The sequence below is a fragment of the Ursus arctos genome, unplaced genomic scaffold (assembly GCF_023065955.2).
Source record: "Ursus arctos isolate Adak ecotype North America unplaced genomic scaffold, UrsArc2.0 scaffold_14, whole genome shotgun sequence".
In the NCBI taxonomy this organism is placed as follows: Eukaryota; Metazoa; Chordata; class Mammalia; order Carnivora; family Ursidae; genus Ursus; species Ursus arctos.
In genome coordinates, this window is record NW_026622808.1 from 13,101,229 (window position 1) to 13,213,150 (window position 111,922).

General features: G+C 61.0%; 4 protein-coding genes and 1 pseudogene across 5 annotated transcripts; 3 read left to right on the plus strand and 2 right to left on the minus strand.

Annotated features, from left to right (window-relative positions):
• Positions 1-1,252: 1,252 nt before the first annotated feature.
• Positions 1,253-18,296, plus strand: SCAMP4 (secretory carrier membrane protein 4). 2 transcript variants are annotated; one of them, XM_057311429.1, is made up of 6 exons: positions 1,260-1,598; positions 4,288-4,416; positions 4,689-4,845; positions 6,034-6,135; positions 12,678-12,795; positions 15,342-18,296. In XM_057311429.1, exons 1-6 carry the CDS (start codon positions 1,592-1,594, stop codon positions 15,519-15,521), a joined length of 693 nt encoding a protein of 230 aa, XP_057167412.1. In that variant the 5' UTR covers positions 1,260-1,591; the 3' UTR covers positions 15,522-18,296. The 2 variants fall into 2 exon arrangements, with proteins under 2 accessions (XP_057167413.1, XP_057167412.1); XM_057311430.1 differs by lacking the exon at positions 6,034-6,135 and having other exon boundaries at positions 1,253-1,598.
• A 4,891-nt stretch (positions 18,297-23,187) lies between these two features.
• Positions 23,188-52,966, plus strand: CSNK1G2 (casein kinase 1 gamma 2). Its single transcript, XM_048227126.2, has 12 exons — positions 23,188-23,405; positions 39,522-39,957; positions 46,033-46,073; positions 46,265-46,334; positions 46,438-46,586; positions 46,676-46,910; positions 46,975-47,060; positions 47,132-47,216; positions 47,822-47,970; positions 48,133-48,216; positions 48,303-48,409; positions 48,505-52,966. Exons 2-12 carry the CDS (start codon positions 39,774-39,776, stop codon positions 48,557-48,559), a joined length of 1,245 nt encoding a protein of 414 aa, XP_048083083.1. The 5' UTR covers positions 23,188-23,405; positions 39,522-39,773; the 3' UTR covers positions 48,560-52,966.
• Positions 52,967-55,228: 2,262 nt separating this feature from the next.
• Positions 55,229-75,083, minus strand: BTBD2 (BTB domain containing 2). The gene is made up of 9 exons (XM_048227125.2): positions 74,662-75,083; positions 64,708-64,827; positions 61,596-61,752; positions 59,665-59,770; positions 59,381-59,578; positions 57,335-57,527; positions 57,156-57,243; positions 56,881-57,027; positions 55,229-56,764 (listed from the first exon to the last, which is right to left on the minus strand). Exons 1-9 carry the CDS (start codon positions 75,072-75,074, stop codon positions 56,603-56,605), a joined length of 1,584 nt encoding a protein of 527 aa, XP_048083082.1. The 5' UTR covers positions 75,075-75,083; the 3' UTR covers positions 55,229-56,602.
• A 4,701-nt stretch (positions 75,084-79,784) lies between these two features.
• Positions 79,785-80,272, plus strand: LOC113242659 (tetraspanin-13-like; annotated as a pseudogene).
• Positions 80,273-92,240: 11,968 nt separating this feature from the next.
• MKNK2 (MAPK interacting serine/threonine kinase 2) lies at positions 92,241-104,407 on the minus strand. The gene is made up of 14 exons (XM_026480968.4): positions 104,283-104,407; positions 104,012-104,147; positions 100,672-100,759; positions 100,447-100,548; positions 100,267-100,364; positions 98,168-98,247; positions 97,798-97,871; positions 97,440-97,544; positions 97,261-97,316; positions 97,080-97,175; positions 96,495-96,689; positions 95,564-95,728; positions 94,760-94,803; positions 92,241-94,438 (listed from the first exon to the last, which is right to left on the minus strand). The coding sequence occupies exons 2-14, from the start codon at positions 104,060-104,062 to the stop codon at positions 94,201-94,203; spliced, it is 1,392 nt and encodes a 463-aa protein (XP_026336753.1). The 5' UTR covers positions 104,063-104,147; positions 104,283-104,407; the 3' UTR covers positions 92,241-94,200.
• Between the last annotated feature and the right edge of the window lie 7,515 nt (positions 104,408-111,922).

Below are 111,922 nucleotides of genomic sequence, written 5' to 3' on the forward strand. Positions count from 1 at the left end.
GGGCCCAGCCTGGGTGGGGGGCTAGGCACTCGGACTTCCTTCTCCACCTACCTTTTGCCCCAAGCCCGAGATTCCGCTGGGACAGGATCTCCTTTGTCCCGGTGTCAGAAAGCGGCACTGCTTGTGAAAATAAACAGCCCCAAACCAGGTTGGAGTCTGCTGACAGAGGCAGGGGACCATGGTGGCCAAGGGTACCTGGGTCGGGTGACCACTTCTGCCAAGGTTTGGGGTTTGTACACGGCAAGGGGAGCTTCTGAGCCAAGTGGGGGAAGAGTGCCACCTGCTCCCCCACCTGCGGGGGGGGACTCCTCTCTGCCTGTGTCTTGGGTCTGGAAGGGTGTGGCTGTCCAGTGGGTGTTTACATGAGGGTGTAGCCTGCCAGCCGGGACTCCGTTCACCAAAAGGTTTCTTCTAGTCGTCGTCCTATTTGCCATCCTTCCCAGAGGGCCAGCCAGGGGTCTGCACAGAGCAGTTAGCAGTAGAACCAGCATGGGTCTGTCTGTCTGTCTGTCATGGGGCCACTGTGGGGCTCAGTTCATCCCTGCTCTGAGCCTCCCCTTGAACCCTGGGGTTCTGCTCCCAGTCCATGCCAGCGCACGGGCGCAGGACAGCAGGGGCGGGGGGGGGGGATCTGACCACAGGCCGGTGTCGTGGACGGGCAGTGGGGTGGGCTGTGAGCCCACCAGGTATGTGGGCGCTGGGCTGGGCTGGGCAGAGAGGGTCTCCTCGTGGGGGTGGGGGGAGTGGACCCTGGGAGCTCAGTGTCACTGGAACCTTGTCGTCTAGACAGTGTGTGATAAAGCTGTCTGTAGGTTCCCATCCCAGTGCCAGTGCTGGCGACAGTGAGACCCGGGTGGGTGCTGGGCATGGGCGCATGAGCCCGGCTTGTATCTGGAGATGGCAGTGCCTACCCACAGAGCCCTCAGGGAACTGGCAGAGTCCCCCCGCAGGTATACGTGTTGTTGGCAGTCTGCTCTACGGGGCTATTCTGTGACACCAGCTCTCCTGGTTCCATGTAGGAAGGGCCACTGGGTGCCAGGGGTGTCTCCAGCTGCCTCACTTGGGTTGTGGCGAGGTCGTCAGCTCTTCAGGCTTGCAGGGTAAAAGTGCAGACCAGAGAGACTGTGTGACTGGTGTAATGTCATACAATGGTGAGCGCAGACCCAGTTCTCGGTGGTTCTGAGGAGGTGCTCGGAGCTGTTCATGGATAGAGAGGAAGTTTGGGGGGTTGGGAGGGACAAGGAGGCAGGACGAGGAGGTGGGGTTGGGCCCATGGGGTCCCAGGAACATTTTGGTTCTGGCCTGGTGTGTGGTGGGGCCACAGCCCAACCCCTGCCCTACCAGCACAGACGCTGCCCGGGGGGCTCCGAAAGCTGCAGATGGGGTTGGCCTGATCAGTTTGGGGCTGGCTTTCGGGACCAGAGCACAGACACGCCTGGGGGTGGCCTGGAGGTGAGGACTCCAGCTGCGGTTGCTGCTGAGTGTGCAGCTGGGGTCGGCGTCTCCCAGCGGCCTTGGGGACCTCCTGACTGTGGCTGTCTCCTCTCCAGGTGGCTGTAGGCTTCTGCCCCGCCCAGTTGTCACAGCGGAAATGTCTGGTGAGTCTCACCCAGAGGCCCTGCGGCAGGGATCCGGCTTCTCTGTTCCTCTGGGAAGTGTCCCCTAGTGGCCAGATCCAGCGGGGGACACACCACTCTTCTCCCATGGAGGGTGTTGGGGTCACTTCCTAACTCTGAGCCATGTGATAGGTGGATGCCAGCTTCCATGGGAGTCGTTGGCCTGGCCAGGCTTTCTGCCTTGGGGCCCATTTGGTCGTGGACATCACCGTAAGGGGTGAGGTTTGGGCATCTGGGTTCATGCCTACACGCATAGACGACACTCTCAGTCTCTCACGGGTCTGCCCGCCTTCTCCTGCTCGGAAGGAGGGGTAGAGTGTGCAGGTAAAGTGAGGTGGGCCTGGGGCCCCAAGGCCACGGCGAGGCGCCGGGAGTGCACACTTCCACCCACGATGGCCCCACGCCTCTCCACCCCTGCATCCTGGCATCCACCCCGGCCTTCAGGTGGAGGGCAGGGTGGGGCGCTGGGTGCCTGAGGTCAGCCAGGTGGTGGTGGCACTGGGATTTCAATTCTGAGTTCTAAGTCTGCGTAGAACATTGCCCTGGGGCTGTTTATCTACCAAGAAAACAGGGTTTCAAAGGGCGTGTGATTTGGCGGCGGGGGCCGGGGTGGGGCGGCTGGGGGATGGGGGGGTGATTTCCACCTCCTTGTCACAGCGTGTGCTAGCAGCCTGACCACTGGAAGCATCACCCCGTCCTTGCTGTGGGCAGCAGGAGGGGTGGGGGTCAGACGTCAGGGAAGGGGAGTGGTGCCAGTGGCCAAGGGAGCAGCAAGGCTAGGGGCCGGGGGCCAGGTGGGGTCCTCGCTGGGGCCTTGGGCAGGAACCTTGAAGGGTAGTGACCAGTGGCCGTGGCATGGGGGCTGTGAGTCCATGCGGGGAGGCCCTTCTCCCACATCTGATTGTGGAGGCTCAGAGCCAGCAAGTTCACAGTGGGATCTGCTCCCCTGTCCGCTCGGGCTTGGGACGCGCCGTGGCTTCGTGGATCAGGTGGTAAATGCCGGAGGCCCCTCTGTGGTGTGGCCAGTAAGGTGTGGTCTGCCTTCACCTGTCTGCCCATCTGGCCCCTGATCGCCCCGCTGCCTCTCTATCAGCTGCCACTCACTCCGAGGCCCTCCCCCGGAGCCCACTGCCTCTCTTCTTCGCTTTCTGGAGTATTTGTTTAAATACCGACTTTTGTAGTGAGGGCTAACCCGATGACTCTTTTTTAAGTGCCTCCACACCCAGCATGGGGCCCAGTGCAGGGCTCGAACTCAGGACTGAGAGATTGAGAGCTGAGTTGAGATTAGGAGTCAGATGCTTAACTGACTGAGCCACGCAAGCACCCCTGGCCCTCCTCTTAGAGCACAGCTAACCAACCCCCGAGCACGCACATCCCTGTTGCGCCCCCCGCCCCCGACACAGCATTTTCTGGCTCGCCATACTCGCTCCTTCGTTGTGATTATTGTCAGTCTCCCCCTGGCAAGGAGGGCAGCCCCCTTCTGTTTTCTGTTTATGGTCTGGGCCTCCGAGGTGCTCAGGACATGTGTCCTGCCACAGCGGTGATGTCGTTGAAAGGCCGAGGGTGGCACTGACCATACCGTGCTGCAGGCTAAATCCTGTCCCCAAAAGACACGTTCGATCCTCACCCTCGTACCTGTGAAACGGTTTTATTTGGAAGCAGGGTCGTTGCGTGTATAGTTAGTAAGGAGGAGCTCACACGGGAGTGGGGTAGCCGTAATCCAGTGACAGGTGTTCTCATAAAGACGCGCAGCGGAGATGGCTGTGTGCCACCAAGGCAGGCGATGGAGCCACGCGGCCACACGCCGAGGGATGCCTGGAGCCCCCGGGAGCTGGGAGAAGCAGGAAGGACCCTCCCCTGGAGCCCCTGGAGGGAGCGTGGCCCTACCACACCTCGACTTCTGACTTCTGGGCTCCCGGACTGGGAGAGAATGAAGTTCTGTGGTTGAAACCCCCTGACTGGTAGAGCTGCCCCAGGAAGCTCCTGCATTCACAGGGCCAGAACCTTCTCTGGAGTTGGGAGTTGACAGTGTGCGGCTGTGCCACCAAGTCTGCGTGCCTTCTGTGGCGGCTCTTAGGAGTCACCACAGCGGAGCGATTTAAACCGCTTTTATCTGGGGCACCAGGGTGGCTCAGTTGGCCAAGCGTCTGCCTTCGGCTCAGGTCATGATCTCAGGGTCCTGGGATTGAGTCCATGTTGGGCTCCCTGCTCAGCGGGGAGTCAGCTTCTCTCTGTTCTCCCCTGCCATCTCCTTCTCCCGCTCATGCTCTTTCTCTCTCAAATAAATAAAATCTTTTAAAAAAATAAACCACATTTAAAATAAATAAAATCTTAAAAAAAATAAACCACATTTATCATCTCATGTTATGAAGTCAGAAGTTCTAAAACCCCAGCATGGGTAGACCCGGCTCCTGCCTCTTCCCGGCCTGAGGGCCCCCCCCCCCCCCATCCTCACCGCTAGCAGCGCAGGGTCTGCCCGTCTCTGGGCCTCCCTCTCGTGAGGACGCTGGGTCCCCCAGGAACCCGGGGTCACCCCCACGGGGCCTTGACAGCATCACCTCTGCCGTGAGGGGACACGTCTGCAGGTTGAGGACAGGGATGAGCACGTGTTTGGGGCTGTCACTGAGGCCCCCTGCCTGGTTTCGTTCCCTGGTGTTTTCTGTCCCTGCAGAAAAGGAGAACAACTTCCCGCCGCTGCCCAAGTTTATTCCCCTGAAGCCCTGCTTCTACCAGAACTTCTCCGATGAGATCCCCATCGAGCACCAGCTTCTGGTGAAGAGGATCTACCGGCTGTGGCTGTGTGAGCCGCCGGGGCGGGGGCGGGGGGCAGGGCCTCCCTGCGCCACTCAGACCCCGGCCTGGACAACCCCCACCACAAGTTTGCCCCGTCCTCCGGCGAGAGCCCGAATTTTGGGCTGAATCTCACCTAACACAGTGATGTCCCCTGAGCCCTCCTCTGGCTCCATGATTCCCACGCTGACCAGTGCCTCGGCCCAGCTCTCCGGGCGGGTGGGAGGGGTCCCAGCCTGCTGCCCTCCGGTCCCCGCTCACACTCCTCGCCCCCCTCCTCAGTCTATTGTGCTACCCTGGGGGTCAACCTCATCGCCTGCCTGGCCTGGTGGATCGGTGGCGGCTCGGGAGCTAACTTCGGCCTGGCCTTGGTCTGGCTGCTGCTCTTCTCCCCTTGTGGCTACGTGTGCTGGTTCCGGCCTGTGTACAAGGCCTTCCGGTAAGTTGGGGCATGGGGCGGTCTGCACCTCTCGTGGGGCCTTGGGGAGCTTCTGGTGCTCAGCGCTGGGAGGAACCAGACACCTGACCATGTGCGCTCGGGGCCTGTGCCCTGGCCGCGCCTGTCCTCTGGCGCACATACCCAGAACCATTGTGTTAGGTTTATATCCAGGGACTGCAGACTACAACCAACTATAGCCTGTTGAGTCTTTTAGTAACTAAATCGAGAGACACTTCACGTATCTGCTCACCTATTCAAGTCAGCGTTCCCAGTGTCTTCAAAGGGGTGTGCGGCTATCACTTCTGTGAAGTTCCAGAACATTCCGTCACCCCCGAGGCAGCCCCATTCCCATCAGCTGTCACTCCCCAGCCCCCACGAGCCCCCTTCCCGTCTGAGCCTGTTCTGGACGTGTCACACACGTGGACTCACACACGGTGGGGCCTTCTGTGTCTGGTTCCCTCCCTGAGCGTTGGGGGCTCAGGGTCCGTCCCCGGGGCAGCGCGGGTGGGCGCCTCGCTCCTGCTCGCGGCCGAGGGACGCTCCTGCGTGTGGGGGACGCGCTGGGTGTAGCTATACTGGGTGTTGGCAGCTCTTGGCTTTTGTGGACATTCACCCCTAGCTGGCCCCTTGTTAACTCAGGAGCTGCTGTGTTTGCCCCTAGATGGTTCCCAAATCCCGGGCTCTCAGAGTCCCGCAGACAGCGTCCCTGAGGCCCTCGGAGAGAAGAACTACAAACCCACGTGTCTGCTGAGGCTAGATGGGGCTGTGCCTCCAGGTTCTGGGCACTCAGGCAGCCTCTCTCAGGAACACATGGAGCGTGCTGACAGCCTGGGAGTGGTCCTGCCTCCTGCCGCCCTCGCGGTCCTGCAGGCCCTGGCCTCCTTCAGTGACCTGGAGGTGGCCTGCACCGCAGCCCTTCTGCAGCTGTCCCATGTCCTCCGGGGAATGTGCAGAACACCTTAAATCTGCGACCCGTCTTCTCCCCGGGTTGACCTGCAGCAACAATGTGAGTGTAGTCACTCACACGGAAATCTCTCAGACCCCTTTGCAGCCAGGAGTCTGCCAGCACAGAGTTTTTCCAGAGGAGCCGTGTCGTGGCCCCACTGTGAGCATAAGTGTGATGACGCTTCCGGGTTGGTGCCTCTGTGGGGAGGGCGGCAGTGACGGCTGTTCTCTCTTCCTCTCTAGAGCCGACAGCTCCTTCAATTTCATGGCATTCTTCTTCATCTTCGGAGCCCAGTTTGTCTTGACCATCATCCAGGCTATCGGCCTCGCGGGATGGGGCGCATGGTGAGCCAGGGCCCCGGGAGCCCGGGCCACAGCGCGTGGGTGTGACGTGCCTTCACTGTGGGACGGGTCGAGCCCGAGCCTCCCAGGGCACGAGAGAAGGCGCATGTGCCTTTGAGCGCATGAGTACTCCGGGTGGCGCTGGCGGAGCTGGGATCTGCTACCCATGCCCATCCAGGGCCTGCCCATGAGGGTCCTGCCCGGGACGGGCTCCTGGGCCATCTGGGAGGCTGGGAAGTGTGGCCTAGGGATGTGTTTGGGAGCAGAGGCTCAGCGAACAGCAAGAGGTCCTCCCCAGGACAGCTGCTTGTGACCCTGTTGTCGAGAGAGAGCCAGTCTTCTGTCTGTTTTTAAGGTTTTAGATCGGTTCTGTGGCTGCCGTCGCAGATGACAACAGACTTAGTGACTTAAGTCAGACAGACTGACTTCACACTTCTGGGGTCGGGAGTCTGATGTGTGGGCATCACGAGTCCAAAACCCAGGGGCAGGCAGGGCTGGTCCCCCCGGGGCCCCAGGGAGACCTGGCTTCTGCCTCTTTCTGGCCCACGGCCCCTCCTCCATCCTCACCTCCAGCAGCGCGGGGTCTGCCCATCTCTGGGACTCCCACCCTCTGCCTCCCTCTCGTGAGGACCTCGTGAGGACGCCGGGCCCCCCGGGAGCCCAGGTCATCCCCACATTGGGGCCTTGACAAGGTCCCCTCTGCTGCATGAGGGGACACATCCCAGGTCCCATGATGAGAATGTGGGTGCCTGCGGGGCTGCTGGCTGGCTGCGGGTCGTGTCTTTGGCATTAAGTGTCCTGTGGGCGACATCTGAGCTGCTCATGCGTGTGCTCGGCCTTGTCGGTGCTCTAGAATCCTGTCTCTGCTCAGCTGTGCCCTGTGTGACCTCTCGGTTGGCATCCCTTGGGGTATTTGTGGCCTCCCGAGCCTGCCCCTCGGCTCCTGCCTAGTGTCTGTCCCCTTTACAAAGTCTGCAAGTCACCTTCTGCTTTCATCTGGGATTGTTTCCAGAAGAGCCTCCCAGAGTCTTCCCGGTGTTGCTTCCTCACCCACTGGTGAGCAGATGAGCTCTGCATGGACCCTCGGTATTGGGTTTCTTCCCGGCTGATGCCCTCCCAGATCTGGGTCTGGAGGGCCAGTGAGGGGCTGTCTTGGGGTCCCAGGTGCGGGATGTGCCGGGAGGACCCCAGGGCTCAGCAGACGGTCGTCCCCACGGCCGTGGTTTATACAGAGAGAGGATAGGAAGCAACATGAGTTCAGGACAGCGGTGTGGGGGTGGGGGCGGGGATGCCAGGCACGAGCTTCCAGAGTCCTCTCCCGGGGTGCCCCACAGGACGCACTTAGTTCCCCAAATGAGACGGGACTGCGTGTGTGAGGTGTGGTGTCCAGGCGGCTGGCAGAGACCCAGCGCCAGGTTCTCTGCGGGGGTCGGTCTTGCGGGCTCCTCTGTCTGGGTCAGGCCAGGACCCCAACTCCGGGAGGGGAGCAAGTGCTCAGCACGAACCCCATGTCTGCACGGACGGTTCAGGGACTGAGCCCCTCACCAGAGAGGGTGCCGGAGTCCGGTTCCAGACGACATCGAGGGCCAGTCTTGCGAGCCGGCCTCTGAGGAGGGAAGCCTCAGGTCTACTGTACCAGCTCTTTTCTGCCCAGTGCCACCCCAACCTGGTTTCCACACTGGGCGAGCATGGTGTGCACCTTCCTCGGGGGCCAGCTTGCAGAAAGGGAACGTCAGGAGTTTCCTTTCCCTGCTGGAGTGCAGGCCAAACAGGGCAGGGGACAGGTGACCAACCAGCTGGTGAGCTTGGGCAAAGAGCTGCTCTGAAGTATTTTCCTCTTCTGGAAAATCAGGAGGAGGAGGGCACAGCACCTGCGGTCGGGGCTGCAGGCCCATCTGTTCTCATAAGAGGCTTGTCAAGGCTCTCGTTCTGTCTCTAGGCACTGGGCCCGCACGGGTGGGGCGGGGCCAGCAGGGGGGACCCCTCCTGGCTCTGCCTTCTTCAGTGTTCCCGTGGGTCGACGAGATTCCACCGAGCCCCTTGGCCTCCCCAGGGCTCAGTTCAGGGAATGGGCACCCCAAGGTGCTGTTCTGCCAAACCACGTTCCCTTTGGAAGCCCAGCCCAGGGTCTTCTCGCCTTCCTGGGCTCTGGTGGCCAGCAGGCTCCTGGCCCACCGCCAGGGGGCGGGTAGACTGCGGCTGGGGCCCAGCGGGTCTCTGCTCTTGGCCTTCCTCATGGGACATACAGCAGCCACCAGTGTGGTTGCCCTGAGGCTTCCCCGAGCCGTCAGGCTCATCCTCAGAGGGGATGCTCTGGGGTGCCTGCGTGCCGTCCGCGGTGCCCAGCTGGCCCAGTGTCGTGCAGGTCACTCGCCACACGCTCCAGATGTGCGTCATCTCCACAGATGGTACCCTGGGAGCCTGGGAAGGAAAAGAATTTTCAAGACATATAAAAATATTCTAAGTTCGTATGTATATGTATGAGACCGGTCCTGCTTCACACCTGAGAAACCAACCTGAATTCCTTTATGCTCTCTTCTTGCTTTTTTAAAAAAATTTTTGAAAAGATTTTATTTGAGACAGATAGCGTATAAGCAGGGGGAGATGCAGAGGCAGAGGGAGAAGCAGACGCCCCACTGAGCAGGGAGCCTGATGTGGGACTCGATTCCAGGACCCTGAGATCATGACCTGAGCCAAAGACAGACGCTTCACCGGCTGAGCCACCCAGGAGCCCCTTAAATTCTTGCTTTTTAAGTGGGCTTTCTAGGGGTGCCTAGCTGGCTCAGTCAGTGGAGCGTGCAACTCTTAATCTCAGGCTCGTGAGTTCCAGCCCCACGTGGGGCGTGGAGCCTACTTAAAAGTTTAAAAAAAAACAAAACTCCTTAAAATTTATTTATTTCTAAGTGATCTGTTTTGTGAGTGGGTTTACGATTACACTCACAGCGCGCAGCCCAGGATGACCCCCGCTGGGGGCAGCAGCTGCGTTTTCTTGGCCCTCACCTGGCAGAGGTCAGGGAAGGTGAGACCATCTCCCCAGAGGATCAGAGGAAGCTGGAAGAAGATTTGCAAGTAGAGGCTGATCGTATGCTCTGGCCTCCCATTTCTTTCTTTTTTTTTTAAGATTTTATTTATTTATTTGACAGACAGTCAGTGAGAGAGGGAACACTAGCAGGGGGAGTGGGAGAGGGAGAAGCAGGCTCCCAGCGGCGATGCCTGATGCGGGGCTCGATCCCAGGACTCTGGGATCACGCCCTGAGCCGAAGGCAGACGCTTAACGACAGAGCCACCCAGGCGCCCCTGGCCTCCCGTTTCTTTGGGGTCTCTGGTCTGTGCCCCAGGCGTGTGTGTCCACCAGAGGATTCGGTCACTTGGAGCCTGCCCAGTTCGGTTCCAGTTCTCCTTTGGGCAGAAGGGACCGCCGAGCAGCTCCCACCCCTCCTCCTAACTCTCCAGCCCCTAACTGCTCGGACTGCTCACTGCAGGGCAGGACCTCGAGAGAGGGGCAGAGAGTGGGAGACTCTGGGGACTGGGCTGAGCCCGGGGTGCGGGTGCCGACCTCTCCCTGCAGCAGGGAGACGGTAGGAGGGAGCTCCTGGGCTGTGTCCCTGGAGACAGCAACTGAGCAGCCGGGCACCCCCTTCATGGGGTTTTCCTGGGGCGCCCGGGGGGCTCAGTTGGTGAAGCGACTGCCTTCAGCTCAGGTCATGATCCCAGGGTCCTGGGATCTAGCCCTGCATCGGGGTCCCCCTGCTCTGTGGGGAGCCTGCTTCTCCTGCCCCTCCCCCCTGCTTGTGCGCACGCTTTCTGTCTCTCTCTGTGTCGAATAAATAAAACATTTAAAAAAAAATAGGGTTTTCATGTTGGACCACTTTGGGGTTTTCAGAAAGGTGCAGAGATAGGACAGAGTGTGGCCGTCAACGCCTGTTGGCATCCAACACCACCGGGCAGTGCCGGTGTGGCCTGCTGTCCTGATGGCAGGCGGTCGTTGGAGCCCCCGCGTTTCCACAAGTGTCCTTCTGTTCAGGATTCCACGCGGTGTTGAACTACGTTTTGCTTCGGCAGTTTGTCCAGATGGGATGTGCTCGCTTCTTCGGGTCGACCTCTCTCTCAGGCCCCCCCAGCCGTCTTTCCAGTTGATTATCAGAGAAGTGGGCTCGTCATCCTGCTCTTTCCTGCGGTTCGGTTTTTGGAATAAGGGTTTTAGTGAGCTGCACGTCACGGACCAGAAATTCACTCTTTTACAGTGGACAGCTCAGTGGTTTTAGTGCATCCACAAGGTTGTTCCACCATTGTTTCTCTCTAGTTCTAGAATGTTCTGTCACCCCCAAAGAACTCACCCCCATCAGCCATCACCCCCTCCCCCGGCCCCATTGAGCCCTCTTCCCGTCCGTGGAGGAGCCTGTTCTGGACGTGTCACACACGTGGACTCACATGCTGTGGGGCCTTCCGTGTCTGGTTCCCTCCCTGAGTGTCGTAGGTTCAGGGTCCGTCCCCGGGGCAGCGCGGGTGGGTGTCTCGCCCCTGCTCGCGGCCGAGGGACGCTCCCACGTGTGGGGGACGCGCTGTGTGCTTCCACCCATGCTGCTGGGCATGGGGAGGTCTACATGTGCCGCCCTTGTTAGCGTGGCTCCACGTCTCGGGTGTGCGCCGGCTGCGGGACTGGTGACGCGGCAGCTGGGTTGGCCTTCCGGGGAATTGCCAGACTCCTCAGATCGTGTATCTCTGCTCCATCTTTTCACATGCCCTTTTGTCCTCTCCCTGGTTCCAACCCTGCGAGCTCCAGGCTGAGCAGCTCTGCGGGAGCCCCTGGCGACCCCTCATCCCCTCCTTGAGCCCTGTGTTCCGTCTCCAGGCCTCCTCATCCTCCCTGCTCCCCGCCACAGACACCTTGGCCTCTCCCTGACACAGATGGTTTGCAACAGGCTCCGTTGTCCATCCAGTGGTAGCTGCCGGAGGCCAGTTTGTCTCCCGCCCTCCCTCGAGCCTGAGTGCGGGCCTGCTGGGTCGTACGTGAGACTCTCCGTCCTGGTCGTGCGGGGAGGCCGGTCTTGTGCAGCAGCTCCCTGTACCGCGTTCCTGCCTGTGGGTGCCTTCACGTTCCCCAGAGACCACAGGCCTCAGTCGGGGACCCCGCCCGCCTGACTCCTCTTTCCAGGGCCCCAGACCTGTTGGGAGGATACTAGTCCCCAAAGTGACAGCCCCCCCCAGCAGAGCCAGCGCTTCATCCCTTCCGGGGAGCCTCCCACCACCCAGCACCTGCCTGGGCCCTCCAGCTGCCTGGCTCTGCTTCATATCGACTCCCCTGACCCGGCTGAGGCTCCCTCCCCGGTGGCTTTTCCAGCTCCCCCAGGCTGAGTGGGAACGGATGGCAGGTCTGTCCCCAGCGCCCAGGGGCTCCTCCGGCTGCCCCCGCATCATGCAGTTGGGTGAGGAGGACACACAGCTTCCCTCTTGTTCAGAGCATAGCATGGCCTCCGGAAGACGCTTTCAAGAAACCCACGTGTGCTGACTGCACCCCAGTACTTGCCTTGCCACCCCAGGCATGAGCCCCAGAGACTCGGGGCTCGGGCTCGTGCGTGCTGGGCGGCCGCAGGTGCGTCACGGCCCCGGTGTGGGGCGTGGCAGGGCTCCCGTGGGAGCGGCTGGACGCGGTCTTCTGCGTCTTGGGGTTGATGCTCCCGCAGGGCTGCAGGTGGCAGTGCGTGTGTGGCTGTGGGGGTATGGCTGGCCAGTCTGTGGGTCTGTAGCCACATGGCAGGCTCTTGGAACACAGGGACACCCGCCAAACAGCCGTGAAGCCTGAATGCAGCACGTGGGTTAGTTAGTAGCAGCAAACTAGTGCTAACTTGCTAGTTATTACACATCCTTCTAAGTTCCCGAAGCTCGCGCCGTGTGTTTTCATTATCTGCTCAGAAAAGTAGAATCTCAAAGTACGGTTATTTCCCACCTCTCACCCCAAGAGGCAAGTGTGGGTGTCCGTGTGCGCATGGGACAGAACGGGTCTTGTGGGGTCTTGCTGTACTGACTCCTCTTTAACTCTCTTCCCCTCTCACTTCCTCAGCACTTCCTCGCATGCCGTCGAGTGGCTGTGGCCCTCCAGACGTCTGTGTCCTTTCCAGCTGGTGAACACTTAGGGCACTCGCGGCGTTTCATGGTGACCAGTAATTCTGTGGCATAAATTCTTAGAAGGAGGAGAGCTGGGTGCAAGAAATGAGCACGTAGGACTTTTTGTAGATAACTGCCACTGCCGCCGAGGGACGTGCTCCCACCAGGGCAGGGCTCCTCTCCTCAGCCCCTGGCACGCACCGCACTCGCCCGCATGGCAGGGGGACACAGAGACCCCGTTCTAACGTGTGTTCCTTGTTGCTGGGTCTGAACATTGTTTCATGTATTCACCGCCCCTGCAAGTCCACCTACCAGTTTCCCATTTCCTTGCTGGTCGTTTATTTTTTCTTGTTGATTGTTGGCGCTCTTTACATATGGGGGATGCTGGGCCTTTGTTTGGTAGACGTGCTGGCACCCATGTGCTCTCTTGCCCCTTGCAGTGGTTGGCTGGCGGCAATCGGGTTCTTCCAGACCAGTGTCGGGGCTGCTGTGGTCATGCTGCTTCCAGCCATCATGTTCTCCATGTCAGCTGCCATGATGGCCATTGCGATCATAAAGGTGAGTCCTTCCGGCATCTTCCCGTGTGTCCCGTCACCTGAGCCCCTGCACTCTGGGGACTTGTCTCATCCCCGTTTCAGGAGCAAGAGACCAAATGTCTGGGAATGAGCTGACCTTTGCTTGGGCAGGCTTGGGAAAACAGCATGGTGTGGGCTGACGATGACCACATCTGCTTTTGGGGGCACCACTGCCAGAGCCCCCAGCACGTGCGTGGCCCAGGGTGTGCTCCACGCTGCCCGATGTGGCCACCGCTGGACGCTTGCTGCCACATACGGTTAAATTCACATTAAGTAAAAGTAAGCAAAACTGAAAAGTTGGGGCATCCACCGCACCCCTCATCTCAGGTCCTTGCTGGCTGCATTGGGGCTGCTGGGCCGTCCCCACCATCACGGAAAGTTCCCGTGGGCAGTATGGCTCTGGGTGCTTGGAGACTGTGGCAGGACTCGCACTGCAGCCACGTGGAAGCTGGTGGGCGACCGTGGGCTCTCCCGGGGATGAATGCCAGGCCTGCAGCCCTCAGGTGCTGGTCAGAGGCCAGAGCCGTGGATGTGCATGGAGTCCCCGCGGGCATTGCTCCAGCGCTGCGGCTCCAGCACGGGCTGGGTGGTGGGCCATGATTGGAGTCTCTTTAGCCTTTTTGCCACGAGAATCTAGCTGTTAAAGCACGTTTCCTGGCTTCCGTGGGCTTTCTCCCCCTGCACCTGGCTGTCTGGGCAGACAGAAGCATTGTTCCACACCCTCCGTATGTGCACCCCAAATGCTTTCAGCTGTGTGGATAGTCGGGGTGGGGAGGGCCCGGCAGAAACCACGAGCGTGTGCGGAGACAGTGAATGAGTCTAAACATGGTTCCGGAATCAGGTCCATACAGGGGTTGACTGTTTCCAACCAGGGACTTTTGCTCAGCAGCAAACATCTTAAATTAGAAAGCGAATACTAACTTAAATGCCTATAGAGCTAGAAAGAAAAGATTTATGGTCACAAATAGAGTGTGTTCAGGGCGCCTGGGTAGCGCAGTCGTTAAAGCGTCTGCCTTCAGCTCAGGGCGTGATCCCGGCGTTCCGGGATCGAGTCCCACATCGGGCTCCTCCGCTGGGAGCCTGCTTCTTCCTCTCTCACTCACCTGCTTGTGTTCCCTGTCTCACTGGCTGTCTCTCTGTCACATAAATAAATAAAATCTTTAAAAAAAAAAAAAAAAAAACAAAAACAGAGTGTGTTCTTCCTTTTTTTTTTTTTTTTTTTAAGATTTTATTTATTTATGTGACAGAGAGACAGCCAGCGAGAGAGGGAACACAGCAGGGGGAGTGGGAGAGGAAGAAGCAGGCTCATAGCAGAGGAGCCCGATGTGGGACTCGATCCCGGTACGCCGGGATCACGCCCTGAGCCGAAAGCAGACGCTTTAACGACTGCGCTACCCAGGCGCCCCTAGAGTGTGTTCTTCCTGAACAAAGAGATGACCCCTGTGTCCGTCCCCAGGAGCAGGCCCAGGGGCGGGATGTGCCGGGAGGACCCCAGGGCTCAGTAGACGGTCATCCCCACGGCCGTAGTTTATACAGAGAGAGGATAGGAAGCAACATGAGCTCAGGACAGTGATGTGGGGGTGGGGGCGGGGATGCCAGGCACGAGCTTCCAGAGTCCTCTCCCGGGGTGCCCCACAGGACGCACTTAGTTCCCCAAATGAGACGGGGCTGCGTGTGTGAGGTGTGGTGTCCAGGCGGCTGGCAGAGACCCAGCGTTCTCTGTGGGGGTCGGTCTCGCGGGCCCCTCTGTCCGGCTCGGGCCAGGACCCCCGACTCCGGGAGGGGTGCAGGTGCTCAGCACGAACCCCGTGTCTGCACAGATGGTTCAGGGACCGAGACCCTCGCCGGAGAGGGTGGCTGGAGTCCGGTTGCAGACGCCATCGAGGGCCAGCCTTGCGAGCCGGCCTCTAAGGAGGGAAGTCCCAGTCCCACCACGCAAGCTCTCTCTTGCGTACCCCCCCACTCCCACCAAGAGGGGACGGAGAGACAGATATTTAATAGTCATGTGGGAGAAGAAAGATCCCTGTGAGAAACGGGGAAAGCGTTCAGCTTCATTGGTCATCAGGAGCATCGAGTTAAAATGCCATTTTTCACTTGCTGAGTTTTCCAGAACTTGTAGAATTTCCAGCACTGGCCCATGTTCCCCAAGGTGCAGTGGGGGGTCAGTCCTTCCTGGGGGTCTCTGCCTAAGAAACCGTGGGCCACGTACAAGGCATGGGGTGCGAGTGTCAGGCGCGCGGCCCGAGAGTCCAGCCCCGGAGCTGGGGAGGAGAGCAGCGCTGGTGGCACACGTCAGCAGCTGGGAGAGCGGGGGGGGGGGGGGGGGGACGACCATGGTCATAGGTCAGGCGGGGCCTTCCAAGTCCGCCATGTCGGCTTCTGTGTGTTTTTTCACGTGTCCGCCAAGATGTTTCTGTGACTTCTGTAGTTCATCTAAGAGACGTTCTGCCCGAAGCACGAGCAGGTCTCGTCGCCACACACAGGTTCAGTTCGGTTTCTCTGTTTGCCTCCCCATCCTCTGCACTGCAGGTGCACAGGATCTATCGGGGAGCTGGTGGAAGCTTCCAGAAGGCACAGACCGAGTGGAACACGGGCACATGGCGGAACCCACCATCTCGGGAGGCTCAGTACAACAACTTCTCGGGGAATAGCCTGCCTGAGTACCCCACCGTGCCCAGCTACCCGGCACCTGGCAGCCAGTGGCCTTAGAGGGGCTGGCTGGCCCTGCTGCCTGCCCGCCTGCCCCCACCGCCCTCCTCCCCTCCCCCGGCCAGGGCAGCGGAGCCCGAGAGCACTTGGGGACCCGCACTTGTGTTCCTCTCACCTTCGGGAGCGGAGGTCCTTGTGAGCGCCACCCAGAAACCGTCCAGCCTCGGCTGCCCGGCAGGAGGCCGCCCCCCCCCCCGCCCCCGTGCTGCAGAGCACGCCCTCTCCTGCGGAGGTCTCGGCCGCAGGCCTCCCTGAGGAGAAGGGGCAGCAGGCCAGCGCTGCCTTCCAGAGCTGATGGCACAGAGAAGGACTCCACCAGGATGTCACCCTCGGCCCTTGTCCTCCACTCACTCCTGTTTCTGCGGGGGACCGAGGGGCTTGGCCGGGTCCTCTGTGTCCTTGTCCTCTACGTCCCTGTCCACCTGCAGCCAGAGGGCTCTGTGGACAACCCTGCAGGTTCAGCCAGAGGATGATTACCCTCCTGGGCACCATGATCTGAGCCCCTGTCTATCTGTCCGTCTGCCCCATGGGCTCTGTGGGCCCGTCGGCCTTCCTGCCCACAGTGGCTCTCTTCCTGGGAATGTTGCGCAGACCTCTGTCGATATCCGAGATTTGGGGCAGAACCCCTTTTGGGGAGGACAGGGCAGTGGGCCTCTCCCCTCTGTGCAGGTGGAGGGAAACCAGCAGCATCTGGCCGAGCGGTCACCACCTGGGCCGGCTGCTTGGAGCCCACGGCCACGCAGCCCTTGCTCGAGCTGCGGGAAGCAGGAGATGGAGTTTCTCCAGAGAATCGCCTTCTAGAAGGAAAGAAGATATGATTAATCTGTGCCTTAGGAATGTGAATGAGACGCCACTTTTCTCTCGTCTGACTCTTGAAGCTCCTTCCGAGACGACTGGAATTTCCCGTGGGGATCTCGGCAGCAGCCCTGTGAGCGGATGGGCCAGGGGATTCCTCGTAGCCTCCTAGCCCTTGCTGGCCAGGCTCCCCGAATGCTGCCCCTCGGCTCCTGGCTGGCCGTCTCGGGGTAGGACGGGGACCCTCCACGTCACACACTGCCACGCCGGGTGCCGGCCTCTTGAGAGGCCCCGGTCCAGCCAGACTTGTTCTTTGTTCTCCGCACCCATGCTTGCTTCGGCTGCTTGTGCTGAGCTCCGCATGGTATCCAAGGTGGCCATGGTCCCCGAGAATGCACCCGGGTCTGCGTCCCCTCAGGTCTCAAGCCGTGGGTCTCCCGGGTGTCCCTGAATGTCCCCAAGCCAGTCTCCGCGACGGAGAGGCACGCGCTGTACCACCCGTGGGGCCGAGTCCCCTGCCGCGTGGGCAGCGCCGCCACGGCCGACCGAGCAGCTGCGGCCCGCGGTAGGACCGTGCACGCGGGCACCTTCGTTACTTCGTAGTGGGTTTTGTTACAGGAGAGTATCCTGGAGATACATACGATAGTCCTTCCTGCGTCGTGGAGCCTCTGTGGGGCTGTTAGGGGCGCGTGTGTCTGCTGCCCTGCTGGGCTCGCGGCCCTAGCGACCCGATGCCCCCCCGTGCCCTGCCAGGCTGCCCCTGCCTGTGGACGGTGCCCCGCGTGGCCTCGCCCTCAGCGGTGTCCACGAGCCACCACAGTGCGTTTCCTTCATGCTTTTCCTTTCAATCAACTTGCTTTTTTATGCTCCTCTGTTTTAACTTGAAAAGGGAAGTGTGCGGAAAATGAGAAACCAGCATCGCTTGCTTGAAGGGAGAGCAATGGTAGCTGTGGCTGCTAGAGAAACAGGAGGGCCTCACAGAAGCCCAGCTGGAGGGGCCCCCACGGGGCGCTTTGCCAGCACAGGAAGGAGACTAGATCCACAGAGAGAAACCAGACTGAGCCCCAAGCAAATGGCACGGGTTCCATTGTGTCCCCCTCCCCACGGATTCACGTGTTGATGTCCTAGTGCCCAGCAGGTCAGAACGGTGTTTGGGAATGGGGTGGTCTCAGGGGTACTTAGTTCAGGTGAGGTCACACTGGAGTAGGGTGGGCCCTAAAGCAATGGACCCAGACAGGCCGGGAGAAGCCCCATGAAGATGGGGCAGAGATGGGGGTCACGCTTCTACAGGCCAAGGCACGCCGAGATTACCAGTGACCTCCCCCCCGTGAAGCTGGGGGGCCTGGGACAGGTTCTCCCTCAGCAGGAGCCTGCGCTGGGACACTTGTTGGGCTGTGCCGTCCCGAGCTGTGAGGGTGAGGGTTGAGGCCGCCCCAGGAAGGCACCCAGCAGATGCCAGAGCAACAAAACGAGGGGGGGTGTACTCCGGGGATGCACCTGTCGGCGTGCCGGACATGGATTGCATGGGTGGACGGAGCAGGAAGAGCGGGAACAGCACCTAGGCCTGGAGGGAGGGACGTGTGCACTCTCAGCGCCCAGGTGACCCAGATGGGGCTGGAGTCGAGAAAGGGACCCTTTGTGTGGGTGGCCTCATCAGAGAACCCCAGAGTCAGGGCTTGAACCACAGGGGTCTCTCCTCCCACCTTCTGGAGGGCAGAGCCTGGGATCCACAGCGGGATGATGGCGGTGTCACCCACGACCCCGGACGGGGGGGCTCAGCGCTCCCGCATCCTGGGGGCCAGACATGCAAGATGACGGTGTCCCCTCTGCAAGCTCCGGGGTAGGGCCCTCCCTGCCTCCCCTGGCTGAATACTAATACCATTAGAATTTAAGACAAAATTTAAAAACATTTGTTAATGTCATCTAAGAATATGTTTATTATGCTTCGACATTAAAAAAAATAACGTTTTTTTTAGAAAACGGAGTGACTCTTTTCGTTTTTGCAGAGTTGTGACCTCTTAGGGCCCAACGTAAAGATGGGGGCAAAGGGTGTATCAGGGAGGCAGGGGCGCAGGAGTCACTCGGGAGGCATCAATGAGCAGGTCACGGCGCGGCCAGTCGGGGGTCAGTCGCTTGGGGACCCTTCGGCAGCACTGAGACCGTGTCCCAGGCTGTCCGTGTGTGTGTGGGGGTGGAGGGCCTGGGCTCTGCCCTCAGGCGGAGCGAGGTGGGTGCTGGTCTGTGTGCGTACTCCCGTGTGTTTTGTGCCGAGTTGAATTCTGTACTCCTCCGTTCATACGTTGACGTCCTAGCCCTCAGGACCCCAGGAGGTGACCTTTCTTGGAAACAGGATCACCGCGGCACCTGGGTGGCTCAGTCGGTGAAGCATCTGCCTTCGGCTCAAGTCATGATCTTGGGGTCCTGGGATTGAGCCCCACATCTTTGGGCTCTCTGCTCAGAAGTCTGCTGCTCCCCCTGCTTGTGCCATCTCTGTGTCAAATAAATAAAAACTTAAAAAAAAAGGCAACAGGGTCACCGAAGGAGTAATTTTTCAAGGTAAGGTGAGGCCATAAGGCATAGAGTGGCCCAGATCCAATATGACAATAAAAAGGGGGACATGTGGGCCCAGACAGGCAGGGAGAAGCCCCGTGGAGCTGGGGAGCCTGGGACAGGTTCTCAGCAGGAACCAGCCCCGTGACCCCTTGTTCTCGGACAGGTGCCGGGGGCTGGAATCTGCTCATGTCTTTTCGGGGACCACAGTCCCACCCGTGACAGTGGCCCATCTGGTCCTCATCTGTGGGAGCTTCCGGGGACTGCCACGTCCAAGTGCCATGAACTGGGCGGCCTGAATCGATTCACCCTCCTCAATTCTGGAACCCAGAAGCCTGAAGTCAAGGTGTCGCAGGGCTGCGCCCCCTCTAGAGACTCTGGGGGAGGGCCCTTCCCACTTCTCCCAGCTCCTGGGGACGCCAGGCATCCCTCAGCCTGTGGCTGACCCCTTCAGTGTCCGCTCTGTCTTTGTTGTCTTCTTCCTTAAAAAAAAATTAGAGAGAGGAGCACTAGTGGGGGAGGGGCAGAGGGTGAGAATCTCCAGCCGACTCCGTGCTGAGTGCAGAGCCCAAGGCGGGGCTCCATCCCAGGACCCTGAGATCACAACCTGAGCCCCATCCGAGTCAGATGCTTCACCGACCGAGCCACCCCGACGTCCTGTGTGCGTTCTTCTAAGGACACCAGTCACTGAGTTACGGCCCACTCTAATCCCGGGTGACCTCGTCTGAATTTAACTCATCGCCTCTGCAAAGACCCTATTTCCAAATAAGGTCCCATTTTGAGGTTCCAGGTGGATGTGAATTTTGGGGGTGACACTACTCAACTCTCTACCTCGCCTAGGCCTTGGCCCCCGAGGAGTGGAGTGAAGGAGCTCCTCATCTGGGATCTTTGGTGACAGGTGGCACATTGCGCGTCTCCTGCTCAGGTTTGCTGGGACTTCATGGTTCCAGCACGGAGGCTCCCAGGAGGCCTGGACGCACCCGGGTGCTTGTTCACCTACGCTGGGTTTCAGCACTGCGGGGGACAGATGCCTGAGAGCCCACACAAGGGCAGAGACCACCGTCTGGGACCCCTCCTGCTCAGCAACCCCAGAGGCGGAGCTGGTGGGCTCGCTCTGGGCCGATCAGAGGCGGCTGGGTGGTCACATGGTACAGCCCTGGGGCTGGGGTCTGTTCTGAGGTGGGGAGACCCCAGGGTGGGGAGTTCTAGCCAGCTGGGAGCTTCTGCGCTCTGTCCCACAGACTGCTGGGTTTCTGCTCACAGGCTACTCCTCGCTGCCCTTCACGTGTCTTCTGGCCTCAGTTTCCCCTCCAGGGCTCACACCATCCCGAGAGGGAGAACTTCGACCCGGCCCAGCTTGGGTTGTGTGCTCTCCTGCACCACAGCAGCTGGTCCTGGGGTGGGGGTGCCGGGCCCACCCTGAGAACAGTGGCAGCCGGCGAGACCCAGCCGTGGAGGGCTGCAGCGTTGCAGGTGTGAAGCCAGGGGACCGTGGGCAAGTCCCCTCTCCTTTGTAAACCTCAGTTTCTGCTTCTTGAAATGGGACTGTGGATGTCTGCGTCCCTGCCCCACAGAGGGGGGTGGGGAGAGGCCTGACTGCAGGGAGCACAAGTCCAACTCAACTCCACTAAAGTGACCCCAGGCACCTGCTTGTGTCTATGGGCTGGCCTTGGACCCCAGGATGCAGCCCTGTTCCTGTCCCGGGGTCTCTCCAGGGAGATGGGCCTGCCTCGTCTAGGGGTAAGGGAACACAAGGGGTCGCTGCTTGCCATCTCCTCCCCGAAACCCACAGCTGTTTGGGATTTGTGGGGAGGCTGAGATTTTGTTAGGCTTTCCCAGGTGGGGCGATGGGCAATGGAGCGAGGGGCTCAACCTCTTTACGAGGTTCTTACTATACTGAGAGCTCCAACGGGGCCCTTTCCCACACCAGCTTCCCCAAATTGGGTGCCCATGCTCAAAACTAAAAGGAGGCAGGCACTTGCGGGCCACATTCAAAGGGGTTAAAAAGGGGAAAGCACAAAAAAAAAAGGGGGGGGAGCACAAAAGGCCGTTTGCTTTTTCAAAGACTGCAAGTGATTAGAGAGAGAGATCTGTTCAGCTGCAATTCTTTATTCATGAGTCCTTGAATTCCCATGATACACCCGAGGGGCAATGGAGAGTCCACAGACGAGGATGCGGAGGAACAGAGAGGGTCAGCGACCCGCGCGTAGTCACACAGCCTTTTACTGGCACCATCCCAGCCTTGGCCTCACTTTCTGTGTTTTCAGCTGCCTAGGATGCTGCTTGTTACAGGGTAAGGCTGCAGCTCCGATTTACGGCTCAAATACCCCTAGAGGAGAGGCCGCTGTGCCTCCTGAGCCCTGGGAGTTGAGCCCCTGAGAGCAGATTTCCCTAAGGAGTGAGAGAGGAGGACTGATGGGGCCAGGAGGTCTGATGAACTGAAACCCCAATTCTCCAGAATCTGGCAGGACCCTGAAGTTCGTTGGTGCATGCTTTCATTCATTCGCCACGCACAGTGATCACACACAGACTGAGTGCCCACTGGGTGCGCAGGCATCGTGGTGAACAAAGCAGATGTGGTCCCTGGCCTGGCGTGGCTGGTGGACAGGGTGGATTTTTTTCCCCCTTCCCCCTCCCTCCCTCCCTTCCTCTCCTTCCTAGTCATCCGCTGAGCCACCGTCAACAGCTTGTATTTTGGAGGAGGCTGATTTTAAGCAAACACACTTCTTTGTGGGATGGCTCAGGTCAGAGAGGGTCAGGATGTAGTGAGAAACGGCAGTGTGGGGATGTGGCCTGGGCTTCCTCGAGGGGGTGACCTTGCATGTGGGACTGGAGAAGGATGGGGCACAGGGTTGCAAGAGCACTGGCTTTGGGAGTCCCAAACAGACCAGGTTCAGCCCCTCGCTGCTGACAAAATCCAAAGGCAGAGAAATGAGCAGTGGTAAAACATTTATTTCAGGGAGGCCGACACTGGGAAGATAGCGGACTAGTGTCTCAAGACTCTCCCTGGGGGGCTCAGTTGTTAAGCGTCTGCCTTCGGCTCAGGTCACCATCTCAGAGTCCTGGGAGCAAGTCCCGCATCAGGCTCCCTGCTCAGCGAAGAGCCTGCTTCTCCCTCTCCCCCTTCTTGTGTTCCCACTCTCACTGTCTCTGTCAAATAAATAAATAAAATCTTAGGGAAAAAAAAAAAAGACTGTCTCCCAAACGGGGAAAATACTGCCAGGTTTCTATGAGGAAACTGGGAGGAAGGCCAGTGGGTCGTGCAGGTGGGCAGTGAGGTCAAGCCGATCAGGGTCCTGGGGTCAAGGTGTTGGGTCCTGCGGGCTCAGGGCAGTCCTTAGTGCTGGGAAGGGGGAGCTCCATTAGGAGACTCTTTGCCTGCAGGGTCTTTGTCTGAGTTCGGAGAGAAGCTGGAAGAGCTTAATTAGAAAGTAGAGACTGAGGTGGTTAACGGTGGTGGCCAGCCTGTCCGAGGGCTTGGCTTGGCGGTCCACTGCACCCTGCACCCTGCCGCGGGCCCTTCCAGCTGCAGTCCCCGTCCGACGCCCTTTCCTCTGCCTGCCGTCTGGCCACCACCAGCAGGACGACAGTCCGAACATGTGATCCCATCTACCTCCTTCTGCAGGGCTGGGCTCTGAGTCACTCTGCCCCACGCTGCTTCATTAGAACTGAAACCGCCGTGCCCATTATTCAGTGCCCTGACCCCCCAGCAGGCCTGGGGGCTCCCGGGGAGGCGTGATGAGCGTCCCACCTGCAGGAGCGCCTGCGTGGGGGGCCTGCCCCGCGCCCCTCTAGCCCGCCGCGCGGCCCACCGCCCCGGCCTGCTCCACACGGGCTCCCGCCGGCCCTGCGAGCCCGTCCCCGAAGCAGCCACACCGAGGCCCCGCCCCGCCCGGTCCCGCCCCGCGCCACCGCCCGGTCGTGACGTCAGGTGGCGAGACCGTGACGTCACAGAAGCGCGGCGGGGCGGCCGGCCACGCGTCGCCATGGCAGCGGCGGGCGGGCCCGGGCGAACGGGGGGAGCCCCGCCCCCCGGGAGGGGGGACGCGGCCCGGCTCCTTCCTCGCACGCGCGCGCGCGTGCGCCCCACCCCACCCCACGGGGCGCGCGCCTCCGGGAACCCCCAGCGGGCTGCAGCCTGGCCATCCCGGAGCGGCCGCAAAGCGCGGCGGCCGTCGTGCGGCGGCGCGCGCGGCCGCCAAGACCCGCCCCGCGCTGAGGCGCCGTGCGCCCCGGGCCTGACGGCGGCTGCGCAGTGCATGCGGGCCCTCCCCCGACGCCGGGGCGTAAGCGCGGGCCGCGGGCGACGCTGCGAGACCGGGGCGAGCCGGGCGCCCGCGCGGCGGGGACGGCCCGCGCCAACATGCGGAGGCCGGCGGCGGCGGCGGTGCGGGAGCGGGAGCGGGGGCCCGAGCGGGCGCTGGAGCCGGAGCCGCAGCGCGAGCGGGGCCCGCAGCGGGGCCCTGCGCCGCGCTGCTGAGGGAGCCCGGGCCGCTGCCCGGCCGGCCGCGGGACCACGGCCACGGCGGAGGCCCCGAGGTAAGGACGCGCGCGCCCTCGCCGCTGCCACGGCCACGCGCCCGGGCCGCCGCGCCCCGCGGACCCCCACCCTCGCTGACCGGCCCCTCCCCCGCCCGTCCTCCGGCCCGCACCTGTGGACCCCTGTCCGCCCGCCTCTGTCCGCCCCCAGCCCACTGACTCCCACATTCCAGACGCCACCTCCTCACCCGTCGTCCTCTCACTCCAGACTGTCCCCCTTCCCCCAGATTCGGGCCTTGCCGCTTTGCACTCCCGCTGACGCCTCCACTGCAGACCTCGCGGTCCTCACTGATGCCGCGCTCCAGGCCCAGCTGCCCGCCCCCGACCCCGACCCCTCATTGCAGACTCTGCGGTCCTCCACTGGCCCTCTGACTTGAGACCCCGCTGTCCACTTAGCGGCACTCCACTTCCCCCTTCACTGCTCCCCAGTGCTCAGGCCCGTTGCCCACTGCCCGTGTCTCCCCACGTCTGCTCTTCTATCCTGGACCCCTGCCCCAGCCCACCCGTTCTTGGTGGTCTGGAAGGCCCTGAGGGGAGAGCAGGGACGGCGGGGAAGCGGCTGGAGGGGTCTCGTCCGGGGTGACCTGTTGCAGGGCACTGCTTATGAACCGCCACCTCGGTGTGGCTGTGCCCTCCCCTTTCCGCCCGCGCCACTGGTTTTGTTTTCCGGAAACACTTTGGATCAGGGAGGGGGTGAGATGTCTGGGCGCCCGGGGGCGGTGGCCACACTGATCTCCTCCCTGCCCCCTCTTGCCCCAACTTTCTCAGGGAAGGTTTCCCATTCGGGGCTGTGGGCTGTCGTCCTAGGTAGGCTTGGGGGCTCTTGGCCTCTGGACGGCATTGTTTGTGGGCAGTGGCCTCGGAGGGCTCCAGCACTTTGTCCCCGGCCCCTCTGGCCAGTGTCTCATACTCTGGGGGGTGTCCACATGTCGTCCCTCCACTGGGGCTCGGTCCGATGCGTCTCTAGCTCTGTGGGTCCTCGGTCCTCGTCTGGAGGACATGGCCAGGCTCATTTGGCGTTTCCCAGCCCCACAGGCTCCTCTGCTCGTGGGTGTGAGAGATGAGTGGGAGCACAAAGGCTCCAGTATAGGGGGGTAGTGTCCTCAGGGACTTGCTCTGGTCACCAAAGGAGGTGGCCCCTTGACAAGAACAGATTGGGAGCCAGGCCCACAGGTTTGAAAGGGGGAAGTTCGCGGTTTTGCTGGCAGTTTGTTTTTGTTTTTGTGTCTCCACCAAATTGTGCCCCAAGAAAGGGACCACTGGGTTCTGCAGGCAGATGGGTGAGGACTGGCTGTGGTACCGGAGTGCACATGGGCTGCGTTCACCCCACGTGTTTTGTTCCCCCCCCCCCCCAGGGTGATGTCTGTGGCCCTGCCTGTGAGAAACAGAAAGGGGGAGTGTTGAGTGCGGGGGGTGGGGGGGCAGGGGTCCCGGGCCAGCTGGGCCTGCTGAGCGTGCCACGCGTGTGTGGCCGGCCAGTGGAGGTATGACCTGTGTGGTGGGGGTGGGGAGGGAGGTCTGAAAGGAGCGGACTGGACACACCTGCTCCGCCCCGGGGGGTGGACAGAACCCCAGGGGGTCTGCAGGGGTCGGGGCACGGGTCTTTTCTGTCTGAAGTTGGCGCTTGGACCTTCTTGTGTAAAGGGCTTTCGAGTCTGATTTTGGTTACTTCTCATTTCTCTCAGGTGGATTAGGGATGAGTGTCTCATTACCTGGCTTTGGGCGTGTCCTCGCTCTGTGATGACAGAGTCCTTGCGAAGACAGACTTCTTTGAACAGCTGGTTCTGGTTCAAGCAGATTTTCCTCCTTCTTTTTATTACACAGTAATTACCTCTGGGTTGCAAAAGGAAGTAGGTGAGGTGGGTTTTTTGGGGTTTTTTTTGTTTTTGTTTTTTTTTAAGTTGAAAGCCTTCCTATCTGCTCATCCCAGCTCTGGGGAAGCCAGCATGTCAGCCAGTAGGCATTCCAGACTCCTATGGGGTCACTTGTGTCCATGGGGATTTACTAGGACAGGCCTGTGGCCCACCTGGCCTGGTTCCCTCGAGGCTGTGCTTAAGGACAGTGGCATTTTCCCTGGGATACCCAGTAACCTCTTGCCCCATAATTTTTGTTGTTGTTTTTTTGTTTGTTTGTTTTTTAAGATTTTATTTATTTGACAGAGAGACAGCCAGCGAGAGAGGGAACACAAGCAGGGGGAGTGAGAGAGGAAGAGGTAGGCTCCCAGCAGAGCAGGGAGCCTGATGCGGGGCTCGATCCCAGGACCCTGGGATCATGACCCGAGTCGAAGGTAGACGCTTAACGATTGAGCCACCCAGGTGCCCCGTCTTGCCCCATAGTTGACTTTGTTGTGTTCCCCGTTCCTCTCAGTCCCCATGGAGCTGCCCCAGGCCACTTCATGAGCAGCGGGGTCCCTTGTCCTGGTCGTGATGGGGTTGGATCTCTGTCTTGGCAGGTTCTTTCCAGGTGGGCCCCAAAAACCCAGGGGTGAGCAGTTGGGGCCCTGTCTACTCCTAGGAGGAGATTGAAGTCTGTCAAGGCTGTAGGTCAGGTGGTGGGCAGAGGGCTGCAGAAGGAGCAGGAGAGGTGGGGCTGTGGGGCACTGGGTGCTGGGGGCCACCTGCCTTCAGGCCTCTGGTGGCATTGAGCAGGTTAGCATGGGTATGTCGGCCAGCTTTGATGGGGAGACAGGCACTTGTGAAGGAGCATGGGCATGCTGGTTGGGGTTGTGGTCCACGTCAGTGCCTTGCTGGCTCAAGCTAGGCCGCTGGGTGTGCTGGGGAGAGCTCTGGCAACTGGTGGGGAATGTTCCCACAGGTCAGGTCTTTCCACGTGGTGCAGTGGGCCCTTAGGGAAAGGGACAGCCAAGCCAAGGCCTGGTGGGTTTGGAAGGCCCCCACCTTGCATGGCTTCGAGTCTGCCCCCTTCCCTTTTGGGGGGCCCGTTCTGGGCAGCCTCCCGAGTCCCTGTTGTGCGGGTGAGGAAGCAAGAGTCCCGAGTAACCTGCTAAGTATGGAGGCTTGGGGGCTGACGAGGCCAGCACGCACACCTATGCCACTTGGTGCCCACAGTGCCAGCCAGGACTGGCCCAAGCAGGAGTTCCTGGTGGCTTCTGCTGGAGGGGGGCTTTCACCTCTCCTCCCCGTCGCCTGGGTGTTGCCCTGCCTTGGTGCCTCCCTCCTGCCCTGTCTGCCACAGACACTTCTGGCCTCCACCATGCTCGCACAGGGCCCGTGGTGTGGGGGTCCACACACGGGGCCGGAGGCACTCTCATGGGGTGGTAGATCCTTGCTCCAAAACCCTGGGTCTTCCTGCACACAAGAACTGGCTGTGGTTCTGGGCCCTGCTGTCACACCGTCCCTCTCCGGCCCTGTTTGGGGTCCCGCGTGCTCTGCTCACCCTCAGAGGGCATCTGGAGGCCCCTTTCTGGGAGCCTTCCCCCTTGCGATGGGTCCTTTCTCTCTGGCCGCTCAGCGGCATCTATGGTTAAATGTCAGGTTACAAAACAGGTTTTTTCCTGTAAGTTGCTTTTGGCATCAAAATTAACTAACATACCAGACCTGGGATGCGAAGTTGGCTCTTAGGTTATATCTACTGAGGTTCCAATCAGCAGCTTCCCCCCCCCCCCCCCAAGCACAAGTCCAGGAGAGCTTTCTTGGCGGGTGGGCAAGGTGCCTGCGTTTTTCATGCCAGTCAGAGCTTCCTGCCAGAACCTCGGTAGCTCCTGGGTGGGTCCTGGGCCATCCTGGGTCACAGCAGGATCCAAGGCGACCCTGGGGTGGGCAGTCACTATTTAAGAGGTAGAAACGGACACCTGAGGGCTCTCTCACTGCCTCTAGAAACCTTCCGGGGGCTGTGATGGGATACAGACGTCTTTATAGAACCTTTACCACACCACGTGGGAGGCTGTGCTGGGTCTCACGAATCACCCTCAGTCAACCCCCCAGCAGCTCCGCGTGCGAATGTGGGCCCAGGAGAGCTAATCGTCCTGGGCAGTGGGCCCCAGGGTGGTGCTGGCAGGTGCTCCCAGGACCCTCTGGCACACCTGTGTGCACCTCTCTGCCCCCCCCCCCCAGCACCTTCCCTCCTACCTCTGCTTTGACACCAGCAGGGAGGGTGGTGGGAGCTCTCAGCATGGCCCGCTCACTGCTGACCCTCCTAGTCTGCTGGTCCCCACTTGTGGGCTGCCTTCTTTTTCCTTAAGCTGCACTGATGGGCCTGTTGGGAATTTATGCTGAGGACACTTTCTGTCCCCACTGCCTTTCTTCCGGCACTGCTGACATTGGGGTTGAATCACTCTCTGGAGGGTGTCCTGGGCGCTGTGGGGGCTGAACAGCTTCCCTGGCCCCACCCACTCGGTGCCAGGATCACTGCAGTCGTGACGGCCACAGATGTCCCCAGGTGTCGCCCACTGTTCTGGGGGCAGGATGGCCCTGGGTGAGAGCCCCGCCCTGGAGATTTGCTGCCAGCCGCAGCTGCCGCAGGGAGCTGGAGCTGCGAGCTGGAGCTGACGGGCCTCCCTGAGCGTGTGGCTGCACAGCCACGTCTCACGGGTCCCAGGGCCTGTGTGGTATAGCCCTCCCTTGCGTCTTGAAGCCGGAAGTCTGAGGAGGCAAGCAGGGAGAGGGCTCTGGAGGCTGGTCCTCCCAGCAGCCATCAGGGAGGCGGCCTGGAGCTGCGGGCTATGCTGCATTGTGGCTCCATGGCCAAGGTCCCCGCATACACGGGGCAGAGGACAGCCGGGCCTCCTTGCCGCTCGCTCTGCTGTGTCTTGCTCCTTCCTGGTTTCTGCCCTGGTGTCCAGGCTGCACAGGGAGGAGTTACGCCGGCTGCCAGGGTTCTGGCTCCTGCTACAGGTGGAGCTCCTCTGCAGTCCGGTGGGAGGTAGGGAGCTGCTTGGGAGATAATCTTCCCTGGTTTTCGGAGAGCAGAGAGCCTCAGCAGATAGTCCGCTGTTTCCTTGCAAACCTGGGGGCCCAGCTCAGCTGGTCCCAGTGCACCTTGGCGGCCCTCGCCCAGGCTCTGCCAGGTGCCCTCACCCCCTGGGCCTCAGCTTCCCTGTCTGAGGCTTATGGGGGATGATGGGTTTCTGACGCACAGGTGCTCCAGACCCCCGGTGGAAATGGGACTTGGGCCACGTGGGTGGCCGACAGCACACCAGTGGCCTTGGCAAAAAAGCAACAGGTGAAATTCATTTTGTTTCACTCCGTGTGTCTAGGATCATTTAAACAGGTAATCGGTGTAAGAGGTAATTGCTGAGACCGTTCATTGTTTCCTTCCTATTTGGTTGTAGTTGACACCCGTGGCTCATCACTATTTGGAAGCTCAATTTTCATTGGAAATGCTTGATTTTAAGAAGTAACACAGAAATGGGGTGCCTGGGTGACTCAGTCGGTGAAGCGTCTGCCTTCGGCTCAGGTCATGATGCCAGGCTCTTGGGATCCAGCCCCACATGGGGCTCCCTGCTCAGCGGGGAGCCTGCTTCTCCCTCTACCTCTGCCTGCCGCTCCCCCTGCTTGTACTGTCTCTCTCTGTGTTAAATAAAATATTTTATTAAAAAAAAAAAAGTAACACAGAGTTGAGTGGAAAACGTTAGTGCCTCTGTGAGCAGTGAGTCTTCCTGGGAGGTTTATCAGCTCTGCTGTGCCCAAGGACCTTGGTTTCAGACAAACAGCCAAAGTTGCTTCATGTGCGTATGTCCCATATACTTGAGGAGACGGTCTCATGCTCAGTTATTTGTTGCTTGTCTGAAGTTCATTGTTAACTGGGTGTGTTGTATTTTTGTCTGCTGTATCTGACTGCTGGTGCCAGGGCTGTTTTGGGTTGGGGTGGGTGGCTGGTGGGCCTGCAGAGTGTGGAGTGGAAACTTCAGGATTAAGTGATGGCTCCCAGGCCCCACTCCAGCCCCCTGCATCAGCACTTCGGGGTGCACCGGGAATCCGGATTTTCAGCAGTGCTGTGTATGAATTCTCACGTAGCCTTCTGGGCCCCGGGAGCTGTTCCATCCTGGGACTGAGTCTGGGCGAGGGCCACAAGGTGCACTGGGACCAGCTCAGCTGGGCTCCCACGTTTGCAAGGGAATAGTGGAGTATCTGCCGTGGCTCTCTGCTCTCCGAAAACCGGGGAAGATGATCTCCCAACCAAAGTTGGGGGCTGCACTGCCACATGTGTGGCCAGAGGCAAGGGCTGGGTAGCTCTGGGGTTTCTTCAGGTCTTTAACGGGTCCCCACTGCCACCTGGGCCTCGGGGGGGGGGGCAGCCTCCCGAGGACCTTGGGAGTCGGCTCCTGTGAGCCTCTTGGTCCACGAGCTCTGTGCACATGGGTGGGTGGGAGCCGCGCCAACGCCTTGACAGGGTTTGGTGAGCGCTTGGGTGTGCTGTATGAGCTCGGGGTCCCCGGGCCCTGTGGACTGGGCCTGTCCTGGGTGGCTGTGGCGGGGGGCAACCTCGCCCAGGGCTGCCGAGGGGTTGAGGCTCACAGGTTGGGGTCGCTGAGCTCTCAGCCGCGGCGAGTCAGCCCTTCCACCTCTCCCCACTGGCTTCTGCATCTTCTGTTTCCTGTGGGCGCACGTCAGTTGACTCCTCGGAAGTACTTGCAGGCAGCGTCTCACGGAAGCCAGGTAAACACGGGTCCAGGAGCAGGATGTGTGGCTTTGACCGTGGGCTGGCTTGCAGGTCTGACTTCAGTCTGCACCCATCTCTCTGAACCCCACTCACCCTGCCTTTTTATTTTTATGTATTTAATTTATTTTTAATTTATTTTTTTTTAAGATTTATTTTAGAGAGAGCCTGTGTGCACACACAAGTGGGAGGGGCAGACAGAGGGAGAGAGAACCCCAAGCAGACGCTGCGCTGAGTGCAGAGCCCTACATGGGGCTTGATCTCATGACCCCGAGATCAGACCGGAGCCGAAACCAAGAGTCAGATGCTTCACTGACGGAGCCACCCAGGCGCCCCTCACTGTACCTTTTTGTTTTTTATTTTTAAGATTTCATTTTTATTTATTTATTTATTTGAGAGAGAGAGAGTATATGTGCATGAGCAGCGGAGGGACAAAGGGAGAAGTGGGCTCCCTTCCCCCCAGGACCCTGGGGTCATGACCCAAGCTGAAGGCAGGTGCTTCACCGACGGAACCACCCAGGCGCCCCATTGTGCCTTTTTAAACAGCTTTATTGAGATATCACACACTCCACTTCTTTATTTTTAGTTGAGATATAATTTACAGAGCCATAAAAATTTACTGAAATGTGCCCCTCAGTGGTTTTTAATACAATCATAGTTTTGTGCAACCATTGCCTCCATGTGATTCCAGAACATCCCATCACCCTTAAAGAAAACCCATCCCATCAGCCATCACTCCCCATCCCCGCCCCCCACCCCCGGCCCCCGCAAGCCCCCTTCCCGTCCGTGGAGGAGCCTGTTCTGGACGTGTCACACACGTGGACTCCCACGCCGTGGGGCCTTCTGTGTCTGGTTCCCTCCCTGAGCGTCAGGGGCTCGGGTCCGTCCCTGGGGCAGCGCGTGTGGGCGCTGCTCCCTTGCTGGTGGCCGAGGGACGGGCCCGCGCGTGGGGGACACGTGTTTATCTGTTCATCCATTGGTGAGCGTTGAGGTTGAGGTTGTGTCCACCTTTCGGCTGCTGTGAACACAGCGCACAGGTCTTGCGTGGACTCATGTTCCCAGTTCTCTGGGGCGGATACCGAGTAGCAGGGTCGCTGGTCACTGGAAGCCTCCGTGTTTCACTTTTTGAGGACGCACTGATGGGTTTCCGTGGTGGCTGCTGCAGCTTACAGCCCACCCGCTGTGGCGAGAGCCCCGTTTCCCCCATCTTCACCGACTCACTTGTCGCTGTCTGCATCCTGGCTTGTCACGCCGTCTCTCCCTCCTGGGTTAGGGTCTGACCCCATATTGGGGCATCTCTGCCTCCTTGCTGCCGTGCGCCTTCTCGAGAGCCAGCGGTTCTGCCTGGGTGCCCGCGGTAGCAGCCGTGTGGCCGGTGCCTGGACTGTTCCGTGACCGTGGGCTCCCTCAGCCACGCTCCTCTGAGCAGGTGCGCCCAGCGTCTTAGAGTCACACGTGGGCCTCATGAGACCACAGAGTCAACGTCCTGGTTTGGGTGGTTTAATTATTTAGTTGAGAGAGGAAGCCAGAGTGAGCGCAAGCAGGGGGAGTAGCAGGCAGAGGGAGAGAGAGAAGCAGGCTCCCCGTGAGCTCCCCGCTGAGCAAGGAGCCCGATGAGGGGCTCGATCCCAGGACCCTGGGGTCATGACCTGAGCCAAAAGCAGACACTTAACTGACTTAAGCCTGCCAGGTACCCCGGTTTGGGTTTTTTTAAATACCCTTTATCTTGGAGCAGTTGTGTGCACAGTCAGCGCGTAGTGCCGAGTTCCCTCGGGCCCCACGCCCGGGCCCTCTGTTCACACCTCGCCTCAGTACAGTGCGTTTGTCGCTGCCGACGAGTGGGCACTGACACCTGTTATTCACCAGAGATCCTCGCTCTGTCCCAGGACCCCATCCCCACACCATGGGATTCCGGTTGTCACTCTCCTTCGGCCCCTGCAGGCTGAGACACTCGGTCCCCTGTTCTTGTGTGGATGCCCTGCGCGGTCGGAGGACTGGCCGGGGGTCCTGCAGGAAGTCCCCAGGCTGCGTGCGTCCCGTCAGGGGTCCCTGCTGCCCACGCGGCTCCTCCCTGCGGACGCTGGCCCCGGTCCCCTGGCCGGGAGTGCTGGCCGGGCTGCACGCTGTCCTGGAGCCCAGAGGTCCGGGATTGAGGTGTGGCGGGGCCACGCTCCCTCCGCAGGCTTCAGGAAGGGCCCTTCCTGCCCCTTCCAAATCCTGGTGTCGCCGCTGTCCTTGCCGTTCCCTGGCCGTGGCTGCGTCCGTGGCCTGCCCTTCCCGGGTATCTTTGTCTTCTCCTCATGAGGACGTTTGTCTGAGGAGAGGGCCTACCCTAATCTGCAAGTAGGGTCGCGTTTCTGGGCTCAGAACGTGGCTTTTAGGGGACGCGGCCACGCACGCCGGGACTGCTGCAGCATGTCATTGCTGTGGTTGCGCTGGGCCTGTGGGATGAGGGCTGCCCGGGGACCAACGCGTGGGCCGGGACCCCTGCCCCCGACAGTACTTAGCTCTGTGAAAAGGTGTGGAGGAGGGCTTTTCTGGGCGGCCGTGAGGGTCGGAGGAGAGGCCGGCGCTGGCGTGTGCCGCCCTGCGTGTCCACTGAGCCCCAGCGCCCCCTCACTCCCAGAGTGCGTTTCCGCATTTGTCGTCCGTGGGCAGGACTGGTGACTTCCGGGCTGGACGGACGGGCCCAGGTGGGCCCCACGCGGGGTATGGTGCGGGTGGGCCGCCCACCTGAGCAGCAGGGCCCACCCCAACGCGCGTCCCTCGGTGATCCGGTGTCTCGTGCGAACAGTCCTGCGGAGGGCCCGTGCTCCGACCCCCGCCGTCACCATTCTTCCGGGGCAGGACCTGAGGCCCCCCCCCCCCAGCTCATCTGCCCAGACCCCTCCTGTTTCCCTTCAGCTCCATCACGGTGCTTTCCAAATGCACCCTGTGGAGCGCGAGCCCCCACGGGCACCAGCAGCTTACCCAGCGATGTCCTTGGCCTGCCCGGCTTTTTCGAGGCAACGTTTTAAAGCAAATCCCAGGCATCCTCTCCTGCTGCCCAGGTCTGGGGGTCTGCCTCTTGTGATTCTCTGCTTGGTGTCGGTTGCGTGGCCTCAGCTGTGAGGCTCGTCATCCGGACCTTGCCTCTCTTTCGTAATCTGGTTCATTCTGAGAAGATTCAGGTCTGTCCGAAGGTTGCAAGGCAAGTGCTCTGAAGTGCCCTGCTCTCAGAGCCTGCTGACCGGGCCGTGTTTGCACAGCTCCGGCAGCGTCTGCTGCGCCCGAACCGCTGGACAGCAGACCCTGGTGGCCTGTGTGGTGGCCCATCCCCCGCGCCTGCGTCCCTCTCAGCGCGGCTCTGCCTCCAGTCCGCCTTCCCTCACCCTCCTGGCCGGGACTTTGGGCGGGAACCCGACGCCGTCTCCTATGCCGTCAAGGGCCGCGGAGCTTATGCTCACCCCGCACTGGTGCCTTTCCCCGCCGCTCACTGAGAAGTGGCCCGTTTGTGGCACCCACCGAGGACGCTTCTTCCCGGTTTCATCCCCACTGCTGACCTGGCAGCCAGCGCGGGTTGGGCGTGTGTTCTTTTCTCTCCCCAGTTTATTTGGGGCTGGACCCCTTCATCCGTAACTCCATTGTTCATGACCTGTTTTGCTTAACGCATGTCAACGTTGACCTTGTTACGGGGGGCCCGTCGGGCAGGCTCCTGTGCCTGCCATTGTGGGACCGCTTCCTTCTCTGTCATAACATGACCTTGCAGATGACTTCAGACTTCTTGGCTGTGACTGCAAGGTTGGCCATGTCTCTGGGGTCCAGGTCACTCTTGGGGAGTGCTGTGTAAACGCCAAGATGTGGCACAAGGGGTACTTGTGATCCTGGGCCCAGGTGAATCCTGGGGAGGAGACCTCGCCTACAGGTCATTAAGCCCCCGTGAGATAGAGGTGGGTCTGGCTCGGGAGGGACATGCATGTCCAGAGATGCCGGCGGGGCGGGGGGTGACACAGCCTGGATCCCATGTGAGGTGGGTACCCAGGACCAGGTCCGCCGTGTGCCCTGGGGCCGGGCAGCCTCGGAGGGTCCCCCTTCTCAGGAGGGTGGCTGCCTGCCCGCATCTGCTCCCAGACGTGCCCCTGCCTCTGGCTGGGGCTGCACTGGTGATGTCAGCCAGGGACTGTGACATCACTGAGTAGAGACGGTCAGAGAAGGGGGTTCTTGGGGCCTCCACCAGGGGAGCTGGCCCCTGGCCCTGACAAGATGGAGGACCCCCAAAAAACCACGGCAGGTAACTCACCTGAGGTGGGTGCTCGCAGAGGAGCACAGCCCCTCCCCAGAGCAGTCTCTACAAGACCTGTTCGGTGTGGGCAAGGGGGCTCCCTGGGCACTGGTCCGTGGTCCTCGTGGTGGGGGCAGGGGGCAGGCCAGGGCTCCCCCTGGGTCAGGGGGCCATAGGGGCCTGAGCGGAGCCCTTTCCCCTGGGGGGCCTGCCCTGCGTCAGGAATTGGGGGCCGTGTTGGTTGGGTGGAGACTGTTGTTATTTTAGGCCTGAGTGAGGGATGGGAGGCCCCTTCCCCCAGGATAATTATTTTTAGCTGTGGCTCCTGGGCCTAGGCCAGGGCTAACAGCAGACACTTCCGTTGCCCTCAGGTCTCGGGTTACTGGGCTTCACCCAGGTATGCCAGGCTGGACACCTGCCTGTCCTGGGTCCTGGATGCGTGTTATCAGGCTCTGGTCCTGGCCCTGTTTCAGGCCTCTCGTGCTGCCCCTGTCCGCACTTCCCACAGGCAGTCATGTGACTTGCTCTTGCTGGTCTCCTGAAGGCCCCACCTGGCTTTCAGAAGGTCCCAAGACAGAACCCAGAATGCCCCTGTGTGGCCCATGCTGGGTGGGGTGGCCTCCCAGGGCATGCTGAGTTTGGCCGCCTTCCAGAACATTTGCAGCTCCCTGGTGGGTTGGGGGGGTGGTGGCTCTCTTTTGTGGAGGTGAATAGGGGCTGGTGTCGTCAGGGCTTTCCTGGGAAGGGGTCAGAGTGAAGGGCTTCTCACCTGCCACCACGGTGCCTGCTGTGCCCCGCAGGCGGTGACCCATGTGGTGGCCTGCCCTGTTGTAATGGGACTGATGGGGGCAGACGCTGACCCGCCGGGGGCCCGATGGGGCTCGGGTGAGCTGCAGGTTGCCAGTGTTGTGTCAAGGGCCCTGTGGGCCCAGGGGCCTGTGGTGGGGCAGGGCGTGCACGAGCATCCTTCCGGTGATGTGCCCGAATCCTTGTCTCCACTGCCCGCTGGAGCCCTCCCCACACCTTGTGTCCTGGCGTGCTGCACCCTGGCCTCCCCAGCTCTGTTCCCAGCTTTGTCTTCCTGGTGACTGGCCCCAGCATGATCTGTGGGGCTCCTGAAGAGCGGACACCCTCTTGTTCCTCAGTAAGTGCCCTGGGTTTGAGGAGCTCTGTGCCTAGGCCCCAGGACAAAGACCAGCTCTCGGTCTTTATGGGTCATCCTGGCCTCGTCTGTACGGAGACTTCTCAGCCCTCCCCGTTGGGTGCGTGTCCCCCTGAGCTGATGGCTCTGAGGATGTCCTTTTGCTGGCTTTGGCCACGCTGCCTTTGCAGGGAACCCCCAGGGCCCCTTTGCCCCTTGAGTTCACCCCTCATCGGGATAGCGGAGGTCACGAGACGCGAGAATGTCTGTGTCCCAGACACAGTGTCTCGTTGTGATCTTTGAAATTCTGTGGATTTTACATCTGAAGGAGTCTGATGGGCCTTTGTGTTTCGAGTGTCTTTGTGTGTGTGTGTCTGTGCACGGGTATCTCTGTGCCCGTGTGTGTGTGCGTGCATGTGCAGATGCTCGTGTTCTCGATGACCTTCTGACTGGAAAGAAAATCTACATGTCTGTTAACGGACAGTAGGTGGGTTCCGGCGACCCCTTAGTGTGGAATCCAGGAGACTTTCAAAGCAGCAGTGAGTGTGCCAGGTGTGTGCCGGGCGTGTGGGTTACTGTGTGTCCCGAGTCCTGATACAGTCGCTACAAGGCTGCGGCTTAGTGCTCTGCCCTCGAGTTTTTACCAAGGAAAGAACCAGGGGTTTTTGCAAAAATCCTGTCCTGGTTGATGACCGTCTCAGGGAGTGCCAGGGTCCTGCTCATTTCTGCTCCATCCAGCTCTCCGGGCGGGTCCACACCAGTTTGTGCGCACGGGCGGCTGCCCTGCACATGGGCTCCGTACCCGGCACCCCTACAGCCTGCGAGCTCTTCCAAAGGCAGCTGCCCGTCGTGCCCTCCTCGGTTCCTTTTTCATGACTCTTACACTCAGCCACAGTCGCTCTCGAGGAAATGAGTCCGGCCTCCCTTGTCTCAGTCAGGGGAGGAGACTTGTGTCTAGAAAGAAAGCAGGCGTTCAGGGAGATGCAGCCTAGAAGCACCCCTGGGATGGCAGCACGGGCTGGAGCACGAGGGGCGCGTACACCCCAGTGCACGGTGCGGGGGCTTCCAGAAGATGGTGCAGCCGCTCGGAAAGCAGCCCAGCACCTCCTCGGACGGCTACGGTGGAATTTCCATCTGAGCCAGCAGGTGCGCACCCAGCTGCACACTGAGACACGGAAGCTGCTTCTCAGCGCCCAAAGATGGACACGTGTGGTCCCCCCGCATGGGAGCGTCTCTCGGCCACATAAACGAGCGAGGCGCCCACACGCGCTGCCCGGGGACGGACCCGAGCCCCTGACGCTCAGGGAGGGAACCAGACACAGAAGGCCCCACGGCGTGTGAGTCCACGTGTGTGACACGCCCAGAACAGGCTCCTCCACGGACGGGAAGGGGGCTCGTGAGGCTGGGGGCCGGGGGCTGGAGGAGAACGCTGCTGATGTGGGTAGGATTTCTTTTTGGGGTGATGGAATGTTCTGGAATTAGATCATGGTGATGGTTGGATAATTCTGTATTAAAGACCACTGAATTGTACGCTTTTAAAAGGTGAACCATATGGTTTGTGAATCGTATCTCCGTAATCCGAGTAATGGTAAAGCAGGGACCTCCAAACAGAAGCATGCCGTCTCCACTCTGGCGAGGAGAGACGTGCTCTCTGGCTTTTCCTGTCGGTTCCGACACCCGCACGGTGTGCCGGAGGAGCAAGGTCTGGCTCAAGCACTGGAGGAAGGCTGGGGCCTGTGGAGGGCGTTGTTCTTAGGAGTAAGCTTGAGATTCTAGTCTCTCTGTGTAGATTCACCTTCCAGTGGAACCCCAGGTGCGCTCAGAGGGGCTCTCGTGGTGTTTCCAGGTGTGCGTGACAGGACGGGGGCTGGCTCCGTCAGTCCCAGATGGACGTGTTTCCTCCTGGGGGATCCCAGCCACTGTTCCCAAGACCCCATTCCCCTTGCATATTCTAGGCTCTGCCCAGGGGTGTGTGGGGCACCACTGATGGAGCGGGGAAGTTGGGGATCCCTGCAAACCCCCTTTTTTGCGTTTGGCCCCCGTACCTGACTGATAGGCCCAACACACCTCCTCACTTTTCTCTGGCCCCCAGTGCCCACCAGAGTGATGGTCCTCAGAGCAAGTGGGGCTTCGCTCCTTCCTAACCACAAGCCGGAGTTTCTTCTGTGGTGGGGGGGAGGGGACAGAGCAAGGCCTGACCAGGCTTCCCGAGCAGCATGTCTTTCTGTGATCTGGGCGTGCACACAGGTGTGGGGGTGTGCACACATGTGTGAGAGCCCAGGAGGGGGTGTGTGTGCCATACCCCTGGGCCATCGCCGCTCCCCGAGCACATGGCTTGGGATCAGCTTTCCGTGGGGCCTCCACTGGCTCTGAGCCAGCTACTCCCAGGACTCTTGGTCTTGGTCTGGTCAGTGGAGGGGGGTCTTAGGGGGGAGGCGACACCATCCCTGCCTCCCTGGGACATCCGGCAGCAGGGCTGATCTTGGGGGAGCAGCCTGCCCTCAGGGTGCCCCCACGTGCTGCCAGCCCCGCTCACTCAGCCTCGACTTAGTGTTGTTACTTGGAGTTGAAGAACCCGCCTGCTCCTATCCACGGTGAGCCCATTGGTGCCCCCATTGCCTTGTTTTTTTGTCACCATGTCCTGTTGATCATTCACAGACATTCAGGGCGTGTGTGGCAGGCATTGAGTGCCAGGCAGGGATGGGGTTGGGCGTGAGCTGGGTAGTGGCCACTCTGCGCCTGACAGCTGTGTGGACAGGCAGAGCCCTCCGCATCTAGGCCTCTGGCACCGCACTCAGAGTTAATTTAATTGATTAATTTTAAGAAAGCGAGGGGGGAGGGGAGTGGGAGAGGGAGAGGGAGAATCTCAAGTAGGCTCCATGCCCGGCACGGAGACCGACATGGGGCTTGATCTTACAACCCTGAGATCTTGACCTGAGCTGAAATCCAGAGTCATGTATCAACCGACTGAGCCATCCAGATGCCCCCACACTCAGATTTTAAAGGAGGACATGTTTGGTGGGGGCGCTTATAGGAGCATGTTGGTTTCTTTTTGAGGAGATCCTTTGGTTTTGGTTTGAGCGGTCGGTGGGGGTTGGAGGAGGAGGCATGGCTGAGAGGCCTGGCCCGGCTGGCTGGTGCCGAGAACCTGCAGGGATGGGGGTGGGTCTGGGGAGGGCATGGGCCTGGGGACACAGAGTGGGCTGGACGCCACTGGCCGGAGCCAAGGGCGGACCCAGGGTTGTTTCTGTGGGTACCTGCCCCTCGCCGCACCCAGCTTGTGTGGCTGACCCCTTCCTCCCTGCGTCCTGGGGGCTGCTCAGCACCTGCCCTTCCTTCTACAAGCCCTCCACAACCCCACTTCATACTTAAGGGGCCAAGGCTGGTCCCACCCCATGGATGCACAGCCTGTGCCCAGTTCGCCGGCTCCGTCAGCCTGGGAGCCCACCCGACTTCCCTCGGCAGCTGCTGACCAAGTGAAGCCTTGCCAGGGTCAAGGCCCCTTCCAGCCCCACCTGACCACAGGTCACAGGTTCCTGGAATTAGGCCCGGGGACCTTGGCATCAGCTGTACAGTGCAGGGTGGGGTGTTGGGGGTGGGTGGGGCAGCACAGAGGCCTCCGGGGTCAGTGGTGAGGGTCTGTCTCCCAGCCTCGGGCACTGCTCTGCTGTCTCTCGTCTTCTCTATACTGGGGAGCAGCCCCTCGGCGTGGAGAAGGGGTTGTGGGTGAGGGGGCTCCTAGCCCTCTCTGCACCCAGACTTGGGGCTCCACCGCCGGCTTTGGGGTTCTAGGGCCTCGGTCATGTGACCAGCCACCGCCTGTGCTGGTGGCGGTGTCCTTGAGTCGCGGGGTGGGGGTCACTCAACAGAGCACATGTCTCACACCAGCTTGACATGTGGTGTTCACAGGGCCTGAGTCACTGCACCCGTCTGTCCCCCCGAAAGTCATGGGGTGCACGTGTACCTGCAGAGATGTGTTCGGCGTGCCGCTTCACTGCCGAGCTTGTCATGTGCTGCCCTTGGGTCTGCCTGCTGGTCTGGGGCTGCGTCGTGGACACGTGTGTCCTTCTAATTCGTGCCTTTGTTTCTCTGCCAGCTGGGAGCCACGAGATTTGAGGCGGCGGGACCTGTCAACAGAATGTGTCCTCCCCCTGCATGCGACCCTGAGGCCACCGAGATGAGCGCCACGGCCGGGCCCTGGCAAGTGCCCACGTCTCACTAGCAGGGAGCCCGCTGGGCCACCATGGTGTACTAGCCCCGAAGAGCCGGCCGCAGCCTCAGGTCTGCACAGACCCGGGATTTGCACGGCAGCAGAGTCACCGTGGAGAGGCCAGGGTACCACAAACTTATGGATTTTGACAAGAAAGGAGGGAAAGGGGAGTCGGAGGAGGGTCGGAGAATGTCCAAGGCCGGCGGCCGGACCAGCCATGGCGTCCGGAGCTCGGGGACCAGCTCAGGGGTCCTGATGGTGGGACCCAACTTCCGGGTCGGGAAGAAGATAGGCTGTGGCAACTTCGGGGAGCTCCGGCTAGGTGAGCCCCCTTGCTTACATTCTGGGGCATGGGGAGGGGGAGGCTGCCCGATGGGGCTGTGGCCACCGCTCTCAGATGACTTCAGATGGTGGGGACTGGGAATTCAGGTAAGTGTGAGAATCTGCTCCCCAAGAGGGAGGTTTTGCCAGAGAGGTGGACCCCTAGCCTCACGCTGTGTTTCTGAGGGACAGTTTTGTGGGGGATCTGCGTGCCCCCCCCCCCCAGTGCAGGAGGCACCTACGTGGAAGTTTCTAGCTGGTGGGTCCAGGTGCACTTGCACGGTGGGATGTAAGTTCAGCTCCTGCTGAGCACTTAGCTCTCAGGAACCGCAGGCAAAGCCTGAGCCCTGTGCGGCGGCCTGCATCCCTGGCGTGTGCCTCAGCCCGCGGCCCTGAGAGGCTGGCTTGAGAGCCTGTCCTGAGCCAGAGCCGCGGCTCAGCCGCTCCAGAGGCTACCAGGGTTGGGCTCGGGCCATGGAGTCTCACTGCCTGTCTATGGCTTAAGGAAGCCCTGGGCTTGGGGTTTATGAGCCAGCAAACTGAGGGCTGGGGGTCCGATCTCCGTGTGCTGGCTGGAAGTGGGATGCAGGGCGGGTGCCGGGCTCAAACAGCGGATGCGTCTGTCACTGTCACTGAGACTGCTGAATTCCCAGGGGAGAGCACAGGGCAGCTGGGTCCAGCCCTCCCGGCACAGCAGGGCCCCGGCAGCCTGGTAGCCAGTTCCCCAGGAGACCCCGCACGGAGCCACCTGGACCCCCTCCTCCTGCCCTGTTAGACTGTGCGTGTGCACATGTGCTCACACAAACCAGGACCCAGTCCTGACCTGCAGGCTGGGGGCCACGGGGCCTGTCCTTGGGGTGTCAGGCTCAGCAGTTCTGCGTAGACAAATGAGGGCGTGTGTGGGGGCTGTGGGTGCAGCAGCGTTTGGCTTGAGTGTCCCCGTTGTCGCGTGTGTGGTAGCTGGGTGTCCGTCTGTATGACTGCACCCCGTTTTCTTCATCCGTTCGCTCAGGGACATTGGGCTGTGTCTAGATTTGCGTCGTTGTGAAGAGAACTGTCGTGAGCCTCCCTCTCCAGGTCTTGCGTGCAGATGTTGTGAAAGAGCCGGGTTACGGCCAGGGTGCGTGTTGGCGAGAAACTGCCAGACTGATTTCCACGGTGATGGTGACATTTCTAAACTGCGGGCAGCGTATGCGGGTCCTGGGGGTCCCACATCCCCATCAGCATTTGGGGTCGTCAGGCTGTTTTGAGCGTGCTCGGGGGTGCTGAGTGGTTTTCATTTGCATTTCCCTGATGATTCATGTTCTCCCGTACATCCTGTGTCTTTTTTCCCGACAATTGGAAGGTTTTCTTTTTTTTTTTTAGTTTCAGGTTTTGATTTTGCAGTGTTTCTGTGGATTTCTTTTGTGTTTATCCTGCTTGGGATTGATTGAGCTTCATGGGTCTGCGTCATACTTTTTCATTCAATTGGAAAAACTTTATAGTCGTTATTTCTTCAAATATTTTCCTGTCTTTGTTTCCACGTCTCTTGCATCCTCAGACTCCGATTACACGTACGTTAAATGTTTGATGCTCTTCTCCGGGCCCCTCAAGCTTCGTTTAAGTTTTCTCTTAGCCTTTTGTTCCTTCTTTGCTTCAGTCTGGTTAGTTTTTGCTCTTTCGTAAGTGCACCCTTTTTCTCTGCTGTGTCTGGTCTGTTGTTGGAGCCACTCAGGCGAATTTTTCATTCCGAACGCGGTATTTCTCACTGTTCCCCATCTGCTTGTTCATTTTGCCCATCTTGTCCTTTAAATCCTCACACGTGCTCGTGAGGGTTTGAAATGTGACGTCTTTGGCACCTTTGACTTTGTTTTTCCTCGTTACTGTCTCATCTGCCTCTTGCATACGTCTCGTATGTTTTATTTTCTGTTGGAAATTGTGGGTGCCACGTGGGGAACTTCTGCATTATGCTTTGTCCCAGAGGCTCGTGTTGAAGTCGTTGGGGGCTGGTGGGCAGCTGAGAGCAGACCTGACTCAAGGGCCGGAGTCACCTCTGTCCCGTGGTGAGGGCGTTCTGGGTTCTCAGCCAAGTGTCCGGAGAATTCAGGGAGACCTCTGTATCTGGATGGCTGCAGCTTCAGCCTTGTGTGGCCCCCCAGGGTCTTCCTTCTGCTCATAGCCCCTCGGGAGCTCGCCCTGAGCACGCACAGGTGAGACTGCTGACATTGGTGAGCCCCCCCCCCCCCCCGCCCCGCCCTGAGCAGCAAGCACCTGTCTGCAGATCCCTACTTCAGACACGCTTGGGCGTGTGTGCACACACTCACTTTCCACTCAGACTGGCCGTCAAGGACTTCGGCTCTCCCAGAACTCCCATGGGCAGTCAGAACCCCAGAGTTTCTTCAACAAGACACAGTAAAGTTACCAGTTACCGTAAAGGATCAGTTAGAATCATCAGAGTTTAAAACATCTTTTTGTGAGGGGCGTTCAGTCAGTTGAGCGTCCGACTCTTGGCTTCGTCTCAGGTCCTGATCTCATGGGTTGTGGGATCGAGCCCCACGTTGGGCTTTGCGCTTCATGGAGAGTGCTGGAGATTCTCTCCTTCTGCCCCTTCTCCCACTCGCGTGCACGCGTGCTCTGTCTCTCTCTCTCTCTCTGAAATAAATAAATCTTAAAAAAAAACCATGTTTTTATGAGACAACATTGTTGGGAGCGAGGGCAGGCAGGCCACAGACGGCCATGCTCTCAGAGCACCATTTGACAAAGCAGCGATGTCTGCACTCGGGGAAGGACTGCTCAGTAATCAAAAGACAGATGCTCCGATTAAAAACGGGCACGAGAGGGGCACCCGGCCGGCTCCATCGGACGAGCGTGCGACTCTCGATCTCAGGGTCGTGAGTTCGAGCCCCATGTCAGCTGTAGAGATGACTTAAAAAAAAACACATTAAAAACAGGCAAGAGATGCGAAGAGAGACTCCACAAAAGCAGACCGAGGGATCGCCAGGGAGCTCAGAGGGCACTCCGCCTCATCAGCCACGAGGGAAGGTGACACGCAGGTGACACGCCACACGCACAGCACAAGCAGCAGACTCGGCAGAGTGACCCTGCGTGCGCGTAGGAAGTCCCGCGTGCTAACGCTCACTTCCACAGTGCTTGTAAGGGAACACTGGGAGCGAGCTGGGGTCTCCCAGGGCGACCGGCTAAGCCAGCCAGACCGCGTCTCCGCAAGGGCCCTGCCGCAGCACGGAGAGAGCTCTGACGCCTCGCGCCATGTGGAAGGAGCCGGGAGGAGTGGACATGCCCATAACGCCCCCTCAGCGGCCGCCTCTCGGGACATGGAGGCGGGAGGGGCCCGTGTGGCGGGCTCGGCCTCCGTGGCGGTGCAGAGCTGGCGCGGCACGTGTGCCCGCGCTCGCCACGTGGGGCCGCGGTGGGTGCTTCACGGGTAAGCGTTCTCCCCTCCAGGGGGTTAAGGAGCCGCGAGTCCTGCTGAGCCTCGTCTGCGCTCTCTGTCGCCGGTGCGGAGGGGATGGGGTACTGATGTCTGCCGCTTTGAAACGCTCTGATTTCACCAAAAATAGGGAGGCGAGGGCTGCCTGGGTGGCTCAGTGGGATCGAGTCCCGCCTCGGGCTCCCTGCTCAGCGGAGAGCCTGCCTCGCCCTCTGCTGCTTCCCCTGCTCGTGCGCACGCGCGCTCTCTCTCTCTCTCTCACAAATAAATAAAATCTTAAAAAAAAAATAAGGAGGATGAGTGGGTGACAGGTGCACAGACATACAGCAGAACAAAGAGCAGATTGTTACAGACGTCATGTCGGCGGTGAGGACGTGGGTCTTTCCTGCAGGGGTTTTCCATTTTTTTATGTTTGAAACTTTCATCATAAAATGTTGAAGGAAAAAGGTGAGAGGCAAAACCTATTTTTTATCAAAACCCAGGAAGCAGGGCTTCCAGAGAGCTTCCCTTCCCTGCTGATGAGCGTCTGAAACCCGCTTGGTTGTCTACCCAAGTGAGCGGAGGTCCGCAGGAAGGTGGGGCTCTGTGCCCGCCCCTTCCACACCGCGGCAAGGAATGGGGGAGAAGCGAGCTGGGCTCATCCCAGACAGCAGGGTCGTGGGCACGCCGTGGCCACAGTCTCAAGATGCAGTCAGAAATGAATTTTTCTATTCAAGCAACAGTTGGAAAAGAAAAGCTTAAACCCACTGCCGATTGTAAGCATGCCAAAAGCTGCCAGTGCCCGTGAAACAAATCTGACAGACGCGGTGCGCTCCCCGCCAAGAACTAAAAACCTCTGGAGGGAGAGTCAACTGCGCGTCGTGGCTGGGGCGGCTCGCGCTCAGCTGTCCCCTCCCCAGGCTCTCCTGCAGGCCTGCGGTGACCTCTCTGCGCGCTGCGTGCTGGGGAGTCTGACCCGCTGGCTCTCGATCCGCCTCTGGGAACAAAGGCCCCAGGGGGGCCGGGACCACGTCGGGGATCCCCCCCTCCCCCGCCAGTGCCACAGGGGCGTGGACACCTTGGAGCACGCCCAGGATGGGGCGGTGACTGGTGGGAGGGACCGACAGGTGCGGGAGCCCTGGCCTTGGCCCGTGAGGTGGTACACGGTGGGGCCCCCACCATCACGCTGGAGGAACGACCCAGGCGTGGATGTCTCCCAGACTCGAGCCGCACGATGACGGGGAGAGTCAGCTGAGGCCTCTTCCCACCGAGGATCCTACTCCAGGACGGTGGGACAGACGATGTGGATCCTAGAGGAGCAGGCATGCCCGTGAGGCTAGTCCAAGGGTGCAGGCCAGGATCGCGCTGGGAGGAGCAGCTCTCCTGGAGACAGTGGCCCGGCTCCCCACGGCTGTGTGCAGAGTAATCCCCAGAGGGGCAGGGGAGCAGGGGTGAGCGCTTAGGCTTGAGGGGCTAGGGCGGCCCTCCATTATGCAGCAGGTCACCCAGCCTCAAAGCCACGTGGGTGCTGGGTGTCCATCCCTCGCTCCTCCGGGTGAGGAGACCCTTTACAGAAGCCCCGAGCCCCTGGGCTGGGGCCGTCTAGCCAGAGGCCCTGTCTGTGGGGCTCTAGCAGGTGAAATCTGGGCTGCCGCAGCTTCTGGAACTCATGTGTTTGCAGTGCTCTGAGGTTGGGTGTGCTGGCTCTTCTGTGTGGGCTTCTGGAGGTCCTGGTGGTCACTGATGGGCTTGGGAAGATGACCTGCCCCAGGCTGTTTCTAACCTGGGAGGCATGCGGAGTTCTAGCCCCAGGCGTGGTGAGCTCTGGTGCCCTGGGAAGCCAGCCAGGGGCTCTCTGCCTACCAGGGGCCCCTGGGCAGGGTCTCACTGGACCGCAGGTTCCAGCAAGGGGCAGGGCCCTGGGGCCAGTTCTCTTTCTGCACAAAGGAGCTCCCCATGCTGATGGCTGGGTTCCACACCTTGGGTGAGTCCCCTGCAAGACAGGAGCTGGAGAAACCTTTCCGTGCAGCCTCTTGCCAGGGGGCCGTGCTCCACAGGGTCGGGGTCTGCTGGTGGGACAGACAGAAGGCGAGGAGCCTGTGGGGGTGGGGGCGGGGGCGGGGGCGGGGACTGCTCTGGGGCCGCTCCTAGGCGGAGGCAGAGCCGCTGTTGGAGAGTCCTTACTGGCAGACCGGGTGAAGGGGCGGTGAGGAGGGGAGAAGAATGGGGGTGTTCGGGGGAGCCAGGAGGGGATACTGCAGGTCAGATGGCATAGGCCCAGAAGCCCGGCCTTCTACGCTGCCGTGGGAGCTGGAGAGTCCTCGGGGTCACCATGGGTCTGTGTTTTCTCTCTTTGTCTTTTTAGATGGGAGAAATTGGAGCGAGTTGGTGTGCTGGCGGGAAGGATCCCCTAGAGAGGAGTTGGGAGTGGCCCCCTTGAGTGGGCAGGCCTGGGTTGGGGGGAGGGGAGGGCTGGCTGGCATGGAGGGCTTGAGGATGAGGGTATGGGGCAGATGGGGGCCACCCGTAGGCATTCTTCTCGCTCCCAGAACGTGGCCAAGCTCAGGGGGGTCTCCCAGGGAATAGGAGGTGGCCCCCAGAGTGGTGGGTCAGGTGGGGTCTCCCCCTGCTGGGGTCCTGCCGCACTGACTGGTGCACTTTTCTCCACAGGGAAGAATCTCTATACAAATGAATACGTAGCTATTAAACTGGTGAGTCCAGGCCTCCCTCCCACCGCCCCGCGGGCCCCGGGGGTACTGAGCTCGGGCTGGGTCCAGGCCTCCCTCCCACCGCCCCGCGGGGCCCTGGGGGTACTGAGCTCGGGCTGGCCTGCTGGCTCTCCTGGGAGGGGGTGTGCGTGCAGGGCGGGTCACCTGACCACATGCCCGCCTGCCCTTCGCAGGAGCCCATCAAGTCCCGGGCGCCTCAGCTGCACCTGGAGTACCGCTTCTACAAGCAGCTCAGCGCCGCAGGTACAAGGCCCGCGCGGCAGGGGCGCGGCGGGGGCGCGGCGGGGGCGCAGGGTGCAGGGCGCCACGCAGGCCCCCACGAGTCTGCGTGTGTCACCCCCCGCAGAGGGCGTCCCTCAGGTCTACTACTTCGGCCCGTGCGGGAAGTACAACGCCATGGTGCTGGAGCTGCTGGGGCCCAGCCTGGAGGACCTGTTCGACCTGTGCGACCGCACGTTCACGCTCAAGACGGTTCTCATGATTGCCATCCAGCTGGTGCGGCCGGGCGCACGGAGGAGGGGCGGGGATGGGGGGAGGGGGCAGCCGAGGGGGCAGCCCTGAGCCGCCGCCGCCGCCCCCCCCAGATCACGCGCATGGAGTACGTGCACACCAAGAGCCTCATCTACCGCGACGTGAAGCCCGAGAACTTCCTGGTGGGGCGGCCGGGCACCAAGCGGCAGCACGCCGTGCACATCATCGACTTCGGCCTGGCCAAGGAGTACATCGACCCCGAGACCAAGAAGCACATCCCGTACCGGGAGCACAAGAGCCTGACGGGCACGGCCCGCTACATGAGCATCAACACGCACCTGGGCAAGGGTGAGCCGCGCACGGGCCGGGCGGGGGGGCGCGCGGGCCGCGCTGACCTGCTCTCCCCCCGCAGAGCAGAGCCGCCGCGACGACCTGGAGGCACTGGGCCACATGTTTATGTACTTCCTGCGTGGCAGCCTGCCCTGGCAGGGGCTCAAGGTGGGCACGGGGCCGGGGGTGTGGGCGTGGGGGGCCTGCGGGTCCGTGTCGGCTGACCGCTCTCCCCGCAGGCCGACACGCTCAAGGAGCGCTACCAGAAGATCGGCGACACCAAGCGGGCCACGCCCATTGAGGTGCTCTGCGAGAGCTTCCCAGGTGAGGGGCGCCGGGGCCCCGCTGACCGCCCTAGGCCACGCTGACCCCCGCGCCCCCGCCGGCCGCCCCGGGCCACGCTGACCCCCGCGCCCCGCTGACCGCCCCGGGCCACACTGACCCCCGCGCCCCCGTTGATCCCTGCGCCCCCGCTGACCGCCCCAGGGCACGCTGACTCCCGCGCCCCCGCTGAACCCCCGCGCCCCCGCCGGCCGTCCCGGGCCCCACTGACCGCCCCGGACCCCGCTGACCCCTGCGCCCCCGCTGACCCCCGCGCCCCCACTGACCCCCGTGCCCCCACTGACCCCCGCGCCCTGCTGGCCGCCCCGGGCCATGCTGACCCCCGCACCCCCACTGACCCCCGCACCCCGCTGGCCGCCCCGGGCCACGCTGACCCCCACGCCCCCGCTGACCCCCCGTGCCCCTGCCGGCCGCCTTGGGCCCCACTGACCGCCCCAGGCCACGCTGACTCCTGCGCCCCTGCCGACCGCCCTGGGCCCCGCTGACCCCCGCGCCCCCGCCAGCCGCCCCGGGCCGCACTGACCCCCGCACCCCCGCCAGCCGCCCCGGGCTGCGCTGACCCCCGTGCCCCCGCTGGCTCTCCACAGAGGAGATGGCCACGTACCTGCGCTACGTGCGGCGCCTGGACTTCTTCGAGAAGCCGGACTACGACTACCTGCGCAAGCTCTTCACCGACCTCTTTGACCGCAGCGGCTTCGTGTTCGACTATGAGTACGACTGGGCGGGGAAGCCCCTGGTACGTGGGGTCCCCGGACCGCTTGAGTCCTGGTTCCTGCGGTGGGTGAGGCCCCAGGATGTGGGGCCAGGAGCCTTGGTGCTCCGTGCCCGTGGGACCCTAGGTGCGTGGTGGGTGGGAGTAGGCTGCCCGGCCTCAGCGCTGCGTCCTGCCCCCCTGCAGCCGACACCCATCGGCACGGTCCACTCCGACCTGCCCTCGCAGCCTCAGCCTCGGGACAAAGCCCAGCTACACAGCAAAAACCAGGTGAGGGGCTGGGCCAAGGACCCCAACAGTGGGAGGGGTGGGGCAGGGCGCACCTGACTCCCCTGCCGCCCCCCCCCCCCACGCAGGCGCTGAACTCCACCAACGGGGAGCTGAACGCAGATGACCCCACCGCCGGGCACTCCAATGCTCCCATCACAGCGCCCGCAGAGGTGGAGGTGGCCGATGACACCAAGTAAGGCCCCGGGTGGCAGCCGGGCGCGGGGACAGCTTGGGCCCCCTCCCCACCCACCCGCCACATGTCCGTGTCCCCTTGCCCACCCCTTGCAGGTGCTGCTGTTTCTTCAAGAGAAGGAAGAGAAAAGCAGTGCAGCGCCACAAGTGACCCTGGGGCCCTGGCACCCTGAACCCTCCTGCCGCAGCCCCCTGGGGCGAGCCTGGCCCCGGCCGTGGGGCCCACAGCCAGGACACACACTGCTGGGCTGGGCGCAGCTGCCCGCCCCCCCCACGCGGGGTCACTTCCTTCACACGAGACTTTGGCCGAGATTTCTACACCCGTGTCTAGTCCTCCCCTCCAAGAGCATTAACTATTTGAAACAAGGAGAAGAGCAACAGTGGCCACCCTGCCCTGCGCCCCTCCCGCCCGCCTGCTGAAGTGAGTAGTTGGCCGCCCGCGTTGGCCAGCCCGTCCCGTTAGTCTCATAAAGTCCAGCTTGTCTCCCTCGATCCAAAGGCCGTTTTCTCGAGGGGGCGCTGTGGGCGTTGCTGCCGGGGGTGAGCCCGCCCTGGGCCTCCCCGCACCACAGGGGAAGGCGGGGTGGGGGCGGCCCCCCAACCAAAATGCTGCACCAAAGCCTGGGCCGGTGGGCACAGCCCCGCAGGGTTTCCTGCTGCACCTGCTCATGGAGCCGTGTCCAGGGCCCGGAGCCCCGGGGGCGGCCATCTGCTTGGCGCCCGGGCCTCGGTCTGTGCCCTGGTGTGCGTGGGCTTCTCGTGTCCGTGCTCCACGCCGCCGGCGGGGCAGCGGGAGACAAGCGCCTTAAAGCCCTGTCCCAGCCCCACAGGTGCGTCCGGGGCTGGGCAGCCCTGGTGGGAGTGCGGTCCTCCTGGGCCCCCCGGAGGGCCCGTGCTGCCACTCAGGGTGGCGCAGCCGGGGGACGGCCTGGCAGCGGCGTGTGTGTATAGGTCTTGCTTTACACGGTGTACAGAAATGGCACTTTGGTGTCTCTGACGCTTCCTGGAAGCCATAGAGTTTAGGGGCTTTTTTAAAAAAATAAAGGAAAATGAAAGCACTCCTGAGTGTGGTGTCGGTGTTTCCAAGAGGCTTGGCTGTGGCAGGACAGATGCTTACGTCCCTGGGAGGGGCAGGCTTGTGGGTGACCCCTTGCTCAGGAGACAGGGACAGTCAGAACAAGAGAACCGAGAACTCCGGTCAGTGTCGGAGCTGGGCTTTGTTGTGTTTGGGGCCTGGGGACACTGCTGTTAACCTAGTCAGGATGAGAGCAAAAGACAGGTAAGGGACAGGTCCCCTTGGGCCTGGCTTCACACAGACACATTAGAAACCCTAACAAAGTGGATTGTTCTTTCAGGAGAAACAGGGGTGGGAGGGCTGCTGCAGCTGGATGCTTGGGTCTCCAGCGCACTTGACAAAGTGGGGAGCCCCGGGACAGCCTCACAAGTCGCCTTGAATGCAGCATGGAGAGAAAGAGATCTCCTTGGTGGCTGCCGGGGACTGCATGTGTTCCCCTGATGTTCATAACGTTGACACCTAACCCCAGTGGGATGGGACGGTGTTAGGGACAGGGTCTTTGGAGGTGATGAGGGTTAGGTGAGTTCATGTTGGGGGGGACCCCCCTGTTGGGACTAGTGCCCTTGTAAGGGGTCTTGGAGTAATGTGGCCAGAAGCGAAAGGAGTGAATTCTTGGCAAAACCAGAGCGTGGCCCTGCACACTGCGGACCAGGGAGCTCAACCAGGGGACACCCAGCCTCCCTGGGTGGGTAACTTCGAAGCTGAAGAAGGTGCAGGACTGGCTCCCAATATCATCGAAGACATTTGTGAAAATCATCTTGGGTCAGAAATTCAAAAACTAAAGACAGAAATGGGCAAAACCAAGAAGCGGAAACAGCTTGAATTCAGGAAGGAAATGGAGGAGGGAAAGTGACTTGAGGAATGGGGAGTAATCTGCAAGTTGCCCAGGACTCCAAGCAAGATTTGTGAAAGGCACGGAAGCAGAGCAAGAGAAGAGAGGAAAGACAAGGAAGGCAGAGGCCACGGAGGAACGCCACGCTAGCAGAGCCTGGGAAGAAGCGAGTCGGAGCTAAGTGTTTCAAGCCACTGTTGGAGAGAACTTTGCAGATGGGGCAGAAACCCCAAACCTCCACACCGGACGGGCACCTCCCAAGGCATCGCCTGGTGAAACGACTGCGTCTTAAAGATGACGATGGTCCTTGGGGCCTGCCGGCAGGAAGAACGTCACTTGCCAGGGCAAGAGGACTTAGCAGTGAGACTTTACAAAGCAGCACACAAGGCAAGGTGCCGACAGAGCAGCCTTTTGAAAAGCTCAGTAAAGCAGGCCTGAGCCGAGGGGCCACGTGCCACAAGGCGTGCTTTGTGGCAGGGCCTCACAAAGCCGGCGTCCAGTGTTGCAGCCCCGTGCAGGCTCGCCTGGGGGGTGGGTGGGCTGTGACTGTGGGCGAGCACCTACACCCAAGACCGAAAGAAGCACCTGTAACCCAACCGTGGGCTCAAGCCCGAGAAAGGAGACCAGCGTGAGCGCTGGGTGCTGGGTCGGAGCCGGAGAGGCCAGCTCGAACCGGGGCTGCTGCTAGAGAAGCCGACGGGTAAATGCAGAACGGACGTGCGGACGTGGGCTGGTGGGCCCGCGGTCCGGCCTGTTTCCATGGACCCCACTTTTGTGCTGTTTTTCTATTTCTGACGAATGTTACCAGCCCATATTCCCCTGTTATATTTGTTTTGTGTAACTGAATACACTGTGTACGTGTGTATTGTCCACGTACTGACTCCGCGGTGCTCTCCGTGGCTGCGTGCCCACCAGGGGTTCCGTCTCGGCACCTCTCCTCTCAGCCTGAAGAACTACCTCTGACGGTTTCTAGAGTGTGGGCCTTTGGGCAACAAAGTCTCACAGCTTTTGGCTGCCTGAGAATATTTTGCTGGCATTAATGACGGGTGTTTTGTTGGGAATGGAATTCTAGGTGGGCAGGTGGGTTCGGTTCTTTGTGGGGTGTTTTTTGCTCGCCAGCATTTTAAAGACGTCATTTGGTTGGTTCTGATGTGAGGTGAGCTGTCATCCTTGTTCGCCCCGAAGGCGGGTACCGTTGTGTCCGGCTGCTGGTAAGGCTGTGTGCGCCGCTCGGCTGTGCTGTGCGGTCTCCTTCCTGTTTACCCCCGCAGGGCACTTGCTGAGCTCCTCCGACCTGCAGGCTGGTGTCTTTCATCAGCTTTGGACGATCTCCTGCTATTAGCTCAAGTGTCTGTGCCCGAGCTTCCCTGCCCCCCGCCCCAGGACCCCAGTTATCTACGTGTAGGACCATCTTCTCTGACCCCAAAGTTCTCTGATGCTCTGGAGGTTTGGTTTTATGTTTTTCTTTTCTTTTTTTTTTTTAATCTGTGTTTTCAGTTTGGATAATTTTGACATGTCTTTGGATTTACTAGTCCTGTTTTGTTTTTTTTTTTGTGCTTTGTGTGTTCTTAAGCTCTCCAATATATAATTTTTAAAAAAGATTTTATTTATTTGCCAGAGAGAGAGGGAGAGCGCAAGCAGTCAGAACTGCAGGCAGAGGGAGAGGGAGAAGCAGACTCCCCACTGAGCAGGGAACCCAACATGGGGCTCCCAGGACCCTGGGGTCGTGAATGACCCAAGCCGAAGGCAGATGCTTCACTGACTGAGCCGTCGAGGTGCTCTGCCAGCCAGCACATTCTTTGAGATGTTTTTTAGTTCTAGAGTTTCCACTTGTGTTTGTAGAGTTTATTCCTCTATTGGAGTCCTCCACGCCTTCCCGTCTCTGCCCCGCCGTCTTCTGGATTCTTTACCAGTTGCAGAGCAGTGACTTGATAGTCCTTGACCTCCAGTTTTGACCTCTGGTTTCAACGTCCGGGCCCCTGGAGGTCTGCTTCTGTTGGTTGTTTTTTGTCCTCTTGATTATAGATGACATTTTCCTCCTTCACATCTCAGAACTGTTTTTGCATTCCAAACACTGTGTGTGAACACGGAGACGCCAGCCCCCCCCCCACCCCCCGGCGAGAGGACACTCCTTCCTGTCCTGGCCGGCCTGGATGAGGGACTTGGGCGGGCTGATCAGGCCGGGTTTCCACCTGAGCTTCCGCTTGCCTCTAGTTCACACGTCTTGAACTTCATTTCACGTCTCGAGCGGCCTTGTTTTTATTGCCAGCCCTGAGTTCTAGCAGGACTCTGATTTCCAAGCATGACGAGACCACAGATTTCACTCTGCCTTTCCACCCCCACCCACCCCGCATCAGCAGCCAAGCACCAAGCAAAATCCTGTGGGAGAAAACCTGCCATTTTTTGAGCTCCTCCAGGTTCCGGTTCGTTCTGCCAGCCCGCACAGGCCTCAGCCCAGCTGGCTTCTCTTCCGGCAGAGAGTACCCCACCCACAGCATGCCCAGCTCAGCGTATGCTTCTGGGGGGCACTCGTGGCCTCTGCTCACCGGGCGGTGGCTTTCCCCCTGAAGCCTAGCCTCTCTAGATTCCCTGGCATCCACATCCCTTTGATATGTTAAATTAAACAATTAAATATTTATTTAAAAAAAAAATTTGGGATGTTCAATGTGGTCTGATGCATGCATACAAGAGGACACGATCCCCCACAACCAGTGCAGTGAACACAGCCATGAGCTCACAGAGTTGACCGTGTGTGTGTAGGGTGAAAACACAAGGTCCCCTCTTAGCAGCTCTCAGGTATACGGACTGCGCTGAGTGTAGTCACCAGGCTGGGCAGTGCACCCCCAGAATGTGGCATCTTAGACCTGGTACCACCCCCAACCAGCATCTGCCCATTTCCCCCACCCCTGGCCACCAAGGTACTCTCTGGTTCTGAGTTAAGCTTTCGTTTTAGAGTCCACGTGTAAGGGGTCATACAGCATTTGTCTTTGTGTGCATAATGTCATACATGCTGTTGGAAGTGGCAGAGCTTTTCTTTTTTAAAAAAGGCTGAATGATACATACACTATGCATCCCATTTTCTTCATTCATCCACCCATGACACTTCATTTCCATGTCTTATGAGTAAAGCCACATGAACATGGGGGTGCAGATGTTTGGGATACTGATTTCCTTTCCTCGGGTTGTACACCCAGAGGTGGAATTGCTGCATTGCATGTTTCTGAGTTATTTGCAACTCCAATACTGTTGCAGTGGTGGCTGCACCTGTATGTAATTTCACAGGTGCACCTGCCTTGTCTTTTTAAACCAAACTTCCAGTCTGCCGTGACTGTCCATATCCTAACCAGAAATGACCCCTCACTGTGTCCTCAGTATCTGTAGGGTCTGTAGTGCTGTCCCCTTTTCAGTCTTGACGTTGCTCTTGTGTTTTTGCTCTTAAAAAAAAAAAAAAAAAAGTTTTCGTTTTTGCTAGGATTCCATCAAGAAACCAGCTAATGGCTTGTTTTGTATTTCATTTGTTTTTTGCTTCATTTTTGGTCTCAGTATTTTTATTTCCCATTTTGGGGATCTAATTTGCTGTTAACATTGTAGTTTCTTTTTTCTTTTTTTTCTTAAAGATTTTATTTATTTATGTGACAGAGAGACAGCCAGCGAGAGAGGGAACACAAGCAGGGGGAGTGGGAGAGGAAGAGGGAGGCTCCCAGCGGAGGAGCCCGATGAGGGGCTCGCTCGATCCCAGGACTCTGGGATCACGCCCTGAGCCGAAGGCAGACGCCTAACGACTGAGCCACCCAGGCGCCCCTAACGTTGTTTCTTAAGATGAAAACCTAGACCTTTGGTTTTAAACCTTTCTTCTTTTCTAATCTATGCGTAAAATACAAATTTCCCCAGTTCCACCTTAACAAGATCCTACAGTTTTGCTATGATACAATCAGAGTATCATTCAGTTCAAAGTATTTCCTAATTTCCATATGGCTTTTTAGCCTATGTTCATGTAAACATGCTTCTTTTTATCTTCCTATGATTTATTTCCAGTTTGAGTCCCCTGCTGTCAGAGCGCAGTATTCTGCGGATGCCAATCGGGTGAAATCTTTCTCATTGAGGGGTGTGGTGGTGGTCATTTCCAGCTAGGGTTAGAGATTTCTCCGTTTTGTTCTGCTGACTCCGGATTTAGATATTTCAGACGTGTGCTCTGGTGGGTACACTTAGGGCCGTGCTTTCTTCCTGTCGAATTGACCCTTTCATCACCGCGAGACATCCTTCACTTCCAGTGGCCCTTGCTGCCCTCACATCTCCGTTGCCCGACGCTGGTGTGGGCAGCCGACTTTCTTGGAAGGTTAGTGTTTGCGTAGTGAAACTTACCACCTCTTATCTTCAGTTTTTCTGTTTCTTTGTAATTAAAGTGAGACTCTTGTAATTAGGAACTAGTTTAGTTTTGATTTTGTATCCAGTCTGTCTTTTATCTTTTAATTGGAGGGTTTAGATCTGTATACGTTTAACATAATTGACATAGTTGGGTTTTGGTCCCGTCTTGCTGTTTGTTTTAACTTCATTTGTCTTCACTTTCATTTTTGAAGGGCGTAGAATTCTAGTTTGGTAGTTCTGGTATTTTTTTGTTTTGTTTTGAAGATTTTTTATTTTAGAGAGAGAGTGAGAGCGTGTGCTGACGAGCTAGGGGAGGGGCAGAGGGAAAGAGAGAATGTCAAGCAGACTCCACCCCGAGCACGGAGCCCGACACGGGGCTCAGTCTCACTACCCCAAGATCGTGACCTGAGCCCAAACCAAGAGTCAGACACTTAACCAACTGAGCCACCCAGGCCCCCTCTCCTGTTAAGATTTTTTTCCCCTTGTTTTTTAGCAGTTTGAGTATATGTGAATTATTATTTTTTTAATCTCACTTTGGGTCACTGAGATTTTTAAATGTCTTTATTCATTTTGGAAAATTCTTAGCTATCAGGCCCTGTTCTCTGCCTGTTCTCAGGGATTCCCTGACACATGGCGGGCAGAGCCAAGCAGGGGCCCTGGGTCAGGTTACCCACGCTGCACAGGCACGGCCTAGGCACCCCCTGTGTGCCAGGCGCAGCCCAGGTCCAGAGGGCAAAGCTGACAAGGTGTAGGCACGGCGTGTTACCGCAGAGCCTTCCCTGGGGTCCCCCACTGCTGGACGGCAGGGGCAGGATGGGCAAACCGGAAGTTTGTGCAGAGGACAGAGGGCATGGGGAGGGTCCCCCGTGCTACTGGATGCCCCAAGGTGGGGACGTCTATGTCAGGAGACCATGATTCCGGACGTGGGAAGAAGTCACAGGCCCTTCCACGGGCCCCCCAATCTTACAGTGGGGGAAGCAGCTGCAGGGAGATCTCAAAGCTGCCAGGGTCCTGTCCCGCCACCTCCAACAGGAAGAATCACGCAGGTCAGGGCAGTGACGTTTCTTTCCTTTATTTAAAAAAATCATTTGGGGATCTGGTGTGGGGAGGGCACACCTTTCATGGCTTTGGGGAGGACAGTTTCCAGAAGTAATCACTGGGGCAGAAACACATGGTGGGGAGGCAGGAGGGACTTGGGGGAGGGGCTGCGCCCTCCGGCACCTCTGGCCAGAGCGCTCTCTCAGAGGCTGGGTGGGGCAGGGCTGCAGTATGTACAGGGCGGGGGGCAGGTGGGCCAGCCGGGGACCTGGCCATCATGGCAGACCCACAGCATCGCCCGGGCAGACAGGGTCTGCGGTCCATGGCCATGGCTGCAGGGGCTGGACGAGTGTGGCCCTTCACTGGGCCCACTGGGTGGGCCCCGGGCCTGGCAGAAAGCCAGCCTGCAGGACCTCAAGGGGGGCTGAGGCCAGTGTGCTGGGGGCCGGGGGCAGGGTGGCCTAAGCATCCCCAGGGAATAGGCCAGAACACGAGACCCCAAGCAAATGCCCCCGCACACCGCCTCCTACCAGAGAAATGGGAATCCGAGATGCACTGCCGTGTGCGGTGGAACAGCGAACAGAAGACGGAATCCTACTCGAATCCTGCGGTCAGGCAGCCCCGAGCTGCAGGGACAGCGGGCAGCACTCCGGCGCCCGAGGACCCAGCGGGCCCTCCGCTCAGGGCGGGTCCAGGCCAGCCCTGCCCCCCGAGTCCCGCGGGGCAGTCTCGCAGCCCCTGCCCGGCTCCTCTGAGCAGGCGGCCAGGCTCACCACAGGCGGTGACCCTCTCCCGACGCCCAGAAACGTGGCAGGGAGCACGCGCACAGCAGGGGCTGCGGGGCGCGGCCTACTTGCACCAGGCCACTTTGGGGGCCTGGGGGCCTAGGTGTAGAAGATGACCTCGGGGATTTGGCCGTCCTCCACGGACGTGCCGTTGTTGTTTCCGGCCGCGTAGCAGAAGGTGAAGCACGTCTTGGCCCCCGTCGTGGGGGACTCGTGGGTCACCTTGCGCAGGCCCTTGGTGCCGTAGTGGGAGTCCGGGCCCTGGGGGGGGAGCGGGATCCCGGCAGTCAGGGCGGGGGGCAGGGGAGCCCCTCCAGAGGTGTCTGCGCTACTGGGGGTCGGGGTGCCGACGGGGTCTGGGGCAGGGCAGGGCCCACCTTGAGCGTGGCGCAGGCCGTGTAGTTCACGCTGGGGAGCACCTCCACCGGCTCCTTGAACATGACCCGGAAAGTGCTGGCGGAGCCGTCGCAGCTGAAGCCCGTGTCGTTCTGGCCCAGGACCGTGTTGCTGTCCGTGTGGATGATCTGTGGGGGCGGGAGCAGGCGCTGCTCACCGGGGCCCCCCGCAGGACCCCACGCAGGACCCGGGGGGCCGAGCCGCACCGAGTCCGGCCTGCGACCCACGAGCAGGCTGCCGGGGACGGGGCGGGCACCTGGATGTTCACTTGGTAATCCGTGGGCCCGTGGATGGAGCCGTAGAGCCCAAAGCCGACCACGAAGATGCGCTTGCTGACCGAGAACCTGCGCCGTGGACAGAGGGGCGCAGAGGGGCGCTAAGCTAGGCCCAACGCCCCGCCCCGCCGGCCCCCGCCCCGCCCCGCCGGCCGCCCACCTGATGCGGTCGCTGGTGCCGCTGTAGCCCCAGCGGCTCTCCACCTGCTGGAAGCGGTTGATGCTGCACTCCTTCCCGCGCAGGCAGCAGCGCGGCCGGTCGATGAAGTCAACGCGCGGCTTGGGGTTGACGGTGAAGTGCAGGAAGAGGCTGACCACCTCACGGTCCACGAGGATGCCCGACTGCGCGGGCCCTGTGGGCACAGGGGACGGAGGTCGGCCGCGGAGGGGGCCTCCGAGGGCACCGCACCGGTGTCTCAGCGGTGAAGACGCCAGGGCTCCGGGCGGCCCTGGGGCAGGATGGCCCCACCCTGGCACTTGGGGAGGCACCTGGCTCACGGGGCGACCTGCGCCTCCCCGCCCTGGGTCGCCCAGCAGGCCCCGGCCCCGGGGGGCCGCCCCGGTTCACGGAGCACCAGCTGCCCCACCCAGGCTCACGGGGTGGGGCGGGGGGGGGAGGCACCGGCTGCCAAGGGGCGACTCGCTGAGACAGGCCCCGAGCCGGAGGGGTTCCGGGATGGGGTGGCAAGCGGGGCCGCCCCGCCCGGCACCGTCCACGCCCTGGCGAGCTGGTCTCTGCAGGCTGATGCCAGCACTGCGCGCAGCCCGGGCTCCGGCGACGGCGGCCACGGGGGACCCGCGGGGGACAGCTCTTCGTGAGCAAGGAAGATACAAGGTAGAATACTGAATGTTAACCATGGTTCTTTTTAATCTCTGCACAGGAAATGCAGAAGGAAAACACATCAGGCTGCGGCTGTGGCGCACTGAGCTGGGGAGTCTCTGGGCGGAGTTTTCTCGAACTTCTCTCTAGTCTCGTACTTTCCAGTGGGACACAGAAGCAGGGGAATTCTCTAAAACATGCTAAGTGACCAAGAGCCAGAAGGCCCAACTCTACCCCAGCGGACACACACGGGGTCATTCCCGGTGACCTCAGGCAGAGCAGGGCAGCCTCGGGGGGGCCCCCCAGGAGGGGCGAGGGGCAGTGGGGGCACAGGGAGCAGCCGAGGCTCCACACCAACGGGGAGGCGACAGCACTGGCAGGGCTTGGGGCCCCAGGGGGTTTAGCGGCCAGATGGGCAGGGAGACCTCCGGGCAAGCGGTTTTGGGGCTGCAAGCCAGGCTGGAGAGGGAGGGGCCCAGCAAGGGTCCCGCGGGTGTGGGGATGGGACAGAGCAGCTCTGTCGCCTGGCGTCCCGGGCACCCTGGGCCATGTCTCGGGACATCTGTGGTCCTCACAACGGCTGCTCCTGGCCCCATGACAGCCCCTTGCCCCTGACAACGACCTGGCCCCGGTCGGTAGCGCCCAGGCCCCCGTGGTCACCGTGTACTGAGAGGCACTCGCTAAGCGTTTGATGAATGAGCGAGCCCGGCACAGACGGGACAGCCAAAGCCGAACTTCACGTCAGAGACAACGACTCCGCAGCGCGGGAGATACTCGCGCTGAGGTTACTACCGCTGCCGGCAACCCCGAGCAGGGAGGGGGGCGCGCGGAGACACGGGACCGAGCTCCGCACCGGCCGCGAGGCTGTGATGTGGGGCCTCATCCGGGACCCGCCACCCCAGAGAGGAGGTTGGCAGATGCGTCCGCCCGGGGCGGGAAGCGCGGTCGGGGCTGCCCTCACACGGGCCTGACCCCAAGCCCTGGCGCAGGGCCCCGACCCCAGCCACCTCCCACCCCTCGCAGGCTTGTCAAGGATGCCGATGCCAGAGCCCGGGCCCCAGGACGGGAACCCAAGACGAGGCCCTCGGTGGGTGGCCCAGTACACGCACGCACGCACACACACGCACGCAGGCACACACGCACGCACACGCGCACGCACGCACACGCGGGACGTGGAGGGGAAGGAACCCAGACACCCATCAGGCGGCGTCCGTGCGATGTTCGGTCTTCACACATTGACACGCGCTCCACGCCGTCCACGCGCACACGGCAAGGGTGTCCTCGGCAGAGAAGCACAGCCGTGCTCCTCGCGGCTGGTTCGGGGTCACTCCTGGGGTCCCTGGGGGTCGTGCTCCTGCCCAGCGGCCCCTGTCCCCTGACCGTTACCTGCGGCAAACTCCTCGATGGTCATGAGCGGGAAGCGGATGAGCGCGAGCGCCTTGCCCAGCACCTTCCGCTTGTTCTCGGGCGTCACGGGCAGCTGCTGCCGCTGGCACTCGGCCTCGGACCAGCGGACGACGGCGCCGAACAGACGCACCTCCCGGATGCCCAGGGTGTCCCGCTCCAGCACGGCCACCAGCGTGTCTGCGGGGAGGGGACCGGCTCAGCGGCCTCGCGCCCCCCTCCCCGCGCCCCACGGCGGCCACGCGCCCCGGCGGCCAGGGCCTCACCCAGATCGATGTCCGTGAAGCCCTCCGCGGTGATGGCGTCGGCGGTGTTCTTGTCGATGTTCTCCAGGCACAGGCTGGCCAGCTGCGGTTCGTCGAAGAGTCGCGCCTGCTGAGACGGAGTGCGTCAACACGTGGCCCGGGGCAGGAACCCTGGACGCCCCTCTGGCTCGAACCCGGTCATGAAGGTCACGTCTCACAGGCCGTGGCTGCACGGACTCGGGAGCCGCGGGGGCCTGCACCTTCCAGGCCTGGCGGCGGGGTCCGCGGACAGGACAGGCCCCTGGGAAGGCAGGAGGCCCCGGGCAGAGGGCCACGCAGGGCCAGCGGACAGGGAAGCCGGGCACTTCCGACTGGGAGTGCTCCATCAGGAACCTGCAGGCTGCGGGAACCCGGAGCCGAGAAGATTCCGGCTCCTTCTGCCCCGGCGGTTGCTGGCCAGCACAACCCCTACAGCCTCTATGTCCACTCCCTGCCTGGGGCCTGGCCAGCACCACCCACGTGGCCACGGCCCTCAGTGCCACATGACAGGCCCCGTCAAACCCCACTCGTCGGGGGGCTGTGCTTGGGCCAGCTGGAGAGAGGGCGCCCCCCATACCCCAGGCGGCCCTGTCCCCTACCCGCCTGTGTCCACATCCTTCCCTGCCTCTGGTCCCGGAGGCCACGCCAGCCCCCCCCCCCCCCACGACCCGGACCACAGAGCCTGAAAGGGACCTGCTCCAAGAAACTTCATGATGACAAAAGCCTTTCTCCCCACACCTGACCCCTGAAAAAGGGCATCAAAACGGAAGTGGGAAATCTTTAGCCAAACAAGTGCCAGGCGCCCTGCTGGAAAGGACCAGGTTTAAGGGACATCACACACTCAAGAGATCTCCCCCCAGCCCCGTCTCAGGTCCTCCCCTAGCACACCAACACCTCCGTTCTTGCCCAGCCTTCCCCCTCCCACACACCCTCCACCTCGCCCCGCACCCACGCCCACCTGCGTCCCTCACCCGCCCCGCGCGCCTTCATCTCGCCGGATCCCAGCATCCCCGTGCTCCCACGTCCTCGAACCGTCCCAGGGCCTTCACCTGCCCTCCCCGCCAGCACACCCGGGTCCTTGCCCCGCCCCCGCGCACCTGCGTTCTCACCGACCCTCCCACTGCGACGGCGCCCTAACCTGCACAGATGCTTCCTCGCCAGAAGGCACAGACGCTTCCTCGCCAGGCCTACCGTCCTCGCCCAGCCCCTGCGAACCCCTGTGCACCCCGTCCTTACCTCCCCCGCCCCCACCCGCTTCGTCTTTGCCCCGCCCTCGCGCTCTCGCCGGGTCCCTGCGCCCCTTCATCCTCATTCGGCCCCTGGACACCTCATCTTCACCTGGTCCCCCCGCCCCAGGCCTTCGCCGGACCCCACGTACCTGTGTCCTCGCGCCACCCCTGTACACCCTCTCCCTCGACCCCGTGTCCTCACCCCACGCACCTGCGTCCTCGCCGGGCGCCACGCCCTCGTCTGGCCCCTGCGCACCTGCACCCTCTCCCCGGCACCCGCTTCTCGCCCGGCCCCGCCCGCCTTCGTCTTGTTCCATTGTCTTCACCTGCCCTCCCCCCGCCCCCTCCCCAGGACACCTGTCCTTGCCCCGCCCCCGCGCCCTCCCCCGCCTCCACCCCCTGCGGCCGCGCCAATCGCCTCGCGCACCCACATCCTCGCCTAGCAACTGCGCACCTCGCCCTTACCTGCCCCACCTTAGTCCTTGCTCCGCGCCCCCCCCCCACCGGCGTCGTCGCCTGGTCCCAGCGTCCCTGCTCTTTCGCGTGCTCGCCACCACCCCCACCCCACCCCACACCCCCACCCCCCCACACACCCCCACCCCCCCCCGGCCTCCCGCGCCTCGCGCGCGCGCGCCCTGGCCCACTCCAGACTCCCGCGCCCTCACCTCGCCCCGCCCCGCGCACCTGCGTCAGCAGCATGAACGCGTTGTCCGCCCGCAGGTTCTTCTTCAGGAACTCCACGCAGTGGGCCTCGAGCGCCGGCACCGCGTACTTCTTGGCTGTGTACAGCGTGGTCATGACCGTCTCGGGTCCTATCTGAACCTCATCCGAGTAGAGAAACCTAAGACAGGACACCAGGACCGTCAGACCCAGCTGGCAGACATCACTCCAGCCCCGGCCCCACCAGCCCAGGCCGAGGAGCCTTCGGGAACCAGCGTCTGTTGCCCTGTGGCCTGCAGACATGACCTGGCAAAGACCACTATCCGCCAAGACCAGCCGCACTCCAGCACCGGAACTTGGGTCTATACAGCAGGCCCGCCTCCTTCCCGGTGTGACTCCTCGAGCCAGGGCACCGAAGCATAAGCCCCCGATTCCTCTGGAGGCACCTGCGTGGGATCGGCCCTGGGACCGCCAGAGCTTTCCACAGCTCGGGCCCGGACGTCTGCGTGGCTGCAGGGCTCAGTGGGTTCTGGGCGGGTCACAGGAGCAGGAACGCCAGCCTGAAGCAGGCACGGGGCACTGTGACCACCGCCATCCCCGCACCCGGAATGGGGAGGTCCGGTCAATTTTACAGAACGAGGCGGTGGAGAGATGAGAACCGGCCGAAGCCAGTGGGATGCAGAACGAAACCATCGTAAGAGCAAGGCCTGGAAGGCTGTACCCATGTCCGGGGCCCCCGTCCCCCGAGAATGTGCTGGAAGCCAAACACAGCCCCACACATGAGCAGCTATAACTCTGTGGGGTCAGGGAGACCCTGGGCCCGAGGAGAGCAGGGATGCGACACCCCGCGGTGCCCCGGCCCCACCCCCGAGGTCAGCAGTGCGGGGGGACCCCTGTGACAGGCCGGCCGGCAGGGGCGCGAGGAGGGGGCGCAGCCCCTCACGCAGCAGCGAGGGCAGCACCAACCCTCTGAGGGGGCAGCTCCCCAGGAGTGCTGGGAAACGGGGAGCCAGTGGAGGGAGGTTATGGCTGGAACCCAGCATCCCGAGTCCAGTCTAAGCCAGGGTTTCGGCAAACTGCGACCCGTTCCGTGCTTGTGTGTTTTTAATGAAGCTCTCTTTTATTTATTTTCTAAGAATTACGATAAACTACACACAACAAGGGGGCGCTTGGCTGGCTCAGCTGGAACGGCATGTGGCTCTTGGCCTCGGGGGCATGAGTTCGAGCCCCACGTCAGGGCTAGAAATTACTTACATAAAACTTTAAAAAAATACATGCACAGCACCGGTTGTGTCACTGCAAGCGTTTTTAGGCGTACGCGTCAACGGCACGAAGCACGCTCACCCCGTCCTGCAGCCGCCCCCACCCTCCGTCTCCAGAACGTTCCGTCTCCCCACACGGAGACGCTGTCCCCAGGAAGCACGGACTCCCCAGCCCCGGCCCCAGCCCTGGCTCCCACCAGCTCCTCTCTGTGTGGACGGGACTCCTCTGGGGACCTCCTGGGAGTGGGGTCCTGCGGGATGTGTCCTTCTGGGTCTGGCTGCTCTCGCTGAGCCCGGCGTCCTCGGGGTCCGTCCACGTTAACATTCTAGCGTGTGGACGGACACTGGAGTTGCGTCCACCCCGTGCGGGTGGTGCCGCTGTGAACAGGGTACGCAGGTACCTGTCTGAGTCCCTGCGCTCAATCCTCGCACAGACGCGCTGCGGTGGAACCGCTGGGTCACGCGGTGAGGGACCTCCCTCCTGTCTTCCGCAGAGGCGGCCCTGCCTCACGTTCCCACTGGCCCTGCACGGGGGCCCCGGTCCCCCACCCATCACTGATTCTTGTTATCTTCTTTTTGTTTTTCTGTGTTTTTCATACTAGTGGCCCTGGTGGGCGGGAAGGGATCGCTCATCATGGTTTTGTCAGCTGTTTTTGTCAATGAAGTTTTTTTACAAAAAGTCTGTGGCTGCTCTTACAATACCAGCGGCACCTGCCTACCTGCCCCCGGTCGTAGCAATCTGAGAAGTTACATGGTGACAAATCCGTGAGACTGTTCCCCAAAGTGCTATTTGTCATCGGGAAGACGCTGGCAGTGCACACAGGACCCAGCGTCAAGGACTACGGGGCATCCACGGACGGGAGCAACGGGACCAGAATCCCACGCGTCGAGGAGCTGTGGACAGCGGGGAGAGGGGGGTGGCGGCCCCGAGGGCAGCAGGTCATGGGCCCAGAGGCACAGCCAGCGCTCACAGCCTTGGACACGGCAGATGGGGGTGGCTTGTTCTGTCCTCTACACTTGCTGGGACTTCCACTGTTTCCTTCTCTTTCCTTCCTCCCTCTCTCTCTCGCTCTTTCTGTGAGTCAGGGCCGTCTTCATAATCATAAGAGAAAAACCAAACTCTGCATTTAAAAAGATGTTTTCACTGTTTGGAACAGTCTGTGAAGTTCCCCACCACGATCTACACTCGGCATTTCTGGAAGCGAGAGACCTGTGCTCTGCGGAGGGGAAGAGCCCAGCCAGCCCACAGCCTCGCTTCGCCCCTGCTCAGAGCAGGCGGCCCCCTGACCCGGGCGCTCACTGCTCTGATGCGAACACACTTGAGCGGGAATTTTGAGTCTCGAGAAGAAAAAACTAGTTCTTACACTGTCTTACTTCTTCCACAAGCCCTGTTGACCACAAAGGGCGAGAATGGGGACGCACACACGCTGCCCGGGGACGGACCCGAGCCCACGACGCTCACGGAGGGAACCAGACACAGAAGGCCCCACGGCGTGTGCGTCCACATGTGTGACACGTCCAGAACAGGCTCCTCCACGGACGGGGAGGGGGCTCGTGGGGGCCGGAGAGGGGGAGTGATGGGGACGGGGTGTGCAATGAGGCAGCACCGACAGTCGCCAACCCTGTGGACACATTACAAACCACGGACGTGGGCACTATCAATGGGTGGACCGTCCAGTATGTGAATTACGCCTCAGTTAAAAATATACAAAACTGAAAATGGGGTGGGGCCTCCAGGGCCCTTGCTTCAGAGGCGGGCCTGGAAAGCTTGCGGGAGCCGGGGGCTCTCCGGCCTCTTCCTCAACTCGGGCTCCATGTCTGACAACACCAGGCCCCTCTGTCCCGCCCCACCGTGAAAGATCCAGAAGTCTTACTTGAGCAGCGCCAGGAAGGCGGCCGGCTCCACGTCGGGCAGCTCGATCTCCGTGGAGGTGGTGGCCATCCCCCCGTTGAACATGGCGTCGAAGACGGCACTGCCCACGGCCAGCACGAACCTGGCGTGTCAGAGAAGAGCCCGGTTACCCGCCACGCGGCCTGCCTGTTCCCGACTCCCGAGTCTGGGGGCCCAGGTCCCCCCACAGGAGGTGCTGCGGGGGAGCTCAGGCCGGCCCCGGCAGACATGGGCCCAGAACAGCCTGGTGGCAGATGCTTCCAGAAGGAGACGCTGGGGAGCAAGGTGAATGCAGCCGGCGCCACAGCTACAGCAGGCCCCCTGCGGCTCCGCCCCCACAAGCGTACACGGCACCACCCCCCCCCCCGCGCTCAGGCTGTGGGTGTCCCCCGTCCCTCCCACTCGCCCCCCCCCCCCCGCGCTCAGGCTGTGGGTGTCCCCCATCCCCCCCCACTCACCCCACCCCCCTGCGCTCAGGCTGTGGGTGTCCCCCATCCCCCCCCACTTCCCCCACCCCCCGCGCTCAGGCTGTGGATGTCCCCCGTCCCCCCCACTCAGGCTGTGGGTGTCCCCCGTCCCGCCCCCCCCGCGCACCCCCCCCCCCCCACGCTCAGGCTGTGGGCACTAGGGTCCTGGCCATCTTGGAGGGAGGCCAGACACAGGTTAAGTGCACAGACAGATGGGAGCGAGGGTCAGGCAAGGCTTGGCAGGGACATGGGAGCAGGTCTGAGGCTGCAGGGAAGGGCATCGGAGCCTGGGGAATGGCAGGAGCACGGGGGAGCATTAGGTAGCTGTGAGGCCAAAGGGTTCATCCAGTGTGATGTGACCACACGGGTCCCACCTGCCCATGATTTCTCAGCTCAAGGACAGGAAGGCCCAATGGGTGAGGACAAGCAGTGAGGTGCCCACCCCCCAGCCGGAGCACTCCATGGGGGCCGCCCGCTCTGTGCTATCCACCCGCGGTCCCCAGGGCTCACCCTGCAGTGCGTCTGCCCCAGAGCACCCGTCTCTGGGTCCACAATGCCCCTGCATCACACCCACTCCCGGGGTCTCTGGGAGACTGGGTCCCAGCCACTGGGTCCCAGCCACTGAGGCAGGGGGTGGGGAGTCCGTGCTTCCTGGGATAGCGTCTCTGTGTGCAGAGATGGAAAGTTCTGGAGCCGGGGGGGGGGGGCTGCAGGACAGGGTGAGTGAGCTTCGTGCCGCGGAGCTGTGCGCTTAGAGACGGTTATGATGGTGACTCTGGTTGTGTGTATTTAAAAACTTTAAAGAAGAACAGAACAATGACAAACTGCCTGAATGAGGCGGGAACACCTAAGTATTCTGGGAAAGGGGGTGAAGGCCAAGCGCTGCCCTGCTCAACACGTTCGCGGCTCCCAGGAAGGGCCGCAGCCCTGCGCTTCCTCCATGTGGCCCCCAAGCGGAGTTGTGTGTTCGGGGCTGTGCACGGAGCAGGCGTGTCCTGGAAGGTGCAAGCCGGGTTCTCCTCCAAGGACAAAGGGGTGACACGTGCAGGGGGGCCAGCATGGATTCTGGGGTGCTGACCTGGAGACAGAGGCGTGGGGACCAGAAGCAAGCACAGGCATGTGGGGGGTGCGCTCCAGCTCTGTCTGCTGGGAAGGGCTCGACACACGGGCACCCCATTGGCGAGGGGACGCCCAGCGCCCGGAGCTTGGTGTGTACGTCCCACACCAACAAACGGGACCTGTTCCCTGAAGACCTGGTGGGTTCCGGGGCCGGAGCAGGGAAAGGATAAGAGGAGCTTGGAGTATCTGAGGGGCAGGAAGTAAAGAAATGCTCCAAGCGTGACGGGGAAGCGTTAAGAGGATGCGGGACGGCCAAGTCTGGGGCACCGTGAGCCACCAACAATACGGGCACTGGATAAAGCACGTGCCCACGTCCACGCGGACAGAACGATTACGCCACGGAGTGAGCAGAGCAATGAGAAGAGGGCACAGCTCTTGCCTTTAGAATTCCAGCTAACATGTAGGGGCAGTTACGGACGCAGACGACCACCACCCCGGCAACCATCCGAGCTAAAGTGTCCGGAGAACCCTCATCCCTTGCCGGACGGCCAGCAGGCACCACGGAGAAGACACGGGGGGTGTGCACAGCCTCACAGTGTCCCCGGGGAGAGCTGCTCAGAGGGGACGGTGCTGTGCTCCCGACCACCAGCGTGGGGCCGGCTGGCCTCGGCGGGCCTTGGCCACGATGTCCTGGGAAGGACGCACGCCACCGCGTGACATGCAAAGACACAGTGAGAGTGGGGGGGGGGGTGAGGAAGGCACAGCCCGTAAGCAGAGACCGAGTGAATCCGACACGACGGGCGTCGGGATGAGGATCTCACTGAAGACGTCCATTTCCTGAGCTCGGGGGGCCAGTGCTCTGCAACAGGGGACAGTCATGGACAAGCGCGCACCTGCCAACGGCCTCCCCGCATACACGAAGCAGAAACTGAGTGTTGAAGGAGAAAGACAACTGACAACTGGACAACCAGACCTGGAGCTTCCGGACTGTTCTGGAAGGCCGGCCGAGCGGGGCACAGACTGCGGCCAGCCTGGAAGAGGCGGCCTCATCGACCCACCTCTGGGGGCCCTCCCCGTGCACACACAACAGTCACCAGGAGTACACAGCCCGTGCCGACATCAGCCAGAGCGCGCTCCCCAGACGGAGGAATTAAAGTGTCCGTCCACAACCAAGGGAAATCCGAGACATCCCCATGTGTTTGGGAATGAACACACGTCAGGTGCAGGAAGCAACGTGTGGCAAACGAGAAAAGATCTCAGCTGCCCTGCAAATGAAAACATGACCCGCCACGGGGAAAGAGGAGCTGTTAGAAGCAAACGTCGTGAATCCACGAGGCGAAGCCCGGGAATCAGCGAGGGGAGCTTCTGCCTCAGGCGTCCAGACAGTGGGGAGCAAACCCAACCCAAGGAGAGAAGGAAGCTGACGGGACAGCGAGACCTCGTGAGCCTGGCCACGGGGGCACACAGAACCCGCTGCCCACGGAAGAGACGCAGGCCGCTGAAACCAGCAGCGAAGCCGGGAACATCGCTGCGGACGCTCGAGAAGAGGAACGACTTTCAGAACAGTTTCATGCCAACACATTAGAACAGCTGAGACAAAGGGATGATGTCCTGGGAAGATGCAAACCGCAGGAGACTCCCGAAGGAGAAGCTTGGAACACACGCAAGCACAGGTGAACGGGCCCCTGAGACCTCTCCCCGGAGGGAAGCCCCCCAAACATTTCAGAAGGGACGGTGACTGCGGGCAGACTCTCCCAGAAGACGGAGGAGGAGGGAGGAGCGCAGCCGCGAGGCCAGCACCGCGGGGGCCGATGGCATGGACGCACTGGAAAAGCAGGCTGGTGCTTTCCTTTTTTTTTTTTTTTTTTTTTTTTTAAGATTTTTATCTATTTATTTGAAAGAGAGAGATTGAGCACAAGCAGGGGGAGCAGCAAAGGGAGAGGGAGAAGCAGGTTCCCCGCTGAGCAGGGGGCCCCTTGGGAGCTCAATGCGGGGCTCGATCCCAGGACCCCGGGATCATGAGCTGAGCCGAAGGCAGACAGACGCTTAACGACTGAGCCGCCCAGGCTGGCGCTTTCTTAAACTGTCGAATGTCAGAGTTACCCCCGAATTCCAAGGGTCTGCTCCCAGGTACTTCTCCAGGAGGAAAGGAACCGCGTCTGCATGGACTCGAGCGCCAGCGCGCACAGCAGCGTCACTCACAGTAGCGCAGGAACCGACACGGCCGCCCGGCAGCTGGTGAACGGACCCACCGCGGCCCGTCCCTGCGGCGGGATTCAGAGACCGCCCGAATTACTTTAGTGATCACCGTAACTGAGCCGGGGTGCCTGGGTGGCTCAGTCAGTTAAGCCTCGGACTCTTGATTTTGGCTCAGGTCATGGTCTCAGGGTCGTGAGACCCATGTCGGGCTGCGCACTGAGCGTGAAGCCTGCATGGGATTCTCCCTCTCCCTCTGCCCCTCCCCCAACAAATAGATAAATAAAAGTAAAATTAAAAAAAGGTAACCGGGCTGTAGCCGACCCTCGAACAGCGCAGGTCCACACACACACGCAGTTTCTCAGTCAAGGCAGCACGGGGACCGCAAACGCCCTTTCTCCTCCTAGGATTCTCTGTATTCTAAGAACACAGCACATGACAGATAAAGCACGCCAACCACGTGTTAACCCACTGCGCGTGTAACCGTGAGGCTCGCGGCCCACTAGGCTATCAGTGGGTGAGGTGTGAGGGTGGAAAGTACGCGTGGATTTTTGGCTGTGCGGGAGGCCGGCACCCCAACCCCCCGTGGTTCAAGGGTCGAGTGTACGGATACACGCAACAGCGTGGATGAATCCCAAAAACGTTTTAAAATTTTTTTAATTTAAAGATTTTATTTGAGACAGAGAGAGAGAAAGAGAGAGCACGAGCAGGGGGAGTGGGAGAGGGAGACGCACGCTGCCCGATGAGCAGAGAGCCTGACGCAGGACTCGATCCCAAGACCCCTGGATCATGCCCTGAGCCGAAGGCAGACGCTTCACCCACCGAGCCACCCAGGGCCCCTCAAACACTTTCAAGAAGCCAGACTGAAGACGACATGCTGTCTCACTATGACTACGTGAAATTTCTAAGAACAGCAGAACCGGACAGCCAGGCCGCTGACGGCAGCAAGTGCGCAGGACGGCCCCTGGGGTGGCGGCCACACGGCCACGCACACCTTCTCCGTAGACACTCGTCAGTCCGCACAGACCCGACTCAGGAAAGGGGCTTGGGACCCACACCTCACGAAAACTCTCCACAAGCACGAACCGAGAGACATGTGAGAGAAGCTATTGGAAACCAGCATCCGTGGCCCCGTTTGTTGAGGAAAAGCAAAGACACCTCGCTCTCTCCTCCGTTGTGGAGCAACGTCCCGGGATCAGAAGGGCAGTAAGAAGGCGCCTGCGGGGCTCTGCCGGTCCCGCGTCTGCCTTCCGCTCAGGTCATGATCCAGGGTCCGGGATCAAGTCCCGCATCGGGCTCCCTGCTCGGCGGGGAGTCTGCTTCTCCCTCTGCCCCTCCCCTGGCTTGTGCTCTCTCTCTCTCAGATAAATAAATATTTTTTAAAAATTAAAGACTGAACTCCTCAGTTGCAACAGCTATGTTTCAAACGCTCAGGAGCAACGTGCAGCTAGCGATGGACCGTGCAAATCTAGAACATTCCCACCATCATAGGAAAGTCTACTGGACGGTGCCAGAGCACAGAATCCATGGAACAATTATTAACATGAGCAAGCATCTGGACAGAAACTGTGCAAATCAGATAGAAATAAATATGCAAAAAACATATAGCTTCCCAGCAAGAACCAGCTGGAAAAATATAATGAAGATTATTCACAAGAGAGAAGGGAAAAAAAGTGAGCAAGAATCAGCAATACAGGTGCAAAAGCTGTATGTAGAAAACCACAAAACTGTCCTAGGAACACAAAAACCACCCTGAACAGATGGAGAGATATCACGCTCCCAGATCCGCACCCTGACCTTCGCTCTCCCCAGCCTGGTGTCGCTGGGGGGGGACCCGTCCTCCCAGTAAACGCCTTCAGCACATGACAAGCTGATTCTAGAGACCCTAAGGAACCATGAGTCTGCCCAGGGGCCGGCCAACCACTTGCTTCTGCAAATAAAGTTTTATTGGGACATGGCCGTGCTCATTCACTGATGGGCTGTCCACACCTGCTCCATCCTGGGGGCAGAATTAAGTCCGGGGAACAGAGGCTGCGTGGCCATTTACCTAAGTTGGCTGATGCCGGGCTGGACTGTCGGCTGCACAGGGACAGGGATGCTTCCCGCTAGCACCATGTGTCTGATGCAGTGGGTGACCGATGCCCGAAGGGTAAATGTGAGACCCCTGAGGAAGTCTTGACAAGGAATAAACTTGGGAACATGGGCCCCAGCAGCTCTCAAGACCGACTGTGAAGCCACAGTCATCACACGTTCTCTTACGCAGAACACGATTGACCGATGAAATGAGACCCCAGACAGACAGACTGCCCCCAGCTGGCCTTCGCTGTGCCCCATCTTCCGTGACGAACGAGCACGGATGTCTAAGATACGGATTCTGTGCGAGTGTCCAGCGTTCACAGAGGGGCTGCCCCACCCCGGAGACACGCAGCATTGCCTCAGAGCCAGCGGCAAGGGAACGCAGACGTCTGCTTCAGGCAGCGTGGGTGCCGTGCAGTTACTGAGCACCTACTGTATGCCAGGCCTTCTCCCGGGGCCCGGGAGGCAGCAGGGAAGGAGAGGAGCAGGCCAACAGCCCACGATGGAGGCGCCGTCGTCAGGAGGTTAGAAGGAAAAAGTGAGGGGAAAACAGTGCAGGATGAAGGCCAAGCAGAGCCCCCGGACGAGGGGCCAGGGCCCACTCCTCAGCCTACACGGATGCCGGCCCTCCTGTCCCTGCCCAGGTCAGCCTGTGCCCGGAGCCCATGCCCACCCGAGCCCAGGGCCCCTGCTGGGGGGGGGGGAGGGGGCAGTTGGCACGAGCCCCTCCCCCACTCTGCTCCTTGGAGTCGGCCTCAGCTGCGGCGGCTCCCGTGTTCTGGTGCTGACTCCTCTCTCTGCCCCGGGACAGCACCTGGGGTCCCACGTGGCATCTGGTCACCTCCTTAGGTGTCCCTAGTGCGTGGCAGTATCTTCACCTTTCCTTGTTCCCCGTGACCCTGACAGCCTCCAGGACGTCCCCGATCTGGGTTTGTCAGGTGCCTTCCTGGGGTCAGTCTGGAGCTCTCGGTTTCCCAGACTGATCTAGCTGGGTACCACGCGCTGGGCAACTCCCGACCACAGTTCATCCTCCCCCAGCCTGGAGGCCCGAAGTCCCAGATCGAGGTGTGGCAGGGCCCTCACGTGGGAGGCGCCAGGGGAGGGCCTACCTGCCTCTTCCAGCTCTGCGGGGCCCCGGGGCACCCTGGCCTGTGGCCGCAGCATGCCAGTGCCTGCCTCCATGGTCACATGGGGCTTCTCCTCTGTCTCCCCGCCGTGTCTCTTGTAAGGACACTCGTCACTGGGTTTAGAGCCCACCAGATAACGCAGGATGACCTCGAGACCCTGAACTTAACCACATCTGCAAAGACCCTTTTTCCAAATAAGTTTCCACTCACAGGTACCAGGGACTGGCATGTGGACACACCTTTTGGGGGGCCACCATTCAACCCACAACACTGGGGTTATGGGTTTGGGGAGGACACACGGAGGCGAGGTGCCCTTCTGGTCCCGTTCCATCAGGGGTCCCTGATGGCTGCTCGACATCACGCTGAAGTTGACCTTGGCCCCTGGCTCGGGTGGGGTATGCCAGGTATCCCCACGGTCGGGTGACCATCACTTCCTGGGACCTGGGCCTGGGCGGGGAGCAGCTGCACACACCAGCCCCAGCCAGGCTCCGGGACGAGGCCCACCTCCTCCACACTCATCCCGGACTCAGCCTCTGTTCCACCACGGCCTCGGGCTACTTGCCTCTCGCCCTGGATTAAATCTCCACCTATATTTAAGCTCACCTGGGCCACCGTGACAAGCACTTGGTTGGGTCACCAACTCAATCCTGCCAAAAGGCCTGGGGTGGAGTCAGTCCCAGTTCACAGGTGGGGAAACTGAGGCACAGAAAGCCCAGGGCTACTTGCTGGGCAGTCATCACCTGACCACTGCAGGTAAAATTTCACCAGTGTGTACAAAATCACAACCCAAAGGCTGAAAAGAAAGAAAAAGAACTAGAATCTTCTATCAGTAAAGCCCAAATAGTGGGGCATCAATGCCAGGGCAAATGGGACAAGAAAAGTGCCATCATCCTGACCCAGACCCTGTCTGGACATCAAACATACACGCTCAGGGAGTCTTGGGGCCCGGGGACGACCGACGCCTGCAGGGACCAGCGGAAGCCAAGCTCCCGGCAAGGCAGAGAACCACCCTGGGGACTCGGGACTCGTGTGGCAGGCCACTGGTGTGAGAAGCCACGGGTCCAGTGGGTGAAGGTGAATGTCGGAATGGAGGCATGTATCCCCTGTGCCCAGAAGAGCCTCATCCCAGACCCCACTTTCAGGGTGACTTCTCACAGCCATTCCTAAGCACCACCCCCCTCTCCCATCCACAGCCCCCCAGGCTGCCCCATCCTCTCCCACTGCTCTGTTCCCACATGCTGCAGACCCCAGACCCACATGGCCTCTGGCCGTCTCTCCACCAGGTGTCTCGGCCCTGGACGCGTCCCTGCCACACTTGTCCTTCCCTAGGATGCTGGAGCCGGAGCCCCCCACTCTCCCTCCCCCTAGCAAGCTGCCTCCTGCAGCCTCCACCCACAGCCAGGCCCCCTTCAAAGCAGACTGTTCCTCTGCCCACAGTGCCCCCGGCCCCTGCTGCCTACCCAGGCCCTCTGGTCTCCAGGTCTCCCCCCTTCCCCATCCTGCTCAGCACCACCGGCTCGGGGTACGGATCCCTGTCATCTCCTCTCAGGGCCCTGTATCTTCCTCCTGCTCTCAGAGAACCTAAGTATCTTGCCGGGCTGACCCTCCTACCAGAGCCCTTGCTCCCAGCCACCCGCTGCCCTGCCATTCTCCTGAGCCCCAACAGCACCACACCCCTCCCCCCACTTCTCTGGGGGTCCCCACGCCCACCTCCCTCAACCCTTCTTCACCACCGACAGCCACGCACAATCGAGTACATGTCCTAAGGTTAGTGGTGCCCGGGGAGGGGGGGGGGCGCTCGCTCCCCTGAAGCAGAAACCCTGAGGTCCCTCTCCCCCCTCCCTGTGGGGTTTCCAGCTGCATCCACCTGGCCCCCTCCCCAAAGGGCTTGGGTCAGGCAGGCGGGAGTCCTGCAGCCTCACCTTGCTCTTCCATGTGTTCCCTGCGGCTTGGTGAGGGAAGGGCCAGCTTTAAAGGCCACCGGGCTGAGCACTCATTTAGAAGCACGGATGGGCATGAGGCCGGGAGGGAGGGGGCGCTTCTGGGAGGGACCCGCACACGGATCAGTCCCCCTACTCCAGGCCTGGGTGGGGGTGAGGCACACGTGGCTGCACACACACACAGGGGAGGGAGGAGCCACAGGAGGTCCTGGGGACCCAACCACAGGCCTGGAACCTTCTGCACACAGGAATCTAGACCCAGGTGTGCATAAATAACCAAGAAAAAGCCAGAAAGAAACATCTCAAAGGCACAGGTTAAATAAAGGCCACATGTCAGAAAGGCAGGGAGGACTGCTCACGGCAGGCTGCGGAACATTCCAGGCCAGGGGCAAGAACCCCCCCCAGTCCCCTTGCCCCCATGAAGCCCTCCCAGGGAGCCCCAAACCCCCAGCTCCCTGGAGTACAAGGGGGAGCAGAGTCCGAGAGACCAGGAATGGACATCAGTCCCACCCTGCCCGGGAGTCTGGGGGCTGCACCCTGGAGACTGGCAGGGGGGCCGGACTAGGGCCAACAATGCCCCCTTTTTCAGAGAGAAAGCCTGGAGGCCGGGGCGGATATGGGGCTGGGGTGTCACAGAACTGGGATCACTGAGGGGTTATGTGGTTTAGGCGTCTCGGCTCTTGGGTTCAAGAGGCGGGGGTCTGGTGGGGGCCTGGGGATCACCACCGGGGAAGGATGGGGCACTTGGTGCAGGAGGTCACGGGGGCAGGATGGTGGGGGTGGCTGTGCCTGGAGATCCTGGACTGGGCGGCAGGGTTGGGCATCATGAAGCCAGCAGTCCGCTGGGGGGTGGAGAGGTGGGGGTCCCAAGGCCAGGGTATGGCTAGTATCAGAGGCCTGAGGGGTGGATGCGGGCCTGGCGGGGTCCCGGGGGCCTGAGGGGTGGCGGGTTCCCGGAGCGGTTGGGTCCTGGGGATGGCAGGGCCCGGGGCCGGGGTGGGGGGGCGGCGGATCCCAGGGCCGGGGGACGGCGGGGGTCGGAGGACGGCGGGGTCCCGGGGCGGCGGCCCACCTGTGCGCGGGGATGCGCTGAGCGCCGAGCCCCTTGCCCACCAGGAAGTGCACGTCGCAGAGCACCTCGTTGTTGAAGAGGAAGGCGAAGCGCTCCTTCAGCGTGGGCTTGGTGGCCTGCCAGTTGTAGACGGGCTCGCGCAGCAGCGCCGCCGCCCCCGGCTCCTCGGCCGCCCGCTCCCCGCCCGCCGCGGCCTGCGCGCCCGGCCCCGGCCCGGACCCCGGCCCCGGCCCGGGTCCTGGCCCCGGCCCGGGCGCGGGGGGCGGCCCGGGGGCGGCGGGGGCCGGGGCGGCGGCGGCGGCCGCGTTGCCGGCGGCGGGGGCGGCGTTGGCGCTGGGCCCGGGGCCGCCCCCCGCGCCCGGGCCGACCCCCGGCGGGCACGACGCGCGCCCGCCGCTCCCACCCGCCGCCATCTTGTCGGTGCGGCGGCCGCGGGGCGGGGCGGGCGGGAGGAGGGCGGGGAGGGGAGGGGGCGGGGCGACGGGCCAGGAGGGAGGGAAGGGGCGACGGGAGGGAGGGGGCGGGGAGACGGGAGGGGAGGGGAGGGAGGAAGGGAAGAGAGGGGAGGGGAGGGAAGGGGCGAAGAGAAGGGAGGGGAGGAGCGGGGAGACGGGAAGGGAGGGGAGGGGAGGAAAGGAGCGATGGGGAGGGGGCGGGGAGATGGGAGGGGAGGGGAGGGACGAAGGGAAGGGAGGGAGGGAGGGGAGGGGCGACGAGTGGGGGGGAGGGGAAGGGCAGGGGAGGCGGTCGTGGAGGGGAGGGGAGAGGTGGGGCAAGGGAGAGGAGGGGCGGGGAGACAGGAGGGGAGGGGAAAGCCGCCCAGTCCTGGGCCAGGTACCTGATGAGAAGTACAGACAGGGCTGGAGCCCCCATACGGGTAGCCACACCCATAGTGTCAGAGTACCCCGTGCCCCGAAGAGGGGACACGGGGAGGTCGGAGAGCATAAAGCCGGGCTCCTTGGGCCACCTGGGGGAGAGGGGTCAAAACCTGGAGCTGCAGCCTGGGGAAGGGGTTTCTGGAGGAAGGGATGCTGACCAGCGGACCAGCAGTCAGGAAGATGAACAAGCCAGGAAGAGCCTCTTCCAGGTCCCGGAGACACAGCAGAGTGTCCAGAAGGCTGGGTAGAGAGGTCAAGGCCGGAAGTACAGACCCATCCCCACAGGTGGGCGTGAGGCTCTCCCCGGGCCCTTACCTGAACACGGGACTTCAGGACACGCTTCCGTAACGTCTGCGACAACGCAGCATCTAATTAGTGGCTGGGAGACAACCCCCTCCCGACCCGGGTCTCAGCCTGGTCATTCCCATGGAGAAGGGATTTTTGTTGGGGCAGGCGTACACGGCCCAGTGACACCTAGGAGAGCCACAGGCAAGACATCCCACCTCATTGTCCAGTCTCTGCCCAAAAGTTGATCAGCTCTTTTCCTCCAAAGCAGACCTTGAATGGGGCCCCTGTTCCTGGCTCCCACCACGGCCAGCCTCACTGGACACACAACCCGAGGGGTCATCCGGGGCCTCGCACTTGATTTGATGCTCTGCTGTCACCGTCTTGAGATTTGTAATCATTTTGGAACAAGGGACTCTGCACTTTAATTTTGCACTGTGCCCGGCTTTTCATGACCACCCTCAGCCTCAACCACTTACCTTTCCTTACCCTTTAGAATCCAGTCTCCTCCAAATTTTATCGGGTGTCTTGGAGCCTTTGCTTAAAGCCTTTCAGGGGTTTCCTTCCGTTGACAGCCAATCCCCTCCCCCTGGGGACAACCTCTACCCTGGGGGTGAGGGCACAGCCAAGGGCGTTGTGCGGCTCCACACCTCCCAGCCCCACCTCATGGGATATGCTCCCATCAGCAGCCTTGGCCACTGGATTTAATAAAATGCCACCTTGTTGCCAGCTCACTGCCTCTGCTCTTTTGGGGTGAGAAATTGACCCAAGGCCAAAGCATGCAACTTATACCCATGGACAAAGGCAGCCCTAATCTGGGGGTAATTTTTTTTCTCATTCTAAAAGTAATGTATGAAACATAAAGGAGGGAATCTTAGAAATGCCAGAAAAATACAGAAAAGTCCATGACTATCACCCATTGTCTTAGGATCCAGAAGGAGCTAGTGTTCACACTTTAATGTATTTCTTTATTGGCCTTTTTTTTCTTGTTTGTTTTTTACAAAGAGTAGCATCTCTTTATATAGTTGGGATCACCCTGAAACTATCTCATGTGGCAAGAGGGTACCAGACTTTTTATGTGGGGATGCTGAGAAGTGGTTCATCTGAATAAATCGGGTCTGGTTATAGTATAATCCTTGTTCTTGCCTTTTTTTTTTAAAGATTTTATTTATTTATTTGACAGAGACAGACAGCCAGGGACAGAGGGAACACAAGCAGGGAGAGTGGGAGAGGAAGAAGCAGGCTCCTAGCAGAGGAGCCTGATGTGGGGCTCGATCCCAGAATGCTGGGATCACGCCCTGAGCCAAAGGCAGACGCTTAATGACTGCACCACCCAGGTGCCCCTGTTCTTGCCTTTTGAAGATAATTATGGATTCACGGCATTCAGACTCAGGTAGTTTGAATTAATTGTAATCATGATTGATGAAGAATACCTCTATGTGGGCTCCTGTGTGCCTTCAACACCCCCCAGAACGTGGAGAGGCACCCCTGCCTTCTCTCAATGACATGGTCCAGGCCCATAGTGCACCTCCCCTGCCCCGAAACACAAGATCAACTATTCTCCGGGGAGCCCTCATTCCCTGGGGTGGAGAAGAGTATCCATGACTGCATTTTGGGTACTGGGGACACCTCTTCAATTACTGCACGCTAATTTTTGGTGCGAAACTGTCAAATGGCTACCTAAGTGATCAGGTTGAAATGATCAGTTTTGAAGAGTGTGAGCTCATATTGCCATTTGCAGTTTAGCTCTAACAATACTCTGTAACAGGTGTCCTCAGCAAACATGGCCTGCCTGAACCTGCTAGACCCAGCCCACCACTTATTGTTGTAAATAAAGTTTTATTGGCACACAACCATGCCCATTTATTTGCAAGTCATCCATGCCTGCTTCCCAGCTTCCAGGACAGATTTGAGTAGTTACCACAGAGACCAAAGGGCAGGCAAAGCCCTTTACAGAAAACATTCGCAGGGGCGCCTGGGTGGCGCAGTCGTTAACCATCTGCTTTCCGCTCAGGGCGTGATCCCAGCGTTCTCGGATCGAGCCCCACGTCAGGCTCTTCTTCTGGAAGCCTGCTTCTTCCTCTCCCGCTCCCCCTGCTTCTGTTCCCTCTTTCACTGGCTGTCTCTCTGTCAAATAAATAAATAAAATAAAATAAAATAAAAAACATTTGGAAACCCTCCTCAATAGATGCCTTCCTCGATTTTTAGCCCCTCACCCAAAATATAATTTTACCTTTTTCTTTTATCATTTGGTGAACGACATAAGTTTCTGAAGATCCTGATTATAGCTTGTGTAATTTCATACTCATTTTATGTGTTAGCATAAAATACAAGGACAGACCCTCGTAGTAATATCATGTCTCTACGATCACTGCCGGATCTAAGATCACAGGAGCTATGGAGGTGGGTGTGAGGGACTGGCCCGCCTACTGGGTCAGGGACTGTGCACGTGACCAATCCTGGCCAATGAGTGTGTACGAGATTCCCAGGGATGGTGTAACAAATTATCAGAAACGCGGTGGCTTGAAACATTTACTCTCTGTCGATTCTGGCGGTCAGAAGGCTGACGTGGTCTCATGGGGCTAAAATCAAGGCGCAGTGTTGGTTTGCAAACGGGCCCCTGTATGTGCCGGGCAAGGAGAAACTGAAGGAGGGGGCAGGCCATTCCGGAGGGGTAGATGGCACGCTTATGAGCAAGGGAACTTCCTTCCAAGGCTTGTCTAGCGCTCTGCACCTGCCTGCCAGCATGCTGAAGCTTCTATAGAGGCCTGAACTGGGCTCCGGCACGTAGCATCCAGATGGTTGGTCTCAGTGTCTCAAGGCTGTGTCCTCGGGCAGCTTCTCAATGCGGGCAAGGCCAGGGGACCACACCTTCCCGGGACAGGGGAGGGGGTGGAGCCTCCAATTGCCCGGGTCCTGCTCACAACCTCTCCACGCCCCCTCCAACGTATGGGCAGGGTTCTCCTTCTGGAGGCTGGAGGGGGCGCAATCCACTTCCTGCCCTTCTCCAGCTGCCTTTGCGGTTGTCTCATTCTGCTTCCACTGCCGCGTCTCCTCCCACTCCGACCCTCCTGCCCACTCTTATAAGGACATTTGTGGGGTCATTGGGCCCTGTGGGGAATCCAGGGTCAGCCTCATTCAGGGTCCTCAACTTAATCCCATCTGCAAGGTCCCTTTTGCCATGGGACATAACAGACGTACAAATTCTAGGGATTAGGACATGGACATCTCGGGGGTGTTATTCTGCCCCCACGCAGGGTGAACGGAGGCTCCAGTTGCACTGGTGTGTGTGTGTTCGTTAAAACGCAGCAAATGTATACGGAAGATTTATGAACGTCATTGTGAGTTTTACTTCAAAAGAAAAAAACGTAAACAAAATTCACAAACTCTTTGGGAATCCTGTGCTAAAGGCATGCACGCCAAATTATTCAGAGGGGAGCCGGCTGATGTCTGCAACTGTGAAACGCGCCGACCCAAGTCGGAGCCATGGAGGGGCCCCCCCAGCTGGAGAGGTGGGAGGGGCGGCAGAATGCCAACGGTAGAATTCATGTTTCGGTAGGTGGGTGTGCCCTGCAAAATTATTTAGACTTGGCTGTATGTTCGGAAGTTTTCAAAATCAAATGTTGGTGGGGGAAGAAGACAATCAAATTGTTTCCCACTGTTTGGGGCTTGGGCTGGCGCTCCAGCGGGGGTGGCCGCCGGTTCCCACAGTGCCCATGAGCCACGTGCGCAACTTGGTGGGGGAACCTCCAGCCCCCGGGGCTCCCCAGCCCCGGCCTCGGCCTCAGCCAGGCCCCAAAGGCAAGAACAAGGAGGCTGTCCTCGAGGCTCCGCTGGAGTCAGGTTTCCCTGCGGCCGCGGGAACCACAGGCCCTGAGATGGTTTGCGGGGGGCCTCGCGTGTTCCGAGACCTGCCTGTGCACGGCGCTCCACCGGCCCCGCATGTTGCCTAGTCCGTGGATGAATGGAGTCGCTGCTGGCGCATTGGTTTCCGGGCTGATTTCCAGCCTCCGGGTGCTTGGCCTGGTCACTGCAGCCCAGTGCATTATGTTTTTTTTTTTTTAACATGATTATTCTCTTACTCGTGTTTATTGTTCTGTCTTCTGTATGTCCTTGCTTAGCCCTGAACCAGGAACAACTGGGTCAACTTCCAGAAGGGGGCTGGAACAATACAGTGAGGGCTCAGAATGACATCCTGGGAAATTTAAACTGCTGTGGGTTTTGAAGTTCTAACCCAAATGACACCTGTCTGGCCAGCTGTGTCCAAAGCAGCCTCGGGAGCTCACGTGTGTGCCAATTATAGGAACATAGGCCAGAAAGTTCCAAGCTTTGCAGAGGGCTGGGGCGCTGGCCTCTTCCTCCGCTTTCCAGCCATCCTGGGTGTTTGGCTGACCTACAGACGCAGGAACCAGGAAGCTCCTTGTGCCGATCCTAGTGGAATCCTTTGATGAGAAAACAAGGAACATCTTTCATGTTCTGATCTTGCTCACTTTCTCAAAGCTCCACTAACCTGCCTGGGTAAGGAAGCCGTAGCTGAAAAGTTACATCATTGACAGTGGAATTATATATTTGTACTCTTCTGTTTCTCTAAATGTTTTTCGTTTTCCATTGCTGAAAAAGGAATAGAAACTTGTGGTCTCCTCTGAGTCTCCGTGGTGCCTGTCATCCCCACTGTATTCACCTCGTCTGCACGCCCCCTGGGCGGTCTCTGAGCATATGGACCTGCAGAAAAGCTTCGTATGCGCTGCTGTGTTGATTCCACTGTGGATCTAAATATGCAGCTCCTGGGGCGCCCGGGGGCTCAGTCGGTGAAGGGTCTGCCTTCGGCTCAGGTCGTGATCTTGGGGTGCTGGGATCGAGCCCCATGATGCGCTCCGCGCTCAGTGGGGAGTCTGCTTCTCCCTCTCCCTCCCTCTCTGCCCCTAATGAAACTTGCATATATACAGCCCAGACATATTCATGGCAGTATTTTGTGTTTTTTGGTAATTGCTCCAAACTGAAAACAACTCCAGTCAAATGGATAAGTAACCTGAATGAATGACCCAATATTCATTCCATGGAATATATACAGTCATGAAAATAAACACAGCTGCTTGGGATAACCTGGATGAATATTAATTGAAAGAAACCAGACATAAAGAATATGTGCTGGGGAGTTCCTGGGGGGCTCAGTCGGTTAGGCATCTGCCTTCAGCTCAGGTCACGATCTCGGGGTCCTGGGATCCAGCCCCAGGCTCGCTGCTCCGTGGGGAGTGTGCTTCTCTCTGTGCCCCTCCCCCTGCACATGCTCGCTCTCTCTCAAATAAATAAAATCTTAAAAAACAACATGTGCAGTATCATCTCACTTATGTCAACTTGTAAAAGAGGCAAGACTATGTTTATGTAGGCTGCATACTCCTGTAGTCAAACCATAAAGGAAGTGAGAAAGTAATATTCATAAATTTCAAGTTACTGACCCTGGTGGGAGAAGGAAGAACTGGGTCCAGATGGGTCTTATGGTTGGTTGTCAGGGGGCAGGGGAGGGCTTCTCCGATGGGACGGGGGTCATGTGTTGGCTTTACAATAACTTGTTAAATTATCCATTTGCATGCATGCATTTTTTTAAAGATTTTATTTATTTATTTGACAGACAGAGAGAGAGGGAACACGAGCAGGGGGAGGGGCACAGGCAGAGGGAGAAGCAGGCTCCCCGCTGAGCAGGGAGCCCAATGCGGGACTCGAACCCAGGACCCCGGGGATCACGCCCTGAGCCGAAGGCAGATGCTTCACCGACTGAGCCACCCAGGCGCCCCAGAATGTTCTAGATCTTGATGGGGATGACATAGTTACCTGCGTTCGCCTAGACCTGTCCAGCTGCGCTATTAGGTTCTGTGGAGGTCACTGTGGGTCAGCCACACCCCAGTGGAAACGTGACATTTTTACCTGTGCTCTGCTGTCCTTCGGAAGACCCAGAGACGAGCTGTGAAGGCAGAAATTTGCGGGCACGCCGGACCCAGGGGTGACCAGGGAGGGTCCACGGGCCCCTTGCCTCATCTGACACTCCTTCTGTTTGCCGACCAGACGTCGGGGCGCTGAGTCTTTGAGAAGGTGTCAGAATTTCGCGGGCAGCGGTCTCGGAACCGCCCCAGGCCCGTCTATGCTGGCGGTGGCCTCTAGGGGGTGCTGCTTACACAGCCAAGGCCGGGAGTTCAGCTTCCTTTCCAGAGACGGAATTTTTATGAAACCATCGGTGGAAGGCCAGGTGGGATGTCATCTCCCCGACCCCACCGCTCTGATTCTAAGACACTGCGGCTGTCACACAGGGAGATATATCATTCACGCCAAAAATGTGACACAAGAAAAAAGAATAGGAAAGGTTAGCAAAAAATTTGGGGGGATGGGGCGTCTGGGTGGCGCAGTCGTTAAGCGTCTGCCTTCGGCTCAGGGCGTGATTCCGGCGTTCTGGGATCGAGCCCCGCATCAGGCTCCTCTGCTGGGAGCCTGCTTCTTCCTCTCCCACTCCCCCTGCTTGTGTTCCCTCTCTCGCTGGCTGTCTCTGTCAAATAAATAAATAAAATCTTTTAAAAAAAATTGGGGGGGGGGCGCCTGGGTGGCACAGCGGTTAAGCGTCTGCCTTCGGCTCAGGGCGTGATCCCGGCGTTATGGGATCGAGCCCCACATCAGGCTCCTCCCCTATGAGCCTGCTTCTTCCTCTCCCACTCCCCCTGCTTGTGTTCCCTCTCTCGCTGGCTGTCTCTATCTCTGTCAAATAAATAAAATCTTTAAAAAAAAAAAATTGGGGGGAGCGACTGAAGGGAACCAAGACACCCCCAAATATACCACCTTGGTGTAAGAATTACTTTGAGCTGAGAGCATCTGAGCTCCTGAAACCCCTTATCTGCCTAAAAACAGAGCCTCCCCAAAGAACTCAATTGTCATAAATCCCTTCTGGGGATCAGTGTCTCCTCTCGGAGAAGCGAAGCTGGCACCCTTCCCAGATAGACTGTGTCACAAACTGTCCTATCTCCCATTTATTCTCCTAAGGGCCCATTTATCGTTCCTAAAATTAATTTGCTCTCCTGTAAGTGGCTTTTCTCCCCTCCCTTTGTCCTGTTACGCCGGCGTATGAGCTCTCGGAGCCCACCGTCCTTCGCTCCTTCTCTCTGCGATGGCTGAGCACATACAGTTAAAAATGAATAAAGTTGCGTGGCTCCTATCGAAATGTCTTTCATCAGTTTCATTGACAGGTCCCCAGGACAGAACCTAAGAGGGTAGAGGAAAAGGTTTCCCTCCCCCACACAGCTGGAGTTTGCCGGGGACACCAGCTGGGGGTCAATGCTTCCTGGTTCCACTTGGCTAACATTAGCCGGGGAGAAGGTGGAAACACTCCCAGCGAGCCCGCCCAGCCTGCTCCCTGACACCCCAGCCCAGGAAGGCCTCTCCTCCAAGCAGGTCAGCGACCCTGAACAGGGGAGGCCCCGCCTAGTCACGTGCCAGCAGGCTCTGCCCGGATCTGGTGTCATGCCCAGTCGGATTTGCTTGGGCGCAGAACGGACTGTTCACACGGCCTCCTGAGGTCACGAACTGAGTACATGACTGGGTTTGGGGGCAGGAAGGAGACACGTTTGCCGGAAACCGGCAACTCTTCATGAAAGTCTCACTCCCAGTCATGGTGGTCGTGGTGTTGAGATCACTAGGGGAGTGGTAAGAGGGGCGAGGGGTGCTGGATGCGTGCCCGTGGGCTTGCAGCGCTCCTTCCAGGGGTGAGTCAGAGCCCCTCCAAACACGGGGCCACCAGATATCATGGGGGACAGAGGATGAAGGGCCCAGCGCCGCCGCCGACGGGTTCAAGCCAAAAGTGTTACCCGGACTCCCATCAAGACCTTGAGTCTGGGGCGCCTGGGGGGCTCAGTCGGTGAAGTGACCGCTTCCGGCTCAGGTCATGATCCCAGGGTCCCGGATCGAGCCCCACGTCAGGCTCCCAGCTCAGCGGGGAGTCTGCTTCTCCTCCCTCTGCCGCTCCCCCTGCTTGTGCTCTCTGTCTCTGTCTCTCTCTCAAATGAATAAATTAAAAAATCTTTTTAAAAATTAAAAAAAATAAAGATCTCTTCGCATTAAAAAAAAAATAGTCTTTTTGTCTAACTTCCACTGATGAGTTCCCTGGGCCAGAAAACAAGCTGAAGGAACCTCGGAAGCTGTGGAGCTGCCAGGAGGTGGTGTCTTGCAGGACAAGGGCTCAGTCTCTAGGGGAAGTCAGGACCTGGGGGGGGGGGGCGGTCTCAGCTCCTGCAAGCAGGTGTGCAGGGCGCTGCCTGAGCCCCCACCAGCCAACAGCCCAGACGACCCAGGCCCCTCCTCCTTCTGCAGGGCGACGCTAGGCAGCCATCCTGGGGGCGCTGGTCACATGGAGCGAAGGGTGCCGACTGACGGGGCCCTGAACCTGGTGGGCAGCCTGGACCTCCGGCCACCTGCATAGCCCACGCCGCTTACCTGGACGTCCATTTTTAGCAGGTGCCCGCAGCCGCTGAGTGGCACCCCGGGCCCCAGGACTTTCCTCACACTGCTCCCCCACAGCCGGCACCTTGTGCTCGTGGCCCCTGAGCGGCCCTCTGGCAGCTGGCACCCACTTGGCCTGGATCAGCAGGAGCCGGGGGGACCTGGGAGTAACGTCCCCATGGGAGCAGCCCTAAGCCGATGACCCACAGGTGTGGGGTGCAACTACCCCAGCTGCCTTGCCCCAGGTGGGGCAACTGAGGTGTGACCCTCACCCTTTCCAGAGTTCCCCTTGGGGACCTTGTCCGATGTGCCCCCCTTTGCTCACCTGCTTTTCCCTTTGGTTCCACGCCCCCCACCACGGGGCTTCTGCCCCTCGGCACTGCTGACACAGGAGACTGCATAGTCCTCAGTTGTGGGGCGTCCCAGGCGCTGAGGGGGCTGAGCAGCACCCCCGGCCCCCCTCCATGCGAGGGGCACCCCAGTGTGACAACCACAGACACCCCCGATGTGGCTGCGCCCACGGGGGGGCGCAGCTGCCCCCCTGGAGAGGCACGCCCTACTGGGTTTTCCCAGGGAGTCCTACAAAGCCTTCCCGCGTGCTCCTGCCTCGCTGTGTGCTTCTGGAAGACCTGGCCCAGGACAGACGGCAAGAGGAAGAACTCCATCTGGGGGCCAGTTTCCCAAAGAAGCGGAAGGGCCTCGAGATTCGGGGCTACTGGTCTGACTGACGCACTCATCCGTTTCGACTCTCAGAGCAGACCCCGTTACTACATCCAGGACTCTAGAGACGGGCCCGCCTACCACTTTTCGAGCTCCCAGGTTGACCACTATACTCCGGGAATGCTGACCACGGATGAGTATAGAACAGGAGAGGCTGTTCTGGAATGTTCTGGAAGTGCTTGTGCTGCTCTCAGGGGCAGGGATCCTACCCCTCTCCCTCCACCCCTCCTCAGACTTATCTTATCTCTCCCTGACCTGGCAAATCCAAAGTCCTCTGCAGCACGAGATTCTTCCTTTATTGCGGAGACCTGGCGTTGAGGTTTGTGCTACCCCCCCCCCACCCGCCACGTTGCAGAGGCGGCGTCCGAGGCATGAGAGTCATAATGCCTCTCTTCACAAGGCGGCATTTGTGAGGGGTCAAGTGCAGGACCCACGATACAGGCATAAGCAGGAAGACGGCCTCGTCTTGGAGGCAGGCAGGGCCTTCCAGCTCTGTCTTCCACCGCATCTGAGAGGAGCAGCTCTTTACGGCGGGGCTCAGGAGGAAATCGAGGCGAGGCTGGTGACTTCGAGGTCAAGTAGACAAAAGGGGGCCTCGCCTGTCGCCTCTCCAAAGAGGGGAGCCGATTCCTCCCTGGCCGGTCTTGTGGCTTGAGGGAGGTGGCAGGGTGGCTCCCTTGTCCTCCAAGTGCCGATGCTGAGACCCCTTCTCTGGAGAGCTCCCACCCACCGGCCACCACCCCCTGCTGCAGGACCGTCCTGGCAGAGGCCTGGACATGGCTGAGGCCTGGGTCACTCCCTAGCCCCGGACTGGACCAGGCTGAGTGCTGGACATCGGGGCTGCGACTCAACAGAGTGACCCACTCCAGATCCCTGTCCCTTCTGCCCCACGGGGACCTGTGGCTGCATGCCCAGGAGTGGGGAGAAACGAGCAGAAGCCCAGCCACCCAAAAATGGAGCCCAAAATAAATCTATGTGTTTTGTTGCTGTTCTTTTTGGTTTTTGCTTTACCTTTTTAAAATTATTATTATGATAAAACACACACAACATAAACTTACCACTTTAACCGTCTCCAGGTGCACAGCCCCGCGGCATGAAGCACACTCACCCCGTCCTGCATCCACCCCCACCCTCCGTCTCCAGAACGTTCCGTCTCCCCACACGGAGACTCTGTCCCCAGGAAGCACGGACTCCGCACCCCCTGCCCCAGCCCTGGCTCCCACCAGCTCCTCTCTGTCTGTGTGGACGGGACTCCTCTGGGGACCTCCTGGCAGTGGGGTCCTGCGGGATGTGTCCTTCTGGGTCTGGCTGCTCTCTCTGAGCTCGGTGTCCTCGGGGTCCGTCCACGTCATGGCAGGTGTCGGGGTCCCTTCCGTTCTAGGGCTGGGTCATGTTCAGCGTGTGGACAGGCCCCGCCGTGTGTCCTTCATCTGCAGAGGGACCCTGCTGGGTGTTGTGAATCGTGCTGCTGTGCTGTTTCTCCCCCTCAGGGCTTCAATGATACGTAATGCACCCATCTTAAGTGCACAATTTGGTGTTTTTAGTGTATTTCCACAGTGTATACCCATCACCACAATCAATTCCAGAATATTCCATCACCCCAAAAGCAGCCCCATCTCCATCAATCATCATTCCCCATCTCCTGCCCCAGCGCCCAGCCCCCGTGAGCCCCCTTCCCGTCGTGGAGGAGTCTGTTCTGGGCGTGTCACACACGTGGACTCACATGCCGTGGGGCCTTCCGTGTCTGGTTCCCTCCCCGAACGTCGTGGGTTCAGGGTCCGCCCCCGGGGCAAACCATCCAGCTGAGCCCTTCCCAAATTCCTGGTCCACAGAATCATGAGCAAAATAAAATGATTTCGTTAAGCCAGTGAGGTTGGGGATTATTTGTCAGGCAACCACACACCCGAGCTCACCCCTCTTTCCCATCTTGGTTTCGTACGACGACTCCCTAGAGCACAATGGGGTGGGGAGCCGTCCCGTCTTTGCCATGCCTCTGTGGGGACACGTCTGGTCTTGAACCCCTGAACCCAGCTGCAAGCCCAGCCCTTATCGGCTCTCCTGAGGAACCTCACATGATCGATGGTGTGCGTCCAGGCTAGGGTGGGGAAAAAGGAGACCCCGTCGGCGTGACCCCAGCCTCCGCCACTTCCCCGCCTCCCTCACCTCCTTTCCCCTCCCAGATGGTTCTTGCCGTCCCCAGGGAGAAGTCCAGCCCTCCTGCTCCTGCATGCACCTGGCCAGCGGAGGGAGGGCCGAGCGCTTGGGTCGCCCAACGCGGAGGGCCGGACCGACAGGACCAGCTGAACCCAAAGGGGTGAGCGCGCCGGTGACGTGAGGCTGGAGCGGGACTCACTCCCCAGCAGTGCGCGGAGAAGCCGCTGTGGCCAGGAACCCTGAGCTTCACCTGGAGAACCCCAGCCCCACCCCCCACGTTGTCCAGAGACCGTCATCTCCTCCCCCCAGCGTAGACGCCGCGCATGAAAACCCTTCATTCACTGGTGAGTTTTTCAAGACCCACAGCACAAATGTACTTTATATGTTTTCCTCTGGGAAGTAAAATCTGGATATTTAGCAAATACGCGCTGCTTTTATTCCAGAAAGAAAAGCAGGAGGGAGGGAGGGAGGTGTCAGGAGGGAAAGACAGACAGACAGACAGGCAGACAGACAGGCAGGCAGGGAGGCGTTCGGAGAGGCAAGGGAATGAGGTGTACGCTCTTCCGAGCTCTACAGCTCTAGCCGTGCACAGCGCTTCTCTGTCTGTGGCCCAGGGAAGCGGCAGCTCTGTGCCTCGGTTTCCCCGGCGGTGCCTGCAGTACCCACTCTGGCTCCAAACGCAGGGCGAGGAGCTCTCCTCTCCCACTGGGCCCCCCGCCTCCTCCTTCACTCCAGGGTGGGGGTCCTGGCAACACCCCCCCCAGATGCCACCTACCACCGTGGGGCGTGTGGCCCTAAGGGGCCGCGACAGGTGTGAACTGCGCCAGTGAAGGGTGAAGGTGTGGAAGACAGGGAGGCCCCTCTCCTGGTCCTATGACACCCCTACCCCAGTCCCCAGATGGGCAGAGTGAGGCCCAGAAGGGGGAGAGGCAGGCGAGGACGTGCGGAGGGGCACCGGTCCAGAGACTTCACTCACCCAACCTCTCCCTCCACGAGCACTATCGAGTGCCCAGTGTGTGCCCGGGGCTCAGGATGAAGGGACCGAGGGTCCGGGAACTGGGGACCAACCCCACACCATGTAGGGGCTGGGCTTCTCCGTCCACCTTTCCAGCGGGAGACCCACCAGCCCCGCCAGGCTCAATGAATTCATTTATTTTTATTTTTTTTAAGATTGATTTATTTGACAGAGAGAGAGAGAGGGAGCACGAGCAGTGAGGGGGGGCAGAGGCAGAGGGAGAAGCAGACTCCCCGCAGAGCAGGGAGCCCGATGCGGAACTCGATCCCAGGACCCTGAGATCATGACCTGAGCCGAAGGCAGACGCTTCACCGACCGAGCCACCCAGGCGCCCCAGGCTCGATGAATTTAAATAGAATAGAAAGAAATACATAAAGGATTTGCTTCCTTATTTTTATTGGCCACGTTTCACTCTGAAGCCACGTGTGGCTGGTGGCTGCTGTCTTGAGAACATGTCCGTCATTCCAGAAGGTTATTTTTCAGAAGGTGCCAGCTCAGCAGGGGAGTCTCCCTTCCCACTAAGCAGGTGCTCTCCGGCTTCAGAGGGTGGGGGGGGGAGGTGGCAAGCTCAGAGGCCGGGACTGGGCGAGGGGACATCCTCACCCCACTGGGCTGGACTGTAGCAAAGCCAGGGTCCTGGTTGTGACATTGTAACAGTTTTGCAAAATGTTACTGCGAATCTGCAACTGTCCCTGCAAAGATTCCCAGCAGGAGGAGGTGTCCCGGGGACCCCGTGTTTGGAGCCCCTCAGATTTCGTGCCCGGGAGAGGCCCGGCTCCCCTCCCCGCGGTCCTGGCTCCCACCGGCAGCGGTCTCGAGCCAGTTTCTCACCGCTGTGTGCCTGGCACCAGGATCAAGTGAAGGGATGCTGAAGGACCAGAGACTGGGCAGGGCCGAGTCACCGAGCTGAGGACCTTGGGTCAGGAGTGACCAGGGCTTGGACCCACGGCTGCATGTGGCCCCGGCCCTTCAGGTGCCACCGTGCACGAGCTGCTACTGTGCAGGCCGCGCCATGCTTCTCCCATGTCTCCGCGACTCTGTCCTGAGCTGGGCAAGCACCCTGTCCCCCCTCCTTGTCGTGTCCCAGCCTTCTGCCACCTCACAGGGGTCACAAAAGGGAAACGGAGTCAGGGAGCAGCTGGAGCGTTACTGTACTTATACACGGGGAAACTGAGTCTCCATGGGGGAAGTGACGGACAGGGCAGGGGATCTTCCCAAGGTCACCGCAGATCCCAAACCCTGTGTGGGGACGAGGGAAATGCCCCTTTGACAGAGGTGTGAACGCAGCCCCAGGTTGGGAACAGACGAGGCCAAGGGCACCGTCCTTCCTCACGTTCGACTTGATCCTGTCACTCTTCCGACGTGGGTGAGTCTAACTCCCGGACAGGCGAGCGTTCCCTCTGGAGACAGGACGATTAAGGAGGGAGCCGACCTGGGGTGGCACAAGGGAGAGCTTGCCGCGGAGACGGGTGACGGAGACAGGAGCAAAACCCGCGGGAGGCCCCAGCTCTGGGGGGAGACGTCTGTGTGCCCCCCCCAGGGTGATAAACTCGTCCTCAACGCATTTATCGAACACTGAACACATCCTACACAGACACACTCTGGCGATCTTCCAACTTCAATCGAGGTGCGATTCACAGAATACATCAGTGGTGTGGGGTATATTCACCGTGCTGTGTAACCATCACGGCTGTCTCATTCCAGAAAGTTCCATCACCCCAACAGGAGACACTGACCTGTCCCCATCAGCCATCACTCCCCACCCCAGTCTCCGACACCCACAGAGCCCCTGCCTGTCTGTGGCTGTGCTTCTGCTTTATTTATTTATCTGCGAGCGAAACAGAGCAGGGGAGAGGGGCAGAGGGAGAGAGAATCTGGAGCAGACTCCCCGCTGAGCACGGAGCCTGACACGGGGCTCGATCTCACGACCCTGAGATCAGGACCTGAGCCGACATCAAGAGTCAGACGTTCAACCGACTGCACCACCCAGGTGCCTCTACTTTATTATTCTTTTCAATAAAATTCATTTTTTAAAACACTTCCAGCTCTACAGAAAGGGCTGTGAAGATACAGTTCCATGCGCCCGCCCGCCTCCCCGCCATTAGCACTGAAAGTCAGCTTGTGCAGCGCGGAGACCCACAGCGCGGACATGGTTTCCAGGGCGCCTCTCCCCGTCCCGTCTGCCCCGGCCGGGATGCGCAAGGCCAGGTGGCTGTGGGGCAGCTGTGAGCCCCAAGGCAGCCTCTCCATTGCCCCAGGTGGAGACGGGCCAGGGCGCCACAGCCACGGCCTGGGAAAGGCTCCAAGTTCCTCCCGCTCCGGAGTTTTCCTGCCGCTCCTGGAGGAGAGAGACGTGGAAGGGGCGGGATAGGCCGAGAAGAAACCGCAAGTCCAAGAACAAGCCGTGCCCGAGGCTGGCTCGGCGGGCAGGCAGAGGCAGGGAGAGGTCAGCGGTGAGGCCTGGCAGGGCCAGGCAGGGCTCGGTGCCGCCTGCGAGGGCAGGAACTTGGCATGCAGCCCCCGCCCCTCTGCACACACACACAGATGCCAGGCTGGGCAGGGGACAGGAGCGGGGCCCAGGGGCATGGAGAGGGGACTTGGCGGGGGTGGTCCTGGAGGGGGCAGGGTAGCTGCAGCGTCTCTGAGGGGGGCTCTTGGGGGATGGCTGGACCAATGCAGGGTAGGGGCCAGGTTCAAGGATGCTCAGCTTTTCCTTCGGGGTGTCAGGTAGGGGGAGGGTGTGCTCACGCTGAGCCTGGCGTTTCCAGGGAGGACGGGGGTGGCCCGCAGGCCCCTGTTGCCCAAGAGATCCTAGAGCCTATGCCTGTCCAGGTAGGTCTGTCACCAGCCCAGAGAGCGCCCCTCTCTCCCCAGTCCCATGTCCAGGCTGACTCCAGATGCTCCCAGGTCACCTACTGACACAGCCAGCCGTTGGTCCTCTCTCTGGCCTCCTGGCCACGGCTCTGCCCTGGCCTGTCACCTGTCACCCCTCCCTAGGCTGGCTGCAAGGTGACAGCAGCTCATCAGGCCCTTTGGGCTGCGTCCACACTCCACGCGGCGACAAGATGGTCCTTCCAGAAATGACATCCAGTCGGGTCTGTGCCCTTCTGTGCTTGGTCCCTCCTGTGGGTGTCTGTCCGCAGGAACAATGGAAACCACACTCACAGCAGCACAACTCACAACAGACAAAAACGTGGGAACAAGCTCAGTGTCCGTGGACGGTTACGGTTAGGGTTAGCGTCCCTGGGCCCCGAACAGCGGTGCTGCCCTGAGCCCACGACGCTCGGGGAGGGAGCCAGATGCAGAAGCTCCAGGAAGCAAGCCTGGCTTGGCACACCCGAGGACTGTCCCCCAGACCCCTGACTCACAGAGCCCAGTCACGCAGACGCCCCGCAAGGCCACGCCATCCGTAGGTCGCTGGGCAGCTCACGCGCCACGCCGCCTCCCCTGGCCACTCTCAGATCCCTGCAGGTCAGAGGAGGAAGCGGAAGCACACAGCCACCCAGGCTGACACCCTCCACCACCAGACTTCACCGCCCCTCCCCCACCCATAGGCTCCTGCCTCCAGGAAGCTCTCCCTGATCCACTAACTTCCCACCAGGATGGGAAGTCAGCCTTGGGCTTTCCAGCACAGAGGCCTGCACCCGGCAAGGGTTTAACGATGGCTGAGGGCCAGGCACATGGGGGAGGATTGAATCACTAGGTTTTGACCGGTTGCAGTGTTCGACGTTGGCAATGCCACTAGAAGCTGCCCCCTTTCTCCTCCCTAAGCTTAGATCTGGGGCAGCCGGGAGCCTCGCCTTGGATGTGGGGAGGTCATGGCACAGCTTCCAGGGCCAGGCCAAGCCGGTAGCTCCCCCTTCGGTGCCGTGGAATGTTTGCTCTCCAGTCCGGAGCCTGAGGGGCCGCCCAGCGCACCGGCGAGAGCCCAGGCCCCCTGGAGCAGTGAGCCAAGCCCGCTGGGCCGCCCGCGCTCCGGACTCATGGCGTCACTGGGGATGAGAAGTGGTTTCAGGCCACTTGTTACACAACAGAAAACCAGGACAAGGGCACAAGTTTTTATGACTTTTATTAAATCCTTACAAAACAATACAAAATTCCGGCATTGACAGTTGGTGTAAGGAAAATGAGCCGTATCGATTCACCTGGTGCGGTGGAGTTAAAGTGCTTGGGTGTTTTCCCCCTACTTTTAAAAAAACTTTTTTTTTTTTTTTTTTGTCTTTTTTACTTGTCTTAACATTGAAACGTGGCCGTTCCCCTCCCCCAGCGCCGGGTGGCCTGGGAGCCAGGTGCTCATTCACAGTAACGGTTCTGACAGTCCCTCCAGCTCACACGGTCCAGGTGACACGTGATGGGCGGAGGAAGTGGCTGTCCCACCTTTGGGAAAAAAAAAAAGCTCCTCACAGCTCCGCTTTCCAGAGTAAAAGGGCCAAGGCGCCTGTGGCGGGCGGGAGTCCGTTTGTTTCTTTTTTACAAAAAGGCAGAAACCCCAGTTGCAAAACGTAGGATCACCTGTGGGCAAGAAGAGGGGGTGGGGGCGGCCTCCCCACCCCCCGGGGTCTTTGGAAAGGCCAGTCCACAGATCCAGGGGGGCAGGGGGACAGGAGGGGGTGTCAGTCCCCACCAGGCACCAGAGACTGCCACAGAAACGGCATCTGGGTCCCCCCCACCCGCGAGGCCCCCCAACATTCAAGTATTCAAGAACAGGGAAGGGAAGTCAACTGATGTCTTTAAAAAATTAACAAAACAGGACGAACAACTAGAAGCCAGAGGGCTTTCCAGGCCCTGGCCTGCCATGGAGACCTGGCCAGACCCCAGGCCACGCTGCCCTGGCGGGGGGCCATAGGCACCCTCCCTGGCCGGCAGAAGCACGTGTGCGTGGAGAAGGGGGCCTGTATTGCATAGTGTTTCCCACCCGAGGACGAGGAGGGCGTCAGTCTCCCCAAGCCTGGCAGGCCCCTTGACGTCTGACCCCAGCGCCGAGGTGGGCAGAGGCGGGCATGACGATTCCTGGGTGCCCAGGAGGCCGTGGCAGCAGCGGCCCTTTTCCTGAAGGTGGGCAGAGTCGAAACACTGCCCTTGGGGGTGGGGGCTTCAGCAGGACCCCTGGGTGGGCCCTGGCTCTGAGGAGGAAGGGGGCTGACAAGAGCTTCCACACCAGACCCCAGGGGTCACAAGGGGCGGGACGTGGCCGTGGTCAGACTGAGCCCTGAGAAGGGGCACTCGGGTGCCCGGGGTGGGGGTCTCTGGGACCCCCACGTTGGCTGACGGGCGCCTGTCCAGCCCCTCCCACTTCCGCTGGCACCGCCCTCCTGGGTGGGCAAGGGAGGGGGCAGTGGGTGCACCCCCCACCCGGGTCAGCTGCAGCTTAAGGTCAAGGTTTGAGAGCCCCGATTGTCAGTCAGAGGGGAGAGGCCATGGGCAGCCGTGTATCCCGCCCGCCTGCACCCAGGCCCCCTCCCGCCACAGGGAGACCTGAGAAGCCCCCGCCCCACCAAACCACCAGGCTGTCTCGGGTGAGGGATGAAGGGGCGGCTGCGTCACTGAGGGGAGATGTGGGGTGGGCCCGTCCCTGAAAATACTGTGAGGGCTGGGGAGGGGGAGCGTTCCTGTGCCCCCAGCTCTGGAAGACGACAAACGCCCTCCTCTCCTGAGTCACATCTGGGCGGGCCGGGCGGGGGGACCTTTCACAGTACAGGTGAGCATCTGGGGCTGGGGTGGCAGGGACCGGGCAAGCCCAGCGACACGCGTCCTCCACTCTCCGCCCCAGGCGCCTGCTTTGCTTTAACACCTTTTAAAGGGGAAAAATGGGGGTGGGGCAGAAAAAAGGAGAAAAGAACCCAACAGCAAAAACCTCATATAAAAAGAGCCCCCCTCCCCCCCCACTGAGCTTAGTGCCTCGGAGTCCAGCCAGGGGAGGGCAGCCTGCTGGTCACCGGCTGGCAACAGCTTAAAAAACATCTTTAGATCTGACGGGGGGGGGGGTGACCTATGTACAGAGGGAGGGAGGGCTCACGCGTGGTCTCCCACCAGGACCACGGGGGCCGCGGACAGGCTGGCTCGCTGCCGCCTCTGGGCCAGCTTGCTCTGAGAGGGCGGGGACAGCTGCAGGCAGCGTGAGGTAGCTCGGATGACCACGGGCGGGCCCTGCTCCGCCTCCTCGGCTGCATCCTCCTCGCGCTGAGCCAGCTGCCGATTCATGGCGATGGCCTCCGCCGCAAACGATGTGAGCTCTTTGGCACAGCTGTTCCTGGGGAGGGGGCGGTCGCAGAGGAGGTGGAGGGGGCTGCCAGGCTGCCTCGATCCCCTCGGGACCCCCGGGGGCCGTGCAGTACCCGGGGGAAGGGGTTGCAGGCCCCAGGCCCCCTGAGCCTCCCTGGAGGACGAGGACACCCCCCCACCCTCGGGAGCCCCAATCCATCTCTGTTACTTGTACAAGAAAACCCAAACACTAAATGGCTTCTCAGCCCAACAATTTAAAGAGGATTTCTTGTCCTTTTAAAACACTTAACGTTAACCACTCCCAACTCATGGTCCCTGCCAGAGCCCCACGCCCCGCTGCGGGTCTCACCTCTGCAGGACCATGGGTGTAGGCAGAGTGTTCTCCGGAGCGCACTGTAAGGAGACAGGAGGGGCGGGGCTGAAGAGCAGAGCCCAGCTGCCCTCCCAGTGCCCAGCTGGCTGTGACCAGGGGTCAGGGGGTGCACCTGCTGGAACCAAGTCAGGCCAGGGGGAGCAGCATGTGGCAGAGGCCCCGCAGTGGTCCACTACATCTGCTCCCTGCCCCCTCCTCTGCCTACTCATGGGTCTCCTGATGTTTCAGAGAGCGTGAGTACTCCTCCACCAGCTGCCCCTGTGATCAGGACCCCAGTCTTTGCTCCCTGGGGAGTTCCGGTGCCAACTTCTATTTCTGGTTAAGACCCTTGCCCTTGTGACCTCCTTGCCATGGGCTGACAGCCTGGCTCGGGTGACCGCTGGCCAGAGAAATGGCAGGCTCTTTCCAGACGGGTGGGGACAGAGAGCTGGGCTGGGGTTGGCAGGCCCTGTCGGAGGTCTGCGACCTGCCCAACACCTGGACGACCTCGGCTTGCTGTTCTGTGCAGGTGTGCCAGGCAGGAAGAGGCCCCAGCGCCTCCGGGGCACAAGGCCAAGCAACTCACTGAGCAGCAGTGCCTGAAGTCCCAGACCCTAGCTGGCAGCAGTTCCCTCTGCGCCCATGCCCCCACGGAGGGCCGGGACTGAGCCCCAGACCCACGCTGCAGGTGGGGAACTGCTGCTGGGCTCCCCAAGGGCTCTCATACACCCGCTCCAAGTCACCCCCTAGCCCCTCGGAGGCTGTGTGGAGGCAGGAGGCCCTAGCGGGGCTCACGCTCACCCCCTGCACCCACGGGTGCTGCAGAACTTGGGCAGCGCTCAGCCTCTGCTTGGCGTCGCGGACGAGGAGCTTTGAGATGAGATCTTTGGCAGCAAAGGAGATGTGGGCCCAGTCCTTCTCGGGAAATTCGTACTTGCCCTCCTGGATGCTCTCAAACAGCATGTTCTGTGGGGCGGGGGGGGGGGGGCAAGGGGTGAGAGGCCCGCTGCAGGCGGTAGAGCCCCACAAGGACATGTGCCAGCCGGGACCCAGAGTCGGGCACGTCCGCTTAGTAAGGAGCTCTGCCAGGGCCCCCCGACCCAGCCATGCGGTCTCACCCCTGACCTGGACACACTGCACACCCTCCCCCCTCCGATGGCAGGGTGGGCAGGGGGCGGAGAAGGCCCTGAGATCAGTGGGCAGGACCAGGGCTTTGGGGTTGGACACAGGCTGCACTGCAGGGCTGGCCTCACCCAAGTGCTCAGTGCACTCTGCCTGAGACGGGCTGACTGGCAGCCAAGCTCCAATGGGGCAGAGGCCACGAGGCTGGAACCCCGTCTCTCCCCCACGGCAGCTCCCTGACTCCCAGCAGCTTTCTCTCATAGCCCGTGGATCCAAGAAGCCTGTGTAACCCTGAAGGGCTGGGCCAGCACTACCCTGTGGATGTGTAGGGTGTGGGTGGCCATGATCAAGGTGGTGGCGGTAGGGAGGGGTAGGGGTGTGGCAGGGTGCAGGGGGCGAGGATCTCTGCCGGATGCGGGGGGGAGGGTGGGGGTCCCCATGGGGTGTGGGGGAGGGTGTGGGGGAGGGTAGGGGGGTCCCCGTGGGGTTAGGGGGTCCCTGTGGGGTGCAGGGGCGGGTGGGGGGGCGGGTGGGGGCCCCCGTGGGGTGCAGGGAGTAACTGTGGGGTGCGGGGGCGGGTGGGGTGCGGGGGAGGGGCGCATGCGCGCACCTGGCAGGCCGGGCAGGCCTCGCCGCGGTCCCAGCCGCAGTCGCTCCCGCAGTGGCCCACGAAGGGCGGGTAGCCACTGAGCAGGATGTACAGGATGACGCCCAGGCTCCAGAGATCGCAGCGCTTGTCGTAGATGCTGGCTTCCTCACTGAAGGCCTCCACCACCTCGGGGGCCATGTACTCCGCTGAGCCGCACTGCGGGCGGGGACCGGGCGTCAGGAGCCCGCCGAGGGGGAAGGGCAGCGCCGCAGGCCGGGACTTCCCCGCGTCACGTGAGGGCCCGAACACAGGGTCACCGGGCCGGGGCGCCCAACGCCCCGCCGGGCCAATCAGCGGCGGGCCAGAGGGCCAGCCCCGCCCCTCCGCCCAATCAACAGGTGGCAGGTGCCGGCCCCGCCCCTCCACCCAATCAGCGGCCGAGAGCCAGCCCGCCCCGCCTCCTGCGGCCGCGCCCGCCCCTTTCTGCGGGGCCAATCAGCGGCTGTTGCTAAGCAAAAAAGCCCCAGCTCCGCCGGCCGCACCTCGAGGTTACGCAACTGCAGCCCAGGAGCGGGTCAGGGCGTGCCCGCTGCCCGCGCGCCTCACCGGGGTGAGCAGCTCCGGGGTGGAGATGGGGGAGCAGTCCCCGTTGAGTTTGATGCCGCTGCCCAGATCGAAGTCGCAGATCTTGACGGGGGAGACCTGGGAGGGGTGGGAAGAGGCGGTGAGGCGGGGGTCCCGGCCAACCCCGGCCCGGCCGCAGGGAATGCCGCTCCCCGCGTCCTACCTGGTTGGGGTGCTCGCAGAGGATGTTTTCTGGCTTTAGGTCCCTGTGGGCGATGCCTGCGGTGAGAACCAGGGGGGAGAGTCAGTGGGGGGAGTGGGGGCATCTTCTGGGAGTCCTGGGCAGGTGGACCAGGCGCAAGGCTGGACACCCCCGGGGACTACGGGGGTCCCACCACCCACCTTTGTTGTGCAGGAAGTCCAGGGCACTGGCCACGTCCTGCACGACCACGCTGGCCTCCAGCTCGTTAAAGTGCCGTCGCTGGTGGATGTGGCTCAGAATGGAGCCTGCGGCCAGGCCGGGGTGCAGGGAGAACGTGTACGGGTCACCTGTGTGTCTCCAGGCCACTGCCCAGTAGTACCCACTTCCACCCCGCAGGGATGCGCCCACTCTGGCCTCCTTGGGCTCAAAGCTTGGACAGGAAGCTCAGACACCCCACCCCCATTCTGAGGTAGAGGGGCAGCTCTGAGAAGTCCTTCCTGGTGGCCCAGCCCACAGCCCATGAAGACCCAGGTGGAGTGTCTCCCAGGCCCCACATACCACCCCGCATCTTCTCAAACACCAGGTAGAAGCGATCTTCCTCCTCGAAGAACTCTATCAGCTCTAGAACATTCCTGGCACATGGGAGTTGGAGAGGCAGGAGAGGAGGGAGGCTTCCTGAGGCCCCTGTGCAGCCACCATGCAGCCCAGCAGGGGCCCACCCTTTCCACCCCTCCTGCCCACAGGAAGGCTGGCACTGGGCCCACTCTGGACTGCCTGCCTGACCCTGAGTGCACCACAGCAGACCCTGCACAGAGATACACAGCAGGTGCTCCCTGAAAGCCTGCCGGGGAGAACGAGGTACTCAGGCTCATTCATCCACGGAAAGATGGCTCAGGGCCCAGCTCTGTGGCGAGGTGGGTCCCATTACCTGTGTCCCTGGCACTGGTACAGCATCTCCACCTCCCGGAAAACCCGACTCCGAATGTGCCCCGGCTGCTTCTCGATGATCTAGAAGGGGGTGGGGCAGGAGACAGAGCAGCTTGGTCAGCCAGACCCTCCAAAGCCCAAGGGGCCCCTACCAGAAATCTGCCCTGTGCCATGCCTAACCCCATGTAGAGCTTAGATCTCAAATTCTAAGAAGCTGAGCTCGCCTCCTGGGGCCCAGAATTTGCCAGAGGTCAGGACTGTGGCCTCAACACAAGCCTGGGAGCGGAGGAGTGCAACATGTTTTCCAGGTGGCACCAGGGGAGAGACAAGCTCGACAAGAAAGGCAGACGGAGAAGAGAAAGGGCTGGGCCTTCTCCACTCCAGACCCTGCAGACCTCGGCAGCATGTCTGGGGTCTGGGACTCCTACAGAACACCTCTTCAGGGTGTCAGGGTCCCTGGGACTGCGCAGCCTCCCCTCCCTGACCGGGAGACTCGTGGCCACTGCGTGGGCTCCCACACCACCCAGGGGACTGGAGGGGCCTTAGGGTGCCTGGCTGCCAGCCACGCCGTCCCTGCCTGCCTCGGTGCCAAGTGCCACCTCTCCAGTTTCATGACTGTCTGGGCAGCTGCCTGGGGTCCCTCAGCCCGTCCAGACTGGCCCTCCTGCCAACCAGCAGGCATCGTCTCCTGGGATTCAGCCTCAGGAAGCCAGCTTCTGCCCCCACTACCCTCGGGCACCCAGGAGCTCTGAGGACCAGAGGGTCCCCCCCAGCCACCTTTGCTCCTAGAAGTGGGGGCAGAAGGTGCCTGGTGCCTCTCTCCAGGCAACCCAGGCCCCCAGTGGGGACCTCTCCCCAGGCTGGATCCTTGGGCCCCCTCTCACTGGGCCAGTGAGGCAGGCTAGGTCACCCCCGGGCCCAGCGCTCCCTGTCCAGTGCATCGGCCTGGAGGGGAACGCGGTGTTCCCCCAGCTAGTTTCTGCAGCAGGCGCGACATCCGTTTGCTGCCAGGGCCCAGCCTGTGCACCGTGCCACCGGTCTGGCGACAAACCCCGATGCCACAGAGAAGCATGTGGCAGAACCACCAGGTTTCAGGCCTCTTGACACAACGTCAGCAGCCACGCTCTTCTGGACTAGCTCTTGGCAATCCGGCCAGGACCCCTACTTCATGGAGAAAAATGTGGTCCCGCAGAGGAGAGGGATGGCTTTACGGGAGGTCCCACAACAGTGTGAGGAAGCCACAGGGTCCAACAGTGACCGGAAGCCAGGCTGCCCAGCAGGGTCCCGGGGAGGAAAGCACCCAGTGCAGAAAGTGCTGGAGGCTACGCATCCAGTTCCCTCGCACCGTCGCTCCCCACCCACCCAGGAGCTCCCAGGGTAGGGGTGGGGTGGGGGGCAGGGACCATGGCCACCTTTCTCATCAGACTTCCACCAAGGCCCTAAGCTCTGGCCAGCCCCGCTCACCGAGGGGCACCTGGTCCTCATACCTGGGCCGCCAGCCTCCTGTGACCCCACCCCACCCCGATGCAGGGTCGCCAGGGAAGGCTGGAAGGTTTCTCAGAACACAGGGTCACACTGTCTGCCCCAGAAACACGGGTTTCGGGGTCACAGCTCCCACACCACTTGGCCATACCGTGGGTCAGGGGTCACACAGGAACACTCAAGAGGTTCTTTTGGGCCTGCCCTGGTCTCCCCAAATGCCAAGCCTCCTCGGGCCCCAAGTAAAGCATTGCCTTTTTACCCTTGTGTCCAACATGGACAACCACTCATCACTCCTGAGGAATGGCATGAGGTGACCCAGCAGACAAGAGCCAACTCTGACTGAAGCCCCGAGCCACACTGGTCCTCGGCCACCTGTGTAGGGAGCTGCCCCTTGTGGTCACTTCCCGCCCAGCCTCAGGGGCTCAGACCAGTCTGACCTAGATTCCCAGGGGTGGCCTGAGTCACTGGCCCTAGGGCCATTTTTAGACACTAGTTTTCCCCAGCTGCTGGTCCAGGGGCTCGAATGCCAGCTCCCCACCTCCCGCCACCCTCGGCCAGGGCCGGATCCCAGGTGCGGTGGGAAGAGGTGAGGGGAGCCGCCCGGGCGCAGGTGCTCACCTTGACAGCATACTCCTGGTTAGTGATGAGGTTGACACAGGTCTGCACTCGGGCGTGGGCGCCCTCCCCGAGCACATCCTCCTGTAGCTGGTAGACGTCTATGGAGCAGGGGGGCTGTGAGAGCTGCCCCAGGCCAGCCCCATCCCCCTTCCTCCCCCGCCCCTGCTGGTCCCCACTCACCTTCAAACCTGCCAGAGAAGCTGTCAGTGGCCCGGCACCGCTTCTTCTTCTTGCCCCTCTTCTTGGCGTCCGGGATGTCGATGGGCTGGCTCGTGGGCATATCTGTACTGGGAGACCCAGCGGTGAGGCCAGCCCTGCTCAGCAGGCAACGGCCCCTGTGGCTCCCAGGCCCGGCCCGGCCCTCACCCGCCGCCGGGGAAGCGCCCCTCCCTCTCAGGCCCTCACCAGGGCGGGCGGGGCACTCCAGGCTGAAGTCAGTCTCCCCGTGATGGGTCTGGTCTAAGGAGAAGGCCAGCTCGAAAGGATTCTGCCCCTGCAGGGGAAAGGAGAGGAAAGAGCTCTCAGGCCTTGCCCAGAGAGCGACCCAGCCCCCTGTGTCCACAAGGCAAGGGGAGCAAAGCCTGGCTTTGCCTGTGAGGAAATGGATGCCCCCCCACACCAGCCCAGGGTCCCTGGGGCATCCAGGAAGGGGATGCGGAGTGGGGAGGGACCGTGAGGAGGCAGAGGACCAGGCGTGAGTCACCGTGGTGCCCAGGCCATGTCTCACACCTTGGTTGCTCACCCCTGCAGAATGGGGACAACCTTCATAGCCCAACTGGCCCCCTGGGCTGCCAGGGATCAAAGGCAGCAGGCGGTCAGTGGGAGGGGATGAGTCACCGCTTCCAGGCGGGGTTCCCAGCAGGGGCGGCCCTGCCTGCTTTCCCACGGCCTCCTGCACTAGGCCCTTGCCTTTCTGGCCTCAGTTTCCCCTCTGTTGAACGGGGAGCCACTGCCCTCCTGGCCACATCCTGCTCCCTCTGTGGTCCCCCTGTTACCAGACTGTGTCACTGCCCCAGACTCTGGAGGCTCACAAGATGGGCCTCCAAGGCCTCCCGTGTGAGAGTGTCAACAGCGGGCCACCCTTGTCCTGGCCCTGCCCAGGCCACAGCATGCACTGTCCCTGTTTCACCCCCAGGACAGAGCCCCTCACAGGCCCCCGTGCCCAGCCAAGAAAGCAGCCCTGGGAGAGAGGGGCCCACTGGAGGCTGCCCGCCAACCCCCACGACTGGGGGAAGGGCGCTAGGCCCTGACTAGAGAAGGAAGGCGGCTGGGGATTGGAGAAACCACCTCATATGCCCCACAGGATTGCTGGAATAACTTTCTGCAGAGCAGATGGTCCAGGGTGAGGACTGACAGCCCCCGGCGTGAGGTCTTTGAGGCTGAGGCCCAGCCAGGTTGCCTCAGGACTTAGCTCTAATTTAGCTCCCCGCATCCTAGTGGACTAGGTGGCCAGGGCCGTGGGGGGGTGGGGGGGCCTGTGTGCACGGTGGTGCTGAGGCTGGGTGACCTGGCCCAAGTCGCTGCCCCTCCCTGGGCCGCAGGACAACTGGGGCCAGGCTCTGGCTGGAGGGTCACCCAGAGAAGGTACTCCAGGAAAGCCCTAGAGAGACCCCAAGGGGCGACCCCCAGGGGCCCGATGCCAAAGGAGCTGAGCCAGATTCCTACAGACAGGAGGCCCGGAAGCCAGGCCGGCAGCAGAGGGGGGCAGGCAGAGGTCAGAGGGAGCGGCTGAAAAACATGCCCAGGCCCTCCCAGCCTCCCCACCCACCCTGCAGATAGTTGCTAGGAGGCCCAGCCTGGCAAGGGAGCAGGGAGAAGGGAACACCAGCCAGCCTGCTCAGGGCTCACCCTCCAGCCCCGGCCCTGCCTGCTGTGGGCTCCGGCCCCGTGGGGAGTCAGGCACACAGCCGTCTGGCACACCGGCCATCAGCACTCTGATAAGACTCCTCCAGAGGGGCCAGGTTACTGCTTCCACCTGGGAGGAGGGGCTCCAGGGCAACCACACGAAGGGGGTGATTACGAGGGAGTGTAGACAAGAGGCTGGCGGTCAGTAGCCAGCGATGTCACCTACCAGCTACCTCACCTTGGTCTAGTGACCTCAGCCCCAGGCCTGACCGACATCTGTGGGTGTGGTGGGAGGAAGCTGCCCACGGTTCGTCCGAAGGAGGAAGGGCGCGAGGACCCCAGGGGGCCTGCTGGGTCCCCTCACCACCCCCACACTCCTGTCCCGGCCTCCAGCTTGGAGACAGAAAGGGTGGCCAAGCCACCCCCAGGGGAGAGCCAGCTCCCGCGTCCTCGTCACCACGTGCAGGGAGTACCCAGGGCAAACCGTTGCCCTTTCCGAGCCTCCGATTTCCCAACTTAAAATGGGGAAAGTGTGTTGGGAGATGCCTGGCAGAAGCATGTCCCTGGTGTGCTGCTGCTGGGGGCAGGGGGGTTGGCCCCAGCCCCAGGGAGCAACCTCAGTGTGGTGGGAGGAGAATCCTAGAGTGGCCGGGAGGCTCATTTCGGAGCTGAGGCTCCCTGTGCAGTGTCCTTCCCACCCCCTCAGCACTCCCATAGTCCCACCTGGGCGCAGCCTCTGGTCCCAAGCAACGTGGGCCGGCTGGGCCTGGGGCTGGCCTCAGGCCTCCAGTCAGCAGGCCTTGGCAGGAGGCAGCTGGAACCATCCAGAAAGTTCGAGTTTGCTTTGGCCGCTGTGCCGGCCCCTCACATTGACCCTGTCTCAGTTCCTGCCCGGCCCCAGGAGGGGACAGACCACTGCCAGTGACGTCTCAGGTCCACCCCCCCCTTCAGCCCAGCCCTGGACACTTGGACGTGCCAAGGGTGTCGCTGCCCTAGGCGGGGGAAAGTGCGAGGATGACAGGCGTGTGGTGTGGGCAGGGGTGGGGCGTGCTGGCGCGAGATGCTGGCTGGACAGGCCTGGGAATTCTAACCCAAAGAGTCTCAACTCGCTCCTCCCACCCCAGTGCGCAGCGCGCCTGTGTACACACACACACACACACACACACCCAGGTCCTGCCTTCTTTACAGGGCAACAGGTCCCTGCCCAAGGAGGCCCAGGGAAGCCATTACATAACACGGCGGGCGGGGTGGGGCGGCCGTTGACATCACTGCGTCCCCTGAGCCAGCTCTGTGAGGCCCCAGCCCAGCACCTGCCCGCCCCCCCCCCCCCCCGACTCGCTCATCTGAGACCAGGACTCGGCTGCAGCCGTGGGGCCACCGCAGAAACTTCCCGCTCCCACAGGAAATAGCACTTGGGCCTGGAGTGTCTGGGAGGTGCAGGGCCAGGGGGCATCCAATCCACTCCCCCATTCTGTAGACCACCTAGGAGGGCTTTTGGGGACCTGCAGCCCTACCTCGGATCCCTGGAGGAAAGACCCCATAGACCCATAGGCCCAGGGCGCTGAGGACTGGACTGTGGCCTGCTGAGCTCCCTGGCAGTGCACACCCGGCTAGGGTTTGCAGGGGACACACAACCAGGTGCCCCCACGGGCTGCAGGCCCCAGCCCCACTTGGGGTTTTTAGAGGAAAGACCCCACAGTCCCCAAGGCGCTGGGGCCTGAACCGTGGCCCACTGACACCCCCCCCACCAGCGCACACCCGGTTGGGGCAGCTCCAGACTCAGGGTGGGAGGCAGGCATTAACTCCGGGGCGGGGGGGATCCTGGGGGTGGGCTACGCGCCCCCCACCAGCCACTCGAGTGGCCCAACCCCAGGTGACCCCAAACCCACCCGGCCCTCACCTTGAACGAACGGTGGAAGCCCTGAAGTTCGGCTGTTTTCTTCTGCACCATCTTCTGTCCGGGCCCCGCCAGCGGGGGAGGGGACGGCGGGCCCGGGGGGGCGGCCCGTGGGCGGGGGGCGGCCGGGGAAGGGACCCTGCAGGCGGAGCAGACAAAGGAGAGCGTGAGTGTCTGCGGCCAGCGCGCCGGGAACCCGGGCCGGCGAGGCTCCGCTGGGCCCGATCCCCGAGACCTGGTCGGGGCCGGGCCAGGGTCGCAGGGCCGCACTCACCGGGGTCGGGCTCGGGCCGGGGCCGCAGTGCTGCCGCCGCCGCCGCCGCCCGAGACACGCAGCCCGGACCCCGCTGCGCGGACCGCGCGGGGAACAGCGCCGCCGCCGCCGCCACCACCGCGGACTCCTCCGCCTGGGCCGCCGCCGCCGCCGCCGCCGAGAGGAGCCGAGCACACCGCCCCGCCGCCGCCTTTATAGGCCAGGCTTCGCCCCGCCCCATACGCATGCCCCGCCCCGCCCGCCCCGCCCACACACGCACAGCGGGGGCGGAGCTTGCAGGGCCCTCCGGGCCAAGTGAGGCTGCGCACTCGGGCCTTGAGGGGTGTTCACGCGCCTGCGCGGTGAGGTGCGCGGGGCACCGGGAGGACTTGGGAGGGCTGCTGACGGTTGCTCGCAGGGGTGCGGGTGCTGGCGGGGCTGCCTGAGGCCCTGGGAGGCCCGCGGGTCCCTGGCACCGAGCTGGAGCCGGGCCCTGCGCTCTGGCAGTTCCCCCAGGATGCCGGGCAGGGCCTGGGACACACTGACTCCTTTGGGCGACTTCCCTTCCCTAGAACATATATGGCTCCCTCTTGGAGCTCCCCAATCCCAGAACGTGCTGTGGCTCTGTCTTGATTGATCCTACAACCTGCTATGCGCCCCTGGTGCACCTCCCTGATCCTGGCTCCAGTTGTCTTGCCGGTGCAGCCCAACAGGCTTTGAGACCCAGCTGCCTCTTCCAGGGAGCTCCCCAAGAGTTTGCCCTCTAGTTGGCAGAAAGAGGACCATTGTATGGATGGGGCGCCTGGGTGGCACAGCGGTTGAGCGTCTGCCTTCGGCTCAGGGCGTGATCCCCGCGTTCTGGGATCGAGCCCCACATCAGGCTCCTCTGCTGGGAGCCTGCTTCTTCCTCTCCCACTCCCCCTGCTTGTGTTCCCCCTCTCGCTGGTTGTCTCTCTCTCTGTCAAATAAATAAATAAAAATCTTTAAAAAAAAAAAAAAAAGAGGACCATTGTATGGGATGGGGACTGACATCTATGAAGGACCTTCCCTCAGTCCTGCACAGGAACGTTTCGGGGAGAGCAGGGACCCTGGACCAAGAAAGAGCCCAAAGCTGGGGGGGGGGGGGAGCCAGGGGTGGGAGTAAAATGAAAATACCATCTCATTTGGTTGCCCCCCCCACCCCGCCCCTGATCCAGCCTTGGGTAGAATCGGCCCTTCCTGAGCTGGTCCAGCTCCCTGTCCCCAGAGCACCGTGGTGCAGAGTCCTCAGACTCCCTGAACCCTGGGCACACGGAAGTACAAGTTTGTGGGGTGGCCCGACCTCCCTCTCCTCCAGGATTCAGCTTGTCCTGTTAGAGGCTTCCTGCCACCCAAACCTAGTTGTCCCCCAAGCAGCCCTGCTGACCTGAGGCTGAGTTGTCCCTAGCTAGTAGGGCAGCCTCTATGTGCCACCCGCAAGACCATACCTGACTTCGGCTAGCAACCCCCCATCTTCCTCCGTCCCCTGCGTGGGCATGTGTGTGTGTGTGTGTGTGTGTGTGTGTGTGTGTGTGTGTAGACATACACGTTGGCTCCAGCTGCCTGGGGTGGGGCTGTTAGACCTGCCTGCCCAGAAGTCTCCCCATCCCCCCTCCCTCCTCTCCCGGCTGTCCCCTCCCACCCCTGCCTCCAGGCCACAGCCCTCTCTGTCACCTTCCGGGCTCAGGTGGGTACAATGGGCCACTGCCCCTTGTCAGAAGCTCAGCTCCATGAAGGCGCAGATCTGTCTCCTGCCCGTCCAGAGCCCAGCACAGGGCCCAGCACACGGGAAGTGCTTCCTGAATGCTGCTGGAAAGAATGGATGTGTTTGAACGCGAGTGCGCACGGGTGTGTGCAAGGGGGTGTCTGTGCACGCAGGGGTTGTGCCAGTGTGTTAGCTTCTCGCACACCGGGAGGCTTCAAACAAGAGCAATTTACGCTCTCAGATTCTGGAGACCAGGAGTGAGTCTGAAATCAAGGTCTAGGCAGGGCCACACCCTCCCTGAAGGCTCCCGGGCTTCCTGCTTCTCCCAGCTTCCCATGCTGGCTGGCAGCCCTTGGGGAGTCCCGGAGTCCCGAGGCCAGCTGACTCCCTGCCCTGTCCCTGCCCCCCCCCCCACCTTCCGGTGTCTGTCTGCTCTGCGTCTCTGGTCTCACCCCTCCTCTACGACCTCATCTTAGTGAATTCCAGCCAATGAGGCCTATTTCCAGGTGCCACATTCACAGGTTCCAAGGGTTGGGCCGTGAACATATCTTTCTGGGGAACACGATCAATCCACCACAGAAAAGTAGGTCTATACTCCAGGGCGGGTGTTTAGCCACGTTCATTTGTGTGTGGACCTGTGGGGGTTGCCATTCGCACTGACCTTGGGGAACAGATGTGAACAAAGGCCTCCCCCTGGGCCCTCTTCCAGGGGTCCCTGATCCTGGAGCCTGGCCGGTGGGGGGAGTGTGCAGATTTGTTCCCAGCTCTTGGCACGGCTCAGACAACCTCCTCACCCTCACACAGCCCGAACAGGGGGACAGGTGGTTCCTCTGTGGGCACCGTGCTGCAGGTGGGAAGACAGAGAGCTGGCCCCTACCTCTGGGGTCTTTCCAGCAGGTGCCCCTCTCGGCACTAGTGACATAGGGGCAGGTCATTCTCTGTGGGGGCCGTCCTGGGCACTGCGGGGCGCTGAGCAGCATCCATGGCCCCCACCCACTCGATGCAGTAGCACCCCCAGTCATGACAACCACAAATCCCCAGACATCACCCAGTGTTCCGGGGGGGGGGGTGCAGGCTCACACCCAGATGAGACCCACTGCTTCTGCCAACCAGTGAGCCGAGTCCTGTAATCCCTGCCCTGTGTGTGAGAAGGTGGGGACCATGAGGGGAGCACACCCTCATATGAGTGTTGGGGGGCGTGGTGTGCACAGGGCCCTTCCCCACAGGTGGGGGCCATGTGTGATGTGCACACAGGTACGGGCTTCTGCGCACAGCCTAGGGAGCTGGCATGTGTGTGTGTGTGTGTGTGTGTCCGTGGCTGTGTGGAGGGGTCCTAAGTTAGCCCACACACATCCCCAGGCAGAAAAGGTCAGAGACACCCCCCCCCCAGAGGTTCCTGAGCCCCCAGGTCTGGGCCCTGGGGCTGACCCTGGGACAGGTGTCTGTGGTTGCCTGGGTTGCTCTGGCGAGGGACAGGCAGCCAGGCCCACCCCAGCCCGGCCTGCACTGGGCGATGGGGGCTGCCAGTGGGAATGGGTAAGTGGAGGGACCTCTGTGCCCAGCCTGCAGGCTCACAGGCCTGAGCCCTGTCCCGCTGCCAGCCAGCCACAGACCCAGACAGCCAGTCTTCTTCCTTGAGGAAGGCCCTGTTTAGAGGCCAACCTCCTAGAGGTGCTGGGTGCCCAGGGGCCAGGGAGGGAGAGGGGGCTGACGGGTATCCGCCAGCCACCCTGCCCACTCTCCTTGGACCCCCAGGGGTCTCGTCTGCCTCTGACCAGCCCTGCGGGTGGAAGGCAGTCTGCCAGGCAAGTGAGGCAGGAAGACTAGGTCCGGGCCCCTGCTCCTCACACCTGCCCAGCTCCTGGTGACTGTCACTGGGGGGGGGGGGGGGTGCAGTTCCAGCAGAGGCAAAAAAAGACGGAGAGACCTGGTGGGCAGGACAGGTAGGGCTCAGGACGACGGTGCTTTCCAACACCCCAAAGGATGCAGAGAAGGCAGCCAGACTAGGAGGGGGGCTCAGGATTGCCCTGGGGGGCCAGGGTCCAGTTTGAGACTCCCGGAGCAGGAGGTCCTGGCCTGAGAGGAGGACAGGCAGGAATGAAGTGGCTGGCGCCAACCTCCTGCATCAGGGGCCACCCGTTCCTGATTCCTCGGCCTTCCCCTCCCCATCCTGTTCCTCCCCTCCCCTCCCCCGGCTGCTGGCTCCCTAGGGGCTCAGGAGGAGAAGGGAGCTGACCCCCTTTCCTGCCCCAGTCATGGAGGGGGCTTGGAAACCTTAGATGCAAGGTGCAGGCACCCAGCTCTTTTCAAGAGTCTGTGCCCAGCCAGGCCCTGAGAAGCCTCTCGCTTCTACAGAGTGACTCTCAGCCTGTGTCATATGTGGGGTCTCCCCAAAACCCCAGAGGAGACACGAGGCAGGCCTGACCTCCCCCCTTAGGGCCCCTGCTTCCCCTGCCTCCTTTGAGTCAGGAGGCAAGCTGGCTGTGATGGGTGGTGCCCCCTCTGGCCACCCTCTCTTTGGCCTGGCTAAGTGGCCAGAGCCCTGGGATCTGGGGGGCTTGGGTGTGCAGTGTTCACTTCCTGAGCAGTGTCTGGGGGAACCCAGGAAGCTCAGGGCCTCCACAACCCAGCAGCTAGAGCTCCTAGATTTAGCCAATAAAACGCGGAACACCAAGCTACATGTGAATCTCGGGTGGAGGAGGAGTACTCTTCGCGAACACGTAAGTGTACCCCAGACGGTATTCATTGTTCATCTGAAATTCAGCCCCGCGGGAAGAGGGGTGATGGTAAAGACCTTTCTCCCCCAACCTTAAAAACAAGTCACCGGTTTGGTGTGAGTGTGTGAGTGCGAGCAGATTTGGGTGTGTTTGTATGTCTCTGCACGCTTAGAGAAGCACGGAGCCTGGGTCTGTGTAGGGCAGAGCCCGGGTGCGCACCTGCTGGTGTGTGCACACACAGGTCGGAGCAGCAGGGGCCCGGGCGTGGGGCTGGGACGTCCACAGCACCCCCACAAGCCAGTGCCTTTGGGGTAAAGGCTGGGCCTCTCCCTCTTTCGTTCAGCGCCAGGTCCCTGTCTCAGAGGGGGACCTAGGGCTGCCTTAAAGCCCTGAGCTGGTGTGGGAGGACCTGGGTCCCAGGGCAGCTTCCAAGGAGGGTCAGGGTGTTGGGATCAGGATTGGCACTTGGAGCAAGGGTGGCTGTGGGTATAGGGGATGAGTGGGGTCGGGAGTCCCAGGCTGGCGCCCCACCCCCGGCCGGTACCCTCCCCACATGATCCCACATGTCTGGCTCTCCATGGACAGGAACCCCAAGTCCCAGGAGCTCCCCAGGGAGGCAAGGGTCACGAGCTGGGGCTTCTGGCCGTGGGGCCACGCGGCAGGAACATCTGATGCAAGTGGCTGTAAGTGTCCCTTCCTGCTGACTGACTCACAGCCCGCTCCATTCCGGTGGCTCAGCAGTCCTGGGGATGGAGCCAGGGCCTCTGTCCTCCGTGGGGGTGGGGGGAGGGCAGGGAGAAGAGAAAGCAGGGGTGGGTGTGGCCAGGAGTTCTGGGCTGCCCCGCCTGCTTGGCTACTTGTGCCTCTGCAGCCATGGGGCCCCACACATGTCCTGTCTCCCAGGAATCAGTCACTGGAGGTCCCCAAGGTGGGGGCAGGGGTGGGGCTGGGGGCTGGCAGGGCCGGCCCAGCAGATGGCCAAGGGCCACCACTCTGTCCCAGTGACCCAGGATGGGGCCCTTGGCCTGTAATCTTGTTTCCTCTCTGCCGGGTCGTCCAAGCCAGTGGACATGCAGGTGGCTCATGGGAAAGCCAGATCTCCCACTCCCAGCTGACCTGTCCAACAATAACCTGGGGCATCATGTACAAGAGCCCCCAGTTTTGAGGAGGCGGGGGCTTTCAGGCACGTGTGCAAGTCCTACGAGGGGCAGGGCCACGGGAGCACAAAGAGGACAGGTGATGGGGTTAGGGAGGGAAAAGGAGGCAGGTGTAGGGGGAGCCCCGTGCCCCACCAGGCCACACTACTCAGGTCACCTGCCTCAAACCCTCTTGCGGGTCCATGCCACAGTCATACAGCCACGGGGTCGGCAGACATCCTGTTCTAATGCCTGGAACCTGTGGTTATGAAATCTAGTGGCAGAAGGGACTTTGCATGAGATTAAGGGCCCTGAGGGGCGCCTGGGTGGCGCAGTCGTTAAGCGTCTGCCTTTGGCTCAGGTCACGATCCCAGGGACCTAGGATGGAGCCCTACATCGGGCTCCCTGCTCCGCTGGGAGCCTGCTTCTCCCTCTCCCACTCTGCCTGCTTGTGTTCCCTCTCTCGCTCTCTCTGTCAAATAAATAAATAAATAAATAAATAAATAAATAAATAAATAAATATCTTAAAAAAAAAGGGGGGGGCCCTGAGGTTGTGATTGCGGGGGGGGGGGGCGGAGGCGTCCTCACGAAAGGAAGGCAGAGGGCGGGAGTCCCAGAGACTGGCAGACCGCGCGCTGCCGGCGGTGAGGATGGAGGGGGGCCGTGGGCCAGGAAAAGGCAGGAGCCGCGTCTCTCTGGGGCCCCGGGGGTCCAGCACTGCCCACGCCTGGCGTTTCAGCCCGTGAGTCCTGTGTGGGATTCCCGACCTCCAGAAGTATCACGGAATAGATTTCTGTCCTTTTAAGGCCCTAAATCTGGTAATTCTTACAGCAGCCTTAGGAGGCTGACACAGGCACTGGCGCCTCGTGCTGCCATTTTGCAGACGAGCAGAGTGCGGCAGGGCCAGGCGGCCCGGAGCGGGCAACCCTGGCTGCTGGGACGGAGGACGGGAGAGGCCTGGAAGGCTGGTCTCCCGGCCCGGAGCCTGTGGCCGGAAGCGGCTGCTGCAAGGACCCGGCGCCAGCCTCCAGGAATGCCCTCCCTGGGGCTGGATTTGCTAATGCCGCTAAAAGCTCCAGCAGATCCGCCGCGGGGCCTGCGACCCGGCGCCCCCGAACCCTCCCCGCCCGCGGCGCCCAGCCCGTTCCCACGCCGAGACCCCCGCCGGGCACGCCGTTCCCGGGGCCCCTCCCCCTCCTCGTCCGCACGGCGGGGCCTCGCCCTGGGGTGGCGGGCGGCAGGGGCGCCGGCCGGGAGCAGGGCTGACTCCGGGGTCCCGGCCGCGCGCCCTGGGGACGCGCGGCCGCCGCGCCTGCGCCCTGGCTACCGCGCTGGGCCCCTCTGCCCCGAGGCGGGAGCGGTTGCTGGGCAACGCATTTGCGTCACCGAACCTGGCGTAGTGCCCAGGTTCCCAGGTTGTGGAAGATGAGGCCGTGGAGCTGGGCCAATAGGATTCCAGAGACTGAGCGCGAGGGGCGTGGCTGAGGACCACACTCCAGCCAATGGGATTGTTGTCCTCAAGCCCACGCAAGGAGGGCCGCGCCCCTTTTAAACGGACCGCGCGCTTCTCCGGGCGCTGGAGTCCGGGACCCGGGGCGCCGCCCAGAAGTGGGGGTGCGCGGGCCGGGGCCCCGGGTCTTCCTGAGCCTCAGTGTCCTCAGGTGCGCTGCTTCTCGGAAGGGGACCCCTGCATTTATGCGGCGCCAAGGTGTGCGCCTCGACGCCAGCCCGCGCCCTCAGAAAGCCACGCCGCAGGTGGGGGCAGAACTTGTCCCTGGGCTTGGGTCCCCGCGCCCGTCCCTCTAACTCCGGGCCAGGAGACAGCCTTTACCAGGACCCCGTCTCCACCTGTAGGGTCAGGGAGGTCGGTGGCCTGGGCCTCAGGTCTCCGTGCTCGGGCAACATCCCCTCCGGCTCTCGGTCCGACAGCGGAAAGCACAGGGCTGGTGGTGAAGATCTGGTCTCCTATGGGCTCTGAGGGCCAGTGTCCATGGCCACAACGTCCCTCCACCCTGGACTGGCCCTCCTTTCTCCTCTGAACGGGTCCAGGTCGATGAAAACACAAACCAGGGGCAAGAAGTGACA

Excerpts from the sequence above, each read along its gene's own strand:
- MKNK2 (XM_026480968.4), bottom strand. The coding sequence starts at position 104,062 with ATGGTGCAGAAGAAAACAGCCGAACTTCAGGGCTTCCACCGTTCGTTC. Across the intron at positions 97,545-97,797 it reads GTTTGAGAAGATGCGGGGTG|GCTCCATTCTGAGCCACATC; the intron begins GTATGTGGGGCC and ends GCCTGGCCGCAG. Across the intron at positions 97,176-97,260 it reads TCTGCGAGCACCCCAACCAG|GTCTCCCCCGTCAAGATCTG; the intron begins GTAGGACGCGGG and ends CACCCCTCCCAG.
- CSNK1G2 (XM_048227126.2), top strand. The coding sequence starts at position 39,774 with ATGGATTTTGACAAGAAAGGAGGGAAAGGGGAGTCGGAGGAGGGTCGG. Across the intron at positions 46,911-46,974 it reads CAACACGCACCTGGGCAAGG|AGCAGAGCCGCCGCGACGAC; the intron begins GTGAGCCGCGCA and ends CTCCCCCCGCAG. Across the intron at positions 48,217-48,302 it reads AGCTACACAGCAAAAACCAG|GCGCTGAACTCCACCAACGG; the intron begins GTGAGGGGCTGG and ends CCCCCCACGCAG.
- SCAMP4 (XM_057311429.1), top strand. Across the intron at positions 4,417-4,688 it reads GATCTACCGGCTGTGGCTGT|TCTATTGTGCTACCCTGGGG; the intron begins GTGAGCCGCCGG and ends CCCCCTCCTCAG. Across the intron at positions 4,846-6,033 it reads CCTGTGTACAAGGCCTTCCG|AGCCGACAGCTCCTTCAATT; the intron begins GTAAGTTGGGGC and ends CTTCCTCTCTAG.
- BTBD2 (XM_048227125.2), bottom strand. The coding sequence starts at position 75,074 with ATGGCGGCGGGTGGGAGCGGCGGGCGCGCGTCGTGCCCGCCGGGGGTC. Across the intron at positions 64,828-74,661 it reads CAGCGCATCCCCGCGCACAG|GTTCGTGCTGGCCGTGGGCA; the intron begins GTGGGCCGCCGC and ends CTGACACGCCAG. Across the intron at positions 61,753-64,707 it reads GCCTTCCTGGCGCTGCTCAA|GTTTCTCTACTCGGATGAGG; the intron begins GTAAGACTTCTG and ends GTCCTGTCTTAG.